Source organism: Mauremys mutica, chromosome 23 (assembly GCF_020497125.1).
Source record: "Mauremys mutica isolate MM-2020 ecotype Southern chromosome 23, ASM2049712v1, whole genome shotgun sequence".
Lineage (NCBI taxonomy): Eukaryota > Metazoa > Chordata > Testudines > Geoemydidae > Mauremys > Mauremys mutica.
In genome coordinates this window covers 4,810,266-4,954,444 of record NC_059094.1, presented here as the reverse complement: position 1 = coordinate 4,954,444, position 144,179 = coordinate 4,810,266, and positions in this window count along the sequence as shown.

The window sequence follows — 144,179 nt, the reverse complement described above, 5'->3', positions numbered from 1 at the left end:
TCCAGATCGATCTGGATGGCTCCAGATCCAGATTTTGTCATCCAGACCCAACCCCAGTGAGGACACGGTCCCATTGCCTGAGACATGCTGCACGGGTTCCACCCCTGGCTCGGAGGAAGGGTCCCATATGTCCTGGACGTGAGGGCTCCATCCCAAGACTTGGCCCTCATCCCCACGCTTGCAGGCATTCCACCACCCAGGGACTCCCCCAGGGCCTGCTAAAATTCACCACCTGCTTTGTTCACAGCCAGCTGTGAGCACGCCAGGTACCTCTGCAGAGCCCTTTGCTTCTCGCCCCACCCCTGTGCTGTCATTGCCTCATGCCCATCAGCCGACGACGGAGCAGCTTCCTGCTGACAGAGGGAGCATGCGGAGCTCTGCTCCAGCCACCCACTCACCCCATCAGTTCCTGGCACTTCTGCCCCAGGGCAAAGGTCCAACCAGGCTGAGAGCTCAGGCAGCCCCCAGATCAGCCTAACAGATGGCTGGAGTGTGGCAGCCAAGAGGCCGTGTAAATACATGAAGTGTTCAGAGGGCAGGAATCCCATCAGTCAACATCTAACGGGCTGGTTGGCTGGGATGTGCATGCCTGGCAGTGCAGGGAATTAGCTGCTGCTAGTCCAGCTAATCCTGTGTTGGGCTGGAGTCATTGTCAAAAATAAACATGGAGCTGAGAGGAGGTTTTGGGCCAGCACTCAAGTGCTGGGCTGTGATGGGGAAGAGGCAGAAACCAGCCAAGCTCTGTTTACATTGATTTTTACAGAACATGTATCTGGATCAAGCAATTAATGAAATACAAAGCTCAGGGAAATTGCGGCACCACTCTGAGACACATCTAGATTGTCAGAAAAATTAAACATGCAAACTTGCACGCAAAATGCACACATAACTGCACGACTAATTTGCAGGCATGAGAACTGCAGGTCTGCAAAAAAGTGCTCTTGAAAATGAGGTAAGTGCATGCACAAATCATGAACCGCCTTTGAAAAAAATCGAACCAGCCACTTGTGCACCGATTGTGCCAATTGCATATGCAAATCCTATGCTCAATTATGCATACAAATCAAACGTATTGGTGTGCCTCATTTTTGAAATTCTGACCCAAGCAACCAAGCAAATTTAAATATAAGGCACAAAGAAAGAAACAAAGAAAGAAACACAGGAGACATCAGTTATTTAGTGGTTTTCTCCCCATGCAGCCCTGATGCATCTTGCTGAAGATGTGCTGGTGCACAGGGTATGCCAAATATGAAAGTTGTTGGAACATCTCTGTGGGTTTGTGCACCAGGGGCGTGATCCTGCATCCCTTGAATTCAGGGGTAAAGCTTCCATTGACATCAAGGAGGCAGGATCAGGCACTTGATGGGAAGGGAAAATTTGGGAATGTGGTAAGAGAATGGAATTGTCTCACACCCTAGTGGCTGGAGACCTGCAAGGAGGAACTTCACTACCACATAAATTGGACTGGACGGTGATGCTCTTTTAGCTCAGCTGGTGGAGTGCCTGCGTTCATACCCCAGGCTGGGGGACAGGAACGATTTGTATAGTGGGGGAGCTGAGAACCATTGAAGCAAACTGTAACCTTGTATATGATGGAAACTGCTCAAGCCAAGGGGTGCAGCAGCACCCCCAGCACCCCAAGTTATAGCACCTCTGGCCCCAGGGGCCCTGGTTTAGCATGCAGTACATCATTTATGTTCAGTTTTCCTGCCAGGGTTACTTTTATTTCAGATTCAGGAACATAACCAGAAATAACAAAAGTAAAGTGTCCCTGGCTGTGCCTGCAGTGTTCCCAGTGCTGGCCCAGTAGCAATGAGGAAAGCACTGGTGCAGCAGGGCAAGCCATGTGACCCGCTCAGAACTGTGCTGGTGAAAACACCTGTGCCTGATCTACACCTGGCACCCTGCCTTGGCCATTCACCCTCCGGATTGTCCAGGAGCCAGCGAGGCGCTGTATCTTCCATGACACCTGGGGGCCAAATGCAGTCCTAGGATAAGCACGGCAGGTCCAGCAAAGGCAATGAGATGCAAAGGCTTCAACCAGGGTACATTTGCCCCATTGACTTTGCTTGGATTCATACACCAACATTCACTTCCCATTGTCCTAGCGTGAGAGAGCCACAGCTGTTCTGGGTGACCGCCGTCTCCGGCTTTCCATACACCAGTGCCACCCATGGCCAGTGTGGGAAATGCCTGGCTCCTATGCAGCACTTTTCATCAGGAGATCTCAAAGCACTTTGCAAAGCAGGAGGTATCTGACCCAGTTTCATGGCTTATTAGCAAGTCAAGTTCCTCATGAAAAGCAGGTTTCTTTACTCTGCTCGTGACCAGGAGTAACTCCAAAGAGTTACACAATCCTACGGCTTCTCTACTTGTGCCACTTCTCCTTCCACCCTTGGGAGCCCAAAACAAGGGCGATGTGCTGGGATTGTATTGAAAGTGCCCGGTGGGGCGCTGGTATCACAGGGGGGTTTGCATGGGTAGATGGAGCATGGTGCTTCAGGGGGATCCTTCACATGGAACCCTGGTCCCTAGGCCAGGGGTCAGCAACCTTTCAGAAGTGCTGTGCCGAGTCCCCATTTATTCACTCTAATTTAAGGTTTCACGTGCCAGTAATACATTTTAATGTTTTTAGAAGGTCTCTTTCTATAAGTCTATAATATATAACTAAACTGTTGTTGTATGTAAAGTCAATAAGGTTTTTAAAATGTTTAAGAAGCTTCATTTAAAATTAAATTAAAATGCAGAGCCCCCCCGACAGGACCTGGGTAGTGTGAGTGCCACTGAAAATCAGCTCGCGCGCCGCCTTCGGCACCCGTGCCATAGGTTGCCTACCCCTGCCCTAGGCTTAATGGGCCAAAGTGTCCTCTCATGCCATTGCAACACCACTGGCTTCAGTGGGGTTAATCCTGCCTCACCCTGTGTAAGCGGGCAGGGAACCGTCCCCAACGCCCGCTGTCGAGTCCCTAATCTCGGTGTTCACGGTTTACAAATTAGGATCCTGGTGTCCGAATCGCTCAGGGCGAACTCCCAGTGGGAAGCAAGGACTGTATAACGTCTGGAGGAGCTGACTCACAGGAAAGCACAGTTTCACACAGTGATAAGGCCAAGGTTCAGAGACCCAGCTGGTGCACCCTGGCAAAGATGGAGTCTTCCAGTTCTTGTGGTGGCAGCCCCTGGGGAAGGCTGGCTCCAGGGTTCCAGAAGCACTCAGTTCTGGCCTGCCTGCTCCAGCTCAGGTCAATGGGGATTTTACTGTTGACTTCAGTGAAAGCGCTTTGGAGAAGCCCTGACCATGCTGGGACAATGCAACGGTCTGGATTCAGGCCACTCTCACCAAGTCAGAGCAATCACTTTAGCAGGTGTTTTTGTAGTTTGTTTTCATACCGTCAGTACCTGAGGCCATCTTTGCAATCGAGGCAAACATTGAGAGACCCTCAGTCATGGACTTTGGTGGAATGAGTCTGGTTTCCATCAGCTGAGGATCTGGCCCATTCACTTTTATTTAATATTTTATTTGAGAAGGCAATTCTAAGGGGAAAGGTTGATTGGGCTAGAAGCAGCTGAATGCTCCGTGTGAGGTGATGGAGGGGCATGTTTGCAGACACAAGCCTGGACCTTCGGCTGCTGGGAAAGCGGAGATGAATGGAGACGTTTGCTAAAGCACCTCCCAGGAAAACGTAGATATGTCAACAAGAGAAACGTCCCACACTGGAGCAAGTTTTAATTGTTCTGTTAATAATTCATATTGAAATCTCACTGTCATACAGCTGAGTCCTGGCTTATAATTCTGGTCTTGGGCTGTCTTAGTGCTCACATGGTCCCCGTTGTCACAGAGTGTGGGGGAGTCAAGGCCCGGCACCGTGCGATTCACCGTGACTCTCAGCCAGCCAGTAAAGCAGAAGGTTTATTTAGATGACAGGAACACAGTCCAAGACAGGTCTTGCCGGTACAGACAACAGGATCCCCTTTAGTTAGGTCTATCTGGGGCCCCAGGGAGGCCACAGCCCCGTTGGGAAGCCCAAGCCCCGTCGGGGGACCCCTCCATTTCCCAGCCAGTTCCAAACTGAAACTCCCTCCAGCCTCTCACTCAGCCTCCCCCCGGCTCCTCCCCCAGCCTTTGTGTCCTTTGTCCAGTTTCCCGGGCAGAGGTGTTACCTGGCCTCCAACCCCCCTTCTGGGTTCTCATGTTACATGCTCAGGTCTCCTCCCTTCCCCAATGCAGGCAGTCCCAGCGAAACTCCCCTGCAACCTTCCCAGGTCAATACTCCCCACTCAGTATTCAAATAACACATCAAGAACATTCCCACTTCGTCACACCCATTACCACCCTATCTGGTACCTCCCAATCTCCTTATGCCATTGCAACACCCACAGGTTTCCTGCCTTACACCTGTGTAAGTGAGAAGACAGCCGTGCCCAGTGCTACCTGTGATCCTCACAGCCTCCCTGGGAGGCAGGGCAGTGCTCTTATCCCCATTGTGCAGATAAGGAACTGAGGCCCAGACCTTGAAAGGCATTTAGGTGCCTAACTCCCATTGGTTTCACTGAGCGTTAGATACCTAAATACTCTGAAGCTCCAGCCCAGTGACTTGCCCAACGGCATCCAGGAACTCTGTGGTAGAGCAGGGAATTGAACACCCACCTCCTGAGTGCTAGGGCAAGGGCGAATCGCTGTTAGCATTACCCTCTCACAGGCAGTAGTGCAGGCGGGTAATTGACAAGGGAATCTGGCCCTTTAAACAAAGAATACTTTTAGAATGCAATCGTGCAGGCCAGGTCTTTTCTCAGGCAAAATTCCCATTAAACTCAATGAGCCAAATGCTGTGCTGCTTTCCACCCTGGGAAGTCAGGGGACTGACTGGGGACAGAGTGCACTGCATTGCATTGACAATGAATGGAGTGGGCATCGCTCAGGCAGAGCACGGCGTGGGATTCCCCTGGACCATATGGGGATTGCAAGAAGAGCTGATAACACACTATGCTACATGGGGACAGTGTGAATGGGTCTGCACGGAGTTGTACTGGGTAGGACTGCATGGGGTTGTACCAGGTGGAACTGCACGGGGTTGTACTGGGTAGGATTGCATGGGGTTGTACCAGATGGAACTGCACGGGGTTGTACCGGGTGGGATTGCACAAGTTTGTACCGGGTGGGATGGCATGGGGTTGTACCAGGTGGGATTGCACGGGGTTGTACCGGGTGGGATTGTATGGGATTGAACCGAGTGGGATGGCACGTGGGATTGCACAGGTTTGTACTGGGTGGGATGGCATGGGGTTAAACCGCATGGGATGGCACAGGGTTGTACCGGGTGGGATGGCACGGGTGGAACTGCACTGGGTTGCACCTGGTGGGATTGCACAGGGTTGTACCGCATGGGATTGTATGGGGTTGAACTGAGTGGGATGGCACGTGGGATTGCACAGGTTTGTACTGGGTGGGATGGCACGGGGTAGTACTGGGTGGGATTGCATGGGGTTGTACCGGGTGGGACTGTATGGGGTTGTACTGGATGGCACAGCACAGGATAGCAGGGGAACGTGTGCAATGGGATCGCGTTGGCATGGACGGGGTGTGTAGGAAGGTGAAGGAGACAGAGAATTTGGCCCACTGGGAGTTTGCCTGAATACTGGCTGAGCCAAACGGGTAGGGTTTAGCTGTAGGTGACAAAGGACTGAAAGTAAAGATGCCCCTTTTGCTTTCAGGGCCATGTGACCCAGCTATTGTCATGGAGCAAAGCCTGTCAGGAATGAGGCCCCTTGTGCAGGTTCTGAAATGCCCTGGCATTGGTCTGCATACGAAGCTCGGTGTTTCGTGTCTCCCCTGTAGTGTGCTGGGCTAAATGGGCTAGGACAGACCAGGAACAAGAAAACTGGTCAAGTGAGTGCCCAGGACTAGAAAACGCACGAACCCATTGAGCTGCAATGTAGGGTGACTGCGGTTCTCCCCTGCCCCAGAGCGCTCGCTGTATTTCAGACTGAGCTGCTTCCTGTCAGGTTCTTCTGAACCAGATCTGGACTGGCACAGAGCTTGGTGTTAGACACACCAGGCGTGTTCATCACGAGACCGTGTAATGCTCTGAGGTTCATTTAACTAAGGTATTTTACACACAGTGCCACCTAGTGCCTGAACTGCACAACATAGTTTAAGGGTCCATGCCCTCTCCCCCTTTAAGTCCTACATCCCTACCATTTACACTATCACACTGTCACTGAAGTTGCGTATGGATCAGTCTGTTAAGTGTCTCTGAGTCGTGCTGGTTTTCTAAGTACACGACCTGAACGCATAACGACTTGTTCCTCTGGCTGGCTGTTAGTTGCAACAACTGGCTGTGGTCAGTTTGGAATCCTTGAGTCTTCGTCTTGATCTGCATCTGCCATCTGTAGAGTTTGCTCTGCTGACTGTTCTCTATGAGGAACAAACTGTAGATGTCAGTGGTTTCTATTGAACTCTCCACTCTTGGTCTCAATCACATGTGATCTGGGCGCTGAATTCTTTTTCTTTACAACAGCTGGAGCTGTTCATCCCTTTTCTCCAGCTAGTTTGACTCAGACATGGTCACCAGGTTCTAGACCCAGCAGTTCTCTAATTAAGTGATGTCTGTTGTAAAAGTATTCAGAAGCTCTTTTAGCCTGTTTGTCTAATTTGGCTATTCTCTTAATGTCTGGCCACTTTGAAAATAGATTCTTTCCCAAAGTTGGAAAAGTAGTTCTGAGTTGTCTTCCCATCAGTTGTGCTGGACTATATCCAGTAGCCACTATCAGTGTTGATCTGTAACTCAGGAGAGCAAGGAATGGATCTTCTGCTGCAGGATTTTCTTGGCTGTCTGTCCAGCTCTCTCAGGTGTGGACGGTGAGTGAGTTGCAGCGCTGTAAAGCCTCCACCAGCGCTGCAACTCTCCAGTGTAGCCAAGCCCTCAGCCTCTCCATTTGCTTGTGGGTAACGTGGGCTGCTAGTAATGTGATCAAAATACTGTTTCCTTCAGAAAGACAAATGCTGCTGCAGTGGATTGTGGTCCATTGTCCATCACTAGCTGTTCTGGAATATCAAAGTGAGCAAAAGTGCACTTCACTTTCTTGATAACACTTCAACACGTTATACCTTTCAAATACGTTATTTCTATATGCCTGGAAAAAGAGTCCATGACAACCAGGAAAAGCTATCCTCCGAATCTGAATAAATCTTCAGCTAGTCTCTTCCAAGATCTGTCTCTCTGGGACGCTTACATTAGCAAAACCCAGATTTAAATACAGAAAAGAGAAACCCCACAGACACTTGTGCCTTTGCCTCCGTGAGGAGCATAAAACAGAACCGGTGAGGGGGTGGTCCTGGGCAGTACAGTTGTGATGGGCACGCACCCCTGCAGCACCTCCTGATGGCAGAACCATGTTTGTGTCCCTGCTTAAGTTTCCCCTACTTGGCTTTCAATGAGGCTTTTATGCAGCGAACAGTGCCCCTTCTGGAGTCTAATTCATTTAACCAAAGGCCAGGATGTGGGACACAAGCAAGCCGCCACCCTGGTCTCCAGCCAGGGGGCAGAGTTAATCTTGGTCTGGCTGCCCCAACAGCAGAGAGCAATCAGCTGTGACAGCCCTGCTGTGCCTGGAGGGAGAGCACCCAGCAGAACTACTCGAGTTCAGGGGAGAGCGTTTGAAGGGCCCTGACCCTGCTGCTCTCCAGCTTGCCTCATAACTAACAGTGACGATCCAGCTCTGGTCTGAGCTCCCAGGGTCCCAGATAATGACTCTTTGCAGCATCCCTGTGAACGTGAGCTTTGGAGCAATGACTTGCCCAGGGGCCGACAGCCAGTGAGGGGCAGAGTGCAGGGTCCTGGGTTCCCTCTGCTCTAAACCCGGCCTCCCAACAAGACCTTGCACTTGATCTTGCACTCGCCCAAACAGCCACAGGCAATGGGCAGCAACAGTAGTGCAATTCCTGCCACAGGCGTGTAATCCACACTAGCGCCATGTGGGTCTTTGTCCCCCTCTAGTGGCTGGTCCACACAAGCACCTACAATAACTGAGATAATGAAGTTACTCTTTTAACTCAAGCGGTGGCGCTTCAAGCTTTTCGTGCTGGAGGTCAGGATTCAAATCTAATTAGGTCTTTTTTATGAACATCTCCACCTGCCCCCATCTCTTTCTTTCATAGACTCATAGACTCATAGATTTAAGGTCAGAAGGGACCATTATGATCATCTAGTCTGACCTCCTGCACAATGCAGGCCACAGAATCCTACCCATCCACTTCTACAACAAACCCCTAGCCTATGTCTGAGTTATCGAAGTCCCCAAATTGCGGTTTGAAGACCTCAAGCTGCAGAGAATCCTCCAGAAAGTGACCCTTGCCGCATGCTGCAGAGGAAGGCGAAAAACCTCCAGGGCCTCTGCCAATCTGCCCTGGAGGAAAATTCCTTCCCGACCCCAAATATGGCGATCAGCTAAACCCTGAGCATGTGGGCAAGACTCACCAGCCAGCACCCAGGAAAGAATTCTCTGTAGTAACTCAGATCCCATCCCATCTAACATCCCATCACAGACCACTGGGCATACTTACCTGCTGATAATCAAAGATCAATTGCCAAATTAATTGCCAAAATTAGGCTATCCCATCATACCATCCCCTCCATAAACTTATCAAGGTTAGTCTTAAAGCCAGATATGTCTTTTGCCCCCACTACTCCCCTTGGAAGGCTGTTCCAGAGCTTCACTCCTCTAATGGTTAGAAACCTTGGTCTAATTTCAAGTCTAAACTTCCTAGTGTCCAGTTTATATCCATTTGTTCTTGTGTCCACATTGTTATTAAACTTAAATAATTCCTCTCCCTCCCTAATATTAATCCCTCTGATATATTTATAAAGAGCAATCATATCCCCCGTCAACCTTCTTTTGGTTAGGCTAAACAAGCCAAGCTCTTTGAGTCTCCTTTCATAAGACAGGTTTTCCATTCCTCGGATCATCCTAGTAGCCCATCTCTGAACCTGTTCTAGTTCGAATTCGTCCTTCTTAAACATGGGAGACCAGAACTGCACACAGTATTCCAGATGAGGTCTCACCAGTGCCTTGTATAACGGTACTAACACCTCCTTATCTTTGCTGGAAATACCTCGCCTGATGCATCCTAAAACCGCATTAGCGTTTTTTACGGCCATACCACATTGGCAGCTCATAGTCATCCTGTGATCAACCAATACTCCGAGGTCCTTCTCCTCCTCTGTTACTTCCAACTGATGCGTCCCCAATTTATAACTAAAATTCTTGTTATTAATCCCTAAATGCATGACCTTGCACTTTTCACTATTAAATTTCATTCTATTACTATTACTCCAGTTTACAAGGACATCCAGATCTTCCTGTATGATATCCCGGTCCTTCTCTGTGTTAGCAATACCTCCCAGCTTTGTGTCATCCGCAAACTTTATTAGCACATTCCCGCTTTTTGTGCCAAGGTCAGTAATAAAAAGGTTAAATAAAATTGGTCCCAAAACTGATCCCTGAGGAACTCCACTAGTAATCTCCCTCCAGCCTGACAGTTCACCTTTCAGTATGACCCGTTGTAGTCTCCCCTTTAACCAGTTCCTTATCCACCTTTCAATTTTCATATTTATCCCCATCTTTTCCAATTTAACTAATAATTCCCCATGTGGAACCGTGTCAAATGCCTTACTGAAATCAAGGTAAATTAGATCCACTGTGTTTCCTTTGTATAAAAAATCTGTTACCATCTCAAAGAAGGAGATCAGGTTGGTTTGGCAAGATCTACCTTTTGTGAAACCATGTTGTATTTTGTCCCAATTACCAGGTGCCTGGAGATCTTGGTCCCTTGTTCCTAAGTTGTCTGTATGGTTTAGTGTTCTTCTGCCCTCCCGGCCCCCTCCAGGCACCTCCAGAGCACAAGCAAAACGTAATTGCCCTTGGACCTTGGTGCCAGCAAAGAGTGAGGACATTGCAGGTGAAATACATTTCCTTGCACAGCCGCTCCCGCAGATTGCAAACCTTTCACTGCTCGGTGATTTAGCTTCCCTTCTGCTTCGAATTAAGGAATAAAAAACAAAACTTTTAATGTAATGGAAGTCAGTGCATTGGCCTCGTATGTTGTTAAAATTTAAAGAGGCGACAATAAATCTACAGAGCTGAGAGGAGTTATCAAAAACTGAGAGATTTGTTTTCTCTTTATTATCTTCCAGGTGATTGTCAAGGCTCACTGATATTTTATTTCTTGTTAATTGTTCCCTGTTTTGAATGAAGTGCTGTAGTGCCTTGCCAGACCTACGCTGCACAAAGACAGCAATGGGGAAGGGGATCTGAGGGCTAATTACGGTATGGAAAGACCAGGGCATTCTTACAAGGGGGCCAGAAATCAAATCCTTTCTTTCTTTCAGGCTCATGCGTTGTCGGAAACCCAGAGAACCACAGATTTAAAGTCCAGAAAGGACCATCCAGAGTGACTCTGATGTGGCCCTTGGACTTCTCCAGTGCTCTGGAGAGATGAAAAACTGAGGGCGGGGGGTGCAAGGGGCTGAGCACTCCTCTCTCAACTCCCACTGACTTCCGCAGGGGGTTCCCGCACTCAGCACTTTGCAGGATGCAGCCTCTAGTTCAGGTCCCACTAGCAGAGTGGGGCTGATGACATGCAGGAACCCAGAATAGCCATGAGAGGTAATGAGCAGATATGCTGCATGGACCCCTACAGCCCTGGAGGGGAGGGACGTGGCATGACCTTTGCTCCCTCCAAGCAAGTGAATATGGTAAAGTCACCTTGCCCCCACTCCAAACTCCTCACCTCATCAGTGCATAGACAGCCAGCTGCTTAGTGACAAGCCCATTGCGTCCGGGATCTCGTCCCCCGGAGCGGAGTGCTGCTGCAGGTGGAATCCCCATCCAGGCAGTGAGCCCCACCCCAAGGGCTCCCCTCCCTCTCCTGCCTTCACCTGTGACTGCTGGTTTCTGGTTTGCTGACAATATGGAGGAGAAAGGCCTAGCAAGGGGAGGATCGGCCAGGCTCTCCGACCCCCTGAGCGTGGGCACTGTTGTGGGCAGGGGCCGGCTCCAGCTTTTTTGCTGCCCCAAGCGGCGAAGCAAAAAAAAAAAAGCGATCGACAGCACTTTGGCGGCAGCTCAGCCGCGCCGCTTAATTCTTCGGCGGCAATTCGGCAGCGGGTCCTTCACTCCAAGAGGGACTGAGGGACCCGTTGCCGAATTGCCGCCGAAGACCCGGACGTGCCGCCCCTTCCCATTGGCCACCCAAGCACCTGCTTCCTGCGCTGGGGCCTGGAGCCGGCCCTGGTTGTGGGGATGGCCCAAAGGCGCTCCCTGGGCAGCAGCAGCTAACAGAGCACATAGGAAGCACATGGGCCCTCTAAAAAGGGAGCGATTCAGGTCCGCTCACTCCCAGTGAATCATCCCTTGGAGTCAATGGGTGCATCTACACGGCAATTAAAAACCTGCACTTAGCCTGTGCAAACTTGGGCTTGCAGGGCTCGGGCTGCCAGGCTGTTTAATTGCAGTAAACGTCTGGGCTCGGGCTGGAGCAGAGGCTCTAGGGCCCTGTGAGGTGAGAGGATCCCAGAGTCCAGACTCCAGCCCGAGCCCGACTGTCTACACTGCAGTGAAGCAGCCCCTTAGCCTGAGCCAGTTGGCACAGGCCAGCCGTGGGTGTAGACACACCCAATGGGGCTATGTCCATGGCAAGCTGTTACTTGTGCTGGGTGAAGGGTCCGGTATTGGCTGCCTTGAGAAAGGTGGAGACTGTAATAAGCAGCTGAGATGTATGGTGCAGGTGGGCCTGCAGAAATCCAGTGAAAAGCATCATAGCCAGCCAGAGCTCTGGGAAGTGCACCGAGGGCTTCAGATGGGGACTGGAGTGAAGGGACTAATGAAAACTCATCAGTGTTTCCTTTTAACACTCTCCCATTTAAAGGAGCAAGAAGCCATTCACTACAATGGTGCAGGAATTTACAGGATAACAAATAAGAGGAAATACTGCTTCCTTCATAGAATTCCAGGGTCGGAAGAGGCTTCAGGAAGTTATGTAGTCCAACCTCCTGCTCAAAGCAGGACCACTCCCCAGACAGATTTTTACCCCAGTTCTCTAAATGGCCCCCTCAAGGATTGAACTCACAACCCTGGGTTTAGCAGGCCAATGCTCAAACCACTGAGTTATCCCTCCCCACCTTAATGCAGCCTGAAATCAACCTGTACTCACTGCTGCAGGAGGCCAGGACTGGAGGGCATGTGGCTGAATGAAATCAACAAGATGAAACTCAAGACAGGTAAGTGCAAAGTACTACACCAAGGAAGGAAAAATCAAATGCACATCTCCAAAATGGGGACTACCTGGCCAGGTGGTGGTACTGCAGAAGAGGATCTGGGGGTTATAGAGGATCACAAATAGAATATGAGTCAGTAGCGTGATGCAGTTGCAAAAACGCAAATGTCATTCAGGGGGGTATTAACCGGAGTGTTGTAAGACATGGGAGGTAATTGTCCTGCTCTATTCAGCACGGATGAGGCCTCGGCTGGAGCACAGTGTCCAAAGGAGAGCAGCAACTCTGATGAGAGTTGAGAAAACCACGTCCGAGGAAAGGTTAAAATAATTCAGCATGTTTAGTCTAAAGAAGGGACGATGATGGGAGGACATGTTAACAATCTTCAAACATGTTAAAGCCTGTCAGAGTGCGGACTGTGATCAATTGTTCTCCATGACCACCAAGAGTAGGACAAGAAGTAATGGGCTTAGTTTGCAGAAAGGGAGATTTAGGTTGGATATTAGAAAGAACTTTCTAATTCTAAGGACAGTTCAGCTGGGGAGGTTGTGACGGGATCCCCAGAGTGCAGCCTGGGACTGTGGGACCATTGTACCCCCTTAACTCTCCAGCCTGGGCTGTCTCTCACAAAGCCTGGCTAGTGACAAGCAGCAAACCCCTCCAGGCACTGTGATCACTCAGCACAACAGCATGTGGAGCTCCACACCTAGTTATATTGCATGAACGCTCCCAAAGCCTCTCATGAATCACACAGAGAAAGGCACCCGCCAGCTCCCAGCACTGTACCCCAGGAATATACAGTCTTGCACTGCTCAAGATGAGCTGTGCAGATTTATTAATTGGTTCACCACTTCAACAATGGAAAGTGGACATACACCAGCCTCTGCAAACCTGAGCAGTTTTGCCCCACATTTCATAAAAAAATCACTGGTAAAGATAAACAGTTAAACAAATTTATCGACTACAAACGATAGACTTTAGGTGACTATAAATGATAGGCAAAAAGTCAGAATTAGTTACCAAAAGAAAAGAAAATCTGAGCCCGCAGTCTAAACTCTCACCCCTATTAGACTGGGCAACATCTAGATTAAGCAGGTTTTCTCACCCCACTGGATGCTGCAGTCCTTAATATAGAGGTTTGTCCCGTAAACCTGGGCCAGCCTCCTTTGTTGGGGTCTTCAGTTTTCTTCTGAGTATCTTGGTTGCTTGCAGCACAGGTGGGGGAAGAAGAAAGGCCCAGCATGAGGCCCCCATGTTCTGTTTTATACCCTCAGTCCATGTGCTCGGAGAACACAAGTCCAGGCTTTTCTGGAGGGCATTGCTGAGTCCCCAGGCAAGGTTGAGCAATTCCCCTGGTGTGGCCTCATGCGGGTGAGTCATTGCATCGTAGCTCCCTTGCTGGACAATGGTTGGTGATGGTTGTTTCACACCCCGCCCGGGCGTTGGTACTTTCCTGGTTATTGTCTCTGGGGAGCTAATATCTGGCTGATTCCCCAACTTACAGCATGTTTTAGTGACAACCATACAACACAATTCTCATAACTTCATATGCATTAATGATACACATCTATGGACAGAGAAATGACTTTCAGCTCCTCCAGGTGAAGGAGGAGCAGTTACGTGACCCTTGGGGTAACTTTGTTGTGTGTGTGTTTGTGTTTGTTGTGGTGTGCTTGCTACTGGACTGAAATAGATCCTGTGGTCTAGTATCAGAGGGGAGCCGTGTTAGTCTGGATCTGTAAAAAGCGACAAAGAATCCTGTGGCACCTTATAGACTAACAGACGTAGTGGAGCATGAGCTTTTGTGGGTGAATCCCCATTGTTTGCTTGGGGGACTGTGTGCTGACCGTGTGGGTGCTGAACCTAGCGGCCTGCTAGGAAAGGCTGGAAGCTGAGAGCTTCTTAATGAGGCTGTGATTCCTAAGCCTTTGAGCCCCCATCAACTCTTAACCAAGGGACGGGGCTACTCAGGAAGACCAGGGCTTTAAAAAGCCTGTTCCTAAGTGATCAGAGGAGCTAGTGAACAGGAGTTGCTAACAGGGGAGCTTTGCGAGGGTGTTTACAAGGGGAGGGGGGACTACATGTATGTAACATTCCTTAAACTTCTTTAAGCTTAAGCCCAAAACACCCCCTGATAAAAACCAAACCTCAACAAAGGAATTAACTTCAGGAGTAAAAAGAGAATGCAGGCAGAAGTCCAACATTGCATTGCACCCAATGCGGCATGTCCGATTACCTGCCAGATGGCGTGTGTGTGCATTCGGTGCCAGGAGCTCCTGGCCCTCAGAGATCGTGTATGGCCTTTGGAGGCTGGGGTGGCTGAGCTGGAGGAGCTCAGGGAGACAGAGAGGGACATAGATGAGACTTTCCAGGACACAGTAGAACGGTCCCACCTCTGGTCTGACAGCCTCTGTGCTGTTGAGGGGGATGAAAGTCTCAGGGAAGGAAAACATCCAACTGGAGCAGAGGGAAATGATCCCATAGTTGGGACCCTCCTTCCAGATAATGTTGTGGTAACCTCTCGCACTGAGGACACCTCTCTGGGGGAGGGAACTCCGGTTATTAGGAAAAGGCAGGTATTAGTAATGGGCGATTCAATCATTAGAAACATAAATCGCTGGGTTTGCGATGACTAGGAGAACCACATGGTGACTTGCCTGCCTGGTGCAAAGGTTGCGGATCTCTCTAAACATCTATATAGGCTTTTGTGTAGTGCTGGGGAGGAGCCAGTGGTCGAGGTACATGTAGGTACTGATGACATAGGGACAGGTAGGAGAAAGGTCCTGGATGCCAAATTTAGGCTGCTAGGTAAGAGATTGAAGTCCAGGATCTCCATGGTAGCATTCTCTGAAATGCTTCCAGTTCCACGCACAGGGCCAGTTAGACAGGCAGCATGGCAGGGTCTCAATGCATCGATGAGACAATCGTGTAGGGAGGAGGGGTTTAGATTTATTAGGAACTAGGGAAACTTTTGGGATGGGGGAGCCTATGCAGGAGGGATGGGCTCCACCTAAACCAGAATGGAACCAGATTGCTGGCACTTAACATTAAAAAGGTTGTAGAGCAGTTTTTAAACTAAGGGCTGGGGGAAAGCCGACAGGTGCGGAGGAGCACGTGGTTCAGAGACATCTCTTAGAAGAGTGTGGCAGGGTGCTGCTGGAAAAGCCCTTAATCAGCTCCAGCCCCAACCAGAGAGAATGGATTGGAGCTGGGTGACCCGCCATATGTTGGCCTGGGAACTGACCACACCTGCCAGCCTCATTAGCAGGAGCTATAAGGCTGGAAGGAAGTGAGAGAAAGGGAGCGGGAGAAGACTAAGAGCAGGAGGCCAGGCTAGGCTCAGAGGGAGCCGGAGCCAGAGCAGGAGCCTGCTTGTCTGTTGTTGGCCAGGCCAGTGGTAGGCAAAGCAGTTGTAAAGCCTGTATATAGTTGGAAACTAGTGGTGGGAAACTGATCACGAATAAAGAACATGGGTGTTGTACCAGACTGAAGTGTCCCTGATTCACGGAGGAGAGGGGTCAAGGGGCCGAATCCAGAAGGGCACAGTGTGAACCCTGTTGCAGGGAGGATCTACTAATGGAGATTGTCTATGTCGTAGTCATAGAATCATAGAATATCAGGGTTGGAAGGGACCTCAGGAGGTATCTAATCCAACTCCCTGCTCAAAGCAGGACCAATTCCCAACTAAATCATCCCAGCCAGGGCTTCGTCAAGCCTGATCTTAAAAACCTCTAAGGAAGGAGATTCCACCACCTCCCTAGGGAACCCATTCCAGTGCTTCATCACTCTCCTAGTGAAAAAGTTTTTTCCTAATATCCAACCTAAACCTCCCCCACTGCAACTTAAGACCATTACTCCTTGTTCTGTCATCTGCTACCACTGAGAACAGTCTAGATCCATCCTCTTTCAGGTAGCTGAGAGCAGCTATCAAATCTACCCTCACTCTTCTCTTCTGCTGACTAAACAATCCCAGTTCCCTCAGCCTGTCCTCCTAAGTCATGTGCTCCAGCCCCCTAATCATGTTTGTTGCCCTCTGCTGGACTCTTCCCAATTTTTCCACATCCTCCCTGTGGTGTGGAGCCCAAAACTGGACACAGTACTCCAGTTGAGGCCTCACCAATGCCGAATAGAGGGGAATAATCACATCCCTCAATCTGCTGGCAATGCTCCCACTTATACAAGCAAGAAAGCAGTATGGCTGCTCAGAGCTCCAGTATGAAACTGCAGAAGAGACACACTGAGAGTCTCTGGATTAAGTTTAGTAAGGAGGAGAATATGGACGATGATAAAATATAGGTAGGATCTGGTGAGAAACAGTCAAATGAAAAAAAGTCTCATTCAATTACATCACATAATGGGAGATAGCTAAAAAGTGACGTTTTTAAAGTGCTTATGTAGCAATGCTAGAAGTCTAAAAATTAAGATGGGTGAACTAGAGTGCCTCGTATTAAATGAGGATATTGATATAATGGGCATCACAGAAACTTGGTGGAATGAGAATAATCAATGGGACACAGTAATACCAGGGTACAAAATATATCGGAAGAACAGAACAGATCGTGCTGGTGGGGGAGTGGCACTGTATGTGAAAGAAAGCGTAGAATCAAACAAAGTAAAAATCTTAAATGAACCAAACTGTACCACAGGATCTCTATGGATAGTAATTCCTGCTCAAATAATAAGAATATAGCAGTAGGGATATATTACCGACCACCTTACCAGGATGGTGATAGTGACTGTGAAATGCTTAGGCAGATTAGAGAGGCTATGAAAATAAAAAACTCAATAATAATGGGGGATTTCAACTACTGTATACCCATATTGACTGGGTCCATGTTACCTCAGGATGGGATGCAGAGAGAAAGTTTCTTGACACCTTAAATGACTGCTTCTTGGAGCACTAGTCCTGGAACCCACAAGAAGAGAGGCCACTTGATTTAGTCCTAAGTGGAGCACAGGATCAGGTCCAAGAGGTGAATATAGCTGAACCGCTCGGTAATAGTGGCCATAACATAATGAAATTTAACATCTCCGTGGCGGGGAAAACACCACAGTGGCCAAACACTGTAGCATTTAATTTCAGAAAGGGGAACTACACAAAAATGAGGATGTTAGTTAAACAGAAATTAAAAGGTACAGCGCCAAAAGTAAAATCCCTGCAAGCTGCATGGAAACTTTTGAAAGACACCATAATAGAAGCTCAACTTAAATGTAAACTCCAAATTAAAAAACATAGAAAGAGAATCAAAAAAAGAGACCTTGGCTAAACAACAAAGTAAAAGAAGCAGTGAGAGGCAAAAAGGCATCTTTTAAAAAGCGGAAGTCTGTACTGGGCCCAGTTCTATTCAACATATTCACAAATGATCTGGAAAAAGGGGTAAACAGTGAGGTGGCAAAATTTGCAGATGATACAAAACCACTCAAGATAGTTAAGTCCCAGGCAGACGGCGAAGAGCTACAAAAGGATCTCACAAAACTGGGTGACTTGGCAACAAAATGGCAGATGAAATTCAATCTTGATAAATGCAAAGTAATGCAGATTGGAAAACATAATCCTAACTATACGTATAAAATGATGGGGTCTAAATTAGCTGCTACCACTCAAGAAAGATCTTGGAGTCACTGTGGCTAGTTCTCTGAAAACATCCACCCAATGTGCAGCGGCCGTCAAAAAAGCAAACAGAATGTTGGGAATCATTAAGAAAGAGCTAGATAATAAGACAGAAAATATCATATTGCCTCTATATAAATCCATGGTACGCTCACATCTTGAATACTGTATGCAGTTGTGGTCGCCCCATCCCAAAAAAGATATATTGGAATTGGAAAAGGTTCCGAAAAGGGCAACAAAAATGATTAGAGGTATAGAGTGTCTGCCATATGAGGAGAGATTAATAAGACTGGGACTTTTCATCTTGGAAAAAAGATGAGTAAGGAGGGATATGATAGAGGTCTATAAAATCATTACTGGTGTGGAGAAAGTAAATAATAATCAGTTATATACTCCTGCTCATAACACCAGAACTAGGGATCACCAAATTAAATTAATAGGCAGCAGGTTTAAAACAAACAAAAGGAAGTATTTTTTCACACAACGTAGTGGAACTCTTTGCCAGAGGATGTTGTGAAGGTCAGGACTATAACAGGGTTCAAAAAAGAGCTAGATAAATTCATGGAGGATAGGTCCATCAATGGCTATTAGCCAGGATGGGTAGGGATGGTGTCCCTGGCCTCTGTTTGCCAGAAGCTGAGAATGGGCAAGAGGGGATGGATCACTTGATGATTCCCTGTTCTGTTCTCCATCTGGGGCACCTGGCATTGGCCACTGTCGGAAGACAGGACACTGGGCTAGATGGACCTTTGGTCTGACCCTGTATGATGTTCTTATGTTCTTAGATCATAATCTTTCCCTGATACCTCACACAGCCTGCTTTATATGCAAGATCACAATTATATATAAATGAGGAATATGGGGGTTACAGAGTGCTCCCCCAAAGTACAGAATGTCACACCTAAGGAGGTTTTTAAGACGAGGTTAGACAAACACCTGTCAGAGATGGTCCAGGGTTGCCTTGGTCCTGCCTCAGCATGGCTTTGGGGGATGGAGTCGATAACCTCCCAAGGGCCCTTGCAGCCAGGCCTTTCGTGGTGCTGTGATTCTATCTCATGCTGCAAGGTGTCCGTGGGTCAGAGCGGGCAGGAGGGAATGACCCAACTGGGCAGAAGCATTTCAGTCAGGGACAGTGTCTGGACCTGCAGCTCGGTGGGTTAATTTGGCCTGGTTTTGCATTGCAGTTTGTGCAGGGGGCCACTCATGGAGCGAGCCAGAAACAGGCAGCTCCTTGTGGAAATCAACGCGGTAATGCCCTGTCTCCCTCCTGCATCTCCAGCCTCCCCCATGAAGTCACCCCATGTGAGCCATTGACAAACCGTTAAATAACGCGTGACCCAGGGATTTACGAACACTACACTCAGTGTGAGTGCCATGTGAGGCTGCCAGCCCCCAGTGTGCTCTCATCTGCAGAGCCACACCAAAGGGGGCGCTATTTCCAGTGGAATAAGTAGGTGATGATGAGCTCCAGGCTGGGCATTTCCATCCCCTTACCCATTTCCATAGCCCTGTAACAAACCCCTAACCTATGTCTGAGTTACTGAAGTCCTTGAATCGTGGTTTAAAGACCTCAAGGTGCAGAGAATCCTCCAGCAAGTGACCCGTGCCGCATGCTGCGGAGGAAGGCGAAAAACCTCCAGGGCCTCTGCCAATCTGCCCTGGAGGAAAATTCCTTCCCGACCCCAAATATGGCGATCAGCTAAACCCTGAGCATGTGGGCAAGACTCACCAGCCAGCACCCAGGAAAGAATTCTCTGTAGTAACTCAGATCCCACCCCATCTAACATCCCATCACAGACCACTGGGCATATTTACCTGCTAATAATCAAAGATCAATTAATTGCCAAAATTAGACTATCCCATCATACCATCCCCTCCATAAACTTATCAAGCTTAGTCTTGAAGCCAGATATGTCTTTTGCCCCCACTACTCCCCTTGGAAGGCTGGTCCAGAACTTCACTCCTCTAATGGTTAGAAACCTTCATCTAATTTCAAGTCTAAACTTCCTAGTGTCCAGTTTATATCCATTTGTTCTTGTGTGCACATTGGTACTAAGCTTAGATAATTCCTCTCCCTCCCTGATATTTATCCCTCTGATATATTTTTAAAGAGCAATCATATCCCCCCTCAGCCTTCTTTTGGTTAGGCTAACCAAGCCAAGCTCTTTGAGTCTCCTTTCATAAGACAGGTTTTCCATTCCTCGGATCATCCTGTACCTGTTCCAGTTTGAATTCATCCTTCTTAAACATGGGAGACCAGAACTGCACACAATATTCCAGATGAGGTCTCACCAGTGCCTTGTATAACGGTGCTAACACCTCCTTATCTTTACTGGAAATACCTCCCCTGATGCATCCTAAAACCACATTCGTTTTTTTAACGGTCATATCACATTGGCGGCTCAGAGTCATCCTGTGATCAACCAATACTCCGAGGTCCTTCTCCTCCGCTGTTACTTCCAACTGATGCATCCCCAATTTATAACCAAAATTCTTGTTATTAATCCCTAAATGCATGACCCTGCACTTTTCACTATTAAATTTCATCCTATTACTATTACTCCAGTTTACAAGGTCATCCAGATCTTCCTGTAGGATATCCCGGTCCTTCTCATCATGTTAGTTGGGGTTCCACCCCCTCCCATTTCACCCCACTTGCAGATATTTGGGGGGCCCTATACTTGGGGCCCTGTTACAGTTGTCCTAGTCACATGATAAAACTCTGTGTTTGGGGCTAGAGGACTGGAGTTCTGCTCCCACCTCCTGTGCGTGGGTGAGGCTGTGTGTGTGGTTACTGCCAGGGAACCATGGCAAAGAATCACAGACAGAGTCACTTTCTTCCAACACCGGACAAGGAACTTTATTAAAAAAGGGAAAACAATATTATTCCTAAAGGTGCCTGGCCTCTCTCTCTTCTTCAGTGCTTGTCCCTGCTCCCGGCCTCTTTCCTTCTTGCTCTGGATTGAAAGGAACAGCACAGGTACCCTCACAGTTCGCATACAGGGATTAGGTCTGTTCTTTGCTGCACATTTGGATTCATTACGGCCCATGTATGGACTAGGGAACTTCTCACAAACTTCTTCTGTGGCCACTCAGCTTTAGAGACCCAGCGCTGGACTCAGCTAAGGGTTTAATGGGCTGAAGGTAGCTGGGTTTGCAGGAATCTCTCCTGGAGGGAGCTTCTCTCTCCCTTGTATCCAGAGCTCGCCAGGAGGGCTTTATTCATTTTCTGTTAAATTGGGCTGGACACATGAGTTTGTGGCTTAATGACAAAGCTTCTTTTTTGGTGAAATCATTGTTTTCTTTAACAACATCCAGCCTGCCTTGGCTGGAGCCTCTGGCAGGAAAGCCCGTACACGCTCCTTCGAGGGAGGGAGGGGGCAGCCACACGCCCAGCTCAGCAGCCTGCCTTCCCATTGGTTCTGGTGTTGGGTTTGTTTAGTCAGTTCTGGCTGGGGCAGTGGGACCCGCACTGCTGCCAAACCTCTCCCACGGCCAGGTCCTGGCCCTGCAGGCTGTGCCTGGTACCAGGCCATCTCTGCTCGTCTCTGCTGCATGGCCTCCGCAGTGTGCTGACCTCCCAGTAAGCCAGTCGGCAGGGTTCACACAGGGTGCTGCACCCTGGAAAACCCCTCACTGCTCACATCGGCCTGGCATGCAGCGGCACAAGGAATCGGTGTTAGGGTCTGAGAACGGGGGTCCCGGCTGTTCCCACCTCAAGCCCTGCGATTCGAATGCAGCCTGCGGAGCCCTGATGAGAACTGCTGCTCTGTGCTGACAGAACTGCCCCCTCAGCCGTGCATGGGGCCTGTCTGCTTGTGGCCCGTTGGTGGGGGTGGGAGGTGGCTTGCACTGCTCGTGCTTTACCTGCCCTGTGCTTAGAGGGCTGCAGAAAGAAGACGAGATGCTTCAGAGGCTCAGTGAGTGCTAGATCGATCCTGGGGAGTTGTGTCCCTTGGAGTGAAATTGTTCTGCCAGTGTCCCAGTCCTCTCACCATGCACCCAGCCACTGGCTTCTGTTCATATCCCCATTCCTGCACCCTGGAGGCAAGGTCACAACCAGGGTCTGCTCCCTGGTTCCCCCAAGAACAGCTAGTGCTTCCATAATACCCCTAGTGTCATTCACCTGCTCACGCAGCACTGCACTGACAGACATCCCCACCCTCCCTGTGAACTGGCTCTTTGGATCAGACCTGAGGCCAGGCAAACAAAGGGGGATGGGAAAGACCTGGCCGGTCACATGGGGCTAGGGTAGGATTTATCCCTTCAGTACATTTCCAATGGTCTCCCCTGTCTAGCTGTAAATGTCCCAAGTGAAGGGACAAATACCACCCCTGCCACTCATACACCTCCCTGCCAGAGCACGTCCCTGGAGACCCAGCCTGCATCTGAAGAGCTTTCCCTTTGCTTGCACCTCCACCCCCCTGACCCACCTCGGTGGTTCCTTGCCTGCCTCGGGGACAGCCTCGGCTCGGTCACCGCAGCCTGAGTCCGGAGCAGCTCATCTGAGGCTCGTAGAAATGCTCCAGATTTATGCGGTTGTGAACAGGAGCAGAATTGGCCAAGGATGTTGAGATGTTTATCCCACAGGTCTGTCTTCACTGCAGAGCAGCGGTTCTCAACCTGTGGCCCAGTCCGCACACAGCTGCAGCCCATGTGACATCCTCAGGGCCCTACAGGTAGTACAGTATTGGATGGATGTGGCCCACGTAACACAGAGAGCTGCGTATGCAGCCCACAATGGTAAACAGGCTGAGAACCCTGCTGCAGAGTGATCGGCACTTGGGTTAACCTCGCCCTGACGTGAGCAGCCGCAACGCAAAGCCTCACTAGGACACCAGGGGCGTATCCCCGGCTCTTTGTGCTGTGGGAGGCTGAGCCGTTCCCAGTGAATGGTGGGAGAACTCGTCTGTCCTTGTGGGCACAGAGGGGAATTGTGGGAAGGTGCTGGAAGGCTAGCGGCATTGAAGCTGCTTAGCTTGTGTCCCCACTGCAAAGTGGGCAGGTTCCCCGCCGGAGTGCAAGCATCTCCGGGGCGTTAGCCTATGCCCCAGGATGGGCAAGCTAGCCTGAGCGTGAAGCACCAGCACGCTGGCCTGAAAGGGTGTTTGTGTGTGGATGGGAGCTGGCTTAGGGACATTCACTCTGCAGTGAGGACAAGCCCTCAGCCACTGTTTGGCCTGTCTATACACCCTGAGCGAGTTCTTCAAGCCTAGTCCTGGATCCTGCAGGCTGTACCCAGCACGGTGGGAGAGTCAGAACCTGGGAAGCAGATGGTCGGGCCTAGTGGTCAGAGCAGCAGCAGGCAGGCCTAGTGTCAGGCAGGGGTCAGCACAGGAATCAGGAACGAAGAGCACGCTTGGAACAAGACTGAAGCAGAAGCGAGCAGGTGCAGACTGCCAGAACTACCACATCACAGGGGCTACTCCCAGCAAGGTAGGTTAGAGTGGCTGCTCTCAGCTGGGAGCCTCTATCCCTACTGGTTAGACCTTCACCTGTGGATGGGCTGAGCCCTAGCTGATTGCCATGGAGTCCTCAGGGGTCAGGCTCAGGGATGTCTCACTGGGCTCAGAGATGATAGGGAGTATCAGAGCCAGCCCTGTACTCAGAAATAACTTTTCCTGCATCGATTTCTTATTCTCACCCTATTCTGGAAGCAAGAGAAGAAGCCAAGAAGCTGTCTCTTTATGCTGCCCTTGGACCTGACTCCCACGTAGATGAGCCATTGCTCCCACACCTCCCCTTCCTGCGCCAGTGCCGGCTTTGGCTTGTTTGTGCTTTCTGTGGCACCCTGAAGGCAGCAGCTTTGTTGCTGGCTGGGCAATGGATGCAGACAGCAGCCATTATCTCCAGGGATTCTCCTAAGTATGAAATCCTTAAAGGGACCTTTCCAAACAGCAGAGAACACCTTCATTTCACAACAGTGCCAGGAATCCCCTCTCCCTGCAATCTGCTCTCAGTAGCCACCCCTGTATCCCCCTGGCAAGTCGACCTGCCAGCTGCCCCAAGGAAGCTGGGGGTGAAACATCTGAAGGTGAAGTCGCCAGGGAGAAATGAATGAACAGGGCTCCTAGCCCTCTCTTGTCTCTCACAGTGTGGTGTCTCTGGCCCTGCGGTTATATTTGGTGAGTGCCAAACCACAGCATGTCAAATCCAATCCCACGGACTTTTACTGGCTGAATTCTCTGTGCAAATCACACCATGCTTTGTCTATAGAGGATTGATGTTTTCAAATCTCTGGCTATTATAGGCACTGCATGAAAATGAACATGATCATGACGGAACTGGTGACACCTCTTGTAAACCATGGAACGTGCTCTCATTGGAAACTGTTCTGCTTTGAGCTCAGCTGCTGTCTGTGTTTTCTTCCATTCTCACTTAGGCTATTTGCATAAAAGTCAGATTGTTGTTGCTTTTCACTATTATGTATATTACGATAGCACCTTAAGGTCCCCAACTGAGATCAGGGACCCAGTGTGCCAGGTGCTGCATAGACACATAGTGAGAGAAAGCCCCCACTTCAAAGGCCTTACACCAAAAACATATGTTTTGGATCCCCATTTTAGAGATGGGCAACTGAGGCATAAAGAGATTAAGTGACTTGCTCAAGGTCATAGAGGACAGTCTGTAGCAGAGTGGGGAATCAAACTCATGTTTCTTGACTCCTACTTTTGCACCTTAGCAATGTGCCCAGAAACAGAACCAGCAGCATAGGAAAGAGTTAAAAGTTCACCACTTCCAGCTGCTCAGACCCTGCTTAGGCTCAGAACCCTCTCTTTGTGATGTCATAACATTGCCAGCACCACCACCACCACTTACAGCTGGGGGTTCCTGGTGTCCAAGGAGTCGATGAGCCCTTCAGACACTGAAATCCTCTCTTTATGTGCGAGTCCTTAGCAGTAAAGAAGGGAAGAGAAATATATCATATGATGTATTGGAGCAGAATTGATTCAAAGTCAACTGCATTCCCCAGTTCTGTGTGTGGCATCAGCGTCTCTGGAAGGGTCTATTGTAGCTCACGCCGACATAAGGCACAGATGTCAATTTAAATTACACCTAGTGTATTATCTTCCATTCTGAGCCCCGCCTTATCGACACACCAGAGGGAGCTGAGAGAAGAGCCATCCCAAGGGCCAGGGGTGCAGAGCCTGACTTACGAGGAGAGTTTAAAAAAGCAAAGCATGCAGAAGCAGCTTGGCTGAGTAGAGTGGAGGGCAGGATAACAGTCCATAAATATAACTTAGGGCCATAAACATGGAGGAGAAGGAGAGTATTTACAGCAGTTCAAGAGATGTGTCATAGGGCCTTCAAGCAGCACACCAAGCATACCTGCCTCGGTTTCCCTTTCGTATGGCCCAAGCAAAGGAATATTAGCTATCACAGCAGCAAATTCAAAGCCTTTGATTCCAGTTGACTCAAGTTGCAGTGGGGAAGGTCTAGGTTGAATATTAGAAAAAACTATCACTAGGAGGGTAGTGAAGCACTGGAATGGGTTCCTAGGGAGGTGGTGGAATTTCCATCCTTAGAGGTTTTTAAGGCCCGGCTTGACAAATCCCTGTCTGGGATAATTTAGTTGGTGTTGGTCCTGCTTTGAGCAGGGGGTTGGACTAGATACCTCCTGAGGTCTCTTCCAACCCTAATCTTCTATGATTCTATACATAAAATGCCACGATCCACAGCTCACTCAAGGTCAAATCCCCAAGGTTAAGGTGCAGCAACTCTTCAGTTCCATTCAGAGATCACCATTCCCACCCGAGAGTTGTTAGCCACCCAGCTACAGTTCTTCCAGCCCTGTTCCAGGGCCCACCCTGCAGGCCTCTTCCCTGCTAGGAGCAAGAGCCACTGGTCTATCACAAGGCTTCTTCTGTAGCCCCATGTCAGGCCTCTCAGGAGAAAACTCCTGCAGTCTCCCTGCCTATGAGTCCTACCCCCGCTCAGGGAACATCCACCCAGGACCAACCCTCCTGTTTTGGGCTCAGCTTCTCTTAACCTAGCTGGTTCTTCCCTTCTACCTAGGAGCCTCTGCACAAGCTCTCCTGCAACTCAGCTGGACTTCCAGCCCTGAGCAGTCTCCTCCTCGACCTTTAGCTCTTCCCAGAATGCTCTGTACCAGTTCTCCTCTGCTGCTTCTGTTTCTCCCTGGCTCTCTCCTTTCCTCCTCAGGCAGCTCTGACTCACCAGGTCCTGCTGTCTCCTCTCAGGCCCAGGTGCCCTCTCTTAAACCTAACTATGGTCAACCAACCCGTCACTGGTCCACTGGCCTCTTCCCTCCTAAAGGGCAGTTTCACCCGGTGACAGTATGGAATTAAGGGCCAGATCCCCACGTCGAGCCAAGGCTGCAGCTGTGCAGGACCCAAGTTGTGGCAGGGGGACTAAGGACTTATTCTGCTCCCTAAAAGGGTCATAGACAGTCACCTAGTCTGACTCCTGTACGGCACAGGCCAGAGAACTTCCCCAACAACCCCTAGAGCCGAGCGTTCAGAAAAACATCCCATCTGGATTTAAAAATGGTCAGAGATGAAGAATCCACCACGACCCTTGGTAAGTTGTTCCTGTGATTAATTACTCTCATTGTTAACATTTACACCTTATTTCCAGTCTGAATGTATCTAGCTTCAACGTCCAGCCGCTGGATCGTGTTAGACATCCCTGCTAGATTGAAGGGCCCACTATCAAATATTTGTTCCCCCTGTAGATACTGATAGACTGTGATCAAGTCACCCCTTAACCTTCTCTTTGTTAAACTAAATAGACTGAGCTCCTGGAGTCTATCAGTATGAGACAGGTGTTTTAATCCATTCTCGTGGCTCTTCTCTGAACCCTCTCCAATTAATCAACATTTTTCTTGAATTGTGGACAGCAGAACTAGACACAGGATTCCAGCAGCAGCTGAATCAATGCCAACTACAGAGGTGAAATAGCCTCACTAGCCCTACTCGAGATTCCCCTGTTTATGAATCCCAGGATTGCATTAGCTCATTCAGCCACAGCATTGCACTGGGAGTTCATGTTCAGCTGATTAGCCACCACAACCCCCAAATCTTTTTGAGATCCTGGGGCCATCCAGGGGCTAGGTTAACAGACAAAGAGCTGTTCTATATTACCCCTGAACGAACATCCCCCAAGGCCATTCTACAAGCCAAGGAACGCTGGAATGCAAGTTGTCTGGCCACACAGTGCTGTCCTGTAATGCCCCTGTGCTGGAGGAGCCGTGAGTACATGGTGGACTGCTGACAATGCTGGCTTTCCATCACGTGGAGATTCCTCTGTCCCATTAGGGCAGCTTTCCAGCTGCTTTGTACTTCAGTGATTCATCAGGTGAAATCCTGGCCCCACTGGCATTTCACCATTGACTTCAGTGAGGCCAGGATTTCACCCTGAGAGTTTTAGACCAGAAACAATCATTGTGATCATGTAGCCTGACCTCTTGCAGAGCACAGGCCGGAGACCCTCCCCCAGTGATGCCTGACTTTCCTACTGTGCCACCAAGCCCATAATTTGTGGTTGAGCTACAAGAGCTCTTTAGTGGAAGGGAGGGGGAAGAAACTACCCCTGAAAGTTCAGGCTGAGTTTCAGAGCGACAGTGAGATGTTGTGTGGACAGCACAGTCTTCCCAGGGAAGCGGTGGCCACTTGGGCTTTTAAATCTACACTGGACAGAGGTCAAGGAAACCATCGCTCACATGGACTCCGCAGTCTTCTCAACTTGAGAATGACACAGCGGAGAGCAATCTTCCAGAGAGATCCCCAAGGACAGAAGGCCGGGCACAGCAGTGACACTGCCAGGGCAGTTAAGGGGTTAAATTCAGGCCAGACCAATGATTTGTAAACTCCTGCCAATCCCAGCCTCCAAGATGCTTTCCCCCTACTGAGCACAGAACCCTTGTGGTGCCTTCGCTAATTCCACCACTTCCCTGAGAAACCACAGCAGACAAGCCAGGAGAAAACCAGCCCTTCAGGTAATTTCCATGGCAGCCTCCCAGGTGTCTCCCCTTACATGGGATTAGCTCCAGCGTGTTGCAGCTCAGCCTAACCTGCTCTGCAGCAGGGGGGTTAGCTGCCAGAAACAGGGAGAAGGAGGGCAAAGCCACCCTCCCATTGTCTGGCTTGGGTCAAGGAGGCACCTGGGCAACTTAATTTAACCCTGACCTCCCATCATTGGAGACTCCAAGCCTCCCTCCCAACTGCTCTCTGCAGGGTCAGGGTAATAGGCTTGGGTCACGGCAGGTTGTAAATTGCTTCCAATGCCCTTGGGTACCTGGTCTTGCGCAAAGCTTTTGATACGGTCTCCCACAGTATTCTTGCCAGCAGGTTAAAGAAGTATGCGCTGGATGAATGGACTATAAGGTGGATAGAAAGCTGGCTAAATTGTTGGGTTCAACGGGTAGTGATCAAAGGCTCGATATCTAGTTGGCAGCCGGTATCAAGGGGAGTGCCCCAGGGATCAGTCCTGGGGCCAGTTTTGTTCAACATCTTTATTAATGATCTGGATGATGTGATGAATTGCACCCTCAGCAAGTTTGCAGATGACACTAAACTGGGAGGAGTGGTAGATATGCTGGAGGGTAGGGATAGGATACAGAGGGACCTAGACAAATTAGAGGATTGGGCCAAAAGAAACCTGATGAGGTTCAACAAGGACAAGTGCAGAGTTCTGCACTTAGGATGGAAGAATCCCATTCATTGTTACAGACTAGGGACCGAATGGCTAGGCAGCAGTTCTGCAGAAAAGGACCTAGGGGTTACAGTGGACAAGAAGCTGGATATGAGTCAACAGTGTGCCCTTGTTGCCAAGAAGGCTAACGGCATTTTGGGCTGTATAAGTAGGGGCATTGCCAGCAGATCGAGGGACGTGATCATTCCCCTCTATTTGACATTGGTGAGGCCTCATCTGGAGTACTGTGTCCAGTTTTGGGCCCCACACTACAAGAAGGATGTGGAAAAATTGGAAAGAGTCCAGCGGAGGGCAACAAAAATGATTAGGGGCTGGAGCACATGACTTATGAGGAGAGGCTGAGGGAACTGGGATTGTTTAGTCTGCAGAAGAGAAGAATGAGGGGGGATTTGATAGCTGCTTTCAATTACCTGAAAGGGGGTTCCAAAGAGGATGGATCTAGAATGTTCTCAGTGGTAGCAGATGACAGAACAAGGAGTAATGGTCTCAAGTTGCAGTGGGGGAGGTCTAGGTTGGATATTAGAAAAAACTTTTTCACTAGTAGGGTGGTGAAGCACTGGAATGGGTTCCCTAGGAAGGTGTTGGAATCTCCTTCCTTAGAGGTTTTTAAGGTCAGGCTTGACAAAGCCCTGGCTGGGATGATTTAGTTGGGCTTGGTCCTGCTTTGAGCCGGGGGTGGGACTAGATGACCTCCTGAGGTCCCTTCCAACCCTGATATTCTATGAGTCTATGAATTCTATTGGAAGAAATCACCATCCCCAAGAACTTTGACCTCGTAGGCCAAGCAGGGGGGAGATGAGGGGCTCTCAAAGCCCTCCATGCACTGTAGCTCTATGCATTCTCTTTCTATGTCCCCACAGGCTGCACTCAAATCCCCTGTGATTTATAGCTAACAGCTCCCTGCAGAGCAACCTCTCCCAATAGAAATGGGGTGGAGAAATGCACAGGGAGAATTTCATCCTCAGCTAACCTGCACTGTCTCCTTATTTCCTTCTGCAACTGCCAAAGCATCTGATTTACAGCAGGGCAAGACTGGGACATAGCTGGAGCCCAGTGGGGTCTGCCCTGCACATGTACATTTAAACTAGGGTGACCAGATGTCCCGATTTTATAGGGACTGTCCTGATTTTGGGGTCTTTTCTTATATAGGCTCCTATTACCCTCCACCCCCGTCCCGATTTTTCACACTTGATGTCTGGTCACACTAATTTAAACAAAGAAGGAGATCCCCTCTCAGTAACAGGTGGGGAGGGCAGAGAATGAACAGGGGGCATCATCCCCCTCGGACTTCAAACTCCTCCATGGCTCAATAACCCCTTCCCTGCTGCCCATGTGACCCATGTGTAGACTCTCTAGTGGCTGCTCCACAGAAGAGCCTCCTGCTGCCAGCAGCCAAGGGAATGACCCTCACTGAAGTGCTTCTGGTGCGGAAGGTCCCAGCTCACTCCTCAAAGAGGACATGGGGGGGGGGGCGGTTGTCACACCAGACCATGCCAAGGCAACCTTGGATGCAGATGCCTGAAACAAGCACCTGCCATGCTGGGGTTGGGGGACAGGAGTGCCCCTTTCTCAGCATCCAAGGGTCTGTCTATGCTGCAATTAGACACCCGTGGCAGGTCTGTGCCAGCTGACTCAGGCTTGCAGGGCTCAGGCTAAGTGGCGGTTGAATTGCTGTGTAGACACAGGATCTAGGCCCTGTGAGGTAGGAGTGCCTGAACATCTACAGCACGATTAAACAGCCCCTCAGCCCAAGTCCCGCGAGCCTGAGTCAGCTGGCATGGGCCAGCCGCGGGTATCTAATCGCAGTGTAGACACACCCTAAGTGCTGGCTGTAGCATTTCATTCAGTGTGGGAAGGGTTAACACTGTCCTAAGCCTTCCTTTGCCAGCAGCCTGGCCAGCGCCAGCATTCCAGAGGATATTGTTGTACTAGTAGCTGAGAGCCGGAGCTCTGGCAGGGGTGTAATTCGGAAAGTCGTATGTGTAAAAAAGCCAGAACTGAGAGCTTCTGTTTCCATGCGCTGTGTTGTTGTGAGCGAAGTTGCTGTTTACATGTTGTTCCCCAGTTTGTGTACAGACCTGCCCCGTGGCGGGGAGCACAACTGCCTCCTAATTACTCCACCAGCTGCGACTCCCTCCTTCTCTGATCAACTGTCACATTCCCATGGCCACAGAGCCACTGGATGCCAGCAATCCCTCTGGCTCTCCAGGCCCTGTGATGGCTGGGCCTAGTGATATTTTGAACAAAAAGAGCTCTCCACCCAGCTTCCAGCTGCTTGCATCGCTCACATGGACTCCGCAGACTTCTCGACTTGAGAATGACACACTGAGTGACGTCCCTGGGATATTATCATAGCGATTTCAGTAAGAATTAATGGTACATTCCTGGTGCAAGCTGAGTCCAGTGACTCTGGTACCCCCATTTAGAGTTCAGCACTTAGATCCATACACAGCTATGGGCTGAGAGGACTTTGTCTGCACTTCCATGTCCAAGAGCTCTCCCAGAGCGCAGAAAGCAGCTGCCACTGGCCAGTGGGTCGCACAGCCTGCTGAAGAGGAGACTCCCTTTGTCCCAGGGAGACTTGACTTTTTTCTTTCACTTTGTTGTTTTCCTTAAACTAAACTGAAGCTCTGGTTCTAGCCTGAAAGCACATGGTTGTGGGTGACGGACGGGCTCCATTCTCATTGGCAGAACTCCAGCTGACTTCACTGAGGCCAGGATTTCATCTGGTGAGAGGTCCCAGGAGAACACCCTAGACGAGCTTAGATTGCTAGGTCGGGGTTCTTGTTCCAAATGGCTCCTGGGCACCTACAAGGGTTAATTTAAAATTACAATCAAGTAACATACCAAACCTGTACAAAAATCCCAGCACCGTGCTCCGAGGTTCCTCTCCTCCCATTCCAACACAGACCAGAGAGAAAGCAGATCAAGCTCCCAACAAAACAAAGAAGGAAACTAAAACGTCTTGAGCCAGGTCCTGGAAGACAGAACATTTTTGCCCAGGCATACGTCCAAGGGAGAGCATTCCGGAGTGGCTGTGCTTCAGGTGTGATCCTAACCTTACTGAACTCAGTAGAAAGACTCCCACTGAGTTCCTTGGGCTCTGGATCAGGCTGTCAGAGGGAAAGCCCTGCCTCTCATCCTCGCCCAGATCACAAAGTGGGATGGTCTGTTTAGGAAAAGGACAAGCCAGCCATCCCCGCTCCCAATCAATAAATTAAATCCCGTTGCCTGTTTCCAGAACCAAATTCAAATACTTTTGTCAGTGTCCTGACATGCTTCAGTAAGTTCCCTTTATGCCCAGTTTCCAGCTGGAACAGGAACCAGAAATGACTAAATGCTGCAAGGAAGAGTGTTCTTGGGAGACATTCAACTCTGTTCTGTTAACGCAGGGGTGTGGAGAGATGGGAGCTTTCTGAGATTTGTCCATCACCACCTCCTGCCTAGCTGAGTCTTATCATTATGATGACGCAACTCAGGGCACGGGCATCGTGGGGATGCCCTCAAGCAGTTTGTTAGCTTGGGCTACAAATATATTTTCAATGAAAATCAACTACTAGAAACTTGAGGGCCAGATTCCGCATTGCCCCGCACCTTGCATTGTCCCTTACGCCAGTTCAAAATGGGTGTAAACCATTCCCAGTCTGATCCGGTAGCAGTTTACACTCTTTGCAAGGTGTAAATGACCACACCTGGCACAGGCCCTGACAGTTTCTGTATTACCTTGCAAATATGGTACAAGTTCAGGTGTCACAAAGCCTCACTGGACAAATGGAACATTTGCTAAATGAAAAAATTGAAACTTTAAAAAGGGGGAAAAAGAAAAAAAAGATCTTCAGTGATGGTTTTTTTATTCAAGTCATATCCATACACCTTAAACAACTCAGCCCAGCAGTGCACATTTCTAAGATACATTCAGCTTGTGCATTAACCTTAGACTTCTAGGTTTTTCTTTTGTCATAAAGCTGCAGCTCAGAGATTAAATAAAAACTTATAATAGCTTGAAGCTCAGTTTTCACATCATAACATGAAACAATTTAGATGCTTATGTTTTGATGCAAAACTGAATAGCTCACAAACTAATTTGAAAAATGACATTTCTGGCTTGAGAGAGGGCCCAGAATGGAAAAAAAAATGATCATTTTCATTTGCCGTCCATATAATTAAAAGCTTTAAAAACGAACAGTAAGACCTTGTGGTACCCTCACTGGATAATATGCCGTCTGTGCAGCTAGAAGGCAACTGAACCTCTTAACCTCCCTTCCCCTTGCACGTTACTAGACATCTCGCTGTGGTGCTAGCTGAAATTCTCCCAGGCTATCTGACCAGAGAGGCCTGAAGTTGGAACTGGTGGCTTCTTAAATAACATCCAGGGCTGCTCATTGATTGTCATTTTCATCCCCCGCTGAAGGACTTGGGTTTAATCAGCTGCTCGAACTGTTTCACACGACACGCAGTTGACTGCCCAAGGCACGCTCTGCTCCATGGCCCAAACTTTGTGAGTCGCAGGGAGCACTCAGTGCTCGGGGATGAGACCCAGGGGTGCTGGGCAGTGGCTGGTCCCATTCTGCTGCCAGCCTTCCTCACCAAAGGCATCTTCCTTCTGCCAATGGGAGGCGTTACAGGCTAGCCTGGGAAGGCAGCGATACTGTGCTGACTGTAGTGCAGTCAGCCACCCCTTCTGTTCCTGGGCAGCCCAGGCCAGGACTTGGGGGAGACCCTGTGTGGGGGCGCTAGGAGCACAGGCAGCGTCAGTCAGTCTGGGTGCCAGAGAGAACCACAGGGAGGGCCTGTGTCCCCCGGAGTTCAGACTCCCCTGTTTATACGTCCCACCCAGCCCTGTCTCTCCTGTGGTGCCCTACCCCATGCGGGGCCCATTCGACCCGCAGGCCACAGCCCTGCTTCCAGCTCAGGGTGATCCCCCCTCTCCTGTGCTGCCCCCAGGGCCAAGCTCCTGCCACTCTCACACTAGCAGTGCCTCCCTTCCTATCCCCTCCCTGCTGGGGGGGTCGCTGGCCGAGGTTGGGGCAACCATTGTTCCTTTCCTCCCCAGGACAGAAGATTCCAGACCAGCAGTTTAGACTCAAACAGCAGTGGTGCCAATTTGCGCCAACTCTTGTGATTTGTTGTGATTTAAAAGGCCGGTTGGCGGCGCAGCGGGGCTAAGGCAGGCTGCCTGCCCTGGCTCCACATGGCTCCCGGGAAGTGGCGACATGTCCCTGCAGCCCCTAGGTGCAGGGGCAACCAGGGGGCTCTGAGCGCCATCTCCACAGCTCCCATTGGCTGGGAACCGCAGCCAAAGGTAGCTGCGGCAGTGGTGTCTGCGGGCAGAGGCAGCATGCGGAGCTGCCTGGCCGCCCCTACGCCTAGGAGCTGGAGACACATACCAGCCGCTTCTGGGAGCTGCCTGAGGTCACCACCAAGAACCCGGATCCCTAACCCACATCCCAACCTCCTGCCCCAGCCCCGAGCCCTCTCCCACACCCCAAACCCCTCATCCCCGCCCCCACCCCAGAGCCCGCACCCCCACCCAAAGCCCTCATCCCCCCTGCACCCCAAACCCCTCATCCCCGGTCCCACCCCAGAGCCCACACCCCTAGCCAGAGCCCTCACTCCCTCTGCACCCAACCCCTGCCCCAGCTGGGTGAAAATGAGCAAATGAGCAAGGGTGGGGGAGAGCAAAGGACAGAGGGAGGAGGGATAGAGTGATTGGGGGTGGGGCTTCAGAGAAGGGGTGGGGCAGGGCCTTGTGGGGGAATGGGCAGGGCAGGGGCTGCAGTCAGAAAGTTTGCAACCCGAAGCTGCCCATCAGTGTGGAAAGGGGAGAGGGGACCCCACTGCAACCTACCAGGCCTGGGAAAGGCGGGGTGGGAACCCCAGGAGGAGCAGAGGTGAGGCTGGGGGAGCTGAACTGGAGAGTGGGGAATGATATGGTGGGGGCTGAACTGCCGGGGGCTGAGCTGACGGAGGGGATTGGGGGTGCTGCCACATTCGAGGAAGGTGAGAAGCTCCAGGGGCTGCAAGAGGGAAGAATAATTAAAATAAATGAATATTTTTTAGCTATTTGGAGAATTAATTCTGATTAAAAAAAAAACCCTACGTAATGTATTGCAATTACTGGATACTGGATATATGTAGTTAGCACATAATACAAAGAAAGAAGAATGATTTACAATGATTTCTGAAATACTTTGAATGTGACTGAATTGATTATTTAAAAAATAATATTTAGGGATTATTAATGTAATTACTGGATTGAAATATAGAAAGCTCTGAAAGGCAGTTGATGTTGTAAAGATATTCTTGCCTGTAAAGATCTCTGCAGCTCACATAAATCTTTATTGAGAAATAATTGGAAAACTTGATACATAGAGAGAGTGATTTGTGTTTCTTGGATGTTCATTGTTCATTTTCTAGCTCCGTTTTGCAGGTCTTGCACAGTATATTTCTAAATACATATGAATTAGGGTTTTCCATCATATTTTACATTTATCACATTACTGAGTACTTCTGAGTTTTGCATAAAAACTTAACATACGTACTCCTCCTTTTCCCCACTAGCAGGGGTGCCTTTCCCCACCCCATCTCTTCATTTCCCAAGGGATATCTTTGAGGGGACATCCATCCTAAAACTATCACACACACATTGCCAGAAGAGTAGAGGGGAGTTAAAAAGGATTTGACGATCTTTGTAAATCTCATTATTTGTGGAGCCAATCTCGTGATTTTTCAGGATCTGACTTATGATTGTTGGTCTCTTGAGGTCAGCGATACTGCACATGGAACGTACACATTACCAGGGCATTTGCATGATAGTGCCTGTTTCACAGGAGTGGCACTAGCGGAGATGAGCCTTTTACTTGGGGTGGAGTGTGTCTGCATTTAATAAGTACGTAAGGGAATGATCCTGGGATATTGCTTGTTGGCCTAATAATAATAATTAGCACTCACATAGCACCTTATATTTTCAAAGCACCGAGCTAACATAACTTAATTCTTCCCCCCAACCTGCAGTTGAGAAGTATTATGGGCTGCCATACCTGGCTGACTGATGTTCATTATAATATGGAGACACTTGTAGCTCTTGTATGCAGTATTGCCAGCTCCAAGTGTTCAAAACCAAAGAACTATAGGGTTAGAAGGGACCGCAAGAGTCATCTAGTCTAACCCCCTGCCAAGATGCAGGATTTGTTGTGTTTAAACCATCCAAGACAGATGGCTCCAGCCTCCTTTTGAAAACCTCCAGTGAAGGAGCTTCCACAACCCCCTGAGGCATCTGTTCCATTGTCCTACTGCTCTAACAGTTAGGAAGTTTTTCCTGAGATTTAATCTACATCTGCTATGCTGTAGTTTGAACCCATTGCCTCTTGCCCTGCCCTCTGTGGCAAAAGAGAACAACTTTTTCATGGCAGTCTTTCAAGTATTTGAAGACTGCTATCATGTTCCCCTTCAATCTCCTCTTTTCCAAACTAAACATACCCAGTGCCTTCAGCATTTGCTCAGATGGCTGCATTCCATCACTTCTGGATCCTTTCCAGTTTCTCTACATCCTTTCTATACATTGGTGACCAAAACTGGACACAGTACTTCAGCTGAGGCCTAACCAGCACTGAATAGAGCGGTATTATCGCCTCCTGCGACTTGCATGCTGTGCCTCTGTTAATGTAACCCAAAACTGCATTTGCTTTTTTTGCAATAGCATCGTATTATTGACTCATGTTGAGGTTGTGATCCACCACCACTCCCAGATCCTTCTCAGCAGTGCTGCTGCCAAGCCAGTTATCCCCCATTCTGTATTAGTGCATTTGGTTTTTCTTCCTTAAGTGTAGCACTTTACATTTGTCTTTGTTGAATTTCATTTTGTTGTCTATAGCTCACTTCTACAGTTTATCAAGATGCCACTGAATCTTAGCTCCAAAGTGTTGGCAACCCCCTCCCAGCTTTGTGTCATCTGCAGATTTGATTAGTGTGCTCTCTAGTCCTAGATCCAGGTCACTAATAAAGATATTAACACGGGACCCAGAACAGAGCCCCGTGGAACCCCATTTGAGACCTCCCTCCAAACCAACATCATTCCATTAATAGTTACTCTTTCTTTGCAGTTGTTTAACCAGTTTTGTATCTATTTAATGGTAGTTCTGCTGAGCCTGCATTTCTCCAGCTTACTTATCAGAATGTCATGTGGGACTGTGCCAAAAGCCTTGCTGAAGTCTAGGTATATTATGTCCACCACATTCCCGCTATCCACCAAATCAGTTACCCTGTCAAAGAAGGAAATCAAGCTGCTTTGGCATCATTTGTCCTTGGTGAGTCCATGCTGGCTGATAGTGATCACCCCTCCATCCTCCAGGTATTTGCAAAGTGAATGTTTTATACATTGCTCTAGTAGCTTCCCAGGTACAGTACAGACCCATTTACGCACGGATGTCGGGAGTCAAGCCGTCACAACCGCATGTTAACGGACCGCGGATTAAGAGGGTCATGCTGAAAAAAGAAGAGTCAAACGATCTTTTATCTTTTTAATCCAGCTTTTTTCTGTGTCTCGTAATTAAAGGCTAAAGTTCTATCAGGTAGCGGTTTTGCAAATGAAGCTGTTTCATCACTATTATAAAGTTGTTTCATTTTGTAAAATAGATTTTAACTCGGCAGGGAACGCGTTCACGGCCGATGCATCAGCTGATGGGCTTTCTCCAGAACTCGATACCTGTGCTGTGCCATGACACTTTGTAAAACGACTCGTAAACCCCTTGCTGGCTTGGAACAATTCATCCCCCGTTAAATTTCCAAATTGTGTCGCTTGGGCTTGAAGAATTGGCCCAGTTAGCGGCATTCCTTTCAGCCTTTCCTGAGCAAACCACGTGCGATGGCTTTCTCTATGGTGGGTTTTGCTGAATAGCGCACACGTTTCGCCTAAGCCCCGCGGCAGAATCGATATTTTGTACAAAGCCATTCAGTTTAGATTTGTTTTTTACCCATCCTCAGAGAGTAGATTTGGCAATCCCAATATCTTTTGAAACTTTGGCCTGGGTTTCTCCGCTATTTACTCAATCTATTGCAGCAGCTTTTCTTCTACAGTGTAGGAATGCTGATGCTTGCCCTCTGCCATTATATTAGGCCTACAGTTAACATTTTCTAACGTAGTATATATATTACTACATAACTACTATATATCTCTCTAGCGTGACAATGACTAAGCGTGCGTGATACGTCTTTACCAACATCAGTAAAAACGTACAACACGTTTCCGCTCCGCACTTCCTGTCGATTACTATGTCAGTGAGTTAGTGAGCAAATCTGTAGCTCTACATAGCAAGTTCCTGTACCGTGTGTTAACGAGTCTCACATGTTAAATAGGTAGCACTGGGAGGCATGGCACTTAAACGGGTCACGCGTAAACAGGTCTATACTGTACTGAGGTCAGGCTAACGGGTCTATGGTTCCCTGACTCTTCCTTTTTCACCCTTTTAAAGATAGGCACCATATTAGCCCTTTTCCAGGCTTCCGGGACCTCTTCTATCATCCATGAGTTTGTAAATATTATTGCCAGTTGCTCTGAGGTTTCTTTAACTAATTTCTTCATGCCCTGGGGTGAACAGTGTCCATCCCTGATGATTTAAATCCATTCAGATTGATCAGAAGATCTCTGACTCTCAGTAGGTCTCTCACTTCCCCTTGGACCTTGGAGCAAGTATATATATTCTTGACATACAGCACAATGCTGCATTCTTCCCATACCTGTCCTTTCAGAACAAGTGCCCCACACTACAAGAAGGATGTGGATAAATTGGAGAGAGTCCAGCAGAGGGCAACAAAAATGATTAGGGGGCTGGAGCACATGACTTATGAGGAGAGGCTGAGGGAACTGGGATTGTTTAGTCTGCAGAAGAGAAGAATGAGGGGGGATTTGATAGCTGCTTTCAACTACCTGAAAGGGGGTTCCAAAGAGGATGGATCTAGACTGTTCTCAGTGGTAGAAGATGACAGAACAAGGAGTAATGGTCTCAAGTTGCAGAGGGGGAGGTTTAGGTTGGACATTAGGAAAAACTTTTTCACTAGTAGGGTGGTGAAGCACTGGAATGGGTTCCCTAGGGAGGTGGTGGAATCTCCTTCCTTAGAGGTTTTTAAGGTCAGGCTTGACAAAGCCCTGGCTGGGATGATTTAGTTGGGTTTGATCCTGCTTTGAGCAGGGGGTTGGACTAGATGACCTCCTGAGGTCCCTTCCAACCCTGATATTCTATGATTCTATGATATCCCTCAGTGCTGGTGCTCCAGTCATGGATGTTGTCCCACCAAGTCTCTGCGATGCCAATTAAGTCATAATTTTCTTCACAGAGCAGGACTTCTGGTTCATCCGGCTAGTCCCCATACTCATCGCATTGGTTTACAGGCACTGACTGCCCTATTGCTGTTCTTCTTGCTTTTTTTAAGCAGTTGTGACTTAGAGTCCCTTCTCCAGAAATCAGCCATTTCCCTTTGTCCTCATCCCTTGAGCCTGGCTGTGCATTGGCTGGATTGTTGTCACTATCCCCCATAGGACCTATCTCCGTATCAGCTCTCCACAAGTCACGACTGCAACGGTACCTCCCATAAGGCATATGCATATGAATGTATATATATAACATAACTAGAATGTGTTTTATGCTACATATGCCATGTAACATATCTCTGTAAAGGTTATGATCTATTGAATCTATTAAGCCTATTTGTAGGTATGTATCATTTTGTATTTGAGATTATGAATATTGGCTGCACATTTGTTTGATTCTAAGTAGGCTGTAGTGAAGCAGTTGGTTGGGTTCCTGAGAAAAGACTATTCTCAGTAAGTGCCCCATCTGGAAACGCTTAGGCCAACAATGAACGTGGAGACACCAATGCACATCTGGGCTTTCCCAGGAATGTGGTTTGGCTGGTAAGGAACTCAGTCATGCATGGACATGTGACTTGCCCAGGTGACTCCAAAACTCCATCTTGGAGCTGGACTTAGCATAGGAGAGGGGAGGGGGTCTCCACCCACAAAAATAAAGTCTATTTAAGCCCGTGGGAGACCCCTCCATTTGGTCTTCAGCTGGCTAAAGAGAGAGCCTCTCCACCCTCCAGGATACTTGGAAGAAACTGGAACAAAGGGAAGTGACTGCAAGGTGTGTGAGTGATTGCTGGACCCAGGCTAAAAGGAGATTCTGTAAAAGGGAGCATTCTGGAACTGGTGAGGTTCCTTATCTGTATTCAGTTTGATTAGACATAGATTTGCGCATTTTATTTTATTTTGCTTGGTGACTTACTTTGTTCTGTCTGTTACTACTTGGAACCACTTAAATCCTATTTTCTGTATTTAATAAAATCACTTTTTACTTATTAATTAACTCAGGGTATGTATTAATACCTGGGGGAGCAAACAGCTGTGCATATCTCTCGATCAGTGTTATAGAGGGCGAACAATTTATGAGTTTACCCTGCATAAGCTTTATACAGGGTAAAATGAATTTATTTGGGTTTAGACCCCATTGGGAGTTGGGCATCTGATGTTAAAGACAGGAACACTTCTGTGAGCTGCTTTCAGGTAACTCTGCAGCTTTGGAGCTTTGCAGCTTTGGAGCAAGTAATTCAGATCCTGGGTCTGTGCTGGAGCAGACGAAAGTGTCTGGCTCAGCAAGACAGGGTGCTGGGGTCCCGAGCTGGCAGGGAAAGCAGGGGTAGAAGTAGTCTGGGCACATCAGGTTGCAGTTCCCAGGGGGTTTCTGTGATCCAACCCATCACAATGACTTCAAAAAATTATGAGATCAGCTTAAAAATTGACCCTGCCAGCAGGTAGGAGATCTTGGGGGACAATTACTGCACTGGTGGGGTGCAAAATAAACTTTATTAAGAAAATGCAAAAACAGGGAAAATTTAATAGTGAGGGGTATGGGGTTTGTTAAGGTAGACAATTGGGATGGGGTTTCTTTTAGTAAATAGTATAGGGGGTTTCAATAGTGGGGTACAATACAGTTGGTAACCAATTAACACTGAAGTATAAATGTAACCGGTAGCTAACAATTTCTATGTAAAGGGTGTGTCACAGCAGCATATAACCAACTAACAGTTATGGATAAAATATGTTAAATAGCAAACAATTCTAGGTAAAAATGTGTCACAGTGGTGTAAACGTAGAATGTGAGGTGTATCAGAGAGAAAAAGTAACCAATGGGGTTTTATGTTAGACTTCAGCAATACAATTGAGCAGTAGGAGCAGGGTGAACATGCGAGGGAAGGAATTAAAAGAGAGAGAACGTGGTGGAGCAGGGACCAAAGGCAGAGGCGCTGCGGAGGGAGATTTAAACTCAGGGAGACACAGAGAGCAGGCAGGTTGTAATCTTAAGCAGCAAAGGCTGTAACAAGTCAGGGAGACACAGAGGAAGCCCGGGTGGGGGGCTGACAGTGAGAAGACAGACTTAATCACAATTATACAGAACACAGCAAAATCTTATCTATGATCTAACTTAACCAAGACTACACAAATTAGCAAGTAACAAAACACAATGCAACAATTCTCTAAGCCTAACTTAGGCCTGGTCTACACTAAGTGGTGGGGGGGTCGAACTAAGGTACGCGACTTCAGCTACGCAAATAGCGTAGCTGAATTCGAAGTACCTTAGTTCGGGCTACTCACCAGTCCAGACGCCGTGGGATCAAAGTCCGCGGCTCCAAGGTTGACTCCGCCACCGCCGTTTGCGGTGGTGGAGTTCTGGAGTTGACCGGAGCGCATGGGGAGTTCGAACTATCGTGTCTTGATTAGACGCGATAGTTCGAACTCCGAGAAGTTGAACTCTCCGCGTCGACCCGCGCGGTAAGTATAGACCTACCCTTACAGAGTACAATGCAAACAATTTTCTAAACCTAACTTAACCACAGCTATGCAAAATGAAATTACAATTTATCTAGACTAAAGGCTAAACCTAACCTAATGGGTGCACCTTATACTAGGGGTAGTTCCAGCAGTGGGACGACTGCAAGTAGGCTGCCCAGGAAGGCACAGCTTAGCAGCAGCACAGGCTTATTTCTAGCAGCAAGGCACTGCGGAGCTAGAAGCAGATTACAGATACAGACCAAGGAGTTAGCTTGGGTCTGTCTGCTGGGGAAACAAGGCCAGCAGCTAGGACAGGGAGAGTTTGCAAGAGGGAGTTCTTACCAATCCCCAGGACAGCAGCAAGCACAGAGACAGGAACAGCAGTTTCAGCATCAGAGGACACAGAGAGGACTCGATTCGCTTACAATAATCAGGAGATCTCCAGGCAAAATTTGATGTTCGTGGGAGGGGAGTTTAAAAACGGGGGTACGCTCAAAAACAAACGAGAGCGGGGAGAGGGCCCCCCAAAGACCCCTAGCTGATCAGACCAGGTGGCAAAGCAAGGACCTTCTCCGAGGTCTGATCAGAAAATGTCTGGTTTTAAAGGCAAACTCAGGCAGTTTCCCGCCAGTAACTCTGATTGGTTCCCCTTGCTACAGGGAAGGAGAGAAGGCAGGGAAAAACTGCAGGTGAGTACAGAACATGCCTGGGCAAGTTTTGAGCTCAGGTATGACTCATATGCTTAGCTATTTGGCCTTTTTAGGTCTTGCATATCTGGGCAGAGCACCCTACACCGAGCCGGGTCCAAACAAAGAAGCTAGACAAAGGAGCAAAAAGCCCCCCTCCCTGAGCAGAGCAATGGCTCCAGTCAGTCTGCACAAGCCATTTCCATGAGCAGGGCCAGGCTGTGACTTTTGTTAGCCCATGGCCGGGAGGGGCGGCCACACAGGACAAACAGAAAGGAGAGGGGAAAAAAGGAATGCAGCAGGGGGACAGCTGTAACAGACAAAAATCATGAGTTTTTTAAAACAAGATAATACATTTGGGGATCTTCTTACTTGTCTTCTGGTTTCTGAGCCTTTAGGGTGCATGTATTTCAAGCTTCTCTCTTTTCAAATGAAAGCTCAGTTTTTCTGCTAATCATCTGACTCCAGATGCTGGAGCTTTAAGAAAAACACCAACCTTTGGGAGATTTGTAATGCAATTGCACGAGTTGGTGACATGGTTTGATCTGGAACAGAGAGACCCCAATAGAAGGGTAGGCTCTGGAGCCAGTGAGCAGATACCTGGCCTCCCAGAAGGCTTGTGCCTGAGCATTAGGGCAGGCAGTCCCTAGCATGAAAAGCAGGGGAGAGAGCGAAGACCGTGTGGGTTCTGAGCCAGAACAAATGAAACAGCTTCCATAGGATTCAGTGTCCAGCATGTAATAGCCCGGGGTGGGAAAGTCTCAGGAGGATCAGGCAGTGCAGCCTACCCCCTGGGAACACCCTTGTCAGCTGGAGGCCAAGATCTGCCCCTTGTATCTGGGCCCCAGAGAAAGGCTGCCTCCAGGGAAGGCAGTGTGGCCCACTGCTGGACTGGGATGCAAGAGACTTGGGTTTGCTTCCGGGGTGGGCAAAGTCATTTTCCCTCTCTGTGCCTTAGTTTCCATCTGCAAGATGTGGATAATGATACTGATCTCCTTTGCAAAACACTTTGAGATCTACAATGGTAACCTCTATGGGGGGCAGGATCGCTTGGTGGTTTGAGCATTGGCCTACTAAACCCAGGGTTATGAGCTCAACCCTTGAGGGGGCCCTTTAGGGATCTGCAGCAAAAATCTTTCTGGGGATTGGTCCCCTTTGAGCTAGGGGGTAGATTAGATACTTCTTGAGATCACTTCCAACCCTAATATTCTATAAGAGCTCAATGTCATTATCTGGGCTTCTCCTGAAGGAATGAACAGCACTGCCACCCCCAAGTGTTCAAAATTATGAGATTAGGTTAAAACTCCTGAGACTTTTTATTTTAAATCAATACATTTTGCATTGTTTTTATTTGCCCTCTGTTTTTTCAGCTTTTGGGGTGCACCTGGGTCATTTTAAAACTTTTCTCTGCAACCACAAGGGCTAGAAATTTACCTTTTTAAAAAAAATGAAAGCTGAGTCTTATGTATTCACATGACTCCAGGAGCTGAGCCTGCAAGAAAAACCAGATACCACAAGACTTGTGATAAAGTCATGAGGGCTGGTGACACTGTAGTAGGTAAATCCAAGCTTTGTAGAGTTAGAATGGTCACCTAGCATAAGACATTCATTGGCTATTTGCACTTCAAACAAGCACAAGTCAAACTTCCTAACACAGCAAGTCATCAGCCAGCAGCATTCATAGCTCGGTCAGAGAGTTAACCTCTGTAGCTGGCATTTAAAGGGGGCTGGATAATTTTATGATCATTGAATAACATTTGCAGTTCTGCGCAATAAGTCGAGATAGGTGTCAGATCTCATGCTTCAGGATACCAGGGACGATTTCTCCTGCAAGCTGCTCTGCACAATTAGCGAGGTGCATCACAAAGGACTAGGATCAAGCCATTGCCAGGAGCAGGACACCAGACTTGATGGCCAGTGATCTCACCCGGCACAGCAAACCCTCGCTTCCTAAGCTTTTATCCCAAGTAACTGACTTGAAGGACATTGTGCTACAAGGCGCCAGCATAAACCACAAGAATGCCGAGCTGGGCATCCTTTTGGTGCTCTGAATATTACAATTAATGCACATAAGCCACTGAATGATAGGCTGGAGCCTCTGGGGGCCCATATGGCAGTTAACGAGTAACACTGATTGGCTTCCAGAGGCTGTGGAGACACAGACTCTTATTCTTCGAGAGAGGATCACAGCAGACACAGGAGGCTCTGGGCAAAGCTCACATCCTCTCAGCCCTGCTGCAGGAAGCGGTTGTACTTTCCATTGATCAGAAGGAGGGGACTTGTGGGACACCCAGTCACCGAGTGCAATTCTTCCCTGGCTTCACCAGCCCGAACAATTCACAGCGAATGACTTAGCCCAGGAATTTAGCCCCTTTTCTCCCCAGACAGACACTGATTTTCACAACCATGTTTCCAAGAGTTTAAGGCAAGACGGGACCACTAGATTACCCAGTCTGACACACGTAAACTAGAGCAGTGGAGGGTTCTGATCCAGGCTCCCACTGCTATAAGCCCAGCACGTCACCACGGTACCACTCTGGTGGGTAAGTGCTTGTGATGTTACAGGATGTCTGGGCCCTTCAAAGCAGGCCTCAGGGCTGCATCACCCTGGCTGAGGCAGCAAGGCACCCGAGGACCACAATTTGGAAAGATGCCATTAGAGCTCTAGGCCCAAGAGCAAGGCCCTCTGGGAGGAGGAGAAGAAGAAAGGCAAGCTGCTTTCTCAGGCTGGGGAGAGCAGTCGCTGCTGGTGGGTTTCTCCAGGAGGGACCTGGCAGGGAGTGAAGGCATCTGAGAAGAGGAGCTGAGGGCTAGAGAAGGAGAAGGCCTGGACGGAGACATGGGGCTGTGTCTGGCATTGTTTCCCAGCTAAAGGAGGTGCTGGGAAACAATGAGCACAGAGGCAACACTTGCAGGAAGCACAGGGCAAGCAGTGGCTTTCTCTGCTGGAAGCCCCAACCTTTGGCCCCTGGACAGAGGGAAGAAGGGAGGTTCCCCACCACCGGTGCCCCCACTGAAGGCGGGTAGGGAGTGAACCATGGGTGGGAGCCGATGGCCCAGCCAGGCTTAGTTTATTGTGGATCCCTTTGCCGGTCACGAGGCGGTGTCCAGGAAACCCCAGGGAGACGGAGCCCAACATCACCAAACCCACCAGCCTGAATCCCACCCGACATCACCTGATACCACCTGACCCAGGGGCCTGAAGAGCTCCTGGCAGAATTCACCCAGTCATGAAATGGACCCATTCAGGGGCAGCGGATCCTTCTGTTTACCATGGAGGTAGAGAAGACACACATCATCTTCCCCACAACCCCATGCTGCAGCCCCTTGGCAAAACCAGCTCCAGAAGGAGCACTGTTGCCCAAGGCCTCCTTGCTGCCACAACATTACTCTGACATAGGCCTGGTGGGTTGTGCCTACCTCCCCACAACAGGCAGTCTGGCTACCCCACTGGTGGGCCCCATGACTGTGGTTAGCATGAGGATACCAAGGACTGATTCACCTTCATTAGATTTGACTCCTGTAATTGCCTGGCACACTGTGGGGCTGCTTGAGAAAAAAAATAATCATAAAATAAAGAAGGAACAACAATGCAAGGAGACTGTCTTGTCCCATAATAAAGGTGCTCGTTCACAAGTATGTACAGTATTCTTACATGCCCTCACACATGATCTCAAACACTTGTACACACTCACACGTGAAATCCTTCTCTGAAAGCTACAGGTTCTCTACACGCAAAGATTTCCACCTTATCTCTGCTGCTCACTGCTCCGAACTGGGATTGTTCGAATCTCATTGCTATTATTCATGGCTCTCGAATAATCTCCTTTATAACCTAGACTATTAGACAAACTCTCAGAGTTTGCCCTTAGAGTTACAGATAGGTAGATAAATAGATATTAGACTCTGGAGCCTATTCCAGAGGAGTCAGGTGAGTGAATCAAACCCCACACTTTCTGCAAACAAGTTGGTGAAAGGGCTGGAGGGCTGGGGAAGGCAGTGCTTGCTTTGCTTTCTCCTTGGTGGATCTTGCTTTTCAAAGGAGTGCAGCAATCTTTGTACAGTTAGTCCATGGTTCCTGTCACACAAGCAATTAATTGTTATAATTATTTTTATCCTCTCTTAGCTTCCAATCTCCCCTAAGCAAGGGTACTGTCCCTGCTTTCATCTCCATGCTGTTTTTTCTCTCTAGTGTATATAACTTGCTGATTATTTCTCTCTGTGAGAATGTGAATGCTCAAGGAGTCCATCAGGCATAAGCCCAGTACCTCTGACTACAAGAGAGCTGCAGCACTGGCCAGAGGCATCCAGTGGTGGCCAGTCAGAAAATCACTCCTAGACTGAGCAGAGCATCTTCAAGACAGGAATGGGCTCCGGTTCCTGGGCTAGCTGCTTCTCCTTGGGATGCCAGCTTGCTGCAGGGGGTAGCTGGAATGCTAGACCAGGAGCAGTCAAGGTGGAATAGCCAGGGCGTGGCCTGAGGACATGTGGGGGATTTTTTGCAGTGGCTGATGGGTAATTCTTCTGTTCAGCGCTGCTTACATAAATGGGGGAATGGTCCCACTATAGTGGGGCACTTTCCTGGCTCATACACGAGCCCAGTGAAACGGGCTAGCGAAAGGATCTGAGTCCTCGCTCCCACTTCCTTTACCCAGAGGCCTGCCTGCCCTCGAGGGCTCCCCTTCCACTCTCCTGTGTGGCAGAGTCCTCGTAACCCCAACAAGGCTGGGCCCAGGATTCCTGGGGGCCTCGACCCCCAACCTTGTCGTGGTCACTCAGGGCAGGGGCTAGGGTGTCCCCACTCTAGGGTGCTCTCTGCACTGGATGCTTCCCTGACCCACTGATCATTACATACAGCTCAAAGCAAATACAATTTATTTCATAGCAATCACTTTAAAAAATAAGGAAAAAATGGGAAAGGTGAAAGGAAACCCGTCACCCCGCTCTGTGGCACGGGGATGTCACAACCAGCGTCTCTGGAACGTCAGGGCAGTTCAGTCTGTTCCTCACACGTCCCAGGCCCCTGCCCAGGCCCTGGCTGTGCCGCAGGGACACTGCGGGTTGGACACTTGCCTGGTGGTGGCCACACGCCCTCAGGCTCTAGGTGGCAGGACCCTTCTCCCCAGCGTCACCCCCGCCCCGTCGGGGTTATGACCCCCCCCCCCCGGTCTGGCCTGCGGGGCCTCTTGGCTGAGACGTCTCCCTGCGCTGGGCCCTCTGCCCAGGGTCCCTCGTCGCTCTCCCCAGCCGCTCTCCCCAGCTCCAGCCCCAGCTCCAGCTCCACCCTGACCCTGCCTCAGCGCCGCTGCTGCTGCTCTGCCTCCAGCCCCCTGGCCTGCTTCTCTGGCCGGCCCGGCCCTGCTCTCCCCTCAGCCCAGCCCTGCTCTCCCCTCAGCTCGGCCCCACTCTGACCCAGGCCATTCCAGCTCACAGGAGGACGGGACCCCCCCAGCCTCCTGACTCCCTCCCTGACCTGGAGCATTGGCCTCTGCCCATTGTTCCTGGGGACTGTCAGTCTCAGGGTCCTGATTTCCCATCGACCCTCCCCCTTCCTTTTGGTACTGGGAGCTAGCAACCCCTCCCACCCAAGTTTCAGTGTGGGGCCGAGAGTCCCTTACACTGAGATAGGACTGATCCTTGGAGGTCTCTGGTCTCCCAGCTGTGGAATCAGGATAGATCTCAGTGCTCAGGGAGGATTGGGTTAATCGGAAGATGCTGCCTCCTCTTGAATTGGCCAGTGAACACAGAAACCCATCAGCATTGCAAAGAACAAGACTTCTAATAAAGCCAGAAGGACTTTGTGCTAGGCAGTGATAACAACCCTTTGTCATTCCCAGCACCTCCCACATGAGGGTCTCAAAGTCATTTACAAAGTAATCACATATCCACAAACAGGAGCAAGTGAACCTCCACCCTGCCTCTCCAAAGCTTCCCAGCGAGGACTGTATGGCTAGCAGCAGGGGGGTGCCTGCAGCATGCCCAGAGATGGCTGCATCAGTCTCCGGGCAGGCTCCTCGGCCCAAAAGGAGTCTTGCCTCCAGCTTGCTCCTCTTCCACACAGATTCCTATTCCCACCTTGCCATTGGCCAAGGCTTGTCGTCACCTAGTTCCTCTCTCCTGCCAGCCCTCTCCCACCTACTCCCCTCCTGCACTGCCCCCATATCTGGCCTATGCTACCCTCTAGGCCAGTGCCATCTTGGGCATAAGAACATAAGAATGGCCAGACTGGGTCAGACCGAAGGTCCATTTAGCCCAGTATCCTGTCTTCAAACAGCGCCAGTGCCAGGTGCCCCAGAGGGAATGAATAAAACAGGTAATCACCAAGTGATCCAGCCCCTGCCACCCACTCCCAGCCTCTGGCAAACAGAGGGTAGGGACACCAGCCCTGCCCATCTTGGCTAATAACCACTGGTGGACCCATCCTGCATGAACTCATCTAGCTGTTATGGTCTTGGCCTTCACGAGAGGTGTTGGAACTAGCTTGAAGTGGTTTCCATCCTATATAGTGTTTACAGTTTGGTTCAACGGCTCTCAGGATCCCCACTATACAAATTGTTCCAGCACCCATGGCCTTCACAACATCCTCTGGCAAAGAGTTCCACAGGTTGACTGTGTGGTGTGAAGAAATACTTCCTTTGGTTTGTTTTAAACCTGCTGCCTAGTCATTTCATTGGGTGACCCCTGGTTTTTGTGTTATGAGAAGGAATAAATAACAACACTTCCTTATTTACTTTCTCCTCACCAGTCATGATTTTATAGCTCTCTATCATAGTCCACCTCAGTCATCTCTTTTCCAAGCTGAAAAGTCCCAGTCTCATACAGAAGCTGTACCAGACCACTAATGATTTTTGTTGCCCTTTTCTGTACCTTTTCCAATAGATCTTTTTGGAGACGGGGTGACCACATCTGCATGCACTGTTCAAGATGTGGGCGTACCATGGATTTATATAGAGGCAATATGGGCGAGTTCTACTCCATAACAGTGCCATGTCCGGCCTATTTCCCCCCATCCCATCCTGGACCAGGCCTGTCTCCAGCCTCTTCCCTTCCCGCACCCATGTGTCGCCTCTTCTCCCCCCGAGACTGAGACCATCTGCGGCCTGCTCCCCTGTGTGCAGCTCTGTACATGGTGTTCTGAGCAGGAAGCCTCTCCATGAAATCAGGCAGCTCTTCAAATTATTTAGATTGGAAAAGACCTGAGGCTGCTCATCGGTTCCAGTCCCCAGCATCACAGGGGCCAGTGTAATGGCTCAGCCCATCTAGCCCCTGGCATTGTTCTGGAGCCTCTGGGTGAGAGACACCATTGCCATGCCTGGAGACCTATCGGGCTATTTCATCCATCCCCCCACACCTCGTAAACGTTGCTTTTAATTAATCCTGAGAGCCATGCTGGCCGGGGAATCACTCTGTGAAAGATACAGGTGACACCTATGGAAGGTCTAAGAGAGTAAAAGAAAATCCAGAAAGTGCTGCAAGCTGAATTGTTCTAAATTGCAGTAAATACTCTGTAGCCTCCGAGGTCTGAGAGACACAGAGAGAATTCACTGTGTACACAGGTAAAGGAGGAAGTGTGGGGCACTGAAAAGCCTATTTTATGTGGAGTGGCATCTGCAAGAAGAGCCGATAATTGAGACAGGCAATTCTGGAAATGCTCAACCAGACCAGAAAGCTCAGAACTACAGCTGGCAGAGATCTTTGTGACAAAAACCCTTTTCATTGACAAATGGGACATTTTGTGGGTACAAATGGTTGCTGTAAAAATTTTTCATTTCTTGATGACATTTCAAATGAAATTTTTTGCAAAACTTTTTGAAAGTTCTGAAAATTTTCACCAAAAATGATGGGCAGGAGAAGGGAAAGAGAATCTTACCAAGAAGAAGGGGGAAAAAAGAAAAATTTCCAAAAATTGGTTATACAAAACTTCGATTCAAATTTTTCATGCCCCCCTCCACTAAAAAAACCCTCAAACCAGAATTTCTGAACCAAACAAAAAGTCTTCATTTAAAATATACATCTTATGTGCAAGAAAAGAGGCTCTTTTGAGCAGCTGTATTCAAACCGATGTTTGCAAAGGTTGGAGCAGTGGTTTCCTTCAGTCTGTGCTGTCTGCTGAGGGAGGCAAGGTAATGGGAAGAGAAACCATTCTGCCAGAGACGTAATCAGGCAGCAAATGTGCCCATCTTGCCCAGGGAAAGTCTCAAAATGTGAGGGGGAGAAAGGCAACATGGGGTTCTCTGAGTCAAAGGTCCCTGTGTCTCTCACAGCCCTCAGTTAGCTACAGCAACAATCTCCAGTAAGTGCAGCTCTGCCTTGCACTAATTCCAGCCTGTGAAGCTGGGATCCGCTTTCACTCAGGTCCTCACATCCTCTAACTAGAGCTGGCCGAAAGTATTTTTTTAAGTGGGAAAATGTCATTTTCAATGAAAATTGTCTGTTTTTACAAGAGGAAACTTTACATCTTGGCCAAAATTTTCATCTAATTTTGAATTGCAGTTCTGGGGGTTGGGTTTTCTTTTTTGAAACTCAAAAAGTTTTGGTTTTCAATTTTTGTTTCCCCTACCTGTTTTTTTAACTCTTCTCTTTCTTTTCCACTGAAAAAGGTGTGGGCGAGTCTGAGAAAATGAGGGAAAAGGCCATTCATACCTACAAAAAAGTTCTCAATTTCCTTCAGTATTTTTGCCCACCCCTCACCCTACTGCCCTTTCCCTAAATCCCCGATCTGAAATTCAAAACTCCCAAACGAACGGCTTTTCAAAAAACAAACACTCAATTTGAAACAAAAATGTTCAGTTTGCTTAAAAATTGCCTGTGAAAAATCAAAACATGGAGCATGAACTGTTTTGTGCAAAATCTGTTGGAATATTCAGACGTTGCCTTTGGGCTCATGGAAGCTCTATCAGACCCGAGCCCTCAGAAACCAAGAGTGGGATAGAAGCATCAGCCATTGCTTCACCGTTGTAATAGAAAAACCCTGGGAGACCAATGAGGGACATGTGACCAGAGTCGGCTCTAGCATACGTGAGTGCAACACTTGGGGAAGTAAATAGGAGTTGTGTCTGCGTACACCAAGCCTAGCTAGACAGACAGTCCCTAGGCACCTTCACTCAGCCACCGTTGGCCAGGTGGTCATCTCTTCCCTCCCCATCTATCACTAACATCCAGTGCCATTTCAAACACAGGCTAACCAGGGACCTCTGAGTATATGATTTAGTTGGTGTTGGTTCTGCTTTGAGAAGGGGGTTGGACTAGATACCTCCTGAGGTCCCGTCCCACCCTGATCTTCTATGATTCTATGAAGACACACACATGGGGTACAATCATGGCCCCACTGAAGTTACTGGGAGTTTTGCAGTTGACTTCAGTGAAGTCTGGACTTTACCCCTGGACTCAGCACTAACATCACAGTATTCTTCTTAACTGTATGTCTACACTGCGGGATTACTCCGATTTTACAGAAATCGATTTTTGGAAACAGTTTGTATAAAGTCGAGTGCATGCGGCCACACTAAGCACATTAATTCGGTGGTGTGTGTCCATAGAACCAAGGCTAGTGTCGACTTCCGGAGCGTTGCACTGTGGGTAGCTGTCCCATAGCTATCCCATAGTTCCTGCAGTTTCCCCCACCGATTGGAATTCTGGGTTGAGATCCCAATGCCTGATGGGGCCAAAAACATTGTCGCGGGTGGTTCTGTGTCCATGTCGTCAGTCCCCCTCCCCCTCCCTCCCTCCATGCAAGCAATGGCAGACAACCGTTTCGCGCCTTTTTTCCTGGGTGAACTGTGCAGACGCCATAGCACGGCAAGCATGGAGCCCGCTCAGCTCAACCCAGCAGCCATGAACATTGAAAACACCTCGCGCATTATCATGCAGTCTATGCTGAACCAGAACCTGCAAAACCAGGCGAGGAGGAGGCGGCAGCGCGGCAACGAGAGTGATGAGGACATGGACACAGAATTCTCTCAAACTGCTCGCCCCGGTGCTTTGGAGATCATGGTATTAATGGGGCAGGTTCATGCCGTGGAACGCCGATTCTGGGCCCAGGAAACAAGTACAGACTCGTGGGACCGCATAGTGTTGTAGGTGTGGGACGATTCCCAGTGGCTGCGAAACTTTCGTATGTGTAGGGCCACTTTCATGGAACTTTGTGACTTGCTTTCCCCTGCCCTGAAACGCCAGAATACCAAGATGAGAGCAGCCCTCACAGCTGAGAAGCGAGTGGCGATAGCCCTCTGGAAGCTTGCAATGCCAGACAGCTACCGGTCAGTCGGGAATCAATTTGGAGTGGGCAAATCTACTGTGGGGGCTGCTGTGATGCAAGTAGCCAAAGCAATCACTGAGCTGCTGCTACCAAAGGTAGTGACTCTGGGAAATGTGCTGGTCATAGTGGATGGCTTTGCTGCAATGGGATTCCCTAACTGTGGGGGGGCGGTAGATGGAACCCATATCCCTATCTTGGCACCGGAGCACCAGGGCAGCCAGTACATAAACCGTAAGAGGTACTTTTCAATGGTGCTGCAAGTACTGGTGGATCACAAGGGACGTTTCACCAACATCAACGTGGGATGGCCAGGAAGGGTTCATGACGCTCGCATCTTCAGGAACACTAATCTGTTTAAACGGCTGCAGCAAGGGATTTACTTCCCAGACCAGAAAATAACTGTTGGGGATGTTGAAATGCCTGTCATTATCCTGGGGGACCCAGCCTACCCCTTGATGCCCTGTCTCATGAAGCCATACACAGGCAGCCTGGACAGTAGTCAGGAGCTGTTCAACTACAGGCTGAGCAAGTGCAGAATGGTGGTAGAATGTGCCTTTGGATGTTTAAAGGGAAGCTGGGGCACTTTACTGACTCACTCAGACCTCAGCCAAACCAATGTCCCCATTGTTATTGCTGCTTGCTGTGTGCTCCACAATCTCTGTGAGAGTAAGGGGGAGACCTTTATGGCGGGGTGGGAGGCTGAGGCAAATCACCTGGCCGCTGATTACGCGCAGCCAGACACCAGGGCGATTAGAAGAGCACACCAGGAAGCGCTGCGCATCACAGAAGCTTTGAAAACCAGTTTCATGACTGGCCAGGCTACGGTGTGAAAGTTCTGTTTGTTTCTCCTTGATGAAAACCTGCCTCCTGTAAGTCACCCACCCTCTTCCCTTTGATCACAGCTTGCTTTCTAAGGAAATAAAGTCACTATCATTTAAAAACCATGTATTCTTTATTACTTAATTATAAAAATGGGGAGAGAACTGACAAGGTAGCCTGGGTGGGGTGTGGGAGGAGGGGAGGAGGGAAGGAAGGAAAAGGCCACTTCAAAACTTGTTGAATGACAGCCTTTTACTTGGGCTGTCCACTGAGGTGGAGTGGCAGGGTGCATGGAGCCTCCCCACCCCCGTTCTTAGGCATCTGGGTGAGGAGGCTATGGAACATGGGGAGGGGGGAGGGCAGTTATACAGGGGCTGCAGTGGCACTCTGTGATCCTGCTGCCGTTCCTGAAGCTCCACCAGACGCCGGAGCATGTCCGTTTGATCCCGCAGTAGCTGCAACGTTGCATCCTGCCTCCTCTGATCTTCCTGCCGCCACCTCTCATCTCGAGCATCTCTCCTGTCCTCACGTTCATCCCTCCTGTCCTCATGTTCATCTCTCCTGTCCTCACATTCATTGGCTGCTTTCCTATACTGTGTCCTTCCACTCATTCAAATGAGCTCTGTCACTGCGGGTCGATTGCATGATTTCAGGGAACATTTCATCTCACATGCGTTTTTTTCGCTGCCTTATCTGAGATAGCCTTCGGGATGGAGGAGGGAGGCTTGAAAAATTTGCAGATGCGGAAGGGAAAAAAGGGAGAGAAGTATTTCAAAAAATACATTTTACAGAACATGCGTGTACTTTTTCACGGTGAACAACACTATTCACATTGCATAGCACATGTGATTTCGGTACAAGGTCGCATTTTGCATCTTAATATTGAGTGCCTGTGGCTTTGGTGTTAGAGATCACAGATGCAGGGCCTGGCAACAGAATTTGGCTTGCATGCGGCCATGGTAAGCCATTGTCTTTCAGCTTCTGCAACCTTCATAAAAGCAGCGCCCTCCTTTCCCATACCAAGCAAAGCCCATTGAGTGCTGCGGTTTTCATGTTAACGTGCAGCAGCAGAAACCAAACTAACCCTCCACTCCATCCAATTATCTGGGATGATCACTTTACCCCTCCCCACACCGCGATGCTGGTATCAGGGAAGATCCCTGCTAACCAAACACGAACAGCTCAGCGCCAATGACTCCCCCCACCCAACTGCTTGGCTAACTGCAGGGAAGGATTTCTTTTCAGCCACAGGCAAACAGCCCTGTAGGAATGGCCACCTCTGTCCCCTTAATTAAATTCCCGTATTTCAACCAGGTTACCATGAACAATATCACTCTCCTGAGGATAACACAGCAAGATAAAGAATGGATGTTGTTTGAATGCCAGCAAACACCGGGACCATACGCTGCCAGGCTTTGTCATGCAATGATACCGAATTACTTGCTACTAGCATGGTGTGGTCAAGTGTCCTACCAGACTCCCTGCTCAGAAACCTTCTGCAAAGGCTTTTGGAGTACCTCCAGGAGAGTTTCGCAGAGATGTCCCTGGAGGATTTCCGCTCCATCCCCAGACACATTAACAGACTTTTCCAGTAGCTGTACTGGCCGCAAATGCATCCCAAGTCCTCAGGGCAAATTAATCATTAAAAAAGGTTTGCTTTTAAACCATGTTTTATATTTACAAAGGTACACTCACCAGAGGTCCCTTCTATGGCTTCATGGTCTGGGATATCACCTTGGGAGGGTTGGGAGTCTACTTCAGTCAGGCTGAGAAAAAGATCCTGGCTGTTGGGGAGAACAGTGTGCTGTGTGCTCTCCGCAAGCTCGTCCTCCTCCTCCTCATCATCTTCCCCGTCCGCAAAATCCTCAGGCATGGCTGAGAGTACCCCCTCCTCGGAATCCACGGTCAGGGGTGGGGTAGTGGTGGCGGCCCCCCCTAGAATTGCATGCAGCTCAGCATAGAAGCAACATGTCTGTGGCTCTGCACTGGACCATCCATTTGCTTCTTTGGTTTTCTGGTACACTTGTCTGAGCAACTTAACTTTCACGCGACACTGTAGTGAGTCCCTATTGTGTCCTCTCTCCATCATGACCTTGGAGACTTTTTCAAATGTTTTGGCATTTTGTCTTTTGGAACGCAGTTCTGCTAGTACGGAATCCTCTCCCCATACAGCAATCAGATGCAGTACCTCCCGTACAGTCCATGCTGGAACTCTTTTTCGATTCTCGGACTGCATGGTCACCTGTGCTGATCAGCTCTCCACGCCGGGGAAACAGGAAATGAAATTCAAAAGTTCTCGGGGGTTTTCTTGTCTGCCTGGCCAGAACATCTGAGTTCAGATTGCTGTCCAGAGTGGTCACAATGGTGCACTGTGGAATAGCTCCCGGAGGCCAATACTGTCGAATTGTGTCCACACTAATCCTAATTTGAACTGGCAATGTCGATTTCAATGCTACTCCCCTCGTCAGGGAGGAGTACAGAAATCGATTTTAAGAGCCCTTTATGTCAAAGTAAATGGCTTTGTTGTGTGGACGGGTGCTGCTAAATTCAACCTAAACTCGTAGTGTAGACCAGGCCTAAGAAAGTTGGTTTGAATAAGAGCTGGCCGAATAGTAAACAAACTGATTCCTGAGCTTTTAACCCAGACACAAGCTCTGAGTCTGATTCACTCTGATTGGTGGGGTTATGTTATTTGCGGTCCATTAGTAGCTCTGATCAACAGTTTTTGTTCAAATCTTTTTTCAAGAAAATATAGCCTTGTTTCAACCCAAAATGTTCGCAAAAAGCTTTGCATATTTTTGCATTTTTCTGTTTTTTCATTAAAACAAAAATGTTTGGAATTTTGAGGGGTGAATGGGCATTTATCCCCCCTTTTTTCCCTTTCCTTTTTGGCCACTGAATGTAATGAATAAACAACAATAAATAAATAAAACCTGAATGATGTCCAGGTCCCCCCCTCCCACTCCCATTTTTGACACTCAATAACTTTGCACAAATGTTTTGAATTTAGGAAAAAGTACAGAGCCGCAAAAGGAAAAATGAAGAAAAGAGGAAGAAAAATCAATCCACACCCCCCCAGAACAATGCTGAACATCATTCGTTCTAGTGCAATGAGAAGCAAAACAGAAAAAGAAAAAAACTACCGTAAGTATAAAAAGACAAAAACCAAAAATTCCTCAACATTTTTCACAAAGAATGTAACCAACCACGAGGCCCTGCCCCTTCCCCCAAGGCCCCGCCCCTTCCCCAAGGCCCCGCCCCTGCTCCGCCCCTTCCCCCAAGGCCCCGCCCCTGCTCTGACTCTTCCCTGGAGGCCCCACCCCTTCTCTCCTTCTTCCCCAAGGCCCGGCTCCCATCACTCACCCCTCTCCTTCCCTCCCCCTATCGCTCGCTGGATCATCTCAAGCAGCCTGCCTGGCTGAGCAAGGGCTGGCGTGGGTTAGTGACCCGGCACCTCCCCCCACTCTGTGGTAACTGAGCTTTTGGTTCAGGTGCCATTTCGGGTTGACAGGTCCCCTTTTCAATTGGACTTTCCAGTCGAAAACCGTGCACCTGGCAATCCTAAATGGCACCTGGACACAGAAGCCAAAAAACAGACTGTCCAGGTAAAATCCGGACAGGCGGCAACCCTACCTGCTATTCATTGCTCCCTCATTGCTATTTATTATTTGTTTAACAAAGCCATGTGACTCAGCTCACCAACCACCCAGCACCAGTAATGAACGAATAATTAAAGTGAACAGTTCTCAAATCATCGAGAACCTGACAATTATTGGTCCAGACCATTTGGCAAATACCTGCAAACAGCAAATACATTTGCAGAAATCAAGAGCCATTACCCAGTGATGCACCAATCAAAATAGGGGCTAGATTTATGCTAAACATCATGCCTCCTGCACATGAGTAACTTTACTCCCATGAGTAGGGTCTTATTGACTTTCACAGGACTGTTAATCTGGGTAAAATTGCTCACGTGTGTAAGTGTTTGCAGGATTGGGACCAGTGGTTTGACCAGCTCTAGTTAAGACACTTTCCTTTCCCTTTAATAGGAGCTGAATAAGAGAGACAAATAGCTGTCCTCACCTATGCCCACTGTGTGTATTTTTGCTGACAAATGACACTCCTTGGGTGGGTATTAGAAACTCATTATTTCCCCATATCAGGAGTGATGATCTCCGAAATAGAGTTTCTGAAACACTCTGGAGTAATGATCAGATTATTTTTGGATGACAAAGTTCTCTGGGAAAGTCAGGGGGATAATTCATTGGCATTTGATCAAATCTAAAAAGCATTGGATTCAGAAACCTGGACGAGGGGGGAAGGATCCCAGATAGCGCATATAAATCAGCTACACTTGTTATTTCTAAGTAGATGTAATTCAGACAGGCTGGCGCTACAGTATTTCTTGGGGTAGAATGACTGAAGGGAGCTCAGGAATCTGAAATATGGTTGATGAGAAATTATCTTGGAAGCAGCATATTCACTTTATTGAGAATAGCAGTAAGAGGCCCATAAATCTTCCTAAGAGCATTTCAGGTGCTTTTATGACTCGTGCATGGGATTTATGGCATATTTTCAGAAAAAAATATAATTTAAAAGGACACTGTCAAGTACTTTTTATGGCTTTTATTTATTTTTTAATCTCCATTGTTTGCAAAATGCTCCTCGGTGCTGGAAAATGCATTTCTGCCCTGTTACATCTGGAAGATGATTTTTTTTCATTTCTCCCCCTGTATTTTGCTAGAGCCAGAGTTAATGTGGCTTGGGCTCTAGCATCAGTGGAGTGACAGCTTGGGGAAAGCGTGCTTGTGGGTGACTTGCTATCGCAGAGCCAGCAATGGGAGCACATCAATCCGAATAGGCCCCACAAAAAATAGCCCCCAATATGGTATATATTTTAAATGTCATGCTGGGAGATTGGTGGATAATTTCCCCCACTTATTAAAACAAGTTATTTGATTTTTAATGGTGAGGAGAGACACCAGGCAGGCAGCCCTGCAATACTTGATGCCTCAATTTTGGGTACATCACTCCAGTCACCGAGGGACTGATTTTTAGCTTATTTCATGGGGAGCTTTTCTCAGTATCTCTGAAATTCGGGTGATGGCTTGAAACGTGGGAGACCTGGATGCATGTCCCTGTTCTCCTTTAACCCTGTGTTTGTGCACACCCTGTAGCCAGTTGCCCATCTGTACAGTCGGGATAACAGCCCTGCCCTGCATCCTGGGCAGGTTATGAGGATAAATGAATTAAGAATTGGGAGGGGCAGTGGTACTGCCAGGATGGGAACTGTATTAGTCATAGAAGAATCACAGAATCATACAATATCAGGGTTGGAAGAGACCTCAGCAGGTCATCTAGTCCAACCCCCTGCTCAAAGTAGGACCAATTCCCAACTAAATCATCCCAGCCAGGGCTTTGTCAAGCCTGACCTTAAAAACCTCTAAGGAAGGAGATTTCACCATCTCCCTAGAAAGCCCATTCCAGTGCTTCACCAGCCTCCTAGTGAAATCATTTTTCCTAATGTCCAACCTAAACCTCCCCCACTGCAACTTGAGACCATTACTCCTTGTTCTGTCATCTGCTACCACAGAGAACAGCCGAGCTCCATCCTCTTTGGAACCCTCTTCAGGTAGTTGAAAGCAGCTATCAAATCCCCCCTCATTCTTCTCTTCTGCAGACTAAACAATCCCAGTTCCCTCAGCCTCTCCTCATAAGTCATGTGCTCCAGCCCCCTAATCATTTTTGTTGCCCTCTGCTAGACTCTCTCCAATTTTCCACATACTTTCTGTAGTGGGGGGCCCAAAACTGGATGCTATACTCCAAATGTCGCTTCACCAGTGCCGAATAGAGGGGAATAATCACTTCTCCCGATCTGCTGGCAATGATCCTACTAATGCAGCCCAATATGCCGTTAGCCTTCTTGGCAACAAGGGCACATTGCTGACTCATATCCAGCTTCTCATCCACTGTAACCCCTAGGTCCTTTTCTGCAGAACTGCTGTTTAGCCAGTCGGTCCCTAGTCTGTAGCAGTGCATGGGATTCTTCAGTCCTAAATACAGGACTTTGCACTTGTCCTTGTTGAACCTCATCATATTTCTTTTGGCCCAATCCTCCAATTTGTCTAGGTCCCTCTGGACCCTGTCCCTACCCTCTCCCCCCAGTTTAGTGTCATCTGCAAACTTGCTGAGGGTGCAATTCATCCCATCATCTAGATCATTAATAAAGATGTTGAAAAAAACCAGCCCCAGAACCTATCCCTGGGGCATTCCGATTGATACCGGCTGCCAACTAGACATCGAGCCATTGATTACTACCCATTGAGCCTGAAGATCTAGCCAGCTTTCTATCCACCTTACAGTCTATTCATCCAATTCATACTTCTTTAACTTGCTGGCAAGAATACTGTGAGAGACCGTATCAAAAGCTTTGGTAAAGTCAAAATATATCACGTCCACTGTTTCCCCATATCCACAGAGCCAGTTATCTCATCATAGAAGGCAATCCATGTTCACAAGTGCTTCAAAATGGATTCCTTGAGGACCTGCTCCATGATTTTTCCAAGGACTGAGGTGAGGCTGACTGGTCTGTAGTTCCCTGGGTTCTTCTTCTTTCCTTTTTTAAAGATGAGCTCTACATTAGCCTTTTTCCAATTGTCTGGGACCTCCCCCCATCACCATAATTTTTCAAAGATAATGGCCAATGGCTCTGCAATCATGTCAGCCAACTCCCTCAGAACCCTTGGATGCATTAGATCTGAACCCATGGACTTGTGCATGTCCAGCTTTTCTAAACAGTCCTTAACCTGTTCTTTCACCACTGAGGAACAGTGCTCCCCATACTGTGCTGGCCAGGAGAGCAGTGTGGACAGCAGTCCCTTAGATACAAAGCAGGTCTCACCCTTGCTTCTGTCGCCCCTCTGTCCATAGGTAGCCGTGTTAGTCTGTATCAGCCAAAAAAAAAACACCCCAAAAAACAAAAACCCACCAAAACGAGGAGTCCTTGTGGCGCCTTAGAGACAAATTTATTTGGGCATAAGCTTTCATGGACTAAAACCAACTTCATCATAGTACACCCTGGGCAGAGCCCTCCTGCCAAAGCATTCAGCAACGCCAGGACATTTCAGAAGTGACCCCAGCACAATATACACAGACATGTCTACACCTGGATTTATTAGCCACATAAAGGGGCATGACTAGCCTGGGGCCTAGATAAGCCACCTCACAGAAAATGTGAGTAGTGGGTCAGGTTTTCCCGGGTGTAACTCCACTCAGTTCAATGGAATTAGCCCAGGGATGACTGTGACCCAGTAAACTGATGGAAAAGACTTCACTGCACCAAAGGACAGGAGCATGACAAGTATCTGGTCTGGAGTCCCCTGACTGGCATGTGGAAGAGAGGTGACGGAAAGCGATTGCTCCCAGCTACTGGCCCCAGTGATTAATTCCACTAACCAGGCGCTGCTCAAGTCCAAAAGGCACTGGTCCTTTGGCAGACGTGTTCTGCTAGTATTGGGGGAGTGCCTCGGAAGGGCTTCCTTGTGCAAGAGCTGTCCAGACATGGGACAAAGGGTACGGCTCCATGGCAGCTGGGAGATGTAATGCCCCGCTCTGGTAGACGAACACTTGCTAGGCCTCTGCATGAGCGACCGCACTAGAGAGCAGTGTGGGTGTCCCCGCTAACCACCCACATCTGTACGTACGACCTCCCACGGGCTTGTAGTTGGGCAGCAGCCTGTGCTACCCCCGGCTAGACTGCTAATCACAGCTCGCAAGCTTGAGCTGAGCTGGTGTGGGACATCTGCCAGGCTGGAATTACACCTCCCACCTGCAGTGGAGACAGAGCCAAGGAGCACAGTCCCTGCCCCAGAGCTCCCAGCTGACCTGTTGGACAGGAAGCAGCAGGCGGATGAAGCAGACACCCCAGAGAGGGAAGGATGAGTAACAATAACATTACATGACTCAAGCCAAAGTCCCAGCACATCACTTGCCCAGCCAGTGTGATGTTAATGGAATGTCAGACCCCAGTTCCGGACCCCTGATGGATTTTACTGTCCCTCCATCCCCTAGAGCCTGACACATCCTGATTGGAATTACTAGTCAAGTCTAAGGGCTAGTCTGCACTGGCAATGCGGCAGCGCATTAACATGCCTTGTGAGGTCGCGGCTCTCCCAGCACTCTAAAAAACCCACCTACGCGACAGGCGCAGCTCCTGGCGCTGGGGCACTGTCTGCACTGGCAATGCGGCAGCGCTGAAACTTGCTGCGCTCGGGGGGTGTTTGTTCACACCCCTGAGTGAGAAAGTTGCAGCGCTGTAAATTGCCAATGCAGACAAGCCCTAATACCAAATATCCCAGGCTTCAGCACAGCCACAACAAGAAGCAACCTTCTTTGTAATAGCTGCCCAAGGAAGAGTCACGGCCTATTGGGAAAATACGCTGGGTAATTCCTGCTCTCCCCGGGCCCTGTGGATCCCCTCCTAGGTCTGACCGTGGGGTGAGGGCAGGCGTCAGACCTGCACAGTGCGCAGAAGTTAAAGCTCTGAGGGTTGCCCAGGAGTCGGGACCCTTGCACAGTCAGGGGCCACTGTCTAAAAATGGGACTCCCTCAGCAGCCACTTCCCTTTCTCTTTTCCCCTGCAAGGTGGTTTGCCCAGCCTAGGGAGGGCCATGAAGAATCAGCACAGGCTCTCCCCCTCCCCACTGACCAGCCCCGTCCCCTGCTCCAGCCCCTGACCTTACAGACTGCCCTGTGTTTTTCAGCTAACATTGATGATGCAACAGAACCGGGGGGAGGGGGGGGGAGGAGAGAGAGAGGCCGCCTGGGCGTGGACAGTCTGGGGGACAATATGGCCCTTTGATCCTTTTCTGAGTGATTTAATCAAATCCTCTCGGTACCCAAACTCCATCTTCATAGAATCATAGAATATCAGGGTTGGAAGAGACCTCACGAGATCATCTAGTCCAACCCCCTGCTCCAAATCATCCCAGCCAGGGCTTTGTCAAGCCGGGCCTTAAAAACCTCTAAGGAAGGAGATTCCACCACCTCCCTAGGGAGCCCATTCCAGTGCTTCACCAGCCTCCTAGTGAAATAGTGTTTCCTAATATCCAACCTAGACCTCCCCCACTGTAACTTGAGATCATTACTCCTTGTTCTGTCATCTGCTACCACTGAGAACAGCCAAGCTCCATCCTCTTTGGAACCCTCTTCTGGTAGTTGAAAGCTGCTATCAAATCCCCCCTCATTCTTCTCTTCTGCAGACTAAATAACCCCAGTTCCCTCAGCCTCTCCTCATAAGTCATGTGCTCCAGCCCCCTGATTATTTTTGTTGCCCTCCGCTGGACTCTCTCCAATTTGTCCACATTTGTAATGGGGGGACCAAAACTGGATGCAATACTCCAAGTATGGCCTCACCAGTGATGAATAGAGGGGAATAATCACTTGCCTCGATCTGCTGGCAATGCTCCTACTAATACAGCCCAATATGCCGTTGGCCTTCTTGGCAGCAAGGGCACACTACTGACTCATATCCAGCTTCTCGTCCACTGTAATCCCCAGGTCCTTTTCTGCAGAACTGCTGCTTAGCCAGTCGGTCCCTAGTTTGTAGTAGTGCATGGGATTCTTTCTTCCTAAGTGCAGGCCTCTGCACTTGCCCTTGTTGAACCTCATCAGATTTCTTTTGGCCCAATCCTCCAATTTGTCTAGGTCACTCTGGACCCTATCCCTACCCTCCAGCGTATCTACCTCTTCCCCCAGTTTAGTGTCATCTGCGAACTTGCTGAGGGTGCAATTCATCCCATTATCCAGATCATTAATGAAGATGTTGAACAAAACCGGCCCCAGGACTGAACCCTGGGGCACACTGCTTGATATCGGCTGCCAATTAGACATTGAGTCCAACAATCTAGCCAGCTTTCTATCCACCTTATAGTCCATTCATCCAGCCCATACTTCTTTAACTTGCTGGCAAGAATACTGTGGGAGACCATATCAAAAGCTTTGCTAAAGTCAAGATATATCACATCCACCACTTTCCCCATTGTGACGGTGCACCCCATAAGGCTTTATGGAAATATGCTTATGAATGTAAATATGACATAACTGGAATATGTTTTATGCTACATATGGCATGTAACATATCTCTGTAAAGGTTATGATCTACTGAATCTATTCCTCCTGTTTGTAGGCATGTGTCATTGTTGTGTTTGAAGTTATGAATATTGGCTGTGTACTTCCTTGATTTCTAAGTAGTCTTAATAAAGCATTTGGGCAGCTTCTTGAGAAAGGAATGTGCAAGTTAAGTGCCCAGTCAAGAAACACTTAATGAACAATGGATCTTGGAAGGTTCCAATCCACATAAGAAGTCTGCTTGAGGACATTCAAAGTAGCATGTGAACCATGGCTGCTACCTGTAAGTTCTGAGTCATTCATGGACATGTGACTTGCCCATGTGACTCCAAAACTCCATCTTGTAGCTGGGATTCTACAAAGGGGGAGGGAGGGGTCTCCACCCACAAGAGAAAGTCTATTTAAACCCCTGGGAGACCCCCCCCCTATTTTGTCTTCAGCTGGCTAAAGAGATAGCCTCTCCACCCCCAAGGATACCTGAGACAGTAACTACAGGAGGTGTGAGTGATTGCTGGACCCAGAGTAGGAGGAGACTAGTCTGTAAAAGGAAGCTTACTGGAATTCCTCTGAGGGTGAGGTTTTATCTGTATTCCGTTTTCTTACTGTATTAGGCATAGACTTGTGTGTTTTATTTTATTTTGCTTGGTAATTCACTTTGTTCTGTCTGCTGTCACTTGGAACCACTTAAATCCTACTTTTTGTATTTAATAAAATCACTTTTTACTTATTAATTAACCCAGAGTCTGTATTAATACCTGGAGGAGAGGAGGAACAGTTGTGCATATCTCTCATCAGTGTTATAGAGGCCAAACAGTTTATGAGTTTACCCTGTATAAGCTTTATATAGGGTAAAACGGATTTATTTGGGTTTAGACCCCATTGGGGGTTGGGTGTCTGAGGCCTGGTCTACACTAAGAAGGGGGTTCGAAATAGGGTACGCAAATTCAGCTACGTGAATAGCGTAGCTGAATTCGAAGTACCCTAATTCGAACAACTCACCCGTCCACACGCGGCGGGGTCGAACTCCGCGGCTCCCCCGTCGACTCCGCCAACTCCTTCTGCCGAGGTGGAGTACCGGAGTCGACCGCGGCGCTTCCGGAGTTCGAACTATCGCGTCTAGATCAGACGCGATAGTTCGAACTCCAAAAAGTCGAACTCTCCGCGTCGAACCGGCAGGTAAGTGTAGACGTACCCTGAGTGTTAGAGACAGGAACGCTGCTGTTAGCTGCTTTCAATTAAGCTCACAACTGTTAGGGGACGTGGTTCAGAGCTGGGTCTGGGTTTGCAGCAGGCTAGCAGGTCTGGCTCAAACCAGGCAGGGCACTGAAGTCCCAGGCTGCCAGGGCAGGAAAGCAGGGGCAGGAGTAGTCTTGGCACATCAGTTGGCAGCCCCAAGGGGGTTTCTGTGACCCAACCCATCACACCCATATCCACAGAGCCAGTTATCGCCTCACAGAAGGCAATCAGGTTGGTCAGGCATGACTTGCCCTTGGTGAATCCATGTTGATTGTTCCTGATCACCTTCCTCTCCTCTCCTCCACTTCCTCTCCTCCAAGTGCTTCAAAATGGATTCCTTTTTACTCCAACCAGGAAACCTCTACCAGATAGAAAAGCCAGAGACGACTAATCTGTTCCCCTAATATCACTTCTCCTTTTCAGTGACCTGCCCTTCCCCTTTTAATTCTTCCTTTCCTCTCGAAAAGTGGTTTCACTACTTTATTGGTGTTGCAATCACTTTATGGAAAGCAATAAAATTATATGAGAAATTAGCAAAACAAAAAAGGCCTCTTCTAAATGCAAGCCTGTGCTATGCAGACAAAGATTCTTGCTTGAGAGTCACCAATAAAGAGAGAGACAGAAAGACTTGTCCATCTTCTCTGACAACTTAGTGTTATAAAATAAAGAAATTTCCAGCAGCCCAGAACTGCTGCTTTGCCGGAGCCCCGAGGTACATGAATAACAAGAATTTCAAGTTCTGTTCCAGACCTAGAACTTGTGGGAGCTAAATTGCAGAAATGAGTTCTTCCATCTCTAGCCATCAATGAAACTAATGAAACTCAGCACAAGGAAAGGTGTGGTCTGAGCACAGGAACCCGGCTCCAGGGGAGAGATGTACAGATTAATTAGTTGGTGATTGAAATTGATAACACTTTGCCTTATCCTCCAAGCACTGTGCCAGCATTAATGAACTTAGCTGCACCACACCCCTGGGAGGGAGGGATTATCCCAGGTTTAAAGACGGGAAAGATGAGGTGCAGCAAGGGCCAGTGACATGTCAAAGATCAGAAAGAAAGTCAGCAGCAAAGCCTGGATATAAACACAGCTCTGCTGACTCTTCATCTTCTGCCTTAGCCACAATATTAGCTTTCCTCCAAAAGCTAATTGTTATTAATAAAATACGCGCCAGTGCTCTATGCTCTTGGTTTGGTGCATTGTATACCTTTTACCCAAAATAGATTTATGTCAATAAGAAGTGACACATATCAGATTAGAGACAGAAGGGCAGAGCCTTTAAATCGGCCTGTGATGGGAATTGCTGGGGGAGCTGTTGCACCCAGCTTCACAAGCTGTTGCATGCAAGCTGCCTTCAGGTTTTGAAGAAATGCTCATATTGTTGTAAGTTTTGTGATGTCATTTCTTTTGGGGGTGAGCTGTTGCAAGCAGCGTGAGAGTTTTGCCCTTTGCATTAATCTCTCTAAAGTGATTCTAAAGTCAGCATTGGTCCTTGGGTACCAGGCCTTGCTTTGGCTGAGAGTCCTGGAAGAAGGAGTTGCCTGGATGGCATTTGACCACCTCTGTTCCAGATCGTGGGTATAATGGGAACAACATAAATTACCCTTAGAAAATACCCAGAATCTCTGTCACTGATTTTTCCTCCAATGGGAAACCGAGCTGCAAGGCCCTGAGATCTGCTCCCTCTTGGCAGAGATGTGACAATACTTTTCTTTGCTCCATAGACTCGCTACTTGCAGTGAACATATTTATGTTGCAGTGAAGTGGTAGTGCCTGGCATGTATTTTGTTTCTTGTTTTCCTTAACCTGTTCTTGCTCAAATGATGACAGAAGAACTCAGAAGCTGGTAGTATCAATTAACCAAGCCTGGGAAAACACAGCGTATCAAATCACTGTAGCTAAAAAGCCTCCTCTGCAGGTCCATGGGTTTGTTTATTTCTGTTGGCTTTTATCTAGTAACTGATCTATCTTCCTGCATTTTATACAGTGCCATTGGAAACTGAAGCTCACAGTGGGCTCAGCAATTAGTGGTAGCAGAGAAATATAAGGCAAAAACAAGTATTGCTAATGAGCTGACACATTAAACAATGAGTCACACTTCCATAAGGAGCCCAAATCGAGTTATAACCCTAAATAAACAAGCTGTGAGAAACAGTTTACAAAATATGAATGTGTTACTTATTTAACTGCTGTTGAGAAGCTGTGATCTGAACCCTGAGATGTATTTAAATATCTGAAACAAATAGACAAGGGGCAATTTATTAGGGCTCTGTGTGCAAGGCTGTAGCAGGCCGTTGCTGGACTGCACCAGAGGGCTGAGGTGGAAAGAAGTTCTCAGAGGGACAGGGCAAGAGACTAAGGAAGTGGGAGCTCCCAGGGTGGTTTCATCCACCAGTCTGTTTGGTAGGTCAGCCATTTTCCATCGCACTTATCACTGCCTGCAAGAGAAGCCCATGAGCGCCCAGCATGAGGCCTGGGGTGCGCTAGACTACAGAACTCTGACGGTTACAGATCGGCTGAAGGCCTGTAAATTCATGTAAGACTTTAGATGGGATTTCCCAAAGCATTCAGCATTGGCCCTACTCTGCTCCCACCAGAGTCAGGGGGAGATGTACCATCAACGTCAGTGAGGGCAGAGTTAGGCCAATGCTGAGAGCTGCTGAAAATCTCACCCCAATTCATCTCTGCCCACATAGTGATCTCTGGCTGTGGGGCACATTGTGGCACTTGCTGCGATGTTACATTGTAAAAAAGATTCACATAAAGTGCCTGAGCCTGTATTCCTACTGAAACTGTCTTGCTGTTGACCAGTGTATCCCTGAAATGTTCATCTGTTGGGGTTAACCGCATTTCTGCCAGTGTCACACCTGTGAATGTAACGTCACACCCTGGGAGCACAACCACTACCACTGCATCATAGCCTTGAGCTTCTCGCCTGCTGCCGTCAGATCACACCTTTGTACAATATGTGGTGCGTTTAGATTGTGCGTTTGACTGGGTGGGTGTCGCAATTTGATGGCTTTGTGATTCGGTTGATACGCAGCCCCATTATTTGCCAGTCTCTTTGCATAATGGAAACATTAAAAGAATATCATAAGGGAACGGCAAACCCTGGATTATCTGGTGGTGGTATTCAGGCTTAAAAACTGGTCACCCCACTCAAATAGTTTTATGTCTGGACCTTGGCTAGGCGATCAAAACTATATAACCAGGAGTCAGGGCTGACCAACTCTTGGGGTTTTGACTGTCCCAGGGAATATCCGTCATTGAGTTAGCAATGTGCAACCTGACTCCCCTGTTCATAGATTCCAAGGCCAGAAGGGACCATTATGATCTTCTAGTCCAACCTCCTACATAACTCAGGCCAGAGAACTTTCCCCCCCAAAATTCCTAGAGCCAGTCTTGTAGAAAAACACCCAGTCTTGATTTAAATAGTGTCAGTGATAGAGAATCCAGCAAGATCCTTGGTAAATTGTCCCAAAAGTTAATTACTCTCACTGTTAAAAATGTGCATCTGATTTCCACTCTGAAGTCTTGGTCACTTGTACCTAAGCTGGTGCTGCTCTGCCATGTGACAAAGGCCCAAACAAGTATTTGACACTGACTAGGTGTTTGAAACAGAATAAACCAGGCCACTAGATCTAGACTGTTCTCAGTGGTAGCAGATGTAGCAGAACAAGGAGTAATGGTCTCAAGTTGCAGAGGGGGAGGTTTAGGTTGGACATTAGGAAAAACTTTTTCACTAGTAGGGTGGTGAAGAACTGGAATGGGTTACCTAGGGAGGTAGTGGAATCTCCTTCCTTAGAGGTTTTTAAGGTCAGGCTTGACAAAGCCCTGGCTGGGATGATTTAGTTGGGTTTGGTCCTGCTTTGAGCAGGGGGTTGGACTAGATGACCTCCTGAGGTCCCTTCCAACCCTGAGATTCTATGATTCTATGATTCCACGGCTTTGTCAATGCACATGCACACACTAAATGCTCACATGTGGCGGAATTGAGCCATGCCCCTGGTATGACTGGAAGAGTCACCCATTTGTCTACCAGTTCCAGATGTGATGATAGAGGATGTGATGCCATACAGATGTGTGCGATGCAAAAGTTTGCGATGTAGTAGGCTATGTCTGGTCAGGGTGGCAACATGACATCCATCCACATATCAGTCCCATTACACATGGTAACATCACTCCCTCATTGGTATTACATCACATGCTTTAATGTCATCCAGAGCCCCACCCCACACTTGTTAATATCACGCCTTTAATGGCGAGTTACTGCTGTTTACAATGTTATACTATTGGGGCTGGCTGGAATAGAACAATTCTGTTTGATCTAAAACATTGACGTTTCGGAATTTTTGTTCTGCAGTGGAACAAAACTGGGACTTTTTGAATATTTTTGTGAGAGAGAGAGAGAGAGCCTAGAGTAGCCAATTTTCTGTCAGTCTCTCTCCTGTTGGAGCTGCTCCACTTTGTATATATAATTAAATATTCAGTGGGCCTGAAAGCACACACGTGACACTGAGTGTAGCATGGTGGTTCATGCACCCAGATGAGTTGCAGGGGACTCAGAATCGAGTCATGGGTCTGAAAAAGGCAGAGGAGAGACTTGAACCTGGGTCTTTCACATGTGCGGTGGGTGAACTCTGGGGCTGTTGACTACGTCCTTTTCTTCTCTTACTCCTCAGCAATTCCATCCTGCACCTGAGAAACCTTCCCAACAACATTTTCAGCAAAACCAGTACGTTTCCACAGAACATTTAAGACCCAGCTTGCCAAAGCCCTGGCTGGGATGATTTAGTTGGGGATTGGTCCTGCTTTGAGCAGGGGGTTGGACTAGATACCTCCTGAGGTCCCTTCCAACCCTGAGATTCTCTGATTCTATGAACATTTTGGTTTCAGCAAAACAGCATTTTACAGAAAAAAGCTATGTTAAAACTTCCGGTTGCTCTGGCAGGGGGTGCCAAGTCACTGTCTGGGGTCTGAAAAGCATGCGGCGAAGCAAGCATGGGGCGGGACGGAGCAAAGGTGCACAGACCCGTGGCTCTTGCTGGTTTTTCCCAGTCCCAGTGGATGCTCTAAGTTCTAGTGCAGCACCATGCTCCCCCTGCCATCTCCTCAATGTGTCCTTACACCAGGATTCTGTGAGGGCAGCATAGAGCCAGCATTGACAGCGCCTGTGCCTGCTGGAAATGTGCTGTCAGCTTCTGCTCCTGAGTGGAACAGGGAGGTCAGTCTGACCCAGGGGCGTGGCTAGGGCTAGAAAGAGAGAAGTATTTGGCATCCTGGTCTTGGGAAGCCATTCTGCATCCCACTCCCCTCAAGTGAACTCTGCAGCAGACCCAACCTCGACAGTTTAAATGTCTCCCAGTAGAGATGGATAATGCACATCCCTGAGTGTCTGAGACCAGCATGGTCAAGTTCAAAGGGCTGAGACCTCAGAGCAACCTGCAGGCTTAGAGACACTGGACATCTAACTCTGAACCAATACAGGCTGGTCAGCTTGGGACCTGGCCAGGCCCATCTTTTCTGGAGGAGACAGGCAGCTTCTCTGCACAGGAGTTGGAGGCAGAAGCAGATGTGCAGACCATCCTGCCAGATGTTCAGAGAAGTGAAGAAGTGAGAAGAAGCAATTATCTGCCTTCCAGTCCTGTAACAGCCTCCAGAAGGAGACTGATTGGGACCCCTCCAGTGCTGCAGAGACCAATTATTCAAGTGGCAGAGCAGGGCCAAAAGGGGCACAGCCATCCCAAGTGCCTCTGTCCCACCTTTGCTCCAGCTGTGGGTGAAACTAGCTGTGCTAGTTGCAGGCAGGCACTCTCCCAGAAACCACATGGGCAGCGGGCTGGTCTCCCACATGGCCCTCAGCCACAGGATCAGCCTGCCTGCCTGTGCACCGGCTCGCTGCGGACTCAGACATCACCTGTCTCCCTGGCTGACAGGGACTCCCAACAACTGTAAAGACTGGCAAACTGGCAGCAGCTTTGGTTTTGCGAAAGCCAAAGAAGGGCGTGGTCAGATCTGTGCCCTAATTTATCATAATAAATTCAGGGAGGGGGAGTTCAGCTTCTTGGGTGTGGGTTTGCCCCATCTCCACTCCTCACCATTTCTCTGATCAAACCCATCCAAACTACTTCCTCCGCCACCTAACTTCCTGACAGTTCCATTGGCAGTGATGCCTCTTGGCTCCTGGTCTGCCAGAGACACAAGGGCTAAAGACACCAGGGAGCGATCTCTGGCTGGCAGGGCTAAGGAGGATGCAAAGAAGGTTTTTAAGTATATTAAGAACAAAATGAATCCTAGCAATGGTATAAGTGGAGATGGTCAAACTGTTAATGCTGATGCAGAAAAGGCAGGAGTGTTTGGTCAATATTCCTGTTCTGTATTTGGAAAGAAGCAGGATGACGAACTCATATCACATAAAAACAGTCTCAGGTTCCGGCAGTTGGAGCTTTAGAGACACCTGAAGCCTGGCGTTGCATCCCTGACCATCTTGGCGAAAAGCCATAGATGGACCTGTCCTCCAGGAACATATCGAATTGTCCTTTCAACCCAGTTATACTTCTGGCCTTCACAACATCCCATGGCAATGAGTTCCGCAGCTTGGCAGGGCATTATCTGACGTGCTTCCTTTTATTTGTTTCAACCTGCTGCCTATTAATTTCAGCATGCGACCCCTGGTTCTTGTGTTATGTGAAGGGCTAAATAACACTTCCCTGTTCACTTTCTCCACAACAGTCATGATTGTATAGACTTCTATCATATCCCCCCTTAGTCATCACGTTTCTAAGCTAAACAGTCCCAATCTTTTTAATCCTCATATGGAAGCTGTTCCATAACCCTAATCATTTTTGTTGCCCTTCTCTGTACCTTTTCCAATTCTAATGTATCTTTTTTGAGATAAGGCAACCAGAACTGCACACTCTATTCAAGGTGTGAGTGTTCCATAGATTTATACAGTGGCATTATGATATTTTCTGTTTTATTATCTATCCCTTTCCTATTGTTTTCTAATATTCTGTTCCCTTTTTTGACTGCCGCTGCACATTGAATAGATGTTTTCCTGGAACTAGCCACAATGACTTCCAAGATCTCTTTCTTAAGTGGTAGCAGCACTTATCAACATTGAATTTCATCTGCCATTTTGTTGCCCAGTCACCCAGTTTAGTGAGATCCTTTTGTGGCTCTTCACAGTCCACTTTGGACTTAATGGCCTTGAGTCATTTTGTATCATCTGAAAATTTTGCCGCCTCATTGCTCGCCCCTTTTGCCAGATCATTTATGAATGCTGCACAGCACAGGTCCCAGTACAGATCCCTGGGGGACCCCACTATTTACCTCTCTCCATTGTGAAAAGTGACCATTTATTTCCACCTTTCCCCCCTATCTTTTAACCACTTGCTGATCCATGAGAGGAACTTCCCTCTTGACCCATGAGTGCTTATTTTACTTAAGAGCCTTTGGTGAGGGATCTTGTCAAATGCTTTCTGAAGGTCCAAGTAGATTATATTGACTGGATCACTCTTGTCCATATGCTTGTTGATTCCCTCAAAGAATTGTACTAGATTGGTGGGGCATGCTTTCTCTTTACAAAAACTGTGTTCATTCTTCCCCAGCACATCATGTTCATCTATGTGTCTGATAATTTTGTTCTTTACTATTGTTTCAACCAATGTGCCCGGTACAGAAGTTAAGCTTAGCAGCCTGTAATTGGCAGGCTTCCTGCTTATGATGTACTTTTAAAAAACACACACATAAGGATGATGAAGTACTTTCTGGTCCATTAGTAACTAAGAAGGATGTTAAACAACATCAACTAGGGATAAATACTTTAAATCAGCAGGGCCACATACCTTGCACCCAAGAGTCCGAAAGGAGTTGGCTAAGGAGATCTCGGACCTGCTGATGTTCATTTTTATAATCCTAGAATTCTGGAAAAATTCCAGAAGAGTGGAAGAGAGCTAATGTTGTGCCCCTATTCAGTAAGGGCAAGTGGGATAACTCAAGTAATTATAGGACAATTAGCCTAACTTCAATCCTGGACAAAAGAGTCAAAAAGCCGCTAGGGTTTTGATTAATAAAGAATTAAAGGGTAGGAATATAATTAGTGCCAGTCAATATGGTTTTGAGCGTCAAACAAACCGGATTTCATTCTTTGTGGAGATTAGAAGTTTGGTTGATAAAGGTAACTCCATAAATTTAGACCTTTGTAAGGTTTAGTACCTCATGATATTCTGATTAAAAATTAGCACTATACACAGATTTGACAGAATTCAATTTTTAAAGTTTTCATAATTTTGATGGAAAATCTTGATGTTCATTTTAAGCGTTTTTTTTCAATTTTCATTGATTTAAATTTTCACAGTTGCATGCGGGAGTCAGACAATAAGGGGTCAGACAATAATTATTTAATGATAGACTTTGTGATTCAAAAAGTTAAAGCTTTATAACCATTACCACACCAATTGTCAACATGACATGTCAAAGTATACTAATTAAATATCCTTAAATCCAACTCTAATAAATTGTCATGCAGCATTTCTCTTCCTTTGCCTAGCTGTAAATTTTTATCATTATCGATGGAAAGATTTTTGGGTTGGTTGGTGTGTATGGTGAAATCGACATTTACCAACAACAATCTGGTCCTTCCAAGCCTAGCTAAACCATACCAGTAGAGCACACGTTAAACTGAATAAGAACTGGCTATTGGGAGTCACCATGGGATGGGATGTTCCAGTGGAGTTCCACAGGGATCAGCACTAGGGGCAGTGCTATTCAGTATACAGGATACTCCCATTTATCTGAAACCCTGTTATCCAAACCTTCACATTATCCAAATCCCTTCCTTGTTCCCCAGGTATCTCATGCTGGGGGACAAGGAAGGGATTTGGCTAATGCGGAAGTTTGGATAATAGAGCAGAGACCCCCAGCCATGACTGCGAGGAGAAGAAAGACAAGCTCCCAGCCATGGGAAAGGCCACTAGAGTGACCACCTTTTCAAAAGGCAAAAGTGGGACACATGCAGGAACCCCGCCCACCTCCGTGGCCCCTCCCCTGCTCCTCCTCTTCCGCCGAGGCCCCACACCTGGCCAGGCTGGAAGCCAGAGCCAGGTCATGGTAAGAGCTGCCCAAGGAGCCCAGGCCACTGTGAGGAGCCCCGGATCCTCCACCTGCCATGGGTGGGGCTCCGGCGAACACGAGAGCAGCCCCCAGCCAGTGTCCCCACCCCACTGTGGCGCACCGTCCAGGGCAAGTGAAGGGTCTGGGGCTCCCCACAGCAGCCCAGGTTCCCTGACCAGCTCTTACCAGTGGCTCTGACTTCTGGCCTGGGGCAGGGCCTTGGGGGGAAGAGGACGATCAGGGGTCAGGGTCTCATGGTGAGGGGGAGCTAAGGCCTGTTCAGTGCCCCCCCCCAACCGAGACGAGGCTGGTACTGCCCCGAGCCTCAGGCAGGTGCGGAGCAGCACCGCAGGGAATCTAGGACAAATGCTGTCCCCTAGTCATTCCGCCTGGGGCCAGGACTTGAACTCTGCATTTAGGGATTGTCACCCTAGAGGCCACCCTGCTGCTGAATGGTTCCTGTGGGAGTGCAGGGAGCCCTCTGCAGTGAGTGAACGGGGCAGAGCACAGACCCCTGGGCAGGACTGTGAGGAGGAGGAGAAGTCCCCAGATGCGGGGATGGCCACCCCAGTGATGAATGGCTGAATGGCTCCTGTCTTCATAGAATCATAGAATCATAGAATTCAAGATCAGAAGGGACCATTATGATCATCTAGTCTGACCTCCTGCAAGATGCAGGCCACATAAGCCGATCCACCCACTCCTTAAGCAAGCGACCCCTGCCCCATGCTTCAGAGGAAAGCGAAAAACCTCCAGGGCCACTGCCAATCTACACTGGAGGAAAATTCCTTCCCGACCCCAAATATGGCGGTCAGCTGAACCCCGAGCATGCGGGCAAGACTCTCCAGCTATACCCTCTGGAAAAAGGCTAACAATATCCTATCATTGACCCATTGTACTAATTACCAGTGTGGCACTTAATTGACCTATTGACTAAGCCCGTTATCCTATCATACCATCTCCTCCATAAACTTATCCAGCTTAATCTTAAAGTCATGGAGGTCCTTCGCCCCCACTGTTTCCCTCGGTAGGCTGTTCCAGAATTGCACTCCTCTGATGGTTAGAAACCTTCGTCTAATTTCAAGCCTAAATTTCCTGACTGACAATTTGTATCCGTTTGTCCTCGTGTCCACATTAGCACTGAGCTGAAATAATTCCTCTCCTTCCCTGGTATTTATCCCTCTGATATATTTAAAGAGTGCAATCATATCTCCTCTTATCCTTCTTTTGGTTAAGGAAAACAAACCGAGCTCCTCAAGTCTCCTTTCATACGACAGGCTTTCCATTCCTCGGATCATTCTAGTGGCCCTTCTCTGTACCCGTTCCAGTTTGAGTTCATCCTTCTTAAACATGGGAGACCAAAACTGCACACAATACTCCAAATGAGGTCTTACCAACGCCTTGTATAACGGGACTAGCACCTCCTTATCTCTACTAGAAATACCTCGCCTAATGCATCCCAAGACCGCATTAGCTTTTTTAACGGCCACATCACATTGCCTACTCATAGTCATCCTACGATCAACCAGGACTCCTAGGTCCTTCTCCTCCTCCGTTACTTCCAACTGGTGCGTCCCCAGCTTATAACTAAAGTTCTTGTTAGTCATCCCTAAGTGCATAACCTTACACTTCTCACTATTGAATTTCATCCTGTTACTAATACTCCAGTTTACAAGGTCATCCAAATCTCCCTGAAGGATATCCCGATCCTTTTCCGAATTGGCAATACCTCCCAACTTCGTGTCATCCGCAAACTTTATCAGCCCACTCCTACTTTTGGTTCCGAGGTCAGCAATAAATAGATTAAATAAAATCGGACCCAAAACCGAACCTTGAGGAACTCCACTGGTAACCCCCCTCCAACCCGACAGTTCACCCTTCAATACGACCCTCTGCAGTCTCCCCTTTAACCAGCTCCTTATCCATCTCTGGATTTTCATTTCGATCCCCATCTTTTCCAATTTAACCAGTAATTCCTCATGCGGTACCGTATCAAACGCCTTACTGAAATCAAGATAGATTAGATCCACCGCATTTCCCTTGTCTAAAAAATCTGTTACTTTCTCAAAGAAGGAGATCAGGTTGGTTTGGCACGATCTACCTTTTGTAAAACCATGCTGTAATTTGTCCCAGTTGCCATCGGCCTCAAGGTCCGTAACCACTCTCTCCTTTAAAATTTTTTCCATGACTTTGCATACTACAGATGTTAAACTAACAGGCCTGTAGTTACCCGGGTCACTTTTTTTCCCCTTCTTGAATATAGGAACTATATTAGCTAATCTCCAGTCAAACGGTACAACCCCCGAGTTTAGAGATTTATTAAAAATCATCGCTAACGGGCTTGCAATTTCACTCGCCAATTCCCTTAATATTCTAGGATGAAGATTATCCGGGGCCCCCGATTTACTTCCGTTTAGCTGTTCAAGTTTGGCTTCCACCTCAGATACCGTAATGTCTATCCCCATATCTTCATTCCCATCAGTCCCTCTACCACTATTCCTTAGCCCTTCATTAGCCTCATTAAAGACCGAGGCAAAATATTCGTTCAGATATTGTGCCATTCCAAGATTATCCCTAATCTCCACTCCGTTTAAAGTTTTAAGCGGTCCCACTTCTTCCTTCTTGGTTTTCTTCCTATTTATATGGCTAAAAAACCTTTTGCTATTGGTTTTAATCCCCTTCGCTAGGTCCATCTTCACCCGGCTCTTTGCCTTTCTCACTGCTTCCCTACACCCTCTGACCTCAATAAGGTAGGTTTCTTTGCTGATCCCTCCCATTTTCCACTCCTTGTACGCTTTCTGTTTTTTCTTAATCACCCCTCTAAGACGCTTGCTCATCCAGCTCGGTCTAAAACTGCTACCTACGAGCCGTTTTCCCTTTCTCGGGATACATGCCTCTGACAACTCCTGCAACTTCAACCTGAAGTAACCCCAGGCGTCATCTGCCTTTAAATCCCTAAATATGTTAGTCCAATCCACTTCCCTAACTAGTCGCCTTAATTTAGTAAAGTTAGCCCTTTTGAAATCGTATACCTTAGTCTCAGATGCAATTTTGATTATCCTCCCATTTATTATTAAACGAATTAGCTCATGATCACTCGAGCCAAGGTTGTCCCCTACAACTATTTCCTCCACAAGGTCCTCGTTACTCACCAAAATCAGATCTAAAATGGCATCCCCCCTCGTCGGTTCAGCAACTACTTGATGAAGGAATTCATCAGCTATCACGTCTAGGAAAAGCTGAGCCCTATTATTATTACTAGCATTTGCTTCCCAGTCTATATCCGGGAAGTTAAAGTCCCCCATGATCAAACAGTTCCTATTAGTATTTACCTCCTTAAAAACATTAAAGAGCTCTCTATCCATATCCAGGCTAGATCCTGGCGGTCTATAGCACACCCCAATCACTATCCCAGGGGACGCTCTAGTAGTTTTCTTCCCCAATGTGACCATTGCCCAAACAGACTCCGTATTATCCATTGCATTGCTAGTTATTTCATTACATTTCACCTCATTATTGATATACAATGCTACTCCCCCACCTTTACCTTTGCATCGGTCTTTCCTAAACAGCACATACCCTTCCATACCTGTACTCCAGTCATGGCTACCGTTCCACCATCTTTCAGTTATTCCTACGATATCAGGTTTCAATTCTTGGACCAGGAGCTCCAGTTCCTCCATTTTGTTACCTAAGCTTCTCGCACTGGTGAACAAACATCCTAATTTTTGCTGATTGGCTCCTCTCACCCTTTTCACCCAACTTGATAGGGACACAGTACTACCAGTATGACCTGTCGGTCTAGTATCCGTCCCCCCCCCTCTTCCTTACACCTAACCGTCCCCCTCTGGCTATATCTGTTGTTATCCTGTTGTTCTCACTCCCAATGTATAAATTTGGCGTGGAGAGTACCTGGACCTCTCCCAACCATCTCCCCCCAGTGTCTAGTTTAAAGCTCTTTTAATCAGATGAGCCAGCCTCCCTCCTAGAAGTCTACTTCCTTCCCTACTTAGGTGGAGCCCATCCCGTGAGAACAGCTCTCTGTCCCCAAAAGCCTCCCAGTGTCCATACATCCCAAAGCCCTCCTTGTAATACCACTCCCTCAGCCAACTATTTATCGCCACGATCCTGTCACCCCTTTGGCGCCCTTCCCTAGGGACAGGTAGAATCCCACTGAAGATCACCTGAGCCTCAATTTCCTTGAGCGTCTTACCCAACCTGGCATAGTCTTCTCAATTCTCCGAATACAATGGGCCCAGGCTATTCGGATAATCAGGGCTATGTTGTATTTTCAGCAATGATCTGGAAGCAAATATAAAATTATTGCTGATAAAATTTGCAGATGACACAAAGAAGGGCAGGGCAATTCTACAGAATGATCTGGTTTGCTGGGCAGCCAGGGCCCATCAAATCAAACATGTTTTATTATAAGCCAATGTAAAGTTATATATCTAGGGACAGGGCATTGCCTGCCCAACCTACAGAATGGGGGCTGTATCCTGGAAAGGATGCAGGGCTCATAGTGGACAGGCAACTGAACATGCGCTCCCAGTGTGACGGTGTGACAAAAAGGCCAGTGTGATCCCTGGCTGTACGAACAGGGGAACAGGAGTAGGAGCATGGAGGTTACTTCACCTCTGTATATGGCATTGCTGAGACTGACCGGAACACAGAATCCAGTTCTGGAGTCCACATTTTTAAAAGGATGTTGAAAAATTTGAGTGTTTGCAGAGAAGATCCACAAACACCATTTGAGGCTGGAGAAAATGCCTGACAGTGAGAGACTTGGCTCATCTGTTTAGCTTATCAGAAAGAAGATTGAGAGGTGACTTGATTACTGTGTGTAAGTAGCTTCACAGGGAGAAAATACCAGGTGCGAACAGATCTAGCAGAGAAATGCAGAACAATATTTGGAAGCTGAATCCAGACAAAGTCAAATTGGAAATAAGGCACAAATTGTTAGCAGTGAGGGTGAGTCACCGTTGGAACAAAGTACCATGGGAAATGGTGGATTCTCCATGTCTTGATGTTTTCAGATCAAGACTGGATGCCCTTCTGGGAGATGCTTTAGTCTAAGACAGGGTTTTGGGCTCAATGCAGGGGTCACGGGGTGACATTGTAGGGCCTATGTTAGACAGGCAGTCAGACGAGATGAGCTAATGGTCCTTTCTAGCCTTACACTCTATTAAGGTATGAATAACAATGGGCCTTTACTCATGGTGAGTAGTACTTACTCACTGCCTCGTTGCCAATAGGGCTACCTGCATGAGCAAGTGCTGCTCATCGTGAGTGAGGGTTGCACAGCCAGACCCAGACGTTAGCCTTGTCTGTCTCTTCAGCACCCACCATCACTTCAGTGTTTACAAACAATGGCAAAAGTCTGTATTTGTGCAGGCAAACCGAGCCCTCCCGTGCACAGTCAGCGGCTCAGGAGGGTCAGTGATAAGCTATTGAGTGGATGTGAGGGGGCAGGGGCAGGGTATGCGCACCACCCCTCTCCCGGGGCTACTGCAGAGGGTGGGTCTGGGTCTGTCCCTGCCCCTTGTCTGCCCTTCCCCTCCCCTTTAGTGCAATGTGCACCCCCAGGGCAGCACAGAGGGAACTCCCCCGAGAGCAGGGGCTGTGACCTTTGACCAGCCGTTGCATGGTGCATGCAGCTGGAGGGAGTCCTGGCTTCTCCTCCTCCCTCTCCCCAGTGGAGGCTCCTGACTTGGCCCATGCTTTGTGAAGTCCCCTGGCAGCCCCTTGGCATGGAGGAGGCTAGCGAGGCATGAGATGCCACCAGAGCTGGGGGAACTCTGCAGAAGATGTTGGTGAACAGGGATTCACTGTGCGTTCACACCAGAACCTTCCCAGGATTCTCAGGGGTTCGCACCAGAAACCTTCCCAGGATTGTTGGAGAACAAATTTACTCCCAGAACTGCTTAGGGGCAAACTGATCCTGGGGTATTTTATAAACATGAGAATTCATCCCGTTAGCACAGTTTTTGACAGTGATTAGACAGCTGGTGAACTGGCCAGCAATGTCTCATGGCTTCCTCATGCGCCACCTGTTGTTTCCTGTCTTAGATTGTTTGCTCTTTGGGGCAAGGACCATCTCTTTATTCTGTTTGTACAGCACCTAGCACTATGGGCTCCTAGGCCAGGACCAGGGCTCCTCAGTGCTGCTGCAATACACACAAGTAAGAATTCCAAGACTTACATCCACCTGCTCAGGGGACAGAGAGCCAGCCTGTGACCCAGTTGTCCAATCAAACATGGAAATATTGAATATCAGAGACTGAGTCCTCATTCCGGGCTGTTCACACACAACCTAGAGAACAGGAATCACACACAGGGCTCTGTGAACAAACCATTTTGAGCAGCAGATAAATTCTAGAAAATCACAATCCGCTTGCAGAAAATCCAGGAACTGTTAAAGTGGCAAAATTCATCAACTAAATTATGGGCTGCAAATTATTTGCCCTGCTCTAGAAATGGCAAAAATAATAATTAATAAAAGTAATGTTATTGGAGAAGTCAGGCCACATTTCCAATGGGACAGGAAGAAAGGCTCCGCCAACCAAGTTCCAAACATTTAAATAACCACATCAGAGCTTGGTTTCCTCGGCCCAGCTGCGTCCATGAGTGTCTGTGCTAGTAATGAGCACAGAGCTTGTCTGTACGTCCCCAGGCCTGGCTTCTGGCAAACTGACTTTCACCATGAAGATCTAAAATCAGTCTAGAGTCTTTCATCCCAAAGGCTCACAGTGCAATCTGCTCCGGGTTTCGCTCAGCAGGGACACACCACCACAGCAATGCAGCTGCCTCTGGGGAGAGGGGTTCCAGCCACTGCACACACAGAGTTCCAAGCAGCAGGAGGAGGGGAAAAGACAGCCTGGCAAAACCCTCCTCTTGTGGAAAGGGGCCACGGATCTCTGTCTGTGCAGAGAGCTCTGAGCCTCAGAGACAGGGCCCAGGTGCAAACACTGGGTTTGGATTCAACCTCTTGCCCAATAGTGAGGGATGTTTCTAGAGATGGGGAGGGGAAAAGGGTCAGAGATGAGGATGAGCCCTAAAATCCAGGTCTGATTTTGGATTTCAAGTCCCCCCAAAGCTCAGGGCTGTTTTAATCCAGTTCTAATCTGAAAGGGCCCGACCCAGTGAGCGGCATGGGACTGCAGGGATGCAACTTGGCAGGATGAGGGGCTGCACCTGTAGTAGGATCTGAGACCCTGGCTCTAGTGGAGGTATCTCAGGCCACTCTCCCTCCAGCCCCCCGGCATGAGCCAGGAAGCCCCTGCTGCAGGCAGGGCCACAATCCACGTGGCTCACAGACTGAAGCGGTGAGTGGGAACAAAATGAGCACGACATTCCCTGTGAGTCAGGTGTCAATCCCCCTTCGGCGGGCTCCCTGCTAGCAGCAGCTGTAGCCCAGGGAAATGCCACAGCCACAGCCTCGGCCTAGGAGCGCAGCTCCCCAGCACACCAGCTTCTCCCACTTCCTTGCAGGTCTCTTTGCCTGGGGCTGTGAAGGCCACTGGGGAGAGCCAAAGGCGTGGGCATCATCCCCCCCCTCCACTCTCACACACATCCTCCCACCCTCCTCTGAACCAGAGCACGGGAGTCCCGGGGTCACTGCTTAAGTGGTTCCCCTGGGGAGCCCAGAGCATTGCTTCTCTGCTGCGTTCCTCTCCTGGGCAGCAGCGGGCTCAGCAGGACTCTGCTCGCTGCTGGTATTTTTAACTCCCCTAGTTAGTTTCAAACCTGCCCATTTCAAAGCTCTCTTTCTTTTCCCCTTCAGGCAATTTTTTTCCTGCTGCAGCAAGACCTTTGGGAAGCGCATGGCCTTGCCTGAGAGCTGTGCTGTGGGCTCTGCCTCCCTCAGGGCTCCCAGCCAGCCTGAGCGTGTAATCAGCCTCCAGAGCTGTGCCAAATGCCTCATCCCCAGCTCATAAAACACTCTCCATTCCATCCCTGAGCAAGCAGCACAGAGCGCTCACCGCCCGCGATCGTTCCTTCCGCACACACCTTGGGCCTTACGTCCATGGTAAGAAATGGATCAGCTCGAGAAATCGTCTTGAGCCTCATCTGGGAATCTCTGTTAGCAGCAGCTCCCGCTTTTCCAGTCAGAGATGATTTACGCTGAACTGCTCTATTGATTTTATTGTGGGAATGTGGTGATACCTAGAGGGAAAGAGAGGGAGAAAACTGGCCTAACTGAGTGTGTGGGGAAGATTCCAGCCCTGAGTCTAGCGCCGCTATGTTTTTGCATCCGTACAAGAATTATTTGTAATGTTTTATGCACCCATCTGCTTCCTGCGTGCTTTCTCTAAATCTCGCTCTCTCTCTCCCCCCGCCCCCCACACGTTTGCTTTCCATGTAGATTACTTATGCTGAGAGTCTAATTAGACCCAGGGAAGCCTGCCTATTGAGCGAGCCTGGGGAGAGCTTAATTAAAGTCAATGGAGAAAATTATAGGTGGAAAAAAAAAATTAGGGCAGCAGGGAAAAAAATAACAGGAAAGGAACCAGAAAAAAACAAGCAGCATGGAACAAACCACAGTGAATGAGGAGCCCAGTGTCTGTATCTGCCCAATCTGATCCCTTCCGAAGCCCACCTGTGGAAAAGGACTCGGTGAGTAGGAGAAGTTGTGCACAAAGATGTGTGAGTCCCTGTAACCACGGTTTGGTTTTATAATGTAGGGAGGACAGTTTGCAAAGACACAGACCAATAGTCACAGCCTTCTATGTAAGAACTTGGGTTGAGTTACTGCTTCTACGCTTGCTCTCATGTCCCGTGCTGACCTCTTGAACATTACACCCCACCCCAAGAAGCAGCAAGCTGAAATGTAAAGAGCAGCGAAGGTGGGTCCTCCAAGCTTGCCTAGAGAGGACTTTTTGGAGTTGGAAATCACAGAGACATAGTCCTCCAAGGGCTAGAGAGGCTAGCACCAGCCAATCAGAGCAAGACGGCCCAGATAAAAGTTGCTTCCTAGCGTTAGGAGGTCAGTTCCTGCCTGTCTGGGAGCAAAGGAGGGTGCTGCTGCCTGGCTCCCAGAGCCCAACACTAGCCAGAGCTTATGGCTGGCTGGCCTCACACAGCTGGGCGACAAAGAGAGGCGCCTGGGGGCACTGGACCTGCAAATAGGTTGCCATCTTTCTAATGGCTGGTAACTGGACCCCCAAGACCCTGACCCTGCTGTCTCGCCTCTTCCCCGAGGCCTTGCCTCCTTCTCTGCCTCTTCCCCCCAAGGCCCTGCCCCTGCTCCACCTTTTCCCCCCAGGACCCTGCTCCTGTTGCTTGCAGGGTTTTCACCAGCATGGACAAGGCACCTTGCCTGCCCCCTGTGGGCTGCGCTGGGCCGTGAGCCGCAGGAGCAGCCTGGCCCTGGAGGCAGTGGCTGCAGCTGCGCTGCCCCCTTCCTTCTGCTTCGGGTTGCCACCTTTTCCAGAGATCAAAAAAACTAGACACCAGGGCTTGTCAAATGGCACCTGGACACACAAGCCAAAACCCAGCCTGTCCAGGTGAAAACCGGAGGGTGGCAGCCCTACCTGCGGGTACAGGGCCCGGCAGAAAGAGGCCCAGGGACTTAGCAGCAGGAGATGGAGCCAGGCTCTGGAATCCAGAGTAGCAGACGGGCCTGGGCTCCCCCCCACTGACTACTGGCAAAGTGGCATAAACCCAAAGACGTGGGCAGGGCTTATCTGGGAGCCCAAACAAAGGGCTGAGTTAAAAGGGCCCAGAGCCAGGGCTGAACACTCTAGCAAGAGGCAACAGCCTCTGGAGGGGGCTCATTTGGACTTGGCAGGAGGGCCATGGCACTAAGCCCTGCCCAGGTCAGCCAGCCGCCTGCAAGGGGCACCGGGTGAGAGAAGGACTGTGGTACCCCACCCCACCACTCGGAGGCGCTCCAGAGGTGATTGCCCCATCACACACACCCTCTGCTCTTCTCTAGAAAGGGGGGCACAGGTCATGTCACAAATCTCAGGACTTTATCTCCGTGCCTGCTAGGTCTCATCTCTGTAGCATTTCTTGGCCGCTTATAAGTCTTTGCACCAGACAAAGAACTAGTGTGTGCTGTGCTATAGATTCATAAGGTCTCATTCTCCACTGCACACACCTTGTGTCTGTCACAGCTCAGAGCAACTGCACCTATAGTCCCCCTCTGGGGTCCAGCAAGACACACATTCTAGGCTCCTCTTGTGGACAGAAAACCACATCTCTCTCCCTCCTGGCCAACGTATTTCCAGACCGCACAGCTTCCTGCCCCTGCTATGACCTCTCCAGCACAGTCAGGCTGCCTGAGCAGGCCTGCTTTACTTTTCTCCGCAGAGATGGTGAATAGTATAATTGGCACACTTACAAGTTACCACCCAGCATTCATCCTGTTTTCCTCCTAGACATTCCATGCAATCCCACAATAATACACAACTATTTGCACTTTAAGTACAATTAACTCATAAAATAATGAAAGTTAATTCAATAAGGCTTGTCCAAGATATTGCAGGACATTGTCATCACTGTCACAGGGTCATCATTTACAATGAACATGGGTGAAGAACACTGCCATTCTGAGCTGGTAGCATTTTGCACTTACTTTGCACTTGTGTAAATGACCATACAAGGGGCAGGGCAACAGAGAATCAGGCCTGTAGATTTTAAAGCTAGAAGGGACCAGTGTGAGCATCTAGTCTGATTTCCTGCATAACACAAACCAGAGAATTCTACCCAGGAAGTCCTGCAACGAAGGAATATAAGTAACTCTATTTAATTCAATAACTTGTAGTCGCGCTACAGCAGATCTTTGAGAAGGTCTTGATTTAAAAACTTTGAATGTAGGAGAATCCACATGCCTTGGTGCTATTTACGCTCCCTGTTTAAAAGCTGAGTATTATTTCCAAGCTGAGTTTTTCTAACTTCAGCTTCCAGTTATTGACACCCATTATTTTTTTGTCTGCTAGATTTAAAAGCTCTCTATTCTCAGAATACCTCCTCACTATGGAGCAGCCTGTGGTCAAGTCCCCTCTTAACTTTCTTGTGATAAGGAAAATAGAATGAGCCTCTTCAGGCTCTCCTGTAAGACAGATTTTCCAGACCTCAAATTGTTCTTGTAGCTCTTTTCTGAACTCTTTCTAATTTGTCAACAGCCTTTTTGAAGTGTGGACACCAGAAGTAGACACAGAGTCCAGTGACGGTCACGCCAATGCCATAAATACAGGCAATCCCACCTTCTTACTCGTCCGTGCTATTCTGCTGTTTAGACATCCAGGGATTGTTAGCCCTTTGGCCACAGCATCACAGAAGCTCATAGTCACTCGGTTATAAAGACCTGAATAGCAGTGGTCTGAGAACTGATCCTCATTGATGACTTTCCTTTAGCAACTACATTTTGAGATCTGTCAGTTAGCTAGTTTTTCAATTGAGTTAACATGTGTCAATAATAGTGCCCTTGCTAGTTTTTAAATCAAGTTAATATGTGCCAATAATAGCTTGCACAGATGGGGAAACTGAGGCACAGAAAGGTGAAGTAACTTGCCCAGCAGTCCACTGGTAGAGCTGGGATTTGAACACAGGTCTCCTGAGTTCTATGGCAGTGCTCCAGCCGTACTGCCTCACAAATAAAGAAGGCTATCACCAAACAGATTTGTTGTGTTGTTTTTCTCATCCTGTAGGATCATTGGAGAAATCAGTCAGCAGGGCTGGAGAGATGCCCCAAGTGGCCAATGTAGCAAGGGGTGAGGGAGGGGAGAATGCATTTCCATAGCTGGAATGCAACACACACACACACACAGTCCCTGGCTCCCCTTGACTAGTGTCAGCTGTAATAAAGGAGAAGAGTCCTCCCAGCTCAGCCAGCACATACTGTGTGGTCTCCCTTTGGCTTTAGGCTCCCAAAGTCTTTTACTCTCCCTGAGTGATGTCAGACTGAATAAAACCAAATAGATCCTGATGGAGGAAGCTGCAGTTAAGTGGGCTGGCTGAGTCTTTGTTTTATTTGCTCATTGACTTGCCATAGCTATAAAATTTCATGGAAATAGCAAGGCTCATAACAGGCTCAGATGCCATCCCGTCAGGCCAGGTGCTCTCTCATCCCATCTCTCTGCAATTGCGGACGTGTGTTGCAATTGTAGTGCCAGGGTGAGTCACTGGAGAAAAGCTTTAGAATGTGACCATAAGGGATCAAAAGCCAGAAGAAAAATTAAAAGAACTGCAAATTATTCATTAATGAGATTTAAAATCGCATGATTTATAAGCCAATCTCCTGATTTTGGGTGCCTTATTCCTGACTTATGGCCCCGTGGGGCAAGCCACACTGTCATTGGACGCCATGTTGCAGAAACCAGTCTGCAAAGCACCTCCTAGGCTTCAGCAAACAGTCATGATATTGCAGAAGTTCCAGTGAAATATGAAATACTGGCCCAGGAAGGAGCTTTGTACAGTCCAGAAGCTTCCAACAGTGCCAGAAAGTATGAAAACCATGGACTTGCACAAAGAAAAATGTTAGAAGTAAAGATGACTCACATATCACCTATTTCCTAAACAAAACGTGGTAATTGCAGAAGAAAAAAAAGCCACTGACTCTAGCTGTAAAGGACAACAGCAAAAGTCTAGGCACCTCCGAACATGGAAATTTATTGGGACTACAGAGATGAAACTGCAGCATGACGGGACATTGTGCCATCATGAAGCTGGAACTGCTACATGTAATCCCCAGTGCCTAGCTGGATCCTGAAAGGCATAAGAGCAGAATTTGTGATGCCCCACAATGGTCAGACAGGAATGCGGATATCAAAGATAAAGTTTCCAAGTGTGAAATCTGCAATCAATAGAGCAAACAGAATGTAAAAAACCCAGAGTTTCTTGAGCATCCTTGATCCAAGGTTCAGATCTGTCAGATTTAAATGGGAAATTGCTTCTTATTAGTGGACTAAGACTCAAATTCTTTTGAAATGGAGCTGACAGACAACACGTCCATTATAAATATATCACACATCGTACATCGTCGTTCACTCACCATTGGTTTCCGGATGAGTGGAGAATGGATAATCACCTGCGTTTCCTGAGCAGCTCATGTCAGCAATTCTCTCTGATGTATCAGTTCAGCCTCACGCCCTGACTGTGGACAATCAGACGGGGTAGTACCAACCTCAGTACAAAGGGCAAATCAACCGCTGGGGGATGCAAGGAGTCAGGGCCGGCTCCAGACCCCAGCGCACCAAATTCCTAGAGCCGCCCCTGCAAGGAGTCCGTTCTTAGCCTTGCTGGAATGTTGCAATGAGAGCTGGGAGAAATTTGTCATTCAAAACTATTTCCTGTCACCCTGTGGCTCCAATGGCATCTTTTAAAAATGGCCTTTTTTTTTGTTTTTTCAACATTTTGATTTTTTTTATACAAAAATGCAAACAAAAAAAACCTGACAATTTTGACAAGGGTTTTTTTTTAAATTTATTTTTCTTTCCTCCCCTTCCCTTCTCCTTGTTCCTCACTTCCCCTGGGATTTTGTCTCTCCCTCCCCCCACCCCCAAAACATACTTACCATTTTCCCACCAGCTCCAGTCACAACAGACCTCACAGAGCTTTATTATAGCATCACTGGTTCAGAGAGTCATGGACAGAAGGACCAAAACCTTGGTGTCAATATCTGACAAGCTTCTTTGGCCAAAGGCAATTCACCCCAAAGGAATTACACAAGTACTGTACGCCAGTAGACTAGAAGAGAAGGAAAACCACAGCAGGTACCACAGCAGGAATGCCAGTCGACTATCCCCAGTGCAAGTGGGAGAAAAGGTTAGATTCCCAACAGGAAGTGACTGGCACTATACTGAGGGAAGAGTTATGCCACTGACACCAGGGAAACCAGCTCTATTATCCACACCAAGGGACCCACCTATGCCACTCACTCCATTCTAAACAACCTGAAGGGCAGGACGACCTGAGGAACAGAAGAGATCTTAACAAACCAAGGAGGAAACAGGCTCACTGATTCTTGGGAACAGCTAGCATTTTATTGACAGGCCCATGACCCAACAGAGGTCACACACACACACACACACATACACATGCACACGTATGCACACCTATGCGTGTACACACAGAAAGTTACTGACAATGGAGAGCGCCGGGAGCAGCCTGGCTTCCAGAGAACGGTTCCATCTCAGCAGCCAGACAGGCGCTGCTTTGCAAACAAGTGGCCAGGTGATCAAAAAGCCACTGAAGGACAGACCGATGCCCAGGAAAAGGCAAAATAATCCTCTTCTCTGTAGGTGGGTTCAGGTCAGCAACCCTGGCCTCCAGCCTGGACATTTGTGTGTGTGTGTGGAGGGGTTGTGGTTGTTAGTTTTAGCTAATATGCTTTGTTTGCATTTGATTTTCTAAAGGAAAAAAAAGAGGGAGGATGTAACAGTTGCCCCAGGAATTAGTGAATGCCATCCCCCGTGTCAGCTGACTGGGGTATTAACCATTTGTAGCAATGACCCATGTCGTGTGACTGAGGCCAGTACACAAATATGAGTCTCTAACCATCACTTGTGCTGTGTCCCACCTTTGTGATATCTGAAGCGTTTCCACTTATGCATTTAATAAAATATAGATATCATGGAACGCTTTCAAAATCAGACACAAATTCTCGACTTTGCCTTTCAGTTAGCCCTAAAAAAGCATATTTCATGTAGCAAAATTAGCTCATTTTTTGACTTCATAATGACACATGAAGCCTGGGGGTTGTGACTAGTTTAACACTTTCTTAGCACCTCTCTCTCTCTCACACACACACACACACACACCCTGATGCTATGCAGAGATCCCAGCTCAGTGTGGCCAGCACCCTTCATTAATTATCGTTATTACTCCACACTATCAGGAAGGCCTGGACTTCATGGTCCTTCGATACTCTGTAATTTTTGGTCACGGTTTTTGCATGCAAAATTAATTGTGAGATTAAGCAAATGCATGTAGCTCTCTAACTACCTAATTGCCCCAGCAAAAATCAGTCTGAAAATCAGGCTCCCTGCACACCCACAGACGTGGACAATAGCCTCTTCGTGGCCTAGCAGCAGAGGCTAATCAATGCTGATTAAGCTGAAGCTAGATTTTCCTAGAGAGGTTTTTAAAAATCAGAGTGTCAAGCTGTTACGGCGTCCCGCGGCCCCCACCTCTTGCCCATTGGCTGAATGTTCACTGGCACATGACCTTTCTGGAGTTTAACTCAGAGCTCTCGGACTTGGCATTACTGGCTGTTTTCCAGCCTTCTCTGAAGAGCGTCATGCCAACAGCAGGGGGTATGTCTGGGTTCTGGCAGCGCCAGGCTCCAGCAGGCCTTTGAACTGGCTTTTTGAGAAGAAAAGCAAAGAGGAGGAAAGGGAAAATCGAGGTGAAAGTCCAGAAGGCCTCAGTGGGCATATCCAGGGGCAGGCCCCTCTATGGCAGGGCCATGCTGCCGCTAGAGCAAAGCAGCAGCCCAGTCTCTTTGATTTATTGGCAAGGCCAGTAGGTGTTGCATTAGGTTAAGTATTAACAGATCTCATGAGCCTCATTAGCTGTCCCCTTTTCACTCTCAAGCCAAAGAGTTACTACTCCAAAATCTATAGAGGCTTGGCAGCCTCTTGGCTCAGTCCCAGCTGCTTAGTCCATCGTCGGAGTTAACCCTCGCCTTTCCTGCTCGCTGCACGACTCAGTTTGAGCCACAGGCTCCACTCGGCAGATCAAAATGTGTGCTGCATTCCAGGTGCCTGCGAGGCGCAGCTCGAGTCAGGCACCTGCTCTGTTCGCTGCCTGCCAAGGGTAGGGCCTGGAGTCCTGGGGACCCCAGTGCCAGTATTTCCAGGTTTGCTTGTACCTCTTTATTTACAGGCGTCGACAGTGGGAAGACAAATCAGCTCCCACCACCTGAGCCCCAGCCCCGGGCCCTCCCTTGCAAGCAGGGGCCTGGCGCGCGGGGTGAGCTGCAGCTGGAAGCTGGGCAGTGTTGGCTCAGGGTTCGGTTCATGTGCTGCTCACGCCCCCAGACTCTCCCTTTGGGTTCTGGTTCAAACAAAGCCCCAAAGTGAGGCCCAGCCAGAACAGCAGAGCCTCACCTGCATCCAGATGGAACAGCCTCCCCGTGGGCCCCTCCCAGGGGCGGCTCTAGACATTTTGCCGCCCCAAGCATGGCGGCACGCCGCGGGGGGCGCTCTGCCGGTCGCCGGTCCCGCGGCTTCGGTGGACCTCCCGCAGGCGTGCCTGCGGAGGGTCCACTGGTCCCGCAGCTCCACCAAAGACCGCGCTTGGCATGCTGGGGCCTGGAGCCGCCCCTGGCCCCTCCAATAGACCTGGCCTCCCCTCACCATTGCCCAGGCAGCAGAGGACTGGCTCCATCTCCGCCGCCTTCCAGGGGCAGCTGACTTGTGTAGCCCTCGCTGCCTCCTCAGCTGTTATGTGGCTCTTGTGCGATCTCACTGTGGCTCCCCTCCTCCGGGGAGGGCACAGGCTGCACAGTGGGCACGGGCCTGGCTCCTCAGTCCCAGGCACCCCCAAAGGGTCCGTGCTCCCACCAGCATCAGGAAGTGGGAATGGTGGCAGCAACTCTCCCCCACAGCCCAGAGGTGAGTGACGATGCCAGGGCGGGGCTGGGAGAACCCATGCACACTTTGCGCTGGGGCGAGAAGATCCAGGTACTGATACCTAGGCCAATGGATGGCTGTAATTTGTGACCCAAAAGCCACCCACTGGCTAAACATGGGCCCTTGTACCGCGCACCCCAGTCAGAGGCCTGCCTGGAACCTGGGTCTGTGCAGACATGGCGCCATAACGCACTATTCCGGGGCTGGGGGGGGGGCGCTTATTTTCTGTCTTCCTAACCCACTCCAGAGGCCAGCCCCTGGGAGCTCCGAAGCTTGGGTGTGTCACCCATTGTGGCCTCAAGGCCCCTGCAGGCTTAGTCACTGCCTGCCTGTATCAGCGCTGGCCTCGTTCCTGCTATGGGGAAAGGGGAACAGAGGCTTGGGGAGGATGCTCCAATCTAGTGGGACAAAGCTCCTCTCACCCAGTAAGTGACTCCGAGAGACTATGACGGGATCATACGGGAGCAGCCTAGCACCTGCACAACCCCTGCTGGTTGCCCAGCACTAGCGTGAGCTGATGCAAAAGAGAGGCAGGAACGATGGTTCGCTCACACCGGTGCAGCTACCCCAGTCCTGGGCCCTCGGGAGGGCATTGTGCCTGCCTGCGCCTTCCACCAGCTCCTCACAATGCCAGGGAGCCCTTTAGCTGGCTCTGGCCCATGGTGTCGCTCACCAGTTGCTCACTGAGTTGTTGCTTTTGCTGTGGAGTTAGCACGAGGGAGATGAGCCGTATTGGAAGCCTGGCAGCTTGATGGCCTCTGTTCACCTACACCAGTGGTTTTCAGCCTTTCTTGATGTGCAGACCCCTAACAAATTTCAATTGGAAGTGTGGAGCCCTTTGGAAATCTTAGATGTAGTCTGTAGACCCCCAGGGGCGGCTCTAGACAGGGGCGGCTCCCCAGGGGTCTGCAGACCACTGACCTACACAATGGCTCCAGCCTGGGCCATGTGCCACTGTGCCTCACCCGGCTCTGGAGGGGTCATTCTGGGGCCGGAGGATAGTCTGGCATCCAGGCTCAGTCATTCCGTGGCCTCTCTGCTGTGAGTGGTCAAGAGGGGGCAGGTCGTGGCGGTGTTGTGCTGTAGACACCAGCTGGCTAGGAACGGGAGGTCGACCGACCACGTGAGTCCACAGCACTAAACAGCTCTCAAGTGGTAACTACTTCCAGTGGCTGCTGGCCTGGGAGGAGAGGCCCGGGAGAAATGTAACACAGCCTGTTACTAAATGATGGCACCTTTGCGTCCCCTTCATACACCCACTGAGGCCCAGACATTCACCCCAGCATATGGGGGCTGCACTGGCCAGCTTGTGAGGGTCTTGCTGCTCACACTGGGGATTCATAGAGCTTAAGGCCAGAAGGGACCATTGTGATCTAGTAGTGACCTCCTGTATAGCACAGGCCAGAGACTTTCACCACATTCCCCCTGCACTGAGCCCAGTAACTTGGGTCTGGCTAAAGCATCTTCCAGAAAGGCACACGGACTTGGGACCTCAAGAGATGGAGAATCCATCACCCGCTGTGGCCAACCGCCCGCACTGCTAAAAGCTGATTTCCAGCGTGACTTTGTCTGGCTTCAGCTTCCAGCCATTGGTCTAGTTCTGCCTGTCTTCCCGGGACAGTGCCAGGACATTGACCCCAGGCCTGGGAGGTTCAAGGTGCGGGGAGGGGAGTAACTTGTAAGTAGCATGACATGAATTTAGCTGGAGGCTGCAGTGCCTGTTTCTGGGACGTGCTGGTGCATTGTGGTGACAGGAGTGCTGGCTGCGATGTCATTCTGGGCACCGACTGGGCAGCAGGAACCTCCCCAAACCAGCTGAGCCAGGCGGGAGGAGCCATCCTGAGACACAAAACGCCCCGAGTGTCCTGGCCTGGGTCTGCCCCTTGCTTCAGCGACTCTTGGACAGTTTTCTGCAGCTCCAGAGCTGGAGGCTGCACTGGAAACCAGCTCCTTCAGACCTGCTAATCATTAAACAAAACTGCACTTTAATTAGAAAAGGAGAGTTGGGCAGCCAAGCGTGCGGCGCGGAGAGAGGAAGGTTAACAAGCTGGGCAAGGTCATTAGCCAGCCTGCTCCTCCTCTGCCCCTCCTCCCCTCTAGCACTAGGGCAGAGCCTGTGCAGTCCCCACATCTCAGACCTTCACAGAGCTCATTAACCAGCCCTGCACTGTGGTCCATCATATGGCGAGCTGAGTGCTGCTCTCCACCAGACACCCCTCTCCCTTCCCCAGGCCAATCCAGCTCTTAGCCTTAGCAGGTGTCTTCCATCTGGCACTCTAGAGGAGGCCGCAGCAAAGCTGCAGAGTGAGGCCGTGGTGGGTTTCCCTCGTACACAGACCTGGGGGGCTGGGAGTCCTGCGCTGCTCCTCCTTACCACAGCAGGGCAGGGAAATCCTCTTCACCACCAGTGAATAGACTGAGCCTGCGAGAACATGCCAGTGTGTGTGCATACAGTTGTGAATGTGCCCTTGTGTGAGACAGGGTGTGTGTGTGAATGAGTGTGTGCGGCAATGTGTGTGTGTGTGTGAGAGGCAGGGTGAGTGTGTGAATGAGAGAGCATGTGGCAGTGTGTGTGTATGTGTGTGTGTGTGAGGCAGGGTGTGTGTGTGAATGAGTGTGTGTGTGAGGCAGGGTGAGTGTATTAATGAGAGAGCATGTGGCAGTGGGGAGGGGGGAGGCAGAGTGTGTGTGAATGAGAGTGTGCATGGCAGTGGGCGTGTGTGTGAGGCAGGGTGTGTGTGTGAATGAGTGTGTGCGGCAATGTGTGTGTGTGTGTGAGAGGCAGGGTGAGTGTGTGAATGAGAGAGCATGTGGCAGTGTGTGTGTGTGTGTGTGTGTGAGGCAGGGTGTGTGTGTGAATGAGTGTGTGTGTGAGGCAGGGTGAGTGTGTGAATGAGTGTGTGTGTGAGGCAGGGTGAGTGTATTAATGAGAGAGCATGTGGCAGTGGGGAGGGGGGAGGCAGAGTGTGTGTGAATGAGAGTGTGCATGGCAGTGGGCATGTGTGTGAGGCAGGGTGTGTGTGTGAATGAGTGTGTGTGGCAGTGTGTGTGTGTGTGTGTGTGAGGCAGAGTGAGTGTATTAATGAGAGAGCATGTGGCACTTGGGGAGGCGGGAGTGAGGCAGGGTGTGTGTGCATGAGAGTGTGCGAGGCACTGGGCGTGTGTGTTAGGCAGGGGGTGTCCGTGTGTGTGTGGCAGTGGGTGTATGTGTGTGAGGCAGGGTGAGTGTGTGAATGAGAGAGCATGTGGCAGTGGGCATGCGTGTATATTGCTTGTGTAGGAACAGCCTCCTGCCATTCCTACACACAAACCCACCCCTGAGCTGTGTGTTTGGGCTCCACAGGGAGCTGGAATGGACCTGACTGTCTTGGCATTGTTTGTTAGATTTGTGTTTATTGTTGGTAGAGCCATTTATAGGGCTAAATCACAGCAGATCAGGTCTTCCTGCAGAGTTCCCACCACGAGAAGACCCAGTTCCCTTCCCTTTGTCTCTTTTCTCTGCCTGTCTTTAGCCAGTACACAGAGAGCTAGGCAGAGATGTATGCAGTCCATGGGAAATCAATATCCTGGGTTATTTCTCGTCCAAACATGGCCTCCTGAGGGGTCGGACATTCCCAGGGATACGTCCACCCAGGCAGTTATCATTGTTATCCATTCTGCATACGGTGCCAAATGAGGGCACATGGGGTCCCCGCTCCAAGGAGCACAGATTCCAGTGCCAGACTTCATGTGTCTTTGGTACTTATAGACCCTAATTATCTGACTATCTGAGTGTCCTGAATGGTTTGTCTTCACAACACCCAGGGGTGGTAGGGATTATCCCCCTTTTACAGGCAGAGACTTCGACAGAGGCCAACTGAGAACCAGATTTTCAAAGGTATTTGCATGCTTAAGGATGCAGAAAGGCATCTAGTGGGATTGTCAAAAGCACCTAAGTCAGTTAGATGCCTAAGTCCCATTGAAGCCAGAGTATGTGTGCGCGCACGTTGTGAACCAGAGTGTGCGTACATTGTGAACCAGGTGATACCCCAATCTCACTGGTGTTGGGAGCAAATCTGATTATTTTCCTCTTGTTTAGGATTTGTTGAGATGTATGTACACTGCATGCCAATGCAGCAAAGAATCCTGTGGCACCTTATAGACTAACAGACGTTTTGCAGCATGAGCTTTTGTGGGTGAATACCCACTTCTTCGGATGCAAGCAGTGGAAATTTCCAGGGGCAGGTGTATATATAAGCAAGCAAGAAGCAAGCTAGAGATAACGAGGTTAGATCAATCAGGGAGGATGAGGCCCTGTTCCAGCAGCTGAGGGCTTAAATTGCAGCAAGGGAGATTTAGGTTAGACATTAGGAAAAGTTTCGTAACTGTAAAGGTAGTTAAGCCCTGGAACAAACTACCGAGAGAGGTCATGGAATGTCCATCACTGGAGGTTTTTAAGAACAGTTTAGAGAAACACCTGTCAGGTGTTAGTACTTAGTCTTGCCTTAGTGCAGGGGATTGGCCTGGATGACCTATTGAAGTCCTACATTTCTATGATTCTATAAAATCACTACTGGTAAAATGTATGGATGATGCAAAGATTGACAGAGTGATAAATAATGAGGAGGACAGGGTAGTCAGAGTGTGATCTAGATCACTTGGTAAGCTGGGACCAGTCAGACAAAATGTATTTTAATAGAGCCTAATGCCAAATTCCGTATCTGGGAAAGGCATGTAGGCCTTGCCTATGGACCAGGGGATCTGTATCCGGGAAAGCAGTGACGCTGAAGAGGATTAGGGGTCATAGTGGACAAAGTAAAGTCAACTTGAGTTCCTAGTGTGATGCTGTGGAAAGATGGGCTAATGTGATCCTTGGATGCCCAAACAGGGGAGTAGTGTGTAGGAGCAGGGAGGTGATTTTACCTCTGTGCATGGCATTGGGGAGACTGTTACATCTTAAAAAGGAGGTTGAAAAATTGGAGAGGGTAGAGAAATGAGCCACAAGGATTATTACGAGGCTGGTGAAAATGCCTTCCACTGAAAGATGAAAGAACTCAATCTGTTTAGTTAATCAAAAAGAAGATAGAGAGGTGACTTGATTACAGTGTATAACTACCTTCCTGGGGGGAAATAGCAGGTCTTAAGGGCTCTTTACTCTAACAAAGAAAGCGATAAGAGGAACCAGTGGCTGGAAGCTGAAGTCTGACAAACTCAAATTAGAAATAAGACAAACAATGAGGGTCATTAACCACTGGAACCAACTCCCAGGGAAATGGTGCATTCTCTGACTCTTGACGTCTTGGGAAGATATAGCTGGGCTCAGTGCAGAGGTAACAGGGTGAAGTATAATGGCCTGTGCTATACAGGAGGCCAGACGAGATGAGCTTCTATCCTTGAACTCCATGAATCAATGAGTCTCAGACTAGCACCCTAACCACTGGGCAACCTGACCTCTGTCTTCTCCAGTCCGGATATGGACCATGTGAGTCAGCTCCTCCCAGGAAGGTGACGGAGATGATAAGCCAAGTCCCCATTTCCCTGCAGTGAGCCCAGGACAGGAGGTCCTCAGCTGACAGGAGCTGGTAGTGCTGGCAGCTGGCTCAGAGCAGTCGTATCAGACAGCACTCATCTGGGAAAGAGCCCTTTGATTCCAAAACCTCTCCTGGGCAGCTCACTAGGGCCTGGTCTACACTAGGACTTTAATTCGAATTTAGCAGCGTTAATTCGAACTAACCGCTCAACCGTCCACACCAGGAAGCCATTTAATTTGAACTAGAGGGCTCATTAGTTCGAATTTGGTACTCCACCCCGGCAGGTGGAGTAACGCTAAATTCGACATGGCTAGCTCGAATTAGGCTAGGTGTGGATGCAAATCGAACTTAGTAGCTCGGGGAGCTATCCCACAGTGCACCACTCTGTTGACGCTCTGGACAGCAGTCCGAGTTTCGATGCTCTGAGCAGCCACACAGGAAATGACCCGGGAAAATTTGAATTCCTTTTCCTGTCTGGGCACTTTGAATCTGACGTCCTGGCTGGACATCGGGGCGAGCTCCGCAGCACCTGCAACGATGCAGAGCTCTCCAGCAGAGGAGTTCATGTTATCTGTGACTAGAAAGAGGGACCCGGCTTAGACTGACTGGGAACTCTTGGATCTGATCGGTGTGTGGGGCGAGGAGTCTGTGCTTTCGGAGCTGCGCTCCAAAACAGGGAATGCGAAGACCTACGAGAAGGTCTCCAAAGCCATGAGAGACAGAGGATACAGGCGGGATGCAACGCAGCGCCGCGTGAAAATCAAGGACCCCAGACAAGGCTACCAAAAAATCAAAGCGGCAAACGGACGCTACGGAGCCTGCCACCACTGCCCCACCAGTGACCGTGGACTCTGACGATGGGACAGTGTCGACGGCCAGTTCCTCAGCGATGTTCGCGGACGGGGAAGATGAGGAAGGGTTTGTGGAGGACGAGGCAGGCGAGAGCGCTTACAACGCTGGTTTCCCCGACAGCCAGGATCTATTCATGACCGTCACGGAGATCCCCCAACAACCCTCCCCGGCCATTAACCCGGACCCTGAATCAGGGGAAGGAGCAGTCGGTAAGTGCTTTAACCATGTTAACTTTTATTCTTAATATAACAGGAATCTTAACTGTGTGAAAAGGAGGTCTGTCTAGATATGGGGATAGAACAGAAATCATCCTTGGAGATCTCCACGAAGCTCTCCTTGCGTTAATCGAAAAGCATCAGCAGGAGGTTCCTGGGGAGAGCTGCCTTATTGGGTGCTCCGTGGTAGCACAGTTTTCCGCGCAAGGTTTTCATGAAGTACTCAGGGAGCACTGCCTCCCCGAGCACGGCTGCATCGGGCCCTGGTTCGTGCTAGCTTTCACGCAGCATGCGCTCTCTATCTCCTTCAGTGACCGTCCTCAGAGTGATCTCGCTCGGAGACTCCTGCATCTAATTAGGGTAATTACTGTAATTTTACGCCTGGTCCAAAGTATTTTAAAAAAATCTACGGACAGACGGCATAGCACAGACTCAGCACGCAGCTGCGTGACGAGTGTAACGGAAAGCCAAAGAATATAATGGACGCTCATGGAGGGAGGGGGGAATGAGGACGCAAGGTATCCCACAGTTCCTGCTGTCTCCGAAAAGTATTTGCATTCTTGGATGAGCTCCAAATGCTTCTAGGGTCAAACACAGTGTCTGCAGTGGGTCAGGGCATACTTCGGCAATTTGCGCACACACCCCACCCACCACCAGAAGTGAAAACAATCCTCTGTTGACTCTTTTACATGTCACCCTATCTTTACTGAATGCTGCAGATAGACGCGATGGTGCAGCACTCAACACCAACATCCTTGCTCCCCCACGCTATGGATGGCTGATGGTACAAAACGATGGAAATCCGTCCTCATCATCAGCCTATTGGCACATGGGGCAGTGCAAAAGGGCTGGTAACCATGCCGACTAGCATCAGTAAGGTCGATCAAGGGCGCCTGTCCCTAATTTTTCATGGCAGATGGTGCAATATGGCTGATAACCGTCCTCATCATTGCAACAGGGGGCTGAGCTCCATCAGCCCCCACCCTTCATTGTAAATAAAAGATTCGATTGCCCCTGGACTAGCAGAGGGATGGTGGGCTCCTTCATCCACACTCCTTAATGTCCTGCCTGGACTATCATTGCAGCTGGAGGCTTCCTTCCACTCATTTCTCACAAACAAGTCACTGTGTCTTATTCCTGCATTCTTTATTACTTCATCACACAAGTGGGGGGACAATGGTATGGTAGCCCAGGAAGGCTGGGGTAAGAACGGAATGAACAGGTGGTGTTGTTGCAGGAGCACCCCCTGTGAATAGCATACAGCTCATAATTTATGCAGGATCGGACACAGAGCAGCTGTGCTCTCTGGTTCTATGATACAGTGGTTCTCTAGTACACTTGCCCATAATCTAGGCAGGACTGATTCTATTTTTAGATACCAAAAAGGAGGGATTGACTCAGGGAGTCATTCCCAATTTTTGCTTTTGCGCCCCTGGCTGCTCGGCCAGGGGCACTTATGACAGCCCCAAATGGGGCAGTGCAAAAGGACAGGTAACCATGCCCATCTTATTACCATCTTATTACCAATTTATGGTATGGTTGATGGTACAATATGGCTGGTAACCATCTCTGCTGTCATGCAAAAGCAAAAGCATGCTGCTTTGTAGCGCTGCTGGCCCGCCTCTGTCAGCGGCATCTAGTACACATACGGTGACATACACAAAAGGCAAAACAGTGTCCATGGTTGCCACGCTATGGCGTATGCCAGGGCAATTCTGGGAAAACGGTCTTGAAATGATTGTCTGCCGTTGCTTTCCCGGAGGAAGGAATGACTGGCGACATTTACCCAGAATCCACCGCGAAAATGATTTCTGCCCCAGCAGGCACAGGGGTCTCAACTCAGAATTCACAGAGACAGCCTAGACTCAGTTAATTGTTCGCAAAAATGTATCTTTGCAAGGAATTCACTCCCTGTTTCCCATCTCACAGCTTCCACTGTCTCCAGACCTGCCACAGCATCCCCCTCGCAGAGGCTGGCGAAGATTAGGCGGCGAAAGAAAAAGACAAGGGACAAGATGTTCGAGGAACGTATGGGCTGCTACCTAGCAGAGGCGGACCAGCAGAGCCAGTGGAGGGAGACCGTCTCTCTGTGCCAGTGCTCACACAGCGAACGGGAGGAGAGGTGGCGTGAGGAAGACAAGCAGGCGACTGAAACAATGCTTGGACTAGTGAGGGAGCAAACGGACACGCTCAGGCGCCTTGTGGATGTTCTGCAGGACCGCAGGAGGACAGAGCCCCCCTGCAGTGTATCTGCAACCGCCCTCCCCCGCCACAAAGTCCCATACCCCCCTCACCGAAAATAATCAGGAGGAGGGGCGGCCGGGGACGTGAATACTGTCACTGCACCACAGCACAGTGCTCAAGTACCCAAAAGCTCTCATACCGTACATTTGCCGAAGTCCTTCACTTCCAGACTCACAGTAGTCCCAATCCCAGTCCCATCCCCTAACTGTCTACTTAATTAATAAAAATGATTTGCTGTTAATTACTGTTTCCGTTATGTTTTTTCAAAGAAGACTGTGTTCGAATGGGGGGCGTGGGGAAGGGGGTGGTTAATTGCATAGGACAGTCACCTTTCCCAGGGTACAGACACGGGGGCAGGATCAGCAGCGGGTCACACACACGGTGCAGTCAGTAGGCAACCTGGTCGGTTTTTGGAGGTGGTTTCCAGGATCTGGGTGGGCGGGGGAGATGTGACTTTGCAGCGGGGGAGAGCGGTTACAGATCTTATACAGCGGTCCTTGTCCTGGACCGCTGAGTCATGCAGCTGAGGAATCTGTATCCGTCCTCCTCCACCACAAGGTCACATATCCGCCCGCACACAGAATTCGAAAAAGAGGGATGGCAGGCTCCGTTGAAAGAAGCATTCCGGCACTGCGGACCACTCTAGGAGCAGGAGCCTGTCATTCCTTGAGTTTAGAGGCGGTCTTTACATCACTGCACACCCTACCCAGCACAGCCTGCGTCCCAGTTTCAACCCTTTCACGAAAAGTCATGAATAAAGAAACCTTTGTTAAGTAATAATGGGACATATATTTTATTTTTACATGTGTGCTGGAAGTGGGGGTAACGGGGTGAACGGGGTATGTAACCGAAGAGGAGAGTCAACAGTAACTGGGTAAAGAAACAGGGGCAGGTTCAGCTTCTCTGTAAAGAAACTGAACAGTCACAGGTCACGCTGCTCGCTGCTCGCTGGTATTTGAAGAGTTCCTTGTCGCTGTCCCAGGCGCCTGTATAGGGCTTCATGAGCAAGTGCATTAGCGGGCAGGCTGGGTCCCCGAGGATGACTATAGGCATCTGCACATCCACAACAGTTATTTCATGGTCCGGGAAGAAACTACCTTCCTGCAGGCATCTGAGCAGCCCACAGTTCCTGAAAACACACGCATCATGAACCTTGCCCGGCCACCCGACGTTGATGTTTGTAAAACGTCCCCTATGGTCCCCCAGTGCTTGCAGCACCATTGAAAAGTAGCCCAATTTCTCAGCAGCTGACTGTGGAAGAGGTGGACGATAAAGTGCGAGGAGGAGAAAACGGCGATGATCGCAGCGGGCTCCGTGCTTGCAGTGCTGTGGCGTCCGCGCTGTCACTGACCAGAAAAGTGCACGAACAGATTGCCCGCAGGCGCTTTCACGGAGGGAGGGAGGGAGGTTGTGATTGACGGTTCAATGACGACACTTACCCAAAACCACCCTCGACACATTTCTCCCCCCAGCAGGCATTGGGGGCTCTACCCAGCATTCCAATGGGCAGCGGGGACTGCGGGAACTGTGGGATAGCTTCCCACAGTGCACCGCTTCCAAAGTCGACGCTGGCCCCGTGAATGTGGACTCAGAAATTCGAATTAGTGTATTTAGTATGGATACACAAATTCGACTTCATAAGGTCGAATCCACAAATTCGAACTAACTTGATTCGAAATAGTCTTGTAGTGTAGACAAGGCCTAGGACTCTTTAAATAAGCCCATAAAGCACCAGCATTAACGTTTGGCAAGACTGAGGCGAAGTATTAGCATGTCTCAGATGACTGCCCTGGTCCTGTTATGTCAAGCAGAAAAGGTGTTTCAATGCCTCCACATCCTGGCACAGCAAATCCCTCTGCTTCCCTGCCTGCCAATCTCTAAACCCTCATTCCTTGGGGAGCTAAACTTTTCCCTTTGCAGTGATGTTAAATATCACGCCCCTGTGCCCCCAGCATCCCACAGCTGGGATTTCTTTGGGGAGCACTCTGAGCCCTGGACCCCTCAGAGGGGAGGTGTGACACTAAGTCTATACTGCAATCACAGATGCGATTGCAGCTCAGGCTGGCATTCATGCCCTAGCTTTAATCTAGCTAGTGCAGCTAAAACAGCAGTGAAGATGTGGTGGGATGGATCCTGGCATGGGGCAGCAACACAAATATGTCCCCGGGGTCCCCAGTGGGTTTTTACAGCCCACCCCGAAGCCCGTGACACCATGTTTTCACTGCTATTTCTAGCCGACCTAGCTAGGTGACAGCCAGCATGAGTTAACCAGCCCATGCTGCAATCACATCTCCAATTCCAACGTGCACATACCCTTAATCTGCTGGGGCTGGATTACCAGGGTGTGGTCTCTACACAGGTAGGGAGTGTTCAGGGAGCCCACATGGGTTTCCATGGAGTCCTTACCCACTGCATTGGGCATTCACTGGTAGTGCAGGAGCTCTCGTATTACACTGCAATGCCTTGGGTGGAATCAGCCTGAATGACACAGAATGGGGATCTACGTCCTTTTAAAAATAATTACGGGATGAAAAGTGCTGGTAGTAACCGGAGCTGCCATTTAAAAGATTAACCACAACAAAGGCATTGCATGCAGGACGTTTATTTGACAATGCTCCCATTGTATATCCCCAATGCAGGTTTGTCTTCATTAGTGCAGTAATTCATGATATGGCCTCTCTAGCACTCAAATCAGAAGGAAGAATATTAAAAAAGTAATTATACTTTTCAAAGTAAAGCTTTATGGGTAAATTGTATGCAAATCACTGTCTAAATCAGGGCAGCATATCTTAAGCAGATCTAAAAGTTGCAAAGGCTTCCACGGCATCATTGATATGTAATCAACATAGATGTATGATTCTGCTCCTTACTTAGGCAAATTTTAATGGCAACATTCAAGTAGGTAATTGGTATTTATCACAATGGCTGCTGTGAAGAAGCTATAATCTTGTTACAAGTGGAACTGGACTATTATAAATCAAGCTGCTATGAGGTTACTGCAAGACTCTGGCACATTTCAGTTTCCAGATGCTCTTAATCACCCTTTTTAACCTTCACCTCATTTGTAATATGGGCAAATAACCTTCAGGACTTTGAAGTCCCCTTCCCCAGGTGTCGGAGCTTTCAGAAAAAATAATAATAACCAGGCATCCTCACACCATTTGTCCACAGTAGCGACAGGCACCTTTTCTCTAATCAAGATCGTTTAATGAGAATTTAAAAAAAAAATAGCAGTAGGAATAAAACCTGAAATTGATCATTTATCTGCCGCAGGGACATCACATCATTCAGAGCAGGATTTCCCAGGATTGGGGAGTTCAGACTTATCCCCTAACTCTGCTCACCAGTTCGTAGGGACTATGGAAAGGGGATGAGAGCAAACAATGAAAAACAGACAAATGACATTCATCTCCGGGTATCTGTAAAGGGAATGAGAGATGATAGACAGACGGAATGACCAACATAGATGGAAACTGGTAGCCTTGATTCTGCCTGCTTTCCAATCCACACTGCCTGGGAAATCCTCTGAGGCTGGTGCTCAGGGACATGGCCTATGCATTGGAGCTCATACATGCCTTATCTTGCTACTCCTGTTACTGCACGGGGAGAGAATGCACAGGGCTAAAGGCAGTCAGGATATGGATGCACAATAATGCTGCCCATTCTGAGGCGCAAATCTCAGTATCATGCTGGCCGCCAGAATCTACTCCTACCTCGGACGTAGGATTTGCAGAGCCAGTGGTGGGAAGACGTCCATTTCTTGTAACATTCTGAAGGTTGCTCCCTTCACAGAACTGCCCCACTCAGTCCTACACCCCGTCATTAACCCCAGGATTGCATCTTGCTTCCTTGTTGTTAGTGTGAAATGTCATCTTCTAACGGAGTGCTTATTAGCCAGCACTTTGCACACACCTTTAACCTGCAGAGGCAGAGCCAAGAAACCCGCACAGAACAGGTTAGGAGATCCTGTCTGACTGGTGCCCACATACTGGAGAAACTCACCTCCTGGCCTGTGTTCTGGGACAGGTTTCAGAGACATGGCTCATCATCACATTTCCCGTCCCAGTATTTTATTTCCCCCAAGAGTGCTTGGGCTCTCTCTTTAGCTTCGAAGCTTCACAGCACCCTCCAGTGTCTCTGCAGTAGAACAGCGCCAGGATTGGGGTGTCTGCAAATAATCCCAGGTTAATCCGAGTCTTGCAGCTTCCCATCCAGAAGCCAAGTCTGAGTCCAAGGCTCCTGTTCACAATTTGGGTGGTGTGGAGGAGAGCTTTTCCTTTTCTCTGTCAAAGATGCATCACATATGAACACTTACACAAGTAACAGTGTCAGCAAACACACCCACACACACACTTACGTACACAGTCACACATTCACATTTAAACACACGCTACCTGTAACACACCTACCCACACACTCTTACACTGTACATCAGACACACACTCCACATGCATGCACATACACTTGGATAGCAATATTACCTGATAATTAATCATACAGGTTGTCACAGGGTCCACTCACCACTCACGGCACCTCCTGCTGGCAGTCCTGGGAATTAGCTCTGCCAGGCGTTGCGCTCTGCCTCCAGCAGTGTCTTTTCCCGAGTTGTCTCGCCCTGCAGCCCCTCTCACTCCAGGAACTGCAGTCTCCTCTTCATTGCTTGCCTTCTGGCCAGGTCACTCAGGTCCTCCTGTCCCAGGGAAATCACAGGCTTTCCAGACCTGCTGGCTGGCTGGTGTCTCCAACACCCTTGCTACTCCACAGTGGCTGGGAGGGGAACCCAGGCCTGCCCTCAATGCTGGGCTCCAGCCCAGGAACTCTATAACAAGCAGCCAAGATCTCTGCATCATCCTCCCCTCACTGCTTTTTCCCTGGGCTTCTTCCTACCTATCTGGCTTCCCCCGTCTCTGGGTTTGCCACCCTACCAACTCCCTCCACTCAGGGAGTGGCTGCAGCTTACTTCCCTACCTTCTTCCAGCCCCTGTCTGTAGCCACTACCTGGCTTTATACAGGCCCCGCCTGTTTCTGCGCTCAGGGCTCTCCTCTCAGCATTCAATCTACTAGGGTAATTGGCCCATCTGGCCTCTATTAACCACTTCCACTCCTGTGTGGGGTGGAAACCCCACCACACAGACCAACTCAGAGCTTCCTAACTCACAATTTGCAAAGAGAGGTTTTTAGAGCTTTTCGGAGAGGGCAGCTGTGATCAATGCTTATCCCAACCAGCACCTGCCTACACACAAAGTCATGTCAAGAGTTGCAGAAATGAATGTATGAAAACTAAGATCCAAACCTTGCGAAGTCTTACGCACATACTTACTTTCACACACAATGAGTAATCCCATTGGCTTCAACAGGACTATTCAGTGCAGCAAGTTAAATATAGCTCAGTTTGTCTGAAAAATACCCCCAAACTTCCCCATCCAAAGGAAACTTTGTTGAAAAAAAAAATCCCCCAAGCATCTCCCCCACCCCCAATTTTTGGTTTTCAGCTGAAAAGCTTTTAATGAGAACTATCAGAGGGGTAGCCGTGTTAGTCTGGATCTGTAAAAGCAGCAAAGAGTCCTGTGGCACCTTATAGACTAACAGACGTATTGGAGCATGAGCTTTCTTGGGTGAATACCTGCTTCGTTGGATGCATCCGACGAAGTGGGTATTCACCCACGAAAGCTCATGCTCCAATACATCTGTTAGTCTATAAGGTGCCACAGGACTCTTTGCTGCTTTTAATGAGAACTGACATTTTTTTCCCCAGGAACCAGACAGTTTTCCTGAAAATTTTCATTTTGACAAAACCACAATTTTTTGTTAAACAGATTTGATGGGAAATTTTCAACCAGCCATAAAGTTAAGCATGTGCATACATTCTTGTGGGATCAGGGCATCACTGGGTTTTCTTCCCAACTGCAGGAAGCCCCAACAGGCATCATGTCCATCCCACACATAATCAGCTGAAATGTTTAAACACATCTGTTTTGGTGGCACTGGCACATCCAATGTGTCCCCTGCCTGGGAATATCCTGGCAAATGAGTTCCCAGGCAGGGATAGTCATAGAAATAGCACAGGCCAGAGAATATTTGTAGCATGTGAATTTTGAAGTTGTAACCATTAATACTGATTCTGGAAACCAGATTCCAAGCGCTACCATCATCCAATCAGGCAGTCGAATACTATATACCATGTGACCTAGGTGTCCAATGAAGACTAAACAACCCAATTCAAATTTCCAGTGTCGAACACTTGCAGTGACCTTCCAAGCTACAAGTCCAAGAATATTCACAGAGATTAACTGGCAAATCATTTCAAATGCACCACAAAATCTGAGCAAACCAGAAGCTGCTTGTGGCCAATTCACAAAGAGGAAAGAGGTGAAATTGGTTAAGCAGATTGTTAACGACACACTATTCATTCAGCTTCATGAGCAGGTAAAATATGGCACAGAGAGGTGTGGTGCACAGACAGAAGGATACAAAAGGTAATTATTCTTCTTCAGCCAAGTACGACAGATTTGCACAAAAGAATCAGGAAACCCATGGAAACCTGGGCGTGAGGGCAAATGATACGAGTGTGTTGGGGTGGGAGAAGGAGGCACCTTTTTTTGCTCTGATTTTTTTTTTTTTGATGGGGAAGGGAAGTTAGATTTTTCTGTGTCAGAAATGCAACGTGACACCAGAGACTCCATCAAATGACACTGCATGTCAGGTCATGTCACAACATAATTAAAACATTATATCTTGTTGAAGAAGCTGTTGCCATCAATTCAGAGAGTGACTGATCCAATCTGCAAAAAGTGGAAAATGCTCTCCCTTGCTTGCTAGACTGGGGGTATATCTGGGAGATGGAATGTTATTTTATATTCTATTTAGGGCATTAGCCTTACTCCCATTAGAAGATTCATAGCATATCCAACCATAGACAGACAGACAGACAGACAGATATCTCCTTAGACACCTGCACGTCCTGCTGTATGAAGCAATTTGAAAAGAAGAACAACAAGCAGCCTCTTTCCTAGCTCACTTCTGAGTGCTTATCTTTCCCTCTAATGCAGTTTAGTGCCAGGTTTTACAGACTGCTCACACTGTCGGGAATGTTTGGTAGTATTCTGTTAACTTGATGCTTGAATGTTCCAACACTATTCATTTAAAGCAAGCATCTGGCATGTAGCAACAAGATGGCTGATAGAATAAAATTAGGCAAGTTTATATGATTAGCCATAGCTAGGAGCCAGCATCAGTCTCAGTTTATAAAGAGTTGTAATATATCCTGTAGGTTATTTATTAAATACAGCAAAGCTGAATTCCCGAGCTGGGAGCACCAGGGCCATGCACTGTGCAGTCCTGGTGCAGGGCACTCCGGAGCTTGCGAGCAGGACCGGCTCTAGACCCCAGCGCGCCAAGCGCGCGCTTGGGGCGGCATACCGCCGGGAGGGTGGCAGGCGGCTCCGGTGGACCTCCCACAGGCATGCCTGCGGAGGGTCCGGTCGTCCGGCGGTTCTGGTGGACCTGCCGCAGACATGCCTGCGGAGGGTCCGCTGGTCCCGCGGCTCGGGTGGACCTCCTGCAGGCATACCTGCGGATGCTCCACTGGAGCCGCGGGACCAGCGGACCCTCCGCAGGCACGTCTGCAGGAGGTCCACCGGAACTGCGGGTCCGGCGACCGCCAGAGCGCCCCCCGCGGCGTGCCACCCTGCTTGGGGCGGCGCAATTGCTAGAGCCGCCCCTGCTTGCGAGGAGTGCGGGAAGCCCTTGTGGAGATGATGGCTATTAGATGGAGCAAGGGACGGTGGGAAGAGACATGGACCCAGCTCTCATGCTGTACACATAGGAACAAATATGGGAGGACAATGGGAGAGCAATTGTGATCTTTTAAAAATAACCTGGGCAAGACCGTGTGTGTGGGGGGGAGGGGTTACCTAGGAAGGGGACACTACGCTGATGGGGACTCATTGTACCTCCAGACAGAGAGATGTAGGAGAAGGAGGGAGGGCAGCAAGAGGGTAATGGGGGGGGCAGGCCAATATGAGTCACATCATTTCAAAGCAGGGCTGAGGAGGGGGCCCTGCAAACTGACCAAGGAGTGAATGAGGTGGGCTCAGCAGCAAAACTGGGATCCACAGGCAGACTGAGAATGCTCTCAAAATCTATCTATCTATCTAGTCCCATCCACCCCACCCCCCCTTCATCATCTATCTATCTATCTATCCCCATCCACCCCACCCCCCATCATCTATCTATCTATCTATCCCCATCCACCCCACCCCCCATCATCTATCTATCTATCTAGCCCCATCCACCCCACCCCCCATCATCTATCTATCTATCTATCTATCCCCATCCACCCCACCCCCCATCATCTATCTATCCCCATCCACACCATCTATCTATCTATCTATCTATCTATCTAATCTCCATCCACCCCACCCCCCATCATCTATCTATCTATCTATCTATCTATCTATCTATCTATCTATCTCCATCCAATCTATCTATCTATCTAATCTCCAAACACCCCACCCCCCATCATCTATCTATCTATCTATCTATCTATCTATCCCCATCCACCCCACCCCCCATCATCTATCTATCTATCTATCTATCTATCCCCATCCACCCCACCCCCCATCATCTATCTATCTATCTATCTATCCCCATCCACCCCCTCTCTCTATCTATCTATCTAATCTCCATACACCCCACCCCCCATCATCTATCTATCCCCTCTATCTATCTATCCCCAAACACCCCACCCCCATCATCTATCTATCTATCTATCTATCTATCTATCTATCTATCTATCTATCCCCATCCACCCCACCCCCCATCATCTATCTATCTATCTATCTATCTATCTATCTATCTATCTATCTATCCCCATCCACCCCCTCTATCTATCTATCTATCTATCCCCAAACACCCCACCCCCCATCATCTATCTATCTATCTAGCCCCATCCACCCCACCCCCCATCATCTATCTATCTATCCCCATCCACACCATCTATCTATCTATCTAGCCCCGTCCACCCCCTCTATCTATCTAGCCCCAAACACCCTAGCTAGCTATGATGTCTGTCATGTTGTTGTCTGCATGCTGGATGTACTGTGAATATTTCCAAAGCACAGAACACTTTTGCATGTACTTTCTCGAGTGCCCTATTTGGGGATTTCACCAGGGCCAGCCACAACATTCATACTGGATCCAGGTTCAGATTCCAAGCCCGTCTTCCTCAAAGACTGGGGGCACTCAGCTGTGAGGTGATGGCTTCTATAGACAAAGTGCCTAAGTGCTGCCGTGATGGGTGCTCTATAAAGACCTGGTAGGTGGCTAAACAGCCATTAGTGAAACTCAGGTTCAGATCCTGATTCCTTCTCCAAACCTCCCTGCCCCACCTTTCTGGGCTGCTTGAGGCTCTGAAGGTACCAGGTTCTGGGGCCCTCCCAAGCCAGCAGCACTGTGCGGGGAAGCCACGTTCTGAGCAGGGAGTTGGGATGTGGGTGGGGATCTATTGCACTTGTATTGTTCTTACATCTACCCCACAGGCCCCATCCCATTAGAGCCTGTCGGATCCTGCAGAGCTCCATTCTGTCCTCTGTATGCAAAGGGGGGTGCACAGTTTAGAGAGGGCGACAGGGCGAGACCACCCTGGCTTTCCCATCCGAGAGAACCACACAGGAAAACTATGAATAGGGACATTTGTGGATGGGAGACACCTTTAAACTTCATTGAAATGCTCTGCACCGGGAGAGCTCTTCAGAGTGGGAGTATGATAAATACTGCACTCAATAATAAAGCCGGTAACCCCGAGTAGAGCTCATTACACGTGTAAGGCAGAGAGAGCTTCAGGCTTTCCTTCCATGCGCTTCCTACGCTGGCTCCTTCACATTTCTCATCTCGGTGCCTTTGCGTTGCCAGGTTCCTGCACCAGAGCCTGCACAGGCTCAGAGACTCCCCCAAACACTCCCAGTCCAGACCCGCTCCATCTTTATACCGCTAGATCCACCTCTGGGAAGCAGCCGGCTTTGGTGATTCCCTTGTAGTCTAACTGAAGAACGAGTTCAACGTCTCTGGAAAGATCCTCAGCTCCTGAAGCCATGATTTGGGCAGATTGACTCACCAATGAACTGGAGCAGGCTTGGGAGCCATTTCTTCTCCGTCAGTGGTTCCAGAGCAGACAGCCAAAGCAGGGCCTCAGGAAGCTTTGGCACACTGCTATTGCACAACTGGCTCTGTCTTCCGGGGCTGTGCTGGACACGTGTTCTGGGTGCCGCATGGAGAGCGATATGCCTCCATAACTAGCCCAGATTTCAAAAGCTTTTCCCACTCTGAATTAGGACAAAAAGTCAAAAGCTCAAATATTTGTGCAAACTGACAAGACAACATAATAATAATAATAACAAATAATTTCTGTTTGGCTCAAACAAAAGGTTTTGTTTTGATCATTTCAATTATGACTTTAAATTTTTTAAAGCATAATTAGCTTAAATTCCTAAACAAAAAGTCATTTCAGACCAAGCACATGGAATTTTTCATGTAGAAAATGGGAAAATGGGACATTTTAACAATTTCAGAACTTTGTTCCAAAACTTTTCTGAAATGAGAAATTCGTTAAAACTTCCGCTTTCCAGCTAAACGTTTCAGTTTCAAATAATTGGAATTTTCCAACCAAAAAAAGTTTCACAGAAAAATTCCTGCCCCGCTGAAGCATGTGACCTCATGGTTTCAGGCCCTGCCATGGCGTTGTCTGTCAACAAATGCAGCCATTTTGCTATCACACTAGTGAAATAATGACTAGTAACAATATAACAACGCTAACCGAGAAAACCAAGCCTGTCATTTCCCCACACAAAGTCTATCTACCAAAGTAATATCTGAGGATCTAAATACCTCACAACCTTCCAAGTATGTATCTGCACTACACCCCTGTAAGGTATTAGCCCCACTTTGCAGCTGAGACCCCAGGAGTCCAAAGTCACCCAGGAAGTCTGTGTCAGAGCAAGGAATCGAATCTAGGTCTCAGGAGAGTACAGTAAACACTGGGCCAACCTGTCTCTTCCTGTGCCCTGTCTTGTATTCCTCTCCTGTGTACGTTAACTTGTCCTTTCACAACGTCCGCTCGCTGGGTAATCGGCAGCACCCCACTCCTCAGCCTTCCTCTGGTGCACAACTCCCTCCACCCCACGCACACAACCCAGTGTGAGGTACACAGCACCCCCTGGCTCTGGCTCATGACTGACCCTGCAGCCACAGTCTGGCAATTCAGCGACATTGGAACATTTGGGGTTTACTGTCTGTACACAGACTAATTGTTTTACCAATATTAAGATCAACTATTTTTCTCTCTTTCTAAAAGTGAATTAACTGACTATAGTGAGAGGGTTTCTCTGTCTCTCTCTTTCTCTCTCTCCCCCACTAGGTTATCTATTTACCTATCTATTTACATGTATTTTTTCCCAGTGAATTACGTCGGTGCGGCAGTAAAGTGTTATGTATTTGCAAGCTCCATAATCTTTAAAAGCACAGTGATGCATGCTCCAGATGAGAAAAGAGCCTCCATCCAGTATGTTAATAGATAGCATTAGGGCAATAATGAAAAGCACTTGAGACAAGTAAGCCCCTATCAAAAGCTGAGTAATAGGGCTGCACAGAATGAATCACAATGCACCTCCTCTGCAGAAAGATATTAAGACGTCTGCTTTAGTGCAGGGTCTATTCACTCTAACAGCTGCTTCATTTCTCTGATTAAAATGGGAGTGGGAAGACCTTTCTCAGCGATTTCCCTTTTTACCCAGCACCTTCCACGCACACACACTACATACAGATACAGACACTACACACACACACACAGAGTAACACACACACACTACACAGAGGTACGGCCACTGTGCACACATAACACACATGCACAGTAACAGACACACACACACACTAAGACAGAGATACATGAATATATACACACACAAATCTCTCTCCCTCTCACACACACAGATACTACATCCATACACACACAAACACACAACATTCTTACACATACTAACACCTACACACAACTGTATACTACACTGCATAGATATACACACAGATAAAATCTTAGAACATATTAAACCTCTCACACATACATTACCCCCATGCATAAACTCCCCCCCACCACCACCATTTCTGTGCATTAAGCCCCAGCTTCTTCTCATGTGTATGTTGCAGACAGTCCATCCATCCATCCACAGCTTTCTCTGGGCGGTGTGGGCACTGCCATATCCATCACAGACTTTACAGCTTGATTCTTCCATACAGATAATGTGTGATACTTACCAGCCCACTCAGCCTGCCACGTGTATGCTCAGGACTGTGCAGCATTTGCTCTGGGCGATCGGACACATGCTTGTGTCACGGCGAGAATGGGGCAGGCAGCTGGGGTGGGACATGGGATACAGCTTGCCCAGTGGCAAGCAGGAGATCAAGGACTGGCCTAGCCTAGTTGGGCATGAAGAGACGAGTGCGAGAAAGCCAGACAGCAGCAGGATAGCGAGGTTTTTGTGCAGTAGAAAAGGAAACACCCTGCTGAATGCAGAGAGGCTGGAATTCCCTCCGGGGCCTTTGGTGGGATAGCCCAAGGCACTGGCCCCAGAAGGGAACTGCAGCGTTACAGCCACTGCCAGTTATTACTATTATTAATTAGGCCTCCGAGCCCCAGTCCAGGGTGGGGCCACTGTGCTCGGTGCTGTACTCCCAGAGGATGAAAATCCAGTCCCTGCCTCAGAGAACTGACTGTCCACCCAGCTGTTGAGACAAGCGGTGGGGAGGACCAGGTGACAGGAACAATCGTAGTCAGCACACTCAGCAGCAGTCCCGGCACGCCTCCTGCCCAGCCACTGTGGGAGCTCTGGGCATCAGGGCAGAGGGATCTGAAGCAGGACACGGCAGCGGCTGTGAAGATTTTTATGGGGGGCTCCCCCAGGTGGGGAGGTGGCAGGGGAGAAGGCGCCTGAGGCTCATTGGACGAGTGGGTCCTGCGGGCTCATGTCGCTGGCAGCGTGGAGCTGGAGGACACACAGCTCAGGGGTGCGTTAGTTGATAGGCAGGGCAGGGCTCAGCCATGGTGAGCCTGATGATAACGGATGACGTCGGTGTTTGACTCAGTGGGAAAGGTGCCGAGAGAGAAGAGAGGAGCCTGACAGCGAGCCAGAAAGACGGTCTGAGCTGTGGTGTTTCAATGGAGCCGAGGGGCGAGAGGGCCTTTGTGTTGGGTATTTTACAGTCACACCGCACAGGATGCGTAGGCCCTTCCCAGGCTGGGGCCTACTGCCCTGCTCACACCCCTTCAGCAACTCGGTCATTTGCATGCAGCCAGCTGGGTGTTCTACCGTTACCAGGCCTGGAGGGAATGGGCAGCATGGTCCATCCTTCCTCCTGTGCTGGGGAATGGAGAGCTGCTGGTCCCTGCGGCTCGGGGATTGGCTTCGTTTGGCCGCTCGTTACAGGCAGCCCAGTACTCACATGAAAGGAAAGGCAAGTCGAGAGCTGCTGTTCCCGTCTCCTCACACGAGAGCAAGGGGAAGTTTAGGGAAATTAAAAGGTGGCAAATTCAGAGTTGATTAAAGCGAACACTTCACACAGCACCTCATTAGACTGTGGAAACTCACTGCCCCGGGATGTCATGAAGGCCAAGAGCTTTGCAAAAGAGACTGGATATTTGCGTGGACACCGTGAATATCTGGAGTTGTATTCTTAATGATAACAACAATTATGGCCAGGAAATTAAACCTTGTGCTTCACGGCATTAGCTGATCTCTTACTATTCCAGACCGGGAGGAGACCTAATGTGGGGACCGATTTCCCCACATCTGCTGCTGCCAGGTTCTCACATCTTGCTCTGAAGCACCTGGCTCTGGCCACTGTCAGAGACAGGATTCCGGACTAGATGGACTCTGGGTTTGATCCAGTCTGGCACATTCCAAGTTTCTAGGAACTGTCTGGTCATTCTGTAATGTGTCGAAGGCTCATTTGTGATGCTCAGTTTCTCCTTTTTATAAGGAAAGTAGAAGTCAGAGATCCAGGCTGGTGCTCATAGCGAAAGCAGCGCTTGTGTCCCAGAGTCACCGGGTCCAGACTTAAACATGCAGCTGGGTCCTGACAAGAATGAGAGAAGATCCAGCTCCCTATGTCCTGACCTTGGCCTGTTTCAGAGACAGTGGAGTGACCTGGTGACTAGAATAATGTGTTTCTAGTGGACCAACCCCACTCCCACCCCTGCATCAGAGCACCCCTGAGTCCATGGGGGAAGGAAGGGAAATGTGACATCTGGTTTTAGCCCTGTCTCTGGCTGGACTGTTGTTAATGATGCCAAGGAGCTCAAGTTGCTCACATTCTAGACCCGCCAGGTGAAAAGAAAGGAGAAGAGAGTGGCCTGCATTAGCGAGCTCCACGTCGGGTGTTGGTGAGTACAGCCAGGCAGCCAGAGCCCACTCAGCCCCCTGGTGTTCCTGGCTGGCTGGTTACGGAGGCTGCACAGGCTGGCCCAGCAGAACCTTTGGCCTGGGGCTATCCAGGACAGAGCTGTGGGAGGAAGGAATAGCCCAACAGTCACTAACTTCCAGAGGTTCCAGCAACAAATCTCCCAGAGCAGAGCAGAATCCCCTCCACGGGGCCTGGTCCAAGATCAGTTAGGCAGTGAGGATCTCTACATTCACTGCAAAGGGAGTTAGATCAGTCTTTTTTTCCCATAGATCTCCAAGCAGCTCCCTGAGGTGGGTACGTGATGGCAGAGCCATGGGACAGATGCCATGTGAGGCACTGAGAGGGGGTGGACCAGACTCAGAGGCTACTTGCTGGAGGCTTCAGGGTCCTGCCACACCCCATCCCAGAGAGGAGCAGAAGAGAGGTCCTCCAAGTGGCCTAGAGTGGTCGTGGGGAAGCAGCCAATCAGTGCCCAACCGGGCCATATAAAAGTTGCTGCAGAACAGAGCAGCAGTTGCTGACAGGAGCTGGAGGAGAGAGGACTGTGTTCCTGGCTGGCTGAAATAGCAGCAGGACCACAGACAGCTCAGTGTGGGCAGGGACCAGGGAGCTAAGAAGGAGCTCTGGCTGCCTGCTGGGACTAAGGACCAGGGAGGAAGCCCTGGGGATAGGGCCCCATGTCAGGGCCAGGACAAGTTAAAGAATGTATACCTCAGGAGGGGGTTGTTCTGTTTCACATACAGACAGTGTGTGTGACTCGACTGAAGGGCTGAGTCACTGAAAAACTGCCTGAGAAACCATTGAGAGGAGTCACCATAAACGGAAAGACTGCAGAGACATCTGACCAGAAGGGGCACTCACGGGAGGTTGGTGCTGCGCTGTTACAGGCACTGAGAGGGGCAGGCCATGCAATGGGCCAGGAGAAGTGCTTTAATGTTTGGAAACTACTTTAGATCCATTCACATGTAGCAGGAGGGAGTGAAGACCTTTAAGGATGAGGTCAGTTGCCTCGACAGATGCTGGTACCCATTGGGGTGGGCAGTCACATGGGGGACCCCAGGTGGCACAACCCCTCTTGGAATTCCCTGCAAGGCAGGAGGTCAGCTGTGCTGGCTGGTGCACAGCAGGGCCCGAGTCCTTCCCTCTGCAGGGTGAGGAGGGGGCAGGAAAGAGCAGCCCCGGGGGCCCAGAGAGCACAGGGACTGCAACTGGGACTGGAAGCTGCTTTGCACTTCGCACCCAGACTGACTGTCTTCTTTGCTGCTTGTCTGTCCAGAGCCTAGCACAGCCCGACCCGGATCCTGGACTGCAGTCCCTAGTTGTAACTGTAATAGCAACAGCAAGCTACCCTGCTTGTGCTTTTGCCCAAGGCACTATTTTCCTGACTATAGGCACTGGAGAAATGGCACCTTCTTATACAAATCAAATGTAATTCCCAGATGCATCATCGTCCAGTCAGAGGTTCAGTGGCTGATTCTAGGGGGCTGACAGCCAGGTTAAGAGAGTAATTGTTTTCAGACATCTGAGAATGGATGCCTAGCATGCAGCCTAGCCTGGAAATTAATCCCACACGTCTCTGGCACCAGTCTGCCATCGAGTGTGCTAGGATCCCCATGCCACTGCTTTAGAGAACCCAGGGGGAACATGGAATAACCAAACTGGCCCCGGAACAAGAACCTGGGGGATGCAGTAGCGGCAGCCAGAGAATTAAAAGCTGCAGAACAAGTGCACTGGCAATGATGTAACTCTGAGCTCAGCCGTCCATGCAGCTGAGAGACCGAGGGTGAGAGTCTCGAGATGGCAGCTTGTGCAATATACGGTCCAGGCTCCGAGTTCCGTAGCTGCCAGAGCTCCGCGCTGGCTCTTCCTACCCATTCAGTGGTTGTTTGGGCTGGAGGGGAAGGCGCAAGGGGCAAGCTGCCAATGCGACTGGTTACCTTGGTGGCAGTTCCCTGGCACTGGCATCACGGGAGTGAGAGTCCTATTCTGGGAAGCACCAGCTGTGGCTGGTTCTCCGACCTGGCTGCTGAGCACGAGCTCGGTGGAGCGTCTGACAGGAGTGAATCCAGTTGCCCTTCTCCTTTGTGGGGAGCAAGTGGGCCAGGCAATAAGTGCCAGCTTGGGCATCTGAATGCAAGGGTGGCGATTGCCCTTCTAATCAGCCCACAGGCAGCTCCACAGCCCATTGCTGCTGACCTGCAACCCTCTCAGGGCCATCCTTACCAATTCAGTGAGGCCCCTGGCACGGCCGGCATGGGGACAGACACACCCGTGAGGTGCTATTGTCCTCATGCATTTCTTTGTGAGGAGTGTGCGAGCCCAACCAGTGGCAGCAGCTGCAGAATATGAGGACAACTGGGGGGAAAGCGATGGCTTGGTGGCATCTCCCTCATTAGGATGCTTCAAGTGCAGCCTCCTTCCCCACATCTGCAGAAACAGCTTGTGCGACATCTTCAGAGAGGCAGGGGACAGCTGCAGTGCTCCTTAAAGAGCCCAGACGGGCGTCCGCAGCCACCTTGTGAGAATCCCAACTGCTCTCTGTCTGTGGGATCGTCCGTACGCAGAACCGCCCCAGCTCAGCCAGGCACAGCGGGGGCGCCGAAGTGGGTTGAGTGGGAGACTGCCAGGCGGCTCTTGTGTAGCTCGATCTGGCCCGTCCCTGCAGAGGAGCAGCAGAGGCACAAGGAAGTGGAAGCACCAGGCATAGCACAGAGCAGCAGGAACCTCGTGCCCCTTGCAGGCATTTGGAGGCAGGCTCTGAATGAACTTCCCTTCAGGGACACGCCTTCAGGAGCAGGCCGTGTTTGCACAGACACACCTACTCGGCCTCGGTGCGAGGAGCTGCTCTGCCGTGAGGATCCATTTTGGCTGGTTCGGGGTTCCAGTCACTCGTGTTCAGATGCAGGGGTAATGACGTTCTCCTGATCGTCTGAGCACAGGGCAGCAGAACTGGGCTTGGCTTGCCCTGAGTGAGGGGGTCACCCTAACCCAGCAGCTCTCAAACTGTGGGTCAGGACCCCAAACTGGGTCACTCCCCCTCTGAATGGGGTCGCCAGAGCTGGCTTAGACTTGCTGGGGTCTGGGGCTTCAGCCCTGGGCTCAGGTTGCAGGCCCCTGCCGGGCGTCAAGCCCTTGAGCTTCGGTTTTGTCCCCCCTGCCCAGAGGGGTGACGGGGCTCAGGCTTTGGGGGGGAGGAGTAGCAAGGGATAGGGTTCCTAGGGGTATGGCACTTGGTGCTAGGGTTACGGGTCCCTATAGGTAGGGCTTCCCGCCTAAGGGTTAAGGTTCCTATGGGTAGGGCATTTGGAGCTAGGGTTAGAGTTCCCATGGGTAGGGCTTCCCACCCTAGAGTTAGGGTTCCTATGGGTAAGGCACTTGGAGCTAGGGTTAGGGTTCCTGTAGGTCGGGCTTCCCAACCTAGGGTTAGGGTTCCTATGGGTAAGGCACTTGGAGCTAGGGTTAGGGTTCCCATGGGTAGGGCTTCCCACCCTAGAGTTAGGGTTCCTATGGGTAAGGCACTTGGAGCTAGGGTTAGGGTTCCTGTAGGTCGGGCTTCCCAACCTAGGGTTAGGGTTCCTATGGGTAAGGCACTTGGAGCTACGGTTAGTGTTACTATAGGTAGGGCATCCCTTGGTCAGTGGTTTGAGCATTGGCCTGCTAAACCCAGGGGTGTGAGTTCAATCCTTGAGGGGGCCACTTAGGGATCTGGGGCAAAAATCTATCTGGAGATTGGTCCTGCTTTGAGCAGGGGGTTGGACTACATGACCTCCTGAGGTCCCTTCCAACCCTGACATTCTATGATTCTCACCCGGGGTGACGGGGCTCAGGCTTTGGTCCCTCCTCCTGGGATTGTGAACTAATTGTTGTTGTCAGAAGGGGGTCGCGGTGCAATGAAGTTTGAGAACCGCTGCCCTAACCCGAACCTGGCGTGCTAAACAGGCAACAGGGATGCCAAATCCTAGGGAAGATAAGAGGGGTGGGGTCGGGTGTTTCGACCTGGGGTGTGGCTGTGCCTAAGGACTCCTAGACACTGTTTGACCTGCCCCCCTCCAGGCTTTCCTGACACAGCTGATGTTGTAGCGGTGGCAATGGCAGCTGAGCCAGTGGCTGCAGCGGCAGCAGCAGAGGCATTGCTCAATTCCCCACCCCCCATGGGTGGGAGGAGACCCCCCTGTGAATGCACCTCTGAACGCTGGGTCTTTGCCAGCCAGCTGTGAGCGGGGTGCCGTGGAGGGAGAAGGGAATGGCGCATTAAGGGACTTTCACACTGCAAGGTGAGAAGCTGAGGCAAAGGACACTGCCCAATGCACTGTGGGGTGGGTGTTTGCCTATGGCCACATGCTTTTGAATTGTGGTTGTGGTGTTTTCCCTAAACAATGTTGGGTCCCCTTTTCCCTTTTAATGCAAGTTGGATTTTGTTGCGTGCAGACTCAGTGTGTGTGAGAGGGGCACATTGCCTCTGGGCGGCGCCCTCGGGGGCTGTCTACATTTCCCAGATTACTGGGTGGGGGCTCCAGCCAGTTCCATTTTCTGTTGTTAAGAGAAACCCCTAGACCAGTGGTTTTCAAATTTTTTTTCTGGTGACCCAGCAGAAGAAAATTGTTGATGCCCCGACCCAGTGGAGCTGGGGATGAGGGGTGTGGGGTGTGGGAGGGGCTCAGGGCTGGGGCAGAGGATTGAGGTGTGGGGGTGCAGGCCAAAGGGTGGGGCTGGGAATGAGTGGTTCAGGGTGTGGGAGGAGGCTCTGGGCTGGGGCAGGGGGCTGGGGTACAGGAGGGGGTCAGGGCTCTGGGGTGGGGTTGGGGATGAGGAGTTTGGGGTGCAGGAAGGGGCTCCAGGTTTGGGGGGCTCAGGGCTGGGGCAGGGGATTGGGGCACGGGTTTACCTCAAGCGGCCCCTGGTCAGCGGCACAGCAGAGGTACTAAGGCAGGGTTCCCGCCTGTCCTGGCACTGCGAACTGCGCGGCCAGTAACAGGTCCGACTCCTAGGTGGAGGCACACAAGCGACTCCGTGCGTCTCTTGCCCGCAGGCACCGACACTCCCCCCAGTTCCCATTGGCTGGTTCCCAGCCAATGGAAGTGCAGAGCTGGTGCTCGGGGTGGGGGCAGCATAGATGGGGGGTGGCGTGTATGGGGATAGATAGATAAGAAGCTGCTGCTGCTCATGGGCCCTACTCCACCTTCAGCACACTTTTCACACAACCCTAAGCAATTCCTCGCCGTTTGATTTTGCCAAGATGTCCTGGGCAGAGAAAGCCCTTTCAGAAACTCTTCAGAGCTCCTGTGCCATCCCTCCCGCCCACACACACACCCCCTGTGCTGGGAATGCCTGCAGTGGCAACACCTTCTGCAGCCAAATCACCCCAGAAGGGCCTCTCAGAAGGGTGGCTGGGTGGTCTGCACTTCCCTCTGCGGGTTTGCCCAAGGAAAAGCAACCATGGGCTCAGTGAGGCTCTTCCGTGCCACTTCAACTGCAGGCTGCCAAACTTGTCATCGCTGCCGAATGGTGCAATCCTGAAAGTGCACCAGCAAACAGATGGCTCGCGAGAGCATCGGAGGTCCTTGGAATGGAAAAGATGAGTAATCCAAGTTGAGATTCTTATGCCAGCTCCCCAAGTGCTTGGCTGCAGCAATAGGCTGAGAACCTGGAGTACTGCCTGCTGTGGGGCTGGATTCTTCACGCACTAACGCAGGCCTGCACACCCACAGCCTGGGGACACCGTGCCATGGCTTGCAGTTACCTACTGTCATCATGTCGGCTGACTCCTCACTCGCACAGGCTTAATGCTAAAGAAGTGCCACAGCTGCCCCCCATACACTGCACTGCTCTGGCTGTCAGGAGGCTGCCCCCCAGCAGCATCCTGAGGAGGAGAAGCCGCTTTCCTGTCACTCTGTGCCCAGTCAGCGTGAAGTGGAAAACCTCACACACGTCTTGCGGCTCCACATGGTCCCCGTGTATTGATTGCTGTATTTACTGGGGCGAGACAGCCCTCGATGGTCTCACAAAGCCGGCAGGCCAGTCCCTGTTGCTGCGGTTTGGCTGGGGGCTGAGAATGAGCTGGGTCCTCTCGCTGTCTCTCTCCGTGGAAGGGGGCAGCTGCACCAGCCATGGGAGCTGAGCACTCTCTAGGGCACTGCTTCCTTCAGAACAAACCGCATCAGGCAATGTCTCTGTGACCCTGTCAGAGACAAAGTGACTCGCCGGGAGCCAGCACAGCTCCCAGGGAGAGCTCCCAATGGGGGTCGGAGCAGGCCCTCCGAGTCACGTGACCAAGGCAAATCATCCTGGTTTCTTCTCCCTTCTGAGCACGGACCTGTCTGCGAGTAAGGAAATCAGTGATAGCCCTAAGGCCAGCATCCCTCTCTGCTTCACTGGAGAACTGTGGCCAGCCTCCCTCCTGCCAGCTTCGGCTGCAGAGAAACAGAGCCCGTTGTGAGAGCCTTGGGAGACCTTACTGAACTAAGCTGAAGTGTCTTGGGTCCACTTTGTAAAATAATTGGCTTATATATGTATTATTGTGGGCCAGGATTGTAAGTAGCCTCCCGAGAGGGAGCTGTGACAGACGTGACACTATTGAACAATGGGCCAGACAAGACGTGTGATGTGATTTTCCTAGGAACTGTCTAGGGGCAGGTGAATGCAAATTCCCCGTTTCTGGTTATGCAAAACCCCCGTGTTTTGAAGCTGTCCTGAGGAGTGGGACTTTATCTGCTGATCACCTGTTACATGAGGCCAAGATCAAAGGTCAAAGCTGTAAAAAAGAGAGTCTGGACTATTACTGACTCTGAGACAGTTATGAATGTGTAACCAGAGAGAAAACCCAGCTGGGGGGTTGGAAAGCCTGACACCTGCCAGAGTCTGAGGCTGGCATTGGAGGTGACCTCCAGTAAGCTTTTTAGCATGTGTGTAGGTTCTTTAACTATTTTTAACATGTTTTCTCTGTGATACTTTCACCTTAAGAATAAATGTGCTTGCTTAGAAAGAGCTGGGTGGTAACTTGTATCTGCTGGCAATTACGTGGCTTATAGCCTCTGGAGAGAAAGGAAAACGCAGATGCTGGGATTTCAGGCTGTCTGGCTTGCTGGGGATATCACAGTGTGGGCAGGGAACTGTGGAGCCTGGAAAAACCCCAGTCAGGATGGGGAGAGGGATGTGGGTTTTTGTCCAAGAGAGGTGATGGCTGAGGACGGAAGAATCCCATGCACTGCTATAGACTAGGGACCAAATGGTTGGGCAGCAGTTCTGCAGAAAAGGACCTAGGGGTTACAGTGGATGAAAAGATGAATATGAGTCAACAGTGTGTCCTTGTTGCCAAGAAGGCTAATGGCATTTTGGGTTGTATAAGTAGGGGCATTTCCAGCAGATCGAGGGACGTGATCATTCCCCTCTATTCAGCACTGGTGAGGCCTCATCTGGAGTACTGTGTCCAGTTTTGGGCCCCACACTACAAGAAGGATGTGGATAAATTGGAGAGAGTCCAGCGGAGGGCAACAAAAATGATTAGGGGTCTGGAGCACATGACTTATGAGGAGAGGCTGAGGGAACTGGGATTGTTTAGTCTGCAGAAGAGAAGAATGAGGGGGGATTTGATAGCTGCTTTCAGCTACCTGAAAGGGGGTTCCAAAGAGGATGGATCTAGACTGTTCTCAGTGGTAGCAGATGACAGAACAAGGAGTAATGATCTCAAGTTACAGTGGGGGAGGTCTAGGTTGGATATTAGGAAACACTATTTCACTAGGAGGCTGGTGAAGCACTGGAATGGGTTCCCTAGGGAGGTGCTGGAATCTCCTTCCTTAGAGGTTTTTAAGGCCAGGCTTGACAAAGCCCTGGCTGGGATGATTCAGTTGGGGATTGGTCCTGCTTTGAGCAGGGGGTTGGACTAGATACCTCCTGAGGTCCCTTCCAACCCTGAGATTCTATGATTCTAGGAGCTGGGAGCCTACAGTGAGTGCCCTTGAGTGACCCTGGAGGGGGCAGGGAGCTGTGGGTCCCTTGACTGGAGCAAAGGGCAGGCCCACGTTCCCCTACCAGCCGCCAAGGGCGTGGCATAGAACGGAGGCAGGGAACGGGCTGACTGCCTGGGACTGCTGACGGACTGTACCCCGGGAATGCTGAGTGAAGAGGATGCTGTGAGTCCTGGAGCGAGAGGAGCTGCAGACCTGAGTCAGAGTGGCGGCTTGCAAACCATGGGCGGGGACATCGGCCTCGAGAGCGAATCCCCAGAGTGACCAGGAGGAGGCATCAGTGCAGTGGTGAGTGGTGCACCCAGGCAGCATACTTACCTGTACGCTTTCCTAAGCCACATTCATCTCCAGAAGAGCAGTGTCTCCAGACGTTAGATGTCAGGCAATGTCTATCCTTCTAGCTGGATAGGACTAAACCATTTTGTGCTTCGCCTCGCCTGCTTGTGTCATATGCACATTGTGTCAAGTGGTCTCTTCACAGACTATCCTAGATGAATAACATCCGGTATCAAGACTGCATATGAGATAGCTTCCGCTACGCCTCTGCAGCAGGTGTGAGCTCATTCGAGGAGAGCACAAGCAGTGTCAATAGCGTTCCTCAGTGACATTTCCATGTCGGGCGTTTGCAGGGCTGCTACGTGGCAGCCCACACTTACATTACAAGCCCTTATGCCATCACCACATCTTCCAGGGCAGCCCTGCAATCCCTGTTTAGATGGCCTCTGAGCCCCACCTCCTGGGAGGGCTGCTGCTTGGGAGTCACCTAAGTGAACCACATGGCTGCACCTATTCGAAGAAGAAGAAATGGCTATTTACTGTCACTGTGGTTCTTTAAGATGCGATGCGGACACGTATTGCATGGCCTGCTCTTGGCCCTCTGTCTCATCTCCTGGTGTTCAGTGTGAAGGAGCTGAGCCCAGTCAGGGCGGCATCGCCTCATATAGCCAGGGGAGGGGCTGCGGCCCCAAAACGCAAGCGCCGCAGTTCTATGGGTACTGCTAGGCAAAATTCTCTGGCTCTGTCGTGCTGAGCGTGCACACACCAGCATGGAATACACGTGTGCGTCACATCTCGAAGAACCGCAGTTATAGTAAGTAGCCATTTCTTCTGTGCGCCAATGTGCAGGCACAACTCCCACTGAAGTCCATGGCAGCTGCATGCATGTATCAGAGAGCAAAATCTCGACCTTTCTGTTTAAACCAGCATCTTGTGTATTTGTCATCTAGCTCTAAGATGGTGCCCTAACAGCTAGGGAAGCTAACTTCTTGGAAGGGTTGATCAGGGATGGGGTGAGTGGGGGCAGCCTTTTGGTCTGTTTCTTTTCATGCAATCCAAGGGGTTGTTTTCACCTGCAGTGCTCAGTTTTTCTATCCAAAAAATAGCAACAAGATTGTAAGCTCGGGACAGGGCCCATCTTTCTGTTCTGTGTTTGTACAGCTCCCAGCACCGGGTCCCTGCCTATAACTGGGGCTCCAAGGTGCTACGTCAATACACATAATAATAATAATAACAATTAATAATATAATATAAAGTCAGCGTGAGTGGATTTTATTTTCAGTTATGAAAAAGCAACAAAAAAAGTATGAACAATAGTAAGAGCCATTGCAAGAGCAGCGTGTGCACGTGTGTGTGCGTGTGTGCATGTGTGTGTGTGCATGTGTGCGCTATTAAACTTGCTGCATCTGAACTAAATACAAAATAACAGGTGCTTCCAGCAAACCAGCCATGAGAAGGTGCAGAAGCCATTATAGTCACACAGATCACATAGAGCTGCTTTCCATGCCACATGACAGGAGAACATGTGTTCACCTGGCAGCCGGCTCCTGTTTATCACTGGAAGATGGTACCTGTTTCAATAGGTGGATAATTTTAGGTGAACAAGAAAATGCTTTTTTTGGGTTGATTCCATGCATTAGGAGGGATTATGCTCACAGCAGTAACTATTATCAGGTGCTGCGTGGTAGGAAGGCACCCGCTTAACTTGGCGAGTTTTCCCAGGTTTATTTATCACTTGAAGGTGGTACCTATTCTGATAGCTATATCTCTTCTGTGAGGTTATGGTGCTGTAGGGGATATACACTTCAAACAGTGAGTACCTGCTTTCACACTGTGATACCTTTCTGTGGGGCAGAAAGAGGTGCATGTGTTTTTGCAGATATTGCAGATGTTCTTTCTAAAGCCTAAATAAGGGGAAACACTTAACAAATACAGAAAAAATTCTTCCCAAATCCATTCTGTCAGATGTCCATCAGCCTCGACTGCACTCAGCAGAGCTGCAGAGAGGTCTAGTAACAGCTCATGTCAGGATGGAGTAAACCCTTGAGCAATGTGGTGAGGAATTCATGAGTGCTCCCAGAGCATCCTCAGAAGGACAAGGAGAGGGGGACTCAGGCTCTGGAAAACCATGGCAGAAAGGAACTGCACCAGCCCCCCCACCCCTTCCAGGCACCCCACTGCCCTCTTACTAAGCAAGAAGCAATGGCAAGACGGTGATAGCTCCTACCAGAGTGACACTATCAGGCAGTGACCCAGGGCTTGGATTTCAGGAGAATGGCGAGGTGAGATCCGTCTCCCACTGCAAGGCATGGCACTGAGCAGAGTGCATGCACTGCTGGGTGGAAGGAAGTCCTGCTTGTCTCTCTCGCCCTCCAGGGCTGGAGGCTGTAGAGAGATGATCAGTTAAATCCTGCACTGATTGACAAAGAATGACTTCGGCGGGGTGGGTGGGGGTGTTACACAGTGTAAGGCAGCCCAGAATTTGACGGTGTAACGATACTAAAGGCACTAAAACCCTGTCTGCAAAGCAAATGCGAACATGCCAGGGGAGCTTCCTCCCGACCTGATTACAAACATGGGGCCAGATCCCCGGCTGCTGTAATCAGCACAGCTCCACTGAAGCCAATAGAGCCATGCCAACGGACCTCAGCTATCAGCCATGCACAGCCTGGGCCAGTATAGCCTGGGCTCAAAGGGTCAGATTTGCAAAAGATCTCAGTGAGCTGAGTGCAAATTGGGCTCTGACCCCATCTGAAAATCTGCTCCCTGATGTATTTCATAACCAGTTTAAAGCCTTGATCGAACCATAGCCGAGGTCCAGACTGTCACAGACTGCAGCTGCTGGAGACAAGCGAGTTTTGATGCTGCCCCGTGAAATGCTCGTATTTGATATGCAGAGATTCTCCATTGGAACAAGCAGGTGACAGCAGTGCCTCTGGTCCTGCATACCATTCCGTGTGTGTGTGTGTGTGTGTGTCCCACTGATGCCTTACGAGTGGGATCACAGAATCATAGAACCATCAGGCTGAAAGGGACGTAGGAGTCCACCTAGTCCAGCCACTGCACCAAGGCAGAGCCAGATGAACCTAGACCATTTTACCAGGATTGTTCCTGGTAAAAATGGAAACACCGTCCCTTACTGCTGAGGGACCTGAGAAGGTGAATGAGCAGCAAAGTCTGAGTCATCCGAGGGATGTGATGGATCCCCCATCCCCTAAGAGCTCTTAGGACTGCAGGATGCCAAGCTTTCATGATTTCATGATGAATCTCATGGTATTTGGTGTTTTCCTTAAAGCCCCAGCTCCTGGAGTCAGGTGACTATGTGAGAATATCAGCTTTCATTTTAAAAAAACAAGGTTTTTAGCACTCATGATTATGGGAAAAAAGCTTGAAAATGCAACCCAAGTCAACCCTAAACATAGAAGTTCAGATGGCAAATAAAAAAGAACCCATTATAAAAAACAAATCTCATGATTTGTCAGGGCCTGACTCATGATTTTTGAATGCTCAGGGTTGGCAGTACTGGGATTTGATGATTTTTTGGAAGATACATTCTTGTCCACACACGAGGTGCTGGGTTCGATGCAGGGAGCACTGAGTGAAGATCTCTGCCCTGTGCTCTGCAGGAGGGCAGACTGGATGATCAGAATGCACCTGTCTTGCTTCAGAACCCAGGTCTACAAATTCAGTTACTGAAGGGAAATGGCAGCGTGAGGCTTTGACTTCTCTTGCGCTTTTGATGGCAACACTGTGGTGATGCTCACAGGAAATTCCAAGCAGCCTTCAGTCTGGGAAGAGCTGTATTTGCAAACTTGTTTAAAAGCCCCAATTTTGGGGTAGTTATTAAACTATTTTCTCATTAGTGGGTTGTGTGTGTGTGTGTGTGTGTGTGTGTGTGTGTTCGGGTTGTGTGTGTGTGTGTGTGTGTGTGTTCGGGTTGTGTGTGTGGGTTGTGTGTGTGTGTGTGTGTGTGTTCTATTTGAGGAAATATATTTAGAAACCCTGTAAGAGGCTCCCTTAAGCTCCTTTCATTCAAACAGACGCCTTTTCTGTTTCCCATTATTTGGCTTCAGGACTTCACTGAAGATTGAGTCAATGTATTAGAATGTTGCCGAGGAAAGTGTCCACAGGCAAATCAGGGCAGGAAGGAAGAATACTGAATTGTTGCGGTTTTCTTGTTTGCCAAGAATTACTGACTGTGAATCTTTGTGCTGGTGATATTGTCTCACCTAGCACCAAACCCAGTGGTCCTTATTCAGGCAAAACCCCCATTGCCTGTGGCTGGGTGATGTCACATCTCATGGTGCCTCCCCGGGATCAAGGCATGTAGCCCAGAGCCTGGGTGAATAATGCTCCGATCCTTGTTCAGCTTGGCTGTGTAATCAGCCGCTCACCATGCTCAGGCAGAGTGAGGCTGCAGAGAGTTCAGCTGCTGCCACATTCCCATCCTGCTTGCAGAGCATGGAGTGTCTAACCACTGAGACAGGGAGCATGGTGACCAACTTCAAGCATGCAGAAAAGTCACCTCTGCAGGCTGGATCACTGCTGAGTCCAACCTGCCCTGCATGACTTTTATCCCAGGGTGCTTTGGTAACAATGGCACCCAGGGTTTGTGCCAGTCTGGGCTCCCAACCTGCCTGAGGTGACACCAGCGTGTTTTCAGGGTCATGAATGATTCTCCATGGAGCTACAGCAAGATGAGCGGTCTTTGTGCTTTTGCTGGGCCTCTCAATAGCTTGTGATAGGAATGGCCACAGATTTTCACTGTCGCAACTGAGGGACCTTGTGGGTATATCTGGACCTGCCTCGCAGGGCTGTGACACCTAAAATATAGACATACGTTGGTGGCGATGGGCAGTAGCGTGCTGGTGCCAAGGCACTCAGCAGTGTAATGTCCTTCCAGGTTCCACCCTGTCCCTCACCGTTCAAAGCCACTGGAGTATTTATGTCAGGGGATGGACAAGTATTGTGCCCTTCCCTTCCTGGGGCCCTGCTCTGCCAGAATCTCTCCCTAAAGATTGGGAAGAAACGTTTTCCAATGTGACTGGAGTGTCCCCAGTGCAACAATGTTGACTTGAGTCTGCAGACAGCCTGAAACAACAGCTCCGAGAGGTTCGAACTGCCCCATTCACCTTAACTCTGAAACTTGCTGTTCTGGGGGGTCCCACCAACACGTGCTGGTCAGGGCTCTGTGCATGGGGTCACTTGCTGTCAATGCTCCATCAGGGATGCTGGGACAGTATTGCTGGGGCCTTCACACACAGAGCCCTCCTCCAGGACAGATCCCGGCCTGCTCAAAGAGAGCCATGGTTCCCCCGTCCCCCCGCCAGCCCACTCTTGTGTGACTGGCCCCTGCCATCCCAAAGCGAGGTGAGGCCAGGACATTGGAGTGGGACCCTGGTGCAATGGTGGGACAATAAGGGCATTGGAACAGGGTGGCTGACCTGTCAAGGGCTAAAGGCCTGGGGCCAGCTGACCCCAGTTACCAAGCAGGTACCCCTGCGCAGGGCTCAGCTGACTCTCCTGTAAGAGCAGCAGGAAGCTGCAGAGGAGAAGGGGAAGCCCAGGTGCAGAGGAACTGCAGAGAGTGAGAGAGGCTCCTGCAGCAGAGAGCAGGGGAATGGCTCCTGCGATGGAGGGATGGGAGTCCCCTGCTAAAACAGGAAAGGCCTGGGGTATCAAGCAGCGTTTCTAGGCAGCAAGGCCAGGGAGTACGGCTCCTGCAGGGAAGACCCCGAGACACCAGGGATGTTCTGAGACCGTGGCCTCGGGGAGGAGGGGCTGTGCTACCCCGCTTAAGGGTGGGGAGAGGACGTTTTTGTTCTGAACTTTAGCCCAAGCAAACCGGCCCCCTAAGGATGGGGGAGTTCTGAACAGAGAAGCCTTTCGTGAGTTTTTTAGGTGTCTGAGAGAGGAAACTGAGGAGGAGTGTTTGCAGAGCAACCTCACGCCACAAGGTCACCTGAGATCTGCAAATGGCATCCTGGCCTCATAGACATCAATTGGAGTTTTGCCACGGACTTCAGCAGGGCCAGGATTTCACCTGAGCATCATGTCGGGCTCTGTCCTTCTCCATCATCACCAGTGATAAAGGTTTGACAGGCTGGGTTTTACCCGCAGTGACACCTATTACTTTGGTGCCAAGCCACAGACCTGAGCTGTGTGCCGTACTTGGGGAGACCCCACCCTGACCCTGCACAACACCATGGATACCTCGAGGAGCCCAAGTCACAGGCCCCTCACATGAACAGCGAGGACGAGGAGGAGGATACGGACATGTGACCAGGATGTCCAGCTATGCCATGAGCCAGGACCTGTTTGAGACTCCACCTCAGTCCAGTCAGTCCTGGCAGTCGAGCACAGGTGAGCTCAATGCACAGGAAGGAACCTGTGCATAGGTAAGTGTGTCATTGTATTTCCCATTACCGTGATGTACTGATGGCCCCCAACTTAACAGGACACAGCTATTGCCTTCTGCTAGAAGAGGTAGTGGTACAACAAAGACATGTAGAGATAGGGTGGAGGCCATGTGGAGCAGCTTGCTTATGTGCAGGGGGTGTCCCTGGAGTCCTCCTGAGAAATATCGATGAAACTTCCATGGAGGTACTCAGCAATCCTCTCCTGAAGGTTTCCAGGGATGGCAGCCTTACTGCTTCCGCCGCAGTAGGACACTTTCCTGCACCAGTTGGTGATAACTGCAGCGGGCACCATTGCAGTACACAGGCTAGTAGCATATAGGCCTGGGCGGCTTTGGGACGCCAGCAGCAGCTGTGCTCTCTGTGCCTGTCATACCCTCAGGAGTGAGATACCAGCTAAAGTCCCCACCCCTCACGGAAAATGGTGCCCGGATTCAGTGCCATTGCCCTATGAGTACATAGCTTCATGCAAATGAGCAATTCCCTGTTCATTTCCCTCCTCCCTGGAGGGCCACACTCAGCATGGCTGGTGCTGTGCATGGTGCTGAGCATGGTGCTGTGCACAGGGCTCCAAGCAGAAATGTCAATTGGCATGTCTTGAATAAAGCTTTGGGGGCCGGGGAAGAGAGTTCAGAATCTTACCTTTCACTTTCAGGTGACAACGGCACCGCAGGGTGTTTTAGCTGCAGCTGCTGCCATTGCAGCCTGGAGGGGTTCCCCCTCCAGCCTAATAAGGAGAAGGAAGAGGACATGAGATGACATGTTCAGCAAGATCCTGCAAGCCAGTGCTGCATCAGTCCATGAACAGAGGGCCTGGAGGGTGGATATTGCCGACTGTGTGGAGAAGGAAAGAGCAGAGAGGAGAAAAGACCCAGGAGTCGCAGCAGGAAAAGGAGAGGGAGATGCACCAGGACATAATCCAAGTATCAGTGGGTGGCCATGTTAGTCTGTATCCACAAAAACAACAAGGAGTCCAGTGGCACCTTAAAGACTGACAGTTTTATTTGGGCATAAGCTTTTGTGGCTAAAAACCCAGTTCTTCAGATGCACGGAGTGAAAATTACAGATGCAGGCATTGTTATACTGACACATGAAGAGAAGGGAGTTACCTTACAAGTGGAGAACCAGTGTTGACAGGGCCAATTCAATCAGGGTGGATAACTGATGAGGAGGTGTCAATACCAAGAGAGGGAAAATTGCTGTTGTAGTGAGCCAGCCCCTCCCAGTCCCTGTTCAAGCCCAAATTAATGGTGTTAAATTTGCAAATGAATTGTAGCTCTGCGGTTTTTCTTTTAAGTCTGTTTTTGCAGTATTTTTGTTGTAGGGTGGCTACTTTTAAATCTGTTATTGAATGTCCAGGGAGATTGAAGTGTTCCTCTACTGGCTTTTGTATGTTACTATTCCTGATGTCTGACTTGTGTCCATTTATTCTTTTGCGTGGAGACTGTCCGGTTTGGCCAATGTACATGGCAGGGGGCATTGCCGGCACATGATGGCATATAGCACATTGGTAGATGTGCAGGTAAATGAGCCCCTGATGGTGTGGCTCATGTGGCTGGGTCCTCTGAACGTGTCGCTAGAGTAGATATGGGGACAGAGTAGGCAATGGGGTTTGTTAAGGGATTGGTTCCTGGGTTAGTGCTTCTGTGGTGTGGGAAAGTTGCATGCTGGGAATTTGACCCCCTTGCTCCCAGTCAGCCCTGCATGCCTTGTTTCTGCCCCACCATGCATTGTTGAATATTCCCAAAGGACAGTGCGCTGGACAGTGGCATGTTGCACACTGAGGCATATACCTATGGGTGCACTGTGCATTGACACAACCACTCCTGGTAAGTACGTGCAGCATCAATGCAGGAAGCCAAGTATGCACGTGGGATACACTAATTGCAGTGGCTGCATGTCGATGTAACTGGCATCAGCCAAAGTTTGTATTGTAGACAGGGACTAGGAGACAGGACTCCTGGCTGCATCTCACTCTGGGTTCATCTACCCTGCAAGCAAAAGTGTGACTGTATCATAGAATATCAGGGTTAGAAGGGACCTCAAGAGGTATCTAGTCCAACCCCCTCACAGATTTTTACCCCAGTTCCCTAAATGACCCCCTGAAAGATTGAACTCACAACCTGGGATTTAGTAGGCTAATGCTCAAGCCACTGAGCTAGCCCTCCTCACTGGTGCAAGTGTAGACATGCCTGTGCTAGCTCTGCTCTGGTTAGTGCCAATAACAATGGCAGTGAAGCCACAGCACAGGCTGTACAAGCCCACCCAGGACACCCTGCATCCATATGTCTGTGGCTAGCCCATGCCTTGGCTCCACCACTATTGTTATTGGAGCGAACTAGATCAGAGAGCACTCAGGAATGTCTACATGTGCTGCTGTCACACCTCTGATTGCAGTGTCACTATAATGCCATAATGTTGCCTGCTGAAAGTCACACAGGGTACCTCCATGCTTCAGTTTCTGTTATATCCTTGGTGGGCAGCCGGTTTAGGAAGAAATCACTTGAGGCCAGACAGCAGACAGCTAACAAAACTACCATTTTATTTACAGACACAGAGCTCACCCAACCGGCCGAAACCGGCTGGGCTATCCCCTAATAATCTAACTCAGTTGCCATAGGAACAAAAACCATGACAACCAAATACACAACATATTCCTCCCCCCCTAATAAGAACATCCCCTAAATAAAACACACACTAGACTAGAGAAGGAGGGTAGACTGCCTCCATTCCCAGCTAAACCCTGGGGATTATTTTGCCCCATAACCATGGGTTCGCCCTAGCTAAAGATCCAGCCGATGAGGAGGCCTTCTGTCTCTAGGTGGATTACGGCGAACTTCTGGTGGTGTTGCACCCGAAAGTACCATGGGCTCTGGGTCCGCAGCACGAACAGGTGAGGAGGTGGTACATGTGCTGCTGTCAGCTCGTGCTGGGCAAAGGGGTATCTCAGCCGCCGGCAGTAATGGAGGAGAACAGTCAGAAACAGGTGATTTGTGATTCGGTGTCTCACCAGAAGTGGTGAAGTCAGACCCCTCAACTGCAGATGTGTCCTGAGGACTGGCATGACCTGGCAACAGCTGATCTACGTGTCGCCGCCAGGTAAGATTCTCTGCAGTCCGGACTGTGTAGGAAACAGGTCCTGTTTGAGTGATGATTGTGGCAGGGACCCATTTAGCTCTGGAAGTATAATTCCGAGCCAAAACTGGCTGTCCCGGGCTAAAGGTTCGCTCTTTTGCTCTGGGTGCTCGTCTGATAACTTGATTTTGCTGCTGATGTTGCACAATTTGTCGGGGTTCAGAAGGTTTCAGCAGATCAAAGCAAGTGCGCAGCTGTCGTCCCATCATTAGAAAGGCCGGAGATGCCTGGGTCGTAGCATGAGGTGTGTTTCTGTAGGAAAGTAAGAAGGTATCCAGACGCTTTTGAATGGAGCGTTGTCCCCTTGCTGATTTCAAAGCGTGTTTCATTGTCTGCACAAATCTTTCAGCTAATCCGTTGGTGGATGGATGATATGGTGCTGATGTGATGTGGTGTATCCCGTTTGCCTTCATAAAATTTTGAAACTCCTGAGAGACGAACTGCGGTCCGTTGTCGCTCACAAGTTGTTCTGGCAGACCAAAACGACTAAAGAGTCCTCGTAGTTTTTGGATAGTACTCTCTGCAGTAGTGGACTGCATTATAGAGACTTCTGGCCATTTAGAATGGGCATCTACTGCCACCAAGAACATGCTTCCTTCAAGGGGGCCAGCGAAGTCAACGTGAATACGTTGCCACGGGTTTTCAGACCAGTCCCATGGGTGTAGGGGTGCCCACTGGAGTGCATTCCTCACACCCTGACATGACATACAAGCTTTTGCCTTCTCTTCAATAGCACTGTCCAATCCAGGCCACCAAAAATAGCTTCGTGCAATTTCCTTCATGCGCACTATTCCACAGTGACCGGAATGTAGCTGTTCTAACATCTGTGATCTCAGTGGTGGTGTAATAATGACGTCTCCCCCACAACAAACAACCAGATTGGACCGATAACTCCGTCCTCCTGGACATGTAGGGAACAAGGTCGGGTGAGACCGGAGAGGTTTGTCGAGATTTTCCATGCATCACCAGGTCCATAACTTGGGACAATACTGGGTCAACGCGAGTTGCCTTCTTTATCTGAGTAGCAGTGATGGGTGTATTCTCTACCTGTTCAAAGTAGAAGATTTCCTTTTGGGCACTACCTTGATGTTTGACTGGCAAAGGCAACCTTGAGAGGCCATCTGCATTGCTGTGCAGAGTGGATTTCCGATATTTGATTTCATATGTGTGTGCTGAAAGTAACAATGCCCAACGTTGCATACGACTAGCAGCTAATGGGGGAATGCCTGTGTAGGGTCCAAAAATTGACGTCAGAGGTCGATGGTCTGTGAGAAGAGTAAACTTTCGCCCAAACAGGTACTGATGAAACTTCCGAATTCCAAAAACAATTCCTAATGCTTTACGTTCGATTTGGGCATAGTTGGTTTCTGCTTTGCTTAGAGTGCGTGAAGCAAAAGCAATAGGTCTCTCTTCTCCCGAAGGCATAATGTGTGACACGACTGCTCCCACTCCATAAGGGGAGGCATCACAGGCCAATTGTAGGGGTAAGAATGGATCAAAGTGCGTTAGAACTTCAGAATTTAGCAATGCATCCTTAGCTTTGTTAAATGCAACATCACAGGCTTCAGTCCACTTCCAGGCCTTGTTCTGCCCAAGGAGCTCATGAAGTGGTTTTAACAGTGTGGCTAACTGTGAGATGAACTTTCCATAATAGTTCAGTAGTCCTAGAAATGAGCGCAGCTGGCTTACATTTCGAGGTGGGGGAGCCTCCACAATAGCTTTAACTTTTGCAGGGGCCTTATGAAGACCTGCAGAATCAATGATGTGTCCCAAATATTCAACAGAGGGCTTGAAGAATTCACACTTGTCTTTGCAAACTCGTAGGCCATACTCTTCCAGTCTTTGTAGGGTAGCCTCTAAATGCTTTAAGTGATCCTCTTCATTTCTTCCAGTGACCAGGATATCATCCAGATAGCACTGAACTCCTGACAAGCCACACAAGATCTGGTCCATAGCCCTCTGGAACAGGGCGGGAGCAGACGTTATTCCGAAGGGTAGGCGACAGTATCGATAAAGCCCCTTATGAGTCACAATAGTCAACAGCTCTTGGGACTTTTCATCGACGTGCATCTGTAAATATGCTTGACTCAGATCAATCTTACTGAACTTTTGTCCCCCAGCCAGGCCTGCGAAGAGGTCATCGATGTGGGGAAGCGGGTATTGCTCTGCACACAACACTGGGTTGACAGTGACTTTAAAATCACCGCAAATCCGGAGAGAGCCATCTTTCTTCACTATTGGAACGATAGGAGTGGCCCATGAGCTATGGGTAACTGGTATTAGGACTCCATTGGTGACCAGGCGCTCCAGGTCCGCTTCGACTTTCGGCCTGATGGCATATGGCACAGTTCGGGCTTTCAGATATTTTGGTGGACTGTCAGGTTTAATGTTCAATGTCATAGTGATTCCCTTCATACTTCCCAAATCATCTCCAAAAACAGCAGCATATTTCCTTAGTATAGGGGTTAGACTGGTTTCTTCTTTAGTCATCCGGTGCACTTCTGCCCAGTTCAGTTGAATCTTCCCAAGCCAAGACCTACCCATTAAGGCTGGGTAGTTACCTCTCACCACAAACAGTGGCAATTTAGCAGCCTGTCCATTGAGCTCCACCTTAACATCAATAGTGCTCAACATGGGCACAGCTTCTCCCGTATACGTCTTCAGAACAGTTTTTGTTGCCTTAAGCGGAAGATGCTGTAGCTTTTCTTTATACACAGTCTCGGAAACCAGCGAGACGGCTGCACCGGTGTCCAGTTCCATGCGTATAGGTTTGCCCTCCAACAACGGGGTTACCCAGTATTCATGTGAGCCCATTGCCAAAGACAAAACATGGCACTTCCTCTTGCAATGAGGTGTCACTTTGATCATCCTGGGTCTGCTCTAGGGTATGCAGGGTTCCTCTTTTTGTCGGCCAGACCACAGGCCTCTTTTTCTTTTGTTTACAGGCACGCTCAATGTGTCCCTTTTTGCCACAGTGTCGACACACCTGGTCCTTACACCAGCATTCTGATGCCTGGTGACCCGGCTTACCACAGCGGTAACATTCTTGACCCTGCACAGTTTTGTGGGTCGGTTCTTGTGACACTTTTTGCACCCTAGGGGATGCACTGATGTATTGCGCCTCCCTTGTAGCCACTTCCATGGAGACAGCAATATCAACAGCCTTCTGTAAGGTAAGCTGAGCCTCTGTCAGTAGGCGCTTCCATATAGCTTCACCGTAGAGGCCACACACTAACTTGTCACGCAGGGCATCATTTAACATCTCTTTAAATTCACAGTGTTCTGTTAGCTTTTTTAAAATGGCTACAAATTGTACAACTGTTTCATCTTCCTTTTGGTCTCTTTTGTGGAACCTATATCTTTCAGCAATTACCAGTGGTTTTGGGGAAAAATGGGACCCCAGGATTTCCACAATGTCACTGTAAGATTTAGTTGCTGGCTTAACAGGGTGTAGTAAGCTGCGTAGCAGGGAGTAGGTTTTAGCCCCTACAACACTTAAGAATATTGGCACCTTCTTCGCTTCTGTAATGTCATTTGCAATTAAAAAAAAGCTCAAAACGCTCAGTATACACATGCCACTGCTCTATATTCTCATCAAAAGGTTCCAGTGGCCTGGTCAGAGTAGCCATGATTTTAGTTTCACTTTCACAGTCAGTGCAAACAAGCAGGTTTTTTTTGTTTGTTTGTTCTTTACCTTGACTTCTACTTCCTTCTGTTACTGGAGCAGCACCGGAATCTCACCCTCATCGCCACTTGTTATATCCTTGGGGGGCAGCCAGTTTAGGAAGAAATCACTTGAGGCCAGACAGCAGACAGCTAACAAAACTACCATTTTATTTACAGACACAGAGCTCACCCAACCGGCCGAAGCTGGCTGGGCTATCCCCTAATAATCTAACTCAGTTGCCATAGGAACAAAAACCATGACAACCAAATACACAAAAGTTTCCCCCTCCATGATGCTGTGGGGACAAGGCACAGGGCAGCATGTGAGGTTTGCAACCACAGGGAAGGGAAGCACTAGAGAAGGGAATAGTATCACTATTACTTTTGTTGTCATTCTGCGTGGCTGTCATCCGTTGTTCTGTAGCTAGACATGGCTCACTGAGGAAAAAGGCCATTAGCCAGCACTGGGACACCAGGAAGCCCATGGCCAACACCACACAGGCCGGCTGACTGTCCAGACAACACACCTCAGGAGAGCGGTTTGCATTCGGCAGCTTTGGAAGAGAGGCATTCGTTAGCCAAAGGGAATGCCTGGGACAGCTTCCCAGCCACACCCTGCTCTCCTCTCTGAGCCCCTCTCCTCCATTCTGCTGTTCTCCTGCCCCGGCTGGACGCTGCCATGGTGCTGGGGTTCGGTGTCTTCATTAGCTCTGCTGTGTTCACAGGCGCCGGGGTTCTGTGTCTTAGCAAGCCCCACAGTGTTCGCAGGCGCCAGATTCCACGTTTGGTGAACCCCACTGTGTTCCCAGGCACTGGGCTTCCACGTCTCAGCGAGCCCTGCCATGTTCACAGGCGCCAGGATTGCGTTTCAGCGAGCCCCACAATGTTTGCAGGCTGCGGGATTCTGCATCTCAGTAAGATGCAGCGAGGCCACTCCTGTTGGGATATTTCCAGGGCCATCCACTCTGCTGTGAGCTGAGGACGTTGTTACGCCCTTAGGGAGCTCCAATTCAGAACATCAATTTCCGGACTCTGGTCCTGTGCCCCATCCCGCTACTCTCACAAGGGACTTGGTGTAGAAATTCTCCATCTCCAAGTTTGTCTGTGAGCTGCCTTGTTGCTCTTGGAGTTCCCAGGACTGTTGATTCTAGATGATTTTAGCTGACACCACGACAACAACTCTGGGCTTTGTGATACCTCTGCATCTTCTTGCCTTACCCGGCCAGTGACAGCAGGCAGGTCATGGGCACAACGTGGTCTTCAGGCTCCGTCTGAGTTCATTAGGAGACCTGTGAGCAATGGCCAGGTCATCACCTGGGGACATGAAATAAATTCATTCCTGGTCTGTGGGTTTCTGGAGCCTGGGGGCCAAACTCATGTCCACAGAGTTGCACTAGAAATCTGTCCCAGCGTTTCCTCTGATAGTGAGTGTGATGCACTGTACTTTGAAATAGCCCCCAAGCCCCCATATTGACCACGGCTATACAATTATGGTATGTTTTGTACAAAGTGTGCCTTGCGAGGTATCATTTGGAAAGTATCATTGTTCTGACAACATGTGGATATCATCCCTGTGTACGAAGGTATGAAAGTTTGCGATATGTATGTTGCTGAAGCATGTCGTGAGGCTGGGAAACACGCACAGACTAGCTTTTCTATAGCAACAAAGGAGTGACCAAAACCAGGCAGGTGTTAGGCGACCATCACTGGCCACTTGCTGCCAGGGGAGTTGCGAACGAGATATTTACAAGTCACCTGAAAGGCATTTGCTCAAACCCGTACACCATGGGGCTGCCTCACCCCCATGACACAGCAAGGATCTTTCCAGCACCTGGAGGAGAATAAAATAAGGGACAATGACATCACCACCTCACCTCTCCTCCCTCACCTGCACTGAACACCACCAGATTGCTTGGAAGACGAAAGATAGAAACCACAAGCTCGGCTTCTTCTACACCAAACCCTCCAGCACTCTGTGCCAACTGCACAGCTTTCCCAGTTCGGAGCACTCCAAATGTTTTTTTATTTCCTTTTGTAACCACTTCTCAACTTCCATGCTTATGCCACTTAGAATCACTTCCTATCTAGCTCTCTTTAGTTAACAACGTTATTCTAATGTTTTGTCTCAGGCAGTGTGTTTTTGATTGAAGTTTGAGGAATCTACTCAAGTTACAAAGGCTGGTGCATGTTCGCTACCCTTTGACGAAGTGGCAAACTAATTAATAAGCTTGCATTGCTCAAGAAGGTCTTGAGCAGTGTTAGATGCACATTTCTGGGGTGCAAGGCTGGGGCTAAGGGGGCTTTATTGGTGTCTCCCTGCATACAGCTAATGAGGGATCCAGGCTGGGGCTGGCGGGAGAGCTCTGGCTGGGGGAAGGATCCGGGGTAGGGAGTTAGAGGGTTCAGTTTGTTGAATTTTGGCTGGGATCACACCTGGGCCCAGGTCACTGGATGGGAGCATTTCCACACCTCAGACTAAGTACACAAAATCCAGGGTGCATGTTTTGGACATTTTCCTGTATGTAAATGTGTTTCCTTGGTAATAGCCGTGACAATAACATCTATGGTGTTTCTCTATTTTTATACATCTGTCTTCAGTTAGCCAGTAGAATTTTAGTACTGAGATATTCCGATACACTGCTGTCTCTGCACGCGCCCTTCCCTGGAGACTGATCGTTCTTCGTTCTACAGGACCAGACTGGGGAGAGGGCTCTAGCGGTGACGTCTCCACATCCTCCCCCCGGCCCCAGCTTCCCCTGGGGCAACTGGCTGACTGCAACCCTGGCAGGACTGGTCTGTGAATGGGGAGGTGGGGGCAGGGAAAGCAAGGATAAGTAGTCTGATTGGTGAAGCCCACTCCTGCCTTCTGCCCTGACTTCCACCCCTCCTGTGGTGGTTTCTTTCTCCTGCCCTGTAGTTTTTGGGGCATGTTTTTGTATCTGTCTCTGTTAAGCTGTTCCGAGGCCCTTGGGCACTGGATCTGGGATATTAACATATGCGACTGATTCATTCATAATAATACATACAGATGTGACCACGTGGCCTGGCCAGGGACCCAGCCCAATGGGACCTGCGCAGAACTGCTCAGTCCTTGTCTGGGACAGCTCAGCACTTCCACCAGCATTAAAGACAAAGACTTGCTGATGTCCCCCCATGGCACATACAATGACCCAGGCAGGGCGGCTGGTAGTGCCCACAGCTGACAGGTCTCAGTCTCAGCCTCAGCAATACACCTGAGCTCAGCCTTGGCCATCATCAGAAGACAAAGTGCTGTGGGGCCTGGATTGAATGTTCTGGCTGTGGAATCTGTGCCCTGCAAGAGAAAGTCCTTCACTGAGGAGCTGACCCTGTCCCCAAGCCTCGCTGCTGGGGCTGCTATGGAGTCCCCCAGATCTTCACTCCAGTGAAGCTCAGCTGGAGTTTTAAACAACAGACCAATTGCTCCAGTTCTTCCTTGGAAGAGCACTTTGCTCCCAGGCCAGGCTGAGCTGCTGACCCTGCACAGGTTGTGATTAAGGGGTTGTTGAAAGTGCTGCATTCTGCATGCTGGCTGGAGCTGGGAACGAGGCAGCAGTGCTATGACAAGACAGGCAAATGGGGCTAAGACAGCTGGGATTTAGCAGGCTCCTGGGGATTCTTGGCCCGTCCCCTTGGGGTTGCCCTCCTGGAGCTGGCAGTGGTTAATCTGGGTCATGCCAGAACAGATTGCAGCTTGCTATAAGTGGGCATTAATTAATGAAACATTGTAGTTAAGTTAATAAGGAACAACACATGATGATGATGCTAAGGTCAAAAGAGCAGAGGCTGAGGTACCCTGTCCCCCAGGGACCTGCAGGCAGGACGACAGCCCGACTCACTAACACCTTCCCCTTCACACACTGAGAGCTGGACACTGCTCCCACTGCGGCCGAGCGGAGCTGGAGGGGCTCAGCCTGGGATAGGCAGGACACTTACGTAGGGGCCTAGATATGGGCTGAGGCGCCCAGGGTGAGGCCTCCAACATTGACCACTTCGACTTCGGGCCTGTCTACACTCCAGCTGTCCCAGGTCTGCTGCACTGCCGCAGTGCGTGTGGCACAGACGCTCTCTGACGCTCAAACACACACACACACACACCCCGTGGGTGGGAGACGCTCTCCTGCCGACATAGCACTGTGCACACTAGCGCTTAGGCTGGCGTAGCTTATATCACTCGGGGGCGGAATATTCACACCCAGGAGCGGCATACGTTTTGCCGACATAAGAGGTAGCAGAGACATGGTCTTGGTTCCCATTGTGGAACCCAGCGCCTGCGAACACTGCGTGGCTCAGTGATCTGAGAACGCCTGGACTGGTGTTTATTTAGGGGACGAGACCTCAGCATGAGCCAGCTCCCCAGCAGCCCTGACTCCTGAGGGTGGCTCAGAAAGGAGGCATGAGAGATCAGTCCACATGGTCTCCCCATCTCTGCTCCCTTCTCACATGGTAGCAGGATGAGACACTGCTCTCCAAGGTGCATCATACTCCCACCATAACCAGCTCCCAGCCTGGCTGTGCCCTGTTCCACCTTGGGCTCTGCATGCCAGAGCCAGCCAACCCCTTCACAGATCAGGCTCCCCTGTTGGCATGCCCACGACAAACACACACAACTGCCAGGCCTGTGCCGCACCCCTCTTCTCCATTGCACCACCCGGGATTCCCGAACATCCCCCTGCAGCTAGCTCAGCAATCTCAGCTAATTGTTTGACTTGCTTGCACAGTGTTTGAGTGGGGCTGAAACAAAGGTGTGACAAAGTGGGACTGTTCTTAATGTTTCCTCTGAATACTGTGCGGGTGCCTCAGTTTCCCCTATGCATTTCTTAAGTCTCCAGCGTGCATAAATGGCCTACACTCTGTCTCCTGGCAATAAATGGCCGGGGCCCTCCGCCCCTGCAAGGGGATGGCTGAAGGTAAACAAAGAGATCAGGTGACCTCCTGGCCCGGGAAAGAGACAAAGGCCAGAAAGGAGGGGCTGGAGGGGGTTTTCAGTCCGGAGCTGGCTGGGGACTGGAAGTGAGGGCAGACGGGGTTGTCTGGCTTGCTGGGCCCCAGAATGGACCCGGCCGAGGGGTCTTGTTCTCTGTACCTACAAGCTCTGTTTTAGACCCTGTTCCTGTCATCTAATAAACCTCTGTTTTACTGGCTGGCTAAGAGTCACGGCTGACTGCAAAGTGGGGGTGCAAGACCCTCTGGCTTCCCCAGGACCCCACCTGGGCGGACTCGCTGTGGGAAGCGCACGGAGGGGCACATGCTGAATGCTCCAAGTTCAGACCCAGGAGGTGAAGCCGTGTGAGCTTCTTGCCCTGAAGACAGTCTGCTCCGAGGGAGAGGAGGCTCCCCAAAGTCCTGACTGGCTTTGTGGGGAGCAGTTCCAGAGCATCACCCGGGGACTCTGTGACAAAAGGGATTTCATTTCCCTTCTGCAGAGTGACTGGAAATTAGCCCCCCTCCCTCAGCAGAGCAGGCCCACACCGGGCATGTCAGAGCCAGCCCTGCTGCCTTGAGTGACAAGAAGAAGCTGCTGCTGTAGGGGAGCAGCTGGTGCCCACTCTGGAGCTGCAGCCCTGGCACTGGTCCTGCCTGCAGGGTGAAGAGCCGGGGGGTTGCAGCAGTATCATTTAGAGGGAGCCCATGGGGGAGCACACACAGGGGTCACTGAGGGTAGAATTTGGCCCTGTGGAACATTTATCACTGGTGGTGATGGAGGAGAAGGACAGAGCTCGATGTGATTCTCAGGGTGAAATCCTGGCCCTGCTGAGGTCGGTGGCAAAGCTCCCCTTGATGTCTATGAGGCCAGGATGCAGATCTCAGGGGACCGGGTGAGCCTGGCACTCAGAACACACAGCTACTTTTCATCTGCACAGATCTGAGCTGGAGTCAGAAAGAAGCAGGAGCCCTGGAGCCGACAATGCCACTGTGCGGAGAAGAACTCCACCTTAGCCTTGTGAAGCTGTGACTGTCTCCTTTGGAAAAGCCCAGCTGCAGCAAGCACAGAGAACAGTTTGCTGCTGGGCCCTGGCCCTGTGATCTTTTGCTGGCTCTGCTCAGGTAACTAGAGCTGCCGGGGGGGCGGGGGGGGCAGTTATTGGTAATTACCCCCACACTTAGGGTGTGTTATAAGGCAGGGCGTGAAGCTAAATCTTCCATCTGACCCAGATGTACATGTGATGCCCAACAGCTGGAATGCCTTGTGGTGATTGTAGGGGGAGGTGAAAGGAAATTATGAAATAGCAGGAGTTGGCTTGGAGCACACAGACAGAGCCTTCCCATTGGCTCTCACGAGTCTCTGGAGAAATGGGCTGAAGTCAGTCAATGCCATATCAAAAGTTGAATGCAAAGTGGTTGCCGGAGCACGGAGCGAGCTGAAGCGCAGAGCTGGGCAGAGCAGCAGCCGCAGGGCGGATGAGAGCAACAGTTCATTGGAGGCACTGTGCGACGCTGGCACAGGAAAGGCCTGCCTTAGCAGCAGCCCCACGTGTAAAACAAGCCAGGTCATGCTCCACCGGCTGCCCACATGTTCAGCTGATCGAGTTCGCTGGCTCATTTGACTGGAGAAGGGTGCCAGGCGCTGATGGGTTTCGACAGGCAGCCTGCAGAACGCGGCATTTGCCATGGCCCCGAGGGCTGGGCAGGCGCCCGGATGGTGGGTGTGTTTGAGGCACCGCGTTTGGGGTGCTGTTGGCTGCCAGCAAAGCAAAGTGATTTAATACTGATCAATATACCCATGTGGCACCTTTCATCTGCAAAACCTGCCCGCTGCCCTCCACAGCCCCAACCACACTGCTCCAGGCACGGGGAAGATACCCCAGGACAAGTTAAGGTAACCGGGGAGCGTGAAGGTACAATCCTGTCCTGGCCAATGCTGCCATTTCCCAGTAACTCCTGAAGCCAAGGTGACTTTTTGGATGATGGCATCCTTGTTTATGCACTGATGAAGCAGAGCTCTGCAAACACAGCTTGGGAGCTAGTTACTACTGCTCCAGGGATGGAAGAGAGCAAAACCTGCTTTTGTTGTAGGTCCTACATCAACAACGATGGGGTCAGATACCCAGCTGATGTAAATCTATATAGCTCCATCTGGGCCAGTTTACACTAGCTGAGGATCTGGTGCATGATTTACACACCAAAATCCAGAGGACATTTCACATAATAATGTTCACAGATTGAAGACCAGACAGGCTCATTAGATCATTTGCTCTGAGCTCCCGTGTAACACGTTTTATTATTTCACCCAGTTACCTTTTGTGACGTTATTGACATAAACTGTGACCGTATAGATCATTGTTGCAACCACTGTTCCATATTTGCAGCAAATATTGTACAACAGTTGTCGTGTGAGGGTCTATTACAAGGTTATGATTTGCTGGTTATAATTATGCTACCTGTATGTGTGTATCACTTTGTAGTTGAAGTTATGACTATTGGCTCTATACTTGTATCTCAATGTGTTTGATTCTAAGTAGCCTCAGTGAAGCATTTGGTCAGCTTCTTGAGAAGAGACTATTCTCAGTAAGTGCCCAATCAAGAAACACTTAACTGACAATGAACTTTGGGAGACGCCAACCCACCTCTGAGCTTTCCTGGGAACGTTCAAACTAACATGTAAACAATGGTGTCGGCCTGCAAACTGAGTCATGCATGGACATGTGACTTGCCCATGTGACTCCAATCTCCATCTTGCTGCTGTGGTTTTCCACGGTAAGAACAAAGGGGTGTCCTTCCACAGGGCAGAGAATATCAAAGGCCCTGGAAAACCCTCCATTTTTGCTTCTTACTTCTAGAGGAACCTTGCTACAAACTGAAGCTCGGAACAAAGGACTGAATGACCCATCCCAGCGGGGGATGTACTCCAAAGACTTGATTTGAACCTGCAGTTTATTCCATCACTGCTACAAGCCTGAACCAAGAACTTTGCCATTACTATATGTAATTGATTCCATTTAACCAATTCTAGCTCTCATCAATATTTTTTTCTTTTTATGAATAAACCTTTAGATTTTAGATTCTAAAGACTTAGCAACAGCGTGATTTGTGGGTGAGATCTGACTTGTACATTGACCTGGCAACAGCGTGATTTGTGGGTGAGATCTGACTTATATATTGACCTGGGTCTGGGGCTTGGTCCTTTGGGATCGGGAGAACCTTTTTTCTTTTACTGGGGTATTGGTTTTCATAATCATTCATCCCCATAGCAAGTGGTACTGGCGGTGATACCAGGATACTGTCTAAGGGAATTGCTTGTATGACTTGTGGTTAGCCAGTGGGGTAAAACTGAAGTCCTCTCTGTTTGGCTGGCTTGGTGTGCAAAGGAACCCCAGCCTTGGGCTGTAACCGCCCTGCTCTAAGCAATTTGTCCTGAATTGACACTCTCAGCTGTGTCCCGCCAGAGGCAGCATCGTTACACCTTTGTACTAAGCAGATCAGAAAACTGCCCCAGGAAGAACTTGAACTTGCACAGCATGGAACGTACACAAGCTCAACGCTCTTAGCATGTCACCTTAACAGCAAATTTGTGTCTAACTAACGAGACAGGCCCACTTACTAGCGCTCTGTGTTTCTACCAGATGGAGATTTTCTTCGGGCAGGCTCCTGCCACAGAACCATAGTGCAGAGACAGGAAGCTACATGGGGAGGACCAGGGATGAGCCTCACGAAGTGCTGGTTGCCCGGTGCTTTGCAGCACATGTTCATGCTGCCATCTCAGTGCTGATCGTCCTCTGGGCTTCCGAGTATAAAAGTTACGCCATGAAACAAGCCAAAGCTAAGAGTTTCCAAGAGATTCAAAAATAGCAGGATGCAAATTTTGTGGAGGCTTGAAATGTAAAGTGATTTACCGGTGTCAAGCCCGTAAAATCAATTTGGCAGGTGTTCACTGGTTAAAATTAGTTTTCAGTGAAAGCTGGAGGCATTCTCGTGTGTGTCTTGGTGCATTGTTTGGGAAGCACAGTGCGTTTGCATGACTGGGGGGGTATGAGGCATAAATGTCCATTTAAAGTGGAGCCCTTACTGTGTGCTTGTGGAGGTTTCTGTGCATGCTCAGAGATCTCTGCAGACAGGGCTGTCCGGCTGAATACTGCCTACCAGCACTTGTAGAAATCCCAAGGGCGGCTCTGGTCCATGCCCATTGTTCAGTACACCCACATTCACGGGGGGACCTCCTGGGTGTGGAGACAGGGGAAGGGGGGAGAGGGGGGACTGACCGGGGTCTGTCGGCGGTACATGTGCACTCAGGCGAGT